The sequence below is a fragment of the Sorex araneus genome, chromosome 5 (genome assembly GCF_027595985.1).
Source record: "Sorex araneus isolate mSorAra2 chromosome 5, mSorAra2.pri, whole genome shotgun sequence".
Taxonomy (NCBI): Eukaryota; Metazoa; Chordata; class Mammalia; order Eulipotyphla; family Soricidae; genus Sorex; species Sorex araneus.
Genome location: NC_073306.1, coordinates 19,398,072 through 19,533,372, shown reverse-complemented (window position 1 = coordinate 19,533,372; position 135,301 = coordinate 19,398,072). Strand labels below are relative to the sequence as shown.

The 135,301-nt window shown below is 44.9% G+C and overlaps 1 protein-coding gene across 1 annotated transcript; it reads left to right on the top strand.

Moving 5' to 3' along the window:
• Positions 1–66,610: 66,610 nt before the first annotated feature.
• C8A (complement C8 alpha chain) lies at positions 66,611–124,450 on the top strand. The gene is made up of 11 exons (XM_055140143.1): positions 66,611–66,748; positions 77,442–77,544; positions 84,440–84,584; positions 85,530–85,677; positions 90,362–90,551; positions 92,882–93,082; positions 93,700–93,940; positions 112,184–112,315; positions 113,395–113,552; positions 119,783–120,005; positions 123,863–124,450. The coding sequence occupies exons 1-11, from the start codon at positions 66,672–66,674 to the stop codon at positions 124,012–124,014; spliced, it is 1,770 nt and encodes a 589-aa protein (XP_054996118.1). The 5' UTR covers positions 66,611–66,671; the 3' UTR covers positions 124,015–124,450.
• Positions 124,451–135,301: the final 10,851 nt, after the last annotated feature.

Below are 135,301 nucleotides of genomic sequence, written 5' to 3'. Positions count from 1 at the left end.
AATCAGGGTCAGCTGCATGCAAGGCAAGTGCCCTATAGGCTGTACGATATCGCTCTGGCCCAGAATATTAACTCTTTGAGGGTAGGCACCTTCTCCATTTCTGTTCACTACTGCAGCACCAGTAGCTCACCAATAGTGGACGTACAATAAAATAGGGTGAATGAAGGTATGTTTGATTTATTTGCTTTTAGCGGCTCTTCAAGACAGGGAAGTTGTTATTTATTTTGGTACACACAGTACCTACTTTGAGGATTTTAAAGCTTGGTGAATGAGTGAATATTAACATTTAATATAGTTAGGTTCACATCATTCATTACCTATAATTGTACACAATTTTTACATTGGGTGGAGGGAGGGGGAGTGTTTCTCAAGCATTTCTCAGAAAGTTCAGGGTTAGAAATACTCCACCAACTAGGTACACACTTCAATGCGAGGGCGTGGTGACACAGAACTGCAGACATGGAGGTGCTAGGGTTCACCAGGGTCAGGTCAGCTATCCTGGTACCCAGTACCAGGTGCTGCTCAGGGGTCCAAGCAATGCTAAAGCTCCAGTGTGGGTACTTCAGCCCCGTGAGATATCTCCTGGAACCCTGGACACAACTTTTCATTATTTCCTAAAGGCAGCTTTGAATATACACAGAAATAAATGATCTAATCGCCATTCTGTGAAAAGACAACCCTAAAAATAGCCGTCAGACAGACTGATGTGGACTAAAGATTTCTGATGTGGACTAAACAAGCTTCACAAAAGTCATTTGGAGACCAAAGACCCAAACAATCCTAGAGATATTGTGGAAACAACCTAAAATGGAAGCCTGGGGTGTCCTCTAAACAGGTCTTTGATATGCAGATTAATCAGAGAGATACCTAGTGAGTAGCACTGTAGCACTGTCTTTCTGTTGTTCATTGATTTGCTCGAGCAGGCTCCAGTAACGTCTCCATTGTGAGACTTGTAATCTGTTTTGTTTTTTTTAATTGTTTTATTAGTGAATCACCATGGTGTACAGTTACAGATTTACAAATTTTTGTGCTTGTGTTTCAGTCATACAATGATCAGAGTACCCATCCATCCACCAGTGCCCATTCTCCACCACCAATGATCCCAGTATCTCTCCCAGCACCTCCAGTCCTCCCTGCACCCCACTCTGCCTCTGAAATTTGCATATAAATGTAACCTGTTTTTGGCATATCAAATATGCCACAGGTAGCTTGCCAGGCTCTGCCATGTGGGCAGGATACTCTCCATAGCTTCGTGGGCTCTGAGAGGGGCGGAGGAATCGAACCCAGGTTGGCTGTGTGCAAGGCAAACGCCCTACCTGCTGTGCTATCGCTCCAGTCCACCTTGTCAGTAGGCAGAACAATACTTCAAAAGTGTATTACAAAAGGTCTCAAGAACCTGGCCAAGGAACTTGGTCAAGGGGACAGCAATGGAAGATCAACACTGGATTCAAATTGTTCGAGCTGGATTCAAGACTCCTTCAACTCGTAGACTCATTGATGAGTCTAGTATGGTTTTGGCTAATACAGTGTTATTTTTGTTTGGATTTGGGGGGAGCACACCTAGTTGTGCTCAGGGCTTACTTCTGGCAGGGCTCGCAGGACCATATGGGGTGCTGGATATCAAACTTGGGGTGGCCATGGCCAAAGTAAGCACCCTATTCACTGTACTATCTTTCTAGTCCCAAATTTTTTTTTTTCTAATGAGTAAGCTGATACATGACTAAATGAGCACAAAGATTACAATAGTAGATTCTGGGAAATTTTTTATTTTATTTTATTTATTTTTTTTTTCATTTTTTATTGAGTCACCATGTGGAAAGTTACAAAGTTTTCAGGTTTAAATCTCAGTTATACAATGCTCGAATACCCATCCCTTCACCAGTGCTCATATTCCACCACCAAGAATCCCAGTATAGCTCCACCCCGCCCCCTCACACCCCTAACCCCCCCACGCCCCTAGCTCCCTCACCCTAAGCCCCCCCCCCCCCGCCTGTGTAACTAATAAATTTCACTTTACTTTCACTTCGATTGCATACAATATTTCAACAAAACTCACTGTTATTGTTTGGAGAGTCTCTCCCCTAAAGTCAGACCTGCTGAAAAGGAAGCATTAGATAATTTGTTTTCCATTGCTGAGGATGAAGAGGTATGAGGTCGAGTGACCACACTTAGCGGCCTCTCAGTTTTGAGTTTCTGTATTTTAGTATTTTAGTAACTAAGTCCAGAGAGATATCTGCCAGAAGTTGCATCGTTGCCAACTTGTACTTCTCAGTTACATTATATTCCACATATGAGTGCAATCTTTCTATGTCTGTCTCTTTCTTTCTGACTCATTTCACTCAACATGATACTTTCCATGTTGATCCATTTATATGCAAATTTCATGACTTCATGTTTTCTGACAGCTACATAGTATTCCATTGTGTAGATGTACCAGAGTTTCTTTAACCAGTCATCTGTTTTGGGGCACTCTGGTTTTTTCCAGATTCTGGCTATTGTAAACACTGCAATGAACATAGAAATACATATGCCATTTCTAAACTTTTGACCCTAGCCACCAATATTTATGCATGTTGCCTTGATGAATCTTCTCAAAAACTCTAGAAAATAGGGCTGGAAAAATAGTTCAGTGGGTCAGGTGGTCAATCTTGACTCAATCTTCGGCACTGTATATGGTCCCTAGAATACAGCCAAAACTGATCCCTGACCACAGAACCAGGAGTAAGTCCTTGAGCACTGCTAGGTTTTGTCCAAGTACCCTCCATCCCCAACTCCCAACCCCTCAAACAAACTGTCACTGTCACTGTCATCCCGTTGCTCACCGATTTGCTCGAGTGGGTACCAGTAATGTCTCCATTTTACAAACAAAAACCTAAGAAGCAGAGGTTAGAGAGCACAGGTGGAAAGGAACTTGCCTTACATGTGGCTGCATAGCAGAACCCTGGTTCAGGGGCTGGAGAGACAGTACAGTGGTTAGGGAGCTACCCATGCACGGGACTGATGTGAGTTCAATCTCTGACACTCCCTATGGTCCCTTGAGCTGGCCAGGAGTGATCCCTAAGTACAGAGTAAGGAGGCCTGAGCTTCACTGGGTGTGGTGCATAAACAAAACAAAATACAAATCCAAAACTCTGGTTCAAATCCCCAGTACCGCATATGGTCTCCTCAGCACAGAGTTAGGAGCACCAATGGGTTTGGCCCATGTCCTCTCTCCGCCCCCGCATAAGAAACCCTAGAAAGCAGATTCTGTTAGTGTTCTATACTAAGTTTTTCTCTTGAGTCCGCAAATACCTACTCTCACTCCAAATCTGTTTGAGTTGCGGGTGGCTTTGGGTTGAGGATGGCTTTCGGTGTTCTTCCAGTATACTTGGAGTCATATATTTAGCTCCAATTTACATTTTTTTGTTCCCTCATAGACACTTCATAATCAATTTTGTAAATGTCACACTTAAAATTCATGCAAAAAATTTACATCATTTTAAACAACTCGAAACCCTAGGAAACCAAATTGAATCTGCTTTTAAACATGCCATCCCCAAATTTGTTCTTTATTCTGAAAAGGGCAAAATATTGAATCTCACTAGTGTAGTTGAGATAGTTTAAAATGTTGCTCCGCTTTGGTACTCCAGTGATCATGGTGGACAAAAACTGAATGCTGAAAGTAGGTTTATAAAGGGAGAAACATGATAACTTTTCAATACTTGTATTGCAAACCCTAATGCCTAAAGAAAGAAAGAGAGAGGGGGGAGAGAGAGAGAGAGTAGTAAGAAAAGTACCTGCTATAGAGTACTAGGCAGGCTGTGGGGACTGAGCAGGAGGTAAACTGAGGACATTGGTAGTGGGAAATGTACTGGAGGGACAGGTGTTGGAACACTGTATTACTGAAACCCAATCATGAACAACTTTGTAACAATGTATCTCATGATAATTCAATTAAAATATATATATATTATTGTGTGGGCCCTATGGCCATATATCTGGGCCTTTCATGATGGCTCTGACCTGGGGGTGGGGGAACTTCTAAACAGTGGTCAACGATCCAGAACCTACCTCTAGAGATGCTCAGGGGACCATATTATGTTGAGGATGGAATCAGGACTTTGACAAAGACTCTTTCAACCACTTTATCTAAATCAAGGCAGTTCTGACTTAATGTTTTTTTAAAAGGGACCAGGAGACAGTACAAACAGTTACACCACATGCCCAGTATGCATCTGACCCAGATTTGATATCTAGTACTACATGGTCCTCTGAGCATTACTGAGTGCAGCCCTGGGGAACCCACAATGGTGAGACTCTCCTGGGTATCTCATCACCACAGGGCCCGTGTAGCATCACATCTTCAGACCTTCACTTTGAATCTCTAGCATGGTTGGCTAAGCATTGCAGGTGGTAACCTCCGGATCTCCTGAGCATCATCTGAAAGCACCCTCCCCCCACAATAGAAGTAAGAGCCACCAAATCCTACCAAAGATGGAAGAAAGAACAATTGATTAAAAATGGCATCTGCACTTGAGCTGTCCTTCTTGGAACAGAGTGGTCCAATCTTCACTACAACCCAAGATAAAACAATGGCCACATGTTTCTGGGACAAACAATACATCTTAAAGCCTCTAAGGAAGGGGAAGGAGCACAGTCAGTGCTCTTTGAAATTCTGGATGCCCCCTCAACATACACTGGGTAGAAACTATTAAAGCTACCTTCATGGGGGCCAGAGAGATAGTGTAGTGGGCAGGGCATTTGCTTTCATGCTATCAACCTGGGCTCAATGCCTGGCACCACATATGGCTTTTCAAACTCTGCCAGGAGTAAGCCCTGAGCATCACAGGGTGTGGCCCAGAAGCTAATAAATAAACAGTTAAATAAAGCTCCCTTCATGAATATCTAAGAATCAAGCATTGTACCCCCATTCCCTGCCAGACAGATCAGCACTGTTTGTCCTCCCCCATCTGTCCCAGGTACTAATTGGGCCCAACAAAGCCTATGTCTGGCCCTGGTCAGTGGTCCTGATGAGACTGTTTCTCTGATATGCCATCCACTAAAAAGGAGGCTTCTTGCTTCTCCCTTGCCCCTTCCTCTTCCCCAAGTACTGACCTTGAGAGAACAGCTCAGAGTCTTGTAGAATCCAAGGATGACCTTGGCTTCCTCACCATGCCCCCACTTTCATATCAACCTTATAGCAGCCTGACTTACTTCTGACGACTCTGTCTTCTATTTCTATTCAATCCTAACAATGGCAAGTAGTTATCTCAGTTCCTTTCCTTCTACCCAATAGCAGGCTGTTATTTCTCATGCCTTGGTTTGCTTTGATCAACATCATAAAGTCAATGAGTCCATGACTATAGGGTTTGAACTTCCATTGTCCTCTAGAAACAGCCGCATTGAATCCTATTCCTCACCCTTCCCTCACTTCCTCTCTCCTGGCACTGAGCTACCCGGAACTCAGTCCATGGCAGGAAGACCCTCAGGACTTCAGTCTTCCAGATGTGCCTCCAATTTGCACTCTCAGACTGATTTCTTCCCTGCCACACAGCTCCTGCAGAGACTCTTCCTCTACCTCCACTTCCACCCAGCCCCTGGCATTTTCTTCCATACTCTACCCCTCTCGGGCCAGGAGGGAGAAATCATTTCTCTATGTTCCTCACTGCCACTATCAGGTCTTTCCTTCCTGCTTAGCCATACAATTCCTTCTCTCCCAAACTAAACCTGCTGTCCCCTGCCGGCGTCGGGGACCTTGAGCTATGGGCTGCTATGTTTCTGATCTGCCCTCTTCACAGGAGGCAGAGCTTCCCTACCTTGGCTTTCTCCACAGCCACTCCAGAGACAGGAGCAAATTCAGAATCACCTTGGCTCCACTTTCCAACGTTCCAGCCTTACTTCTGACGACTCTGTCTTCTACTTTTAGCCACTCACTTCCAGAAACACCCCTTGGACTGCCATAATCAATAACTGAACAGCCATCTCTGGACACAAATGTCAAGTGTGCTACATTTGGATCACCACCTCCTCACTCCGCACTCGCTTCCTCTATTACTTGAGGCTCCAGGAGTTCTAGGCTTTCTCCCTACAGGACACAGTCATCTTTCTACTCTCACTGCCCTGGTTCCCTAGGTTAGCTCTCATGGACGATCACTGGGTTTGCTCCCTGGAGTACACCTGCACAGAGACCTGCTGTTCTCACTCAGCTTCGCAGACCTCCTCATCTTCCTTTATACATGGTGGTTACCTGGGGTAGCTCCAATTTAAGGGGTGCAAGAGTTAGAATTTTCAATCTGAGAAAGAGCATGCATAAATTTGGAGTCCAAGTTAAGGACTGAGAGTTGGATCTAATTGGCACTGGCAACTAAAGCAGGAGAGAGACACTGCTTTTTTTAAAAATTATTTTTATTAGTGAATCACCGTGGGGGTACCATTACAGACTTACAAACTTCTGTGCTTGCGTTTCAGTTATACAATGATCAAGTACTCATACCTCCACCAGTGCCCATCTTCCACCACCAATGGTCCCCGCATCCCTCCCACCATCCCCACCCCACCCCGCCTCTGTGGCAGGGCATTCCCTTTTGCTCTCTCTCTCTCTCTCTCTCTCTCTCTCTCTCTCTCTCCTTTTGAGTGTTATAGTTTGCAGTAGAGGTATTAAGTGGCCATCATGTTCCGTCTCTAGTCTACGTTCAGCTGCCTCGCCCATCCCAAGCGGACCCTCCTAGCACCCTTTACTTGGTGGTCCCTTCTCTATCTGAGCTGCCTTTCCCTCCAGAATTCGAGGCTGGCTTCTAAGCTGTGGAGTAATCCTCCTGGTACTTACCTCTGCTGTTCTTGGGTATTAGAGAGAGACACTGCTTTAAAGAAACCTTTCTCCACACTCTCTGGCCTTCTTCCAGGTATGACTCACCAGGCTCCCAATTCCAGGCCAAGGTTGACCTCTAAGGCAGTGGTCATCACAGTCTCCCTTAGCTGTTTACAGTTTGGTGGACTGTCCGAGACAGTTACTTTCTCCAATGCAGAGGGTAAGTCTTTCCATTAGCCTATCTTCAACAACCAGGCCAGGGGGAAAGGCACAACAAAAGCTGCTGCTCCCTCTGCTTTGTGAAGGGCCTTCAGTGCACAATAACCTTACCCTGGTCTATAACTATCATCAGTGAAAAATAAGAGTCAAGGATTAGTTGGGCTGGGCCCACCCAGTGAATCCCAAAATGCTAAGATGGATAAGTAGGCTTTGTTTGTTTGTTTTGATTTAGTCACCACAAAATTATAAAGTTATTTGTGATTGGGTCTCAGGCACACATTGCTTCAACATTGATCCTTTACCGGTGTTCACTTCCTTCCATCTTTTTCAACACACTCCCCTGATTTCCCTCGTACCAACCAATTTGTCTTCAGGAGGGGAGCACTTTTAAAAAATATGATTTTGCTAAAAATTCTATGAAGTGAATTTCTTGAAAGCAATTCCACTTCTTGAAATATACTCCAAGGGCCCAAAAACAAAATGGAGAAAAGACATTCGCATCCCTGTGTTCCTTACAGCACTGTCTACAACAGCCAAAGTCTGGAAAGAAGCCAAATGATCAAGAATAGATGACTGGACAAAAAACTATGGTACATATACACAGCGGGATATTACTCAGCTGTAAGAAAATATTAAGTCATGCAAGTATTTGCACATGGAGGAAAGGATGCTAAGTGAAGTCAGAGGGAAAAAGACTAACATAAAATGATCTCTCTCATATGCATGTATGGGCTGGAGCGATAGCACAGCGGTTGGGTGTTTGCCTTTCATGCGGTTGACTGGAGTTCGATTCCTCTGTCCCTCTCGAAGAGCCCGGCAAGCTACCAAGAGTATCGCGCCCTCACGGCAGAGCCTGGCAAGCTACCCGTGACATATTGGACATGCCAAAAATAGTAACAATAAGTCTCACAATGAGAGACATTACTGGTGCCCGCTCGAACAAATCGATGAGCAATGGGATGACAGTGACAGTGATGCACGTATAAAGAAACACAATAGTGGGATAACATATGCCGAAAGACAGGGGAAATCAAGAGCATGACAACTGGTTTTTAATAGGAAAAAAGCCACCTGAGGGTGCTGGGGGATAGTACAGGCAGGGGGTAACAACTGTGGTGGAGGGAAGCTTTCAACCGGGAGGAGGAGGTGGTGCTGAAGGGTGATCGAGTGTTAGGTATGAACGCCTATCAGCAGCTTTGCTGTAAATATGAGTGCAAAAAGTGATATATTTTAAAAAGTGTCCTCACAGAGACAGATAAGTAGGTTTTGATAGAAGCTGCTCAAGAGCAGCAATGGCCCAGAAGCAAAAGGCCCTGGGAATTCCCAGGTGAACAGAACTGAGTGGAGAGCTGGGGAGCTGGAAAAAAGATGCCATTATTCTTCCCTGCTATGTTCGCTTTAGTGACTTTCATTCCACAACGTAATAAGGAATTCCCGGTGCCTCTGGGAAGGTTCCACATTGCTTTACAAAAGGACTGAACCAAAGAAGACAACTTGATGGCCAAAAGATAGATGGGAAAGTGCTCTGGTGCCTTTGAGAAGCAGATGTTTGGGTGCAATCTTTCTGGATTTCATATTACAGCATTTTTCCCTCTGAGAGTTCCTTTTCCACCATATTGCTGTCTGCTGCATTCCCTTTTTCTTGTCTACATCCTTCTTTTTCATCCATCACCAGTGTTAGAGGCTCTAGAACTTTTATCCAAAATTCTAACAATACTCTAACACCCACACACTCATCATCTTTCCAGCACCTGACATGAAAACATACTCTGTTAACCCTACCTCCATACACCCTTAACAGGAACTCAATCTCCAGTTTATTCTCTTTCTTTGAAAAATACTTGAATTCTTTCAGATTTAGTTTCAGCATTAAAAAAACAGTCACGTAAGTCTACAATCCCTGTACAAAACTCCTAGGTCAGATATACTTATGAATTCAGACATGTTCCCTTTTAGAAAGGTAATGTATTACCAGGTCTGAATTTGGTAGCCTGAAGTGTGGTGTGAGGCTGTGATCAGAGGTGTTACCATTTCTGCAGTGAAACATACTAGTATTCATCTAATGTAAGATCAACATAGACCATAACTACCTTATCTCATCTCAGGAAGACTGTGAATAGAACAGGAAGAATTTTGTTTCTCCCAGAGTTGATTACATTTTGGAAACGGGCATGCAGGCGCAGGAGTAATGGATTATGGATTTGCTTCTATCCGTTTCCAAAGGTTTTCTTTTGGTTTTGGACTTTGTCCCACAATAGATTGCATTCAGGGTTGATTTCCAGCTCTGCATTCAGGGATCACACCTGGAGGGCTTGGGGAGCCATATGGGGTGCCAGGGATCAAACCGGGTTGACCACATGCAAGGCAAATGCATTACCCACTGGAATATCTTTCCAGCCCCTAAATGGACTCCACTTTGGTGATTTAACTGATTTTTCAGTCCTCTCAAAGCCATTTCTGGCACTGGAGTTGATTGAAAAGCACCTGCTTCAAAGCTGTAGCGCAGAGTTTCTTAACCCATCACCCCGGCCCTGCTCCCCCAACCCCCACCCCAAGAAACGCAACTCAGTGAGCAGCACTGCCTAAAACACCTCAATTTACTGACATAGTTGAGCTTGAATTAAATTTTGGTTACTGTATATTCACAACCCTTTTACTGTTGCCAAATGTTTTGCGACCCCCACACTTAGTTATGGGACTCATGGCCACAAGCTAGGCTTCTAAGCACCTTTTTCTCACTTCTGTCGTCCCATTTATGTAATGTTTTCAAAATCTTCTACATGTGTCTACTGTCCCTATACCTACTCCCCACCATAAGGGCCTCTGTAGACATACTATCCTCAATTCTTTTTTTTAAAAATTGAATCAGAGTGAGATAGACAGTTACAAAGTTGCTCATAATTGGGTTTCATCATGCCTCAATACACAGCATGCTCATGAACAATCCATGATCTTTTGAGTTGACACATACTAATCAGAGAGCATGAGGAACTGGTGACAAACCAAGAATACATATAACTTGGGATAAAAGAATATGAAAGGATTGCCCCATAGCTGGAAGCCTGCTTCATGAGCGGAGGGGAGAAGGCAGATGGAATAGAGAAGGGATCACTAATAAAGTGATGGCTGGAGGAACCAGGTGAGATGGGAGATGCATGCAGAAAGTAGATAATGGACAAACATGATGACCTCTCAGTGTCTGTGTTGCAAGCCATAATGCCCAGAAGTAGAGAGAGAGTATGGGGAATTTTGTCTGCCATGGAGACAGGGAGGATGGGAAAGGAGGGGTATACCCGGGATATCAGTGGTGGGGAATGTGCACTGGTGGAGGGTGTTTGATCATTGTGAGACTGTAATGCAAACATGAAAGCTTGTAACTATCTCACAATGATTCAATAAAATTAAAAAATAAAATAATATGAAAGGAATCTGCATTAAATGACAATTATGTAATCATGCACCCGGCTATATGTACTTGATCTCAATGACTATAATTCTTACAAGGGACTTTGAGTTGAGCCCCTAAAGGTGGCCAAAACCAAGAATTTGAGCTTGCTGAAGCTTGTTCAGGCTACACAGCTACTGAGTGCCTTAAGTCAGATTGGAAGTCTACATTGAAGTGTGACATTTCTGAATACTGCTCATATATCATTTTTTTTTCTTTTTGGGTCACACCCAGAAGTACTCAGGAGTTATTCTTGGCTCTGCATTCAGGAATCATTCCTGATGGTGCCATATGGAATGCCGGGGATAGAACCCTGGTCAGCAGTGTGCAAGGCAAATGCCCTCCCACTATGCTCCAGACCCGCACATATCCCTTTTCTGATAGATGTCACTTTCTGGCCATAAATTCTTAAAGAAATTGTTGAAAGCTTCCAATGGGGAACAGGTAGATGTAAGGCAACCATGGATCATGCTATGTGAAACCCCCATTCTTAGGGTAAAGACGGGCCAGGACCCAGGAAAATCTAAGTTCACAGCTCTGCGGAGCAGCCCCAGGGCAGGCAGAGAGCTAAACTCATTAACTTGGGTAGCCAGAGACCCTTTGGAAGGAAGCCAGAGGCAGGGAGGAAACAGGAGCTTGGCTGTCAGAAGGGGGATTACAGGTAGAGCAGACATTTTCCTTTGTGTTAGATTTAGTTTGGGGCCACATCGTCCTTTATTCAGGGGTTACTGCTGATTCTCTGCTCAGTTGGGGATTATGTGATACCAGAGATCGAATCCTGGCTTGTTTCATGCAAAGGTCATTGAGATATCTCCCCACCCAGAGAACATATTGATCCATGTAACCTGATCCCTAGGAGCTCGGTGGAAGTAGGTTTTCTAATGCCAGGAGCCAGGCTGCAGTGTGAGCTGGAGAGGGGTGAGAAATGGGCTTCCCCCCCCAAAATTTCTGAGCTATTAAAAACAAACTGCAGGGTTGAAGAAATAACAGGTGGTAAGGCATTTGCCTTGCATGTGGCCATTCATGGTTCGATTCCCAGCATCCCATATGGTCCTCTGAGCACCACCAGGAATAATCTGTGAACACAGAGCCAGTAATAAGCTCAGAGCACCACTGGATGTGTTTTCCCCACACCCCTGCCTGACCTCCTTGCCCTCTAACTCCCCCCCCAAAGCCAAGATCACCAAATCAAACTGCATTTATATTTGCAATTCTCTCTCTTTCTCCTGCACAATGCCTTTACAAGTGATCCGGGGACGATGAATTAGACACAGAGAGCTTGCAACCTCCCAAAAGCCACTCAAGGTGCAGCTGGTTATCGAGACCCTGCAGCATAGAATTTACAAAGGGAGATTTGACTGTTTCTGTCAAACAAGTGAGGTGAAGAGGCCTTTTTAGAGAATCAGAAAAGCAAAAACAAAAACACTCCCCTGAGAATCCACAGTGGACCTGAGCTGGCTTCGAGATAGCCCCAAGTTGCTAATTAACTGCATTTTGTTTGGGGAGGGGGGAGGTGATGGGGCAGGGGTCTCTGAGGAGAAATTGGGCCATCCATCTTCAGATGCTCAGTTCAAAATGCAGCTCCCAGCAAAAGGGCTCAACTTGGGCTTGGCAGTCTGAGGACGAGGGCCCAAAGCCAGAATTTATGATCTCTGCAAAGAGGCCAATCCTCTAGCCACCCTATTAGTGACCTCTCGTTCCACTTTCTTTTGCTCTGTGATGACATGTGCCAGAGCAGGGAGGTTCACTGGAAACTGGCTGCCAGCAGCTTGGAAAAATCGACCACAGAGTATCCTTATTGGAAAACGCTCCCCACTCTCCCCACTGCCCTCTCCTGCCCCAGACAGAACACTCTCTCTGTGTCTTCTGGGTTTACAACCGTGTTATTTAAAGTGCAATTTACTGACCTCCAAGAAGAGACGGAGTGAATAACCTCTTTGAGCAACTTCACGGTTTTCCCCTGCAGCACATGATGTCAATTCCTGTAGCCAGAGGGACCCACTTCTTCGGTTTGTTTGTTTATGTGAAGTCTAAGCTGTACGAAGGACTCAAAGCCAGAGGAATCAATCATTTTTCAATTTCTAACTATCCTGGCATGGAGTGTACAGGTGTTTGATGTCTTTGTTTTGTCAAGAAGCAAAAGCAACCCCTGTTTGGTTTTCTGTCTGGTGGGGACTTATTTCTTCCACCCAGGTGATGGAAGGCATGTTTAATTGACACCCGAAGTGTCCATCATTGCCGATGTCCCTCCCACCCCACCCCACTGGCTGTGCTGGTCTTGCTGCAATGGGAATTCTATGAACCCTCCCAGCATGCTGGCATTATGCTGGCAGTTCAAGGGAACTGAGGTTTGCTGAGAGCAGGCTGATTATAGGCTGTGAATTTAGGAGCCAGAGCTTCTGAAAGCTGGATCCCAGCCCTTCCCCTTTCACAGTGAAGGGACCTTAACAGTAACTTTTCCTCAACCCATCTCACCAGTAAAACACAACTTCCACTTATTACTGCCTATTAACTTGGACCACATATTTAAATATTTAGCACCTTGCTAATAGCCTCTCTTCTGTCCACTCTTATTATTGCTGTTGGTTTGTTGCAAATTTGCCTAGCTATTAAAAGGCAGCTTTGGACTTGAAAATGAGGTCTGGGCAGGGGAGGAGACTCCATGATAGAAGTCATGCTTCTCATCTAGGAAGGCCTACACCAAAGGTGCATCAGCACCAAACATAACTTTTTAAAAGGCCTAGGGACCGGAGAGAAAGCACAGGAGGGTTAACGCACTTGCCTTGCATGTGTCGGACTTGGATTCAATCCCCAACACTAATACTTTGCACTGAGTACTGCCAGGAATGTTCCCTGAGCACAGAGAGAGGAGTAAACCCAGAGCACCTCAAGGGGGTGGCCTCCCATTTTAAAAAGAGAGAGAGAACAGCCAGAGAAAGAAAGGTCTGTTCAATAATGTACACTAATGTTTCAATGAGCATATGAGGTCTGATTCCCCACTCTCAAGCTCGGTCTACACTGCCTGTCCCCCAAGAATCTGGTTCCTCCTGCCCTGAGCTGCAGCAGCAACAGGATGAACTCTTCTCAGAGGAGCACTGGAGCCATGCAGGTGCTTCCTGGCAGATAAGAGCTAATCAATGCCTGATAGAGACCTTCTGCCCCCAGACACCTGCCCCCATCCTATGCTACTGCAGCCTCAATTCTTGCCTCTGCACAGCTGGGAAATACACTGCAGAATGCTGGGCCAGGTCCTTCTCCATCCAAAATGGATGTGAGGTGGTCTTCATGCTTCCTTCCTAAATACACCGTGTGCTAATCTGCTCCCGAGGCCTAGGATATGCCTGTCACTAGCGCTGGTGGAGCCAGACTCTAGGTTTACAGACCCACACCCTTTGACAAAGGCTGCTCCACCAGCTTCCTCGTCCCCTTCATCACACAACAAACGGAGACAGCGACGGGTAGCTACAGACACACCCAGCAGCTGTTCCAGCTGTTGGCTCCGAGAGCAAGCAATGAGCCCAGGGAGTTACCTGCTGCAGGAAGAGGCAGGCTGGAGAGGCCAGCTCCACTTCCACCCCTCCGCTCCCTGGGGGTGTGTCTCAGCCGGGACTTCCGGTCCCCTTTTCCCCACGAAACAGACATGCTAACTTACAGCTGTGCTAACACAGCTCCTGGCATGAAGCAATCTCTGTTAGAACAGAGATTATTACAGCCCTGGCCCTAGAACCTCTTCATTGATGAGTTTATTCAACCCACAAATGTCCAACCTCTGCATCATCAGATGGGAACTCAAGCGACCCAGGTGCAAGCAACTGCCACGTGAACAGTGGACACACTAGGGGAACGACGTGTTCTCTGACCTCTTTAAACCAAATAAAAATGGGTTGTTTTCAGGTCCAGTGAAGAACATTTGTCCATTTGTTCATTCATTCATTTATTCATCCAATAACTACTTGATTATGTACTAGGTATTGTCTACTCAGGTGACTTTTTTTTTGGTTGGGCTTTTTTTTTTTTTCCTTTTTGGGTCACACCCAGTGATTCTCAGGGGTTACTTATGGCTCTGTGCTCAGGAATTACTCCTGACAGTGTTCAGGGGGACCATGTGGGATGCTGGGGATCGACTGCATGCAAGGCAAACTCCCTACCCACTGTACTACTGCTCTGGCCCCTCAGATAATATTTTGTAAGCATATTATTCACAGCTTGCTCCCCTTCTTCTTTCCTGCATATTGTTCTAGAAGCTTCCAATCATACCTCCTCTAGTTCATCCACTGGACAGCATGAAAACACTCCTCCCTCTGTCACCACCCCACTGTCCTAACACGGTGCTGGAAATGGGGACTGTAGATCCTTCCAGAAGAACTGACCATCCCCAGTTGACAAACACTTCATCCTGGCCTGGAATGCGCTTCTCCCTTCCCAGGGGATCAAGAACATGTGTCTTGCCGAACTTGGTTCTGCTGCTTCTCCCAGAGGACACTTTTGCATTGAGATGTCTGCCATGTATAGCATATGGTAAGAAATCCCAGTTTTAATTACTTGCCCTTTTCTTCTCTCTCTCTCCCTTCCTCCCTCTCCCTCCATCTTTCTCTCTCTTTCTTTTATTATTGCAATTAGGTAAAATCTCACAATACTGTTTATGTTCTGAGGCACAGCTACTGTCCTTTACCACCTGAAAAATGTCCAAGACTCTCAATCAGTGTGTTTAGATCACTTCTAGTCCCTTTACACCCCCCTTCCTCTCCTCTGGTGGTAACCTCAGTTTTTCAGTCCAAGGTCAAAGAACTCCCCTTTTCTCTCCCCATGGCCTGCTGATCCTCTCTCCTCTGCTTTGGAACACCTCCCCATCCTCCCATGAGATGGGCACAATGTTACATGCACAATAGGGCAAGAAAGTGGACTCTGGGGTCAGAAAGTCTTTGATTAGAATCCTTTATGAATCCTGGCACTGTTTCCTGGACAGAACTATTTCAGTTCTCTGTGCCCTTTATCTTCCCATGAGTACAATGGAGAATGCCACTCTTCATCATCTCCAGGGGTGGCCATGAACCTCTGCCCTGGCAGAGAGGCGCGGGAATGACATGCTGATGAGGAGAGCTGTAATGTGGACAAGGAGAGCAACAATGCTCTGTAGGACAACAACGATTATCATGGCAATGGTGATAAATGATTACCAGCTTCAAGGGGTACATGCTCAGGAAATATGGACATAGTGTCTCATCGATAGATTCAGATGGGGACTCTGTTTTTATTCGGAGTGTTTTAGTCTCCAATCAGTGAAGCTCATCTGTATTGGTCTCCTTCTTCAACCATGATTTTCACGCAGAGTAAATATTACTCATAGTAAATATCCACGTGCTTTTGCCAAGCTCTCACTCTGGTCCACTCCTGGTTATACTCATTTTGGGAATCACTATGCATGCAACTGTCCATCCCAACACAGTGTCTACTCTGTATGGCTGCACCCCAGCCTCAACGATGATGCTCACTGGAATGAAGAGAACAGGGAACTTCCACCTCAAAAATCCAGTTCTTTTTCACTGAGCAGGTTCACTCCTTTCTATACTCCTTCAAGGACTTTCCTGATGTTCACTGTCAGGTGAATATGAAAATACCAGAGGGAATGACAACAAAGGGAAGAAATGAGAAAGGCAGCTTAATGAATATGGTCTCAACGAGTCTAATGTGGAACCTGCCTGCTGCTTAGCTCAGACCGTTAGCTGGAGGAACACAGTTAGAATAACTGGAAGGAGGGTGGGCAGCCTCTGGGATGGGTATGTAAGGCTTAATGGGAAATTAACTGAGATGATTCTTTGTGTTAGTCAGTAAGAGGAACTAATAAGACTTCAGTGCCAGATGATGTTGGCTAGAAGAAAAAGAATCATGAGCAATTGCTCAGCTTTGGATGGAAAAAAAGATGAGAACTAGGAGTGAGTTTATCTAGCAAGAATAAGAATTCTTGTGTAGGGGCTTCCCAGGGTACTTGACTTGACTTGACTGTGGCTCTTCTTAGCCCCAAGGATGCTAGGAAGATCTGGTAGGTCAGGAAACATACTGTACTGGAGGATAAATCCAGGCATGCATGCAAGCTTGTGTTCTATACCACCTGAGCTCTAGCCCTGGCACTAAACTTTCTGATTTAAGTTCTTGTTTCCTCAAGAAGAATGTGACCCCTTTTGACTCATAGAGACCAAATGAAAATGGAAGTTCTATTGGAATTGGCCCAATATGAGACTCTGCTATATCTCAGCAGAGTCACTTACTTTCTAGGAGCCTCAATTTGTTCATCTAAAGAATGGGATACCTTCTAAATTTGAACATTTCTGCTGAAGGGCAGAAATCCCTGAGTGTTGCTTGATTCTGGTTCCAGAGAGAGCAGTTAATGCTAACTCACATGAACATTCATACTTGCAACCCGGTAACCATACTCTTTTCTTTTTTTTTATGAAACAAGATTGTTTTTATTGAAACTCTTTAGAAAGATGTGAGGGGAGAGAAAGAGAGAAGTATGTGTTGGAGAGAGAACACAGGTTTCTCTAGAGTGAAGAAATAGGCAAGTGAAGAAACATAGAGACAAGCAAGCAAGATTGCTTGTTGTTCAAGGGACAACATGGGCTCGAAGAGCAAGGCAGGTAACCACAATCTTTTTTATTAGCGTCACAGAGATTATTGCTCACAGTTAATGTGGCCTGAGGAAGTTAATTAATGCTCCTATTGACCAACTGAAGCTATAGCATCCCTTTCTCTTTAAAATACTCAGAGTGAAAACAGTGTACCTTGTACTATCTACCTAGCAAGGTCTTATAGCAAATAAAATTAAACATGAAGATACTTTGAACATAACACAAGATCAAAATTTTCAACACTAATTAAAGGCACTATCCATACTACATGTAAATGATATGGATGAAAGAATGTTCCAGATGGAAAGGGCACCTGGTCCTCAGAACTGGCTGACCAGAAAGAAGAAGTAACGAGCTTGGGAATTCAGGGTCTCACCTACTTCATGATACTGATAAAATACACACCAGGTTAAGGAACTGATGAATAAGCAAGCTTCATGGGGGAGCTGAGGAAATACTAAGGGTGGGGTGGGATTGGGCTTTACCTGGCAGTGCTCAGCTGGCAGTGCTCAGCTAAGATACTCCTGGCTCTATGCTCAGGGCTTGCTTTTCAGGTGCTTAAAGAACCTTAAGTCTTTTTTTTTTTTTTTACTTTTTAACTGAATCACTGTGAGACACACAGTTACAAAGTTATTCATGATTAGATTTCAGTCATACAATCTTCTTTCACCGTCCCTTCACCAGTGTACATTTCCCACCATGAGTTTCCCTCCCACCCATCCCCCACCTACCTCTATGGCAGAAACTTCTCTCTCTCTCTCTTTCTCTCTCTCTCTCTCTCTCTCTCTCTCTCTCTCTCTCTCTCTCTCTCTCTCTCCTCCCTCTCTCTCTCTGTCCTTCCTTGGGCATGATGACTTATAATACAGGTGCTGACAGGCTATTATCCCTTTACCCTCTTTCAGGACTCAGTTCTTGTCCAGAGTGATCATTTCCAACTATTATTGTCATAGGGGTCCCTTCTCTATCCTACCTGCCCTCTGGCTCCCACAGACTTGTGACAAGCTTTCAACCATGGGCCAGTCCTCCCAGCCCCTGTCTTTTCTTAGATGGAAGAAACCTAAAGTCTTAACAGGAGTCAGTCATATGCAAGGCAAGTGACCTTAACATGCCTTTGGCCCTGGAACCAAGAGAATAAAGAGGGAGGTATTTGCTTCATTGAGGCTCTATCACACACTTGGTAATGAAGGAATTCCCTAACCAAACACCCTTGAGCATATGTTCTGAGTGGGGGCTGCAATACTAACAGGGTACCCCAGCTTCCACCTTTCTTGTTGGCTACTGTCCCTTGGTCGCCCCTCCCCCTCAACACACACATTGCACTCGTTCTTGCCTCTGTTCCTTTGGAAACATGGTCCCCTGTGCCCAGATGCTTTCCCTCTCCACTCCATTCGCCTGGCAAGCACCTCTCATCTTCTAAAGCCCAACTCTGAAAAGTTGCCTGTCCCGAAAGGCTGGCCTCTCACTCACCAAGGTCAAGTTAAATCATTCTTCCTCTCTGCCCCCTCCATTTACATGACTACCATTTCATTGCTTTCCGGTGATGTCATAATTAATGAACACATTGTTTTATGCTATTTTTGTACGTGTCCCTTAATAAACTCTGAGCCCTTCGGGAAGATCTAAACTATGTTCTATTTCATAAACAGTACCTTCTCTGTTAAAGAGGTCTGGGGTCAGAGAGCTTGGGTTTGATTTCTGGGTTCTTTATTGATCATCCTGGAGGCTACTTGCTCTCACTGTCTCTCCACCTGAATGGAGAAGTAGCACTGTGACCTGCCCTTGACCGCTGTGAGAGAGCAGTGAGTTAAATACTGGGTTTGCACACAGCCAATCTCAGTTCTATCTGGGGAGTTAGCAGAGCCAGAAGCAAGCTCTGAGCACTGCTGGTTGTGGCCCCCCCCAAAAAAATACCAAAACCAAAACAACTATGACATAGGCTCCGAACAAAAGCCATAAAGCCTTTGGGGTGAGTATCTCCTAAAGTTATCCATGCCCCAGTCTTCAGAATTCATAAGCCTGCTTCTTTGGGTGGGTGGGTTCAGGGGCCCTAGAGAAGTGATTGAGAGGTCTTCAGGTGGACAGTTCTCCTGGGCAATCCAGATAGTTACAACGTAAGGGTGAGAGGAGGTCAGACAGAGGGTGGAAGTGAGTTCAGGGGAGAAGAGTTGTTATATTTCTGGCTTTGGAACTGGAAGAAGCAGCTAGGGATAATGCAAGAAGGTAACAAGCTAGCAAGGACACCTTTTCTTTCCAAGAACCGGCTGCTGCAAGAACAGGCTGATGCCCTGCAGCCTTGTACAGGACTCCAGGTATCTAGAACTTGAAGAGGATGAATTTGCAATGCTCCAAAATACCCTTTGTGGCAGTATTGTTGCAGTTACAATAGGAAGTGCTCCATGAGCACTGTGTGAACATAACTGCAGGATATACATGTGTGTTAAAGCGTGCAAGATGGAAGCTCCCCTTGTGCCTCTGGCGGCTCTGATGGAAATACTGCCTTGTCACTGTGGATTTGCCTCTGCTGGTGGGACCATTCCCATGATCACCTTCAAGGGTTTTGGAGTCCGGTTTCATCTGCGGAAATGGTGACTCCTCAGGAATTTTTTTGGGGGGAGGGGCCTTCCCAGCAGTACCTGGGGTGGGGAGCAGTGGTCACTCCTAGAGATTTTTGGACTGGTTGTGTGGCCTGATGGTTAAGTGCTCAGGCCGCTGTGGCCACACCTGCAAAGCAGGGGATTAAACCTGCTCAATGCCTAGTGCTCTGAGTGATCTCCTTGGTAAATGATGGGTTTTGAAGTGCATTGTTTATCACTCCTCTGTATTTTTGTTTTTTTGAATCACCGTGAGATACAGTTACAAAGCTTTCATGTTTGAGTTTCAGTCATACAATGATCAAACACCCATCCCTCCACCAATGCATATCACCAATGAACTCAGTATCGCCCCCCCCCCCCCCACATCTCACCTCTCCCTCTGCCTCCATGGCAAACAATTTCTCCCCTACTCTCTTTCTACTTTTGCTCCTCTGTATTTAATGCAACAAAATATTAGATTCATTTGGAGAACCTTTTAAAATCCTGCAGGGTGTGTGCTGGTTAAGATTTTTACAGAGGAGTAAAACCAAAACGAAGAGGTATGTGAGGGGGGAAGGGCTGACTCTGGTCCCAGCTGGAGTTTCCAGCCCTTCCCAGACCCCGTAGACATTCTCACTCTTCTCTTTAGGAGAAGCTCAGCTGCACCTCCCCGGTGGGTAGGGAAAGGGCATCCCAGGAGGACCCAGATTCAATATCTTAGTTAATCAGCCTGTAAGTTCCATATGTGAGTTTGTCAGACTTGCCGGACAGATCCTGTGGGCTGAATAATAAAAACCAATCAGTTGCCTCCTGGTTCTGGAGGATGGAAACTGAGGTGAGCTGCCAGCTTAGCAGGCTTCTTTCGAGGGCTGTGAGGGAATGTTCCTGAACGTTCTCTCCAGTTTACCAGTAGCTCTCTCCTGATGCATTTTCCTCTGTGTATCTCTGCACGCATGACCTCTTTATTAGGATAAAGGCAGGTCACATCGGCCCCGCCTCCTGACCCCACCCTCTTGATTACTTCTGAAAAGATCCCATCACCAAATAAGGCCACCTGTCCAGGTCCCACAGTGTGGGGGCGGGGTTGGGGACAGGGGAGGAGACTGTCTAGGAGCTTCAGTGAAGGGACTTGGGGAACTACTAAACCCTTAACAGCGCACTTAACATCACTAGAATTTGTATTTTCAGCTTATTGTCTGACCTGTCTTTTGTGCTCAGGAGCTGTGTAAGCGCTTTATACATATTAATTTACTTAAATCTCAGATGAATGCAGATGCTATTATTTCCCCTACACATGTGGTAACTGGGGCCCAAAGAGATTAGGTCATTTGTTCAAAGTCCACCAGCAGTCAATGGTTGAGCCCCAAACAGAACCAGCCAGGCTGCCTGGGAGCCTGTCAGGCCTGAGCTGGCTGCTTGTTCTCTGGGGACCCCCATCTGGGCCCTCTTCAAAGGCTGGGGCCTGGCAAAAGGAAGAGAGGCCGATGGCGACTCTTGGTTCTCTGTTGTTCTCTCTACTAAATTTCTGCTCCATCACAACTAACTGTGGGAGTCCCGAGGCTCTCTCCCAACCATGCTCTTCCTCCCTGTTCTTCTGCCCATGCTGTCCCCGCTGTTCCTTCCCCTTCTCAGCTCCCTTGATGAAATGCCTCTTATTTCTGCTGACACTCAGCCCAGACACCTCAAGGGAGGACCTCTGAGCCTGGCAGGAGCCCCTAACAGCTCCCCCATAGCAACTCAGAGCATCTTCACTCTTGAGTCTAGACGCATCAACCAGATGACATCATCTCTTCTCAGGAATCCTGCGGCAGCGACTGACTCCCAGAAGGTGTCTGGTTAACCGGGCCTCGGAACCTACCATCTCAGAGCTGCTCTCAACATTCATGACATCTCTCTGGTGCGTTTATCACGTGTAAGTGAGACAGAGCGTAAGTGTTATGACTTTCCTTCTGCAGGCCTCAAGCGGGCCCATCTCTAGAAGGGGAATTGTTCACTGGTGGCCTTTGAGAATATCTCCAAAGCCCCATGACTTGCTTAAATCACTGGACTGATAAGAGGCTGGAAAAAATATAGAGGTAGGTCTTCTAGCTTATTCCTCAACCCATGTTCTCTCTTGAACAAATATTCACTTGCTTGTCTCTGTCTCTGCTAGCTTGCTTTTCCAAGCTAGTGTTCTCTCTGAAACATGTGTTCCTTTCCTTCTCTTGCCTCTTCTCATCTTTCTAAGTAAATTTTGTTCAATTAAAACCACCCTGCTTAAAAATAAAAGAAGAAGAAGAAAATTGGTCTTTCAACTATAACTCCCAGACTTGGTCATGGAGAACTCAGGTACTAGGCCAAAGTGTTAACACTGCAGGTAGGATATTTGTCACCTACAACCAGCCAAGGTTTGGTACTACATATAGTCCCCTAAGCCCCATTAGGAGTGATCCCTGCACACAGAGCCAGAAGTGAGCCCTGAGCACAAGGAAGGAAGAAAGAAAGAAAGAAAGAAAGAAAGAAAGAAAGAAAGAAAGAAAGAAAGAAAGAAAGAAAGAAAGAAAGAAAGAAAGAAAGAAAGAAAGAAAGAAAGAAAGAAAGAAAGAAAGAAAGAAAGGGAGGGAGGGAGGGAGGGAGAGAGAAAGGAAGGAAGAGAGGGAGGAAGGAAGGAAGGAAGGAAGGAAGGAAGGAAGGAAGGAAGGAAGGAAGGAAGGAAGGAAGGAAGGAAGGAAGGAAGGAAGGAAGGAAGGAAGGAAGGAAGGAAGAGGGACCTGGAGTACTATTAAGTACAGCAGAAAGGGCATTTGCCTTGCATGTTACCAACCCGGGTTCAATCTCTGGCATCCCATATGGTACCCTGAGCCCGCCAGGAGTAATTCCTGAGTGCATGGGCAAGAGTAACCCCCTGAGCATTGTCAAGTGTGACCCAAAAGCCTAAATATTTTTTAAAAAGAATGAAAGAATGAAAAGGAAAGAAAGGGAAGAAAGAAAGAGAGGAAGAACTCAGTAACATTTTGTAAGCTCTTTGACTGCCAGTAGCTCAAGAATGCTATCATGATTCACACACTAATGTCAAGTGTGAGTGAATATGTAGAAACTTAACTGGATAAAGGAGAGACACTCTTTTCTATTTGGGTATCTAAACTCTATAATAAAAATGTTTTTTTTTAAATTCTTTTATTAATTCACCATGTGGAAAGTTACAAAGCGTTCAGGTTAAAGTCTCAGTTATACAATGCTCAAACACCCAATAAAAATGTTTTAAAGGCATCTTAAATCCTATATACTATAAGGAGAATATTTTAATCAAATTAAAAACCTAAGAAGCATGATTCTTTTGGGATATAAAGTTGTTTGGATAGCCATTGATGTAAGCAAACCATTCCAAACCCACATAGTCTAAGGCAATACAATTTATTCTAAAGCCTCACAGTTTTGCACTATAAGAATTTGGGCAAGGCCAAGTAGGGTGATTCTTTTGTTGTACATGAAACCGATGAAATTTAATCTGCTCACTGGTGGCTGGTCTAGTCTAGAAGTTCCTACTTGGAGTTGTGCAAGGACACTAGGAGGCCAGGCTTACCTGGAGTGTCAACCAGAGTAGCTCGCTCAGACCCCTCCTGTACCAGAGCCTCAGGATAAATGATGCATGCAATTGTCTCAAGATGTCAGAGCCACAGGGCCTTTTATGACAGAGACTCTCAAGTCACAGAGTGCCACACGCTCAAAGCTGCGGTCAAAGCAGTCCTGGTTCTGCCATAGTCAGAGGACAGGGGACATTAAATTTACCTCTTGGTGGGAAGAAGGTCAGAGAATCTGTGCCCAAGTCATAAAGCCACTAAAATAGGCACGAAGTACTGCACTAGACAGCGGAGCTGTGATATCTTAATTATACCTCTTAACTTGGCCCCTCTGTGTTGATAACTGACTCCAGATCTTATAAACCTATGCCCATATCCTTAGTCACCTCATTCAATGCTGATCATTTTTTCAGGGATTTGGGCTTCATACTATAGAGTCCTCGCTAAGTTTGCCTTCTATTAAAACTTGTATTATTAAATGTTCATTTGCTATCACTTTAGAGTACTATCTACATTTCTATGTATGTGTATAAGCTTCATGGTATCTAGCAATGTTTAATGACATTCCCATGATCAAACTGACCCTCTCTCCCCTCTCTTCCCCCCTCTATTTCCTTTCTCCTTTGGAAATCATTTTCTTTTGTTTCACCTTTTTCCTTGTTCCTGATGGCTACAATTAGCCTCCTCGCTGGTTAACTTCAGCTGTTACTCCCCTAAAGGAACCTATTTTCAAAACAGTCATAAGATTTTGTTTTGTTTTGTTTTGAGGCCACACTTGGCAGTGCTCAGGGATTAGTCCTGGTGGGGTTTGGGATACCATATGGGGGTACCAGGGATTGAACTGAGTTTGCCATCTACAAAGCAAGGACCTTAACCCCTATATTATCTCTGAACTGCCCCCCATCCCCCAAGATGGCCTTTTAAAAATGTCAGGGGAACCATTCCATGAAATCTCACAAGATTTGGGGAACTCTCCATCTCTCTCAGAGGGATCTAAAATTCCTCTATGACCTCCTCTAGGTCTCAGAGAACTTACCACCACCTCTGACCCCACTCCTTTGCCTCCGCAGCCACTTTCACCCGAGTGGCTACTCCTTGAAGATCCTGATCTTCATCTTAGGGTCTTAGCCTTTATCCTTATCTCTTAGAATGTTCTTTCCTAAAATATTCACCAAGTCCACTCCCTTACTTACTTCACAATTCCTCCCCAAGGTCTCCTTCCTTCGAAACTCTCCTAGTGAAAGAGCAGCCCTTCTCTTTCACTCTGTTGTACTCACTGTATCTCTCTGTTGTACTCACTGCTGGCGGACTTGCTGTGTGATAGCTGAGACTGTCTTCTGCACCAGCACGATCATTTTACATAGACAGTCTTCCCCCCACTCTGGTAAGCAATTTAATACTTCGGAGTTTTGAACATACTTAAGTCAGCTCAAACTATTTAAGGTATAATTGGTTTATCTCTAACTTTTCTTGAGATAGAGATTAGAGGGACAAATGAGTAAACATGAAAGAGGATAACATTTAGGTGTCAGGTGCTTTTTATTTTAACATATTTTGTAAAACTTGTGTTTCCTTGGCATTATTTTGCATAAGGGAACAGACTACTGTTTTCATTTTTTAAAAATTTTCTTAATTAAAATTATTTAAAATAATACCTTCTACTGATGTTACTTCATAGCAGAACCTGGAAAGCTACCTGTGGCATATTCGATGTGCCAAAAACAGTAACAGCAAGTCTCAGAATAGAGACGTTACTGGTGCCTGCTTGAGCAAATTGATGAACAACGGGATAACAATGCTACTGATACTACTTATATCCCCATGAAACATTCTGGAGGAGCACTAACAAAAGATTGAAATGACTGTGCAAAATTTCTTCATGAAAACTACTGTTTTAACTTTAGGACAATCTTTCTTTCTTTCTTTCTTTCTTTCTTTCTTTCTTTCTTTCTTTCTTTCTTTCTTTCTTTCTTTCTCTTTCTTTTTTTTTCCTCTCTTTGGTTTTTCTTTAAAAATTTTTTTTGTTAAATCACTGTGAGATAGACCCTTACAAAGCTGTTCATAGAGACAAAGAGTTTCGACTGGCTTATCAATGCACCAGCAGCATCTGACAGCAGTGCAAGTGCTCAACTGATACCAAGTGAATGACTTTTTTACTGAGTATTGATTAATTATGTAGGTTTTAGGAATATAGCCTTATAAATCACCATCTGTGAGTGCATTATGTTCCTCACTGGAAATCATCCATCACCATACAACCGAACCCTTCTACTGCCCCTTTGACCTGCCTCGCCCTCTTCTTTTGGCAACCACTACTTGGTTCTTATAAGTTTGTAAACTTTTGGTTTGTCCATTTGCTTTGCTTCTTTATCCATCACATGAACAAAATACCAATGTCATCTTTGTCCTCTGATTGGATTCCTTTCATTAAGCATTGAATCCTCTGCATTCATACTGTTGCAAATGACGAGAGTTCGTCTTTTTCATGCTGGAGTCAATATTCCAATGTGTCTACATCCCCCTGCCTCATCTCTATTCTAAGGCGATTAATAACTAGCTGACTTTTCAAAGTGCTCTGTAATCTCAAAGATGATACATAACCCATGTTTCTTCTCTTTCCATTTCTACTCACAACAGAAAAGGCATATAATCTTATCCCATTTCAAATGTCATCAATTAAATTCTCTTGTACTCTTTTTGGGGTGTATTGTACCTGTTTTCCTGTTGTAGCTCTTGCTAGGAGCACTGGGCATGTTGTTGATAATTCTAAACTCCCTCTAGCCCTGTTCTGACCCTCTGTGGGAGCTTAAGCAAGTGGCAACATTCTAGCTTTAGTCAATTTTTCTCACCTATAAAACCGGGCAAAGGGCCCTGACCTCACTGTGTTCCCATGAAGATAAGCTGAAATGGTGATGTCAAGACCGGACCTGGCTCCCTGGGTGGAGTTAAAGAGGTCAGCTTCAACTTTGTGGTGGTGGGAAGTGGTAACTTTGTACACCAATACAGTAAACTTTATGGGTGTTTTTCTAATTTTTTTTTTTTTAGAGGCTAGCTGCTGCTTCTTCAATTTTTTTTTTTTTTCTGGTTTTGGAGCCATGCCTAGCTATGCTCAGGACTTACTCCTGGCCCTGTGCTCAGGGATCACTCCTGCCAAGATCCAGGGGACCACCTGTAGTGTCAAGTATTGAACGTGGATCAGCCACATGCCAAGGCAGGTGCCTTAACCACTATATTATCATCCGGGCCCAAGGAAGTTAACCTCTTATTCCTGCACAATTGATTACATCTAATCAGCATGACCTTTTTTCTTTTTTTTTTTTTCTTTTTCTCTCAAAGAGGGGATTCTCAAAGGCAGCTAAGTGCTAAGTAGGTGAACCGTTTCTGAGCAGAGCGGTGAGAGCCACATCTGAGTGACACGGTTCTCTTTTCCAAAACTCAGCCAAGTGAACCTGAGGGGTCTGCCAGGGGTGCCTGCCAGGGAGAGACAGGTGGACCTCACCAGGTGGCAGCCATGGCTTCTGGATCCTGGTTTCACACCGAAACAGTGGGAGGACTGCACAGACCCACAGGAGAAAACCCATCAGACTCTAAGGGTCTAGCAATGAGGGTCTGGGAAACGCACACGGGCGTTGGACTGAATTACATGACTGAGACGCAATCATGAACAACTTTGTAGCTGTGTATCTTACTGTGATTCAATTAAAAATTAATTAAAATCATCTTTCAACATTAAAAAAAAACCACACCCTAACACCCACTTCCCCCAATAATTAGGATCTGGAAACACAATGCACCTCCGCTCCTGGGAAGGAAAGAACTCGGGAACCAGGCAGAGTAGGATGGAGACTTGGAGAAAGCAAAAGGAAGGCGTGGTCGCTCATGGGGTGAATCCATCCAACTAAGTTCACAGCCTGCTGCACCTCGGGCAGGAAGGGTGGGGGGATTCCAGGGGGCGCAGCGCTGGATTCCCCTCATTTGTCCCCCCTCTCACTGTCCACGACCCTCTCATGGCCACAGAGGAATCCATGGTAGCGGTGAAGAGTTTCCGCAAGCTGCTGGCAGGGGACCGCACCCCCCAAGTCCCCAAGGGACGTTGCGCAGCGCCGCGCCTGGGCCAACGAAGCGCGGGAATCTCCGAGGACGCGCTGTGGCCCAGAGCCCCGGGGTCGGTGAGAAGCGGGCAGGGCCCCGCGGACGCTGGAAACACCGCTCCTGAGGGCTTAGATCCAGGGATTGTCCGAGCATGGGTCCGAGAGCCTCTGGTCCCCCACCCGTGCGCGCGCGCCCGTCCCGCCCGCCCCAGGCGGCCCGCGTTCCCCGCGCCTCCCCGACGGGTTCATCCCCGTCCCCCTGCCCCGCGCTGGGGGTCCCCCGGCCCGAAGGCGCCGTGCACGGAGCCCCGCGCCCCGCCGGCGCGCCTTACCCTCTGCATGGCTCTCCTCCGAGGCAGGGTGACGGAGGCGACGCAGCCAGATTCCCACAGCAGGATCCGGGGCCCGAGCTTCCGCTGCGCTCTGCCAGGGCGCGCCAGGGCTCTCTCCCTGCCCCGCGCCGCCGGCACACCTGGGCACAGGTCGTGCACCTGCTCCACCTGGGCGCCCGCGGCTCCTCCCTCCGCTCCCGGGGCCGGGATGCTCGCGGGGAACCTGTCGCCCTCCATCCCCCCCAGCTTCGCAGGAAGGCGAGAGAGACACTCGGTGCAAAAAGACCCCCAAAGCGGCTCAGCCCCCTGCGGTCCAGCTCCCGCCGGACCTCAGCGGCGGCGAAGTGGACTTATGCGCGCCCGAGGCACGGGGAAGTTCCTGGGGGCAGGGGGCGGTGGTTCCCAGTGGGTACGGAATGCTCCGGGCCGGGACAATGTAATCTGCCTTGTTACAACTTGGCCCCACCCCGCCCCTGGCGATGGCAACTTCACAAAAGGCTTTTCTGCCCTTCAAGACGGAAAACCGAAGCCCAGGGCAGGAGGTGAGCGAGCCTGCCCGCTGGAGAGAATCAAGGCGGCTGTGTTGGGCCCGGCACTATCAAAGCATTAGGATACATAATTACCCTGAAGTCCTGGGGAACACTACTAGGGTCATTTACAGGATGCACCGGGCTGGGATCCTATCACCTGCTCCAGGGCACCCGAGGCTGTGAGGAGAAGCCGCAGATCAGCTCTGCGGGACTCCAAAGGAATTTTGTGGGTCTCAGCCCTTGCTTTTGTTTCTGCATCGAAGTTGGTACCGACAGTCGATGCTCAGATGCTGGTTCCTCTCATATTCTAAAAATGCACTGAATGAGCTGGAGAGATGGTCCAGGGGGGTAGGGCAAGCTGCCGATGGCCCTGGTTGGTTTACCTGTACCGCCGCACTAGGTCCATCAAGCTCTGCCAGGAGTGACCCTAAGCACAGCTGTGGGTGCCCCCACCCCCACGCATTCTGAAAAAAAGTAATTAAAATTGCCCTTTCCCCTTTGTTGTTGTAATACCCAAGCCTCGCACCCTTCAATTGGGGTTTCCTCATTTCATTGCAGTGTGTTGCAGATCCCAGTGGGATCCAATTTCAGCCCTCAGCCCTCACGTGCTGTGCCAGGCTCCCTGTCCCCTCAGCTCGGGTTCCCAGGAACTCCCAGCTGTCCTGGAGGCAGGGCTGGGGCGGGAAGGGGCAAGAAGTTCAGTGCATGTTTCTTGCTTCGGGCCAAGCTGAAAGGGGCTGGGAGGGCAGGCGGGGAAGCCTACCTGTTGCACATTTTCTCTAACAGGTGGCTTCCCAATTTGGCTGATGATCCCTGCCCCCAAAGAATGTTCTAGAAATAGAGCTTCCAGGGCTCAAGGCAGACAGGAGGTAGTTCTTCTGTTGCATGGTTTGAAAAGTTGTAATTTATTTAGTCATATATATATATAATGAACATATATATGTATGCATAAATCTATGGTGGGAATTTGGATTTTAAATAAGCTTTTATTTATTTATTTATTTTTTGCTTTTTGAGTCTCACCCAGCAATGCACAGGGGTCACTCCTGGCTCATGCACTCAGGAATCACCCTTGGCGGTGCACAGGGGACCATATGGGATGCTGGGATTTGAACCCGGGTTGGCCGCGTGCAAGGCAAACGCCCTACCCGCTGTGCTATCACTCCAGCCCCTAAATAAGCTTTTAAAGTCAGCTTTTTTTAAAAAAATAATGCCTCACAGGAAGATACACACTTTTACATATGACTCAGTATGTGTGCTCATGTGCACACATACATTTTTCGTAATCAATCACTAATGTGTGCGCTCACACCAATGTCTTCTAATATTTTTTGTTGGTTTTTGTTTGGGGGCTACGTCCAGTGGTGCTCAGGGCTTACTCTTGGCTCTGTGCTCAGGAATTACTCCTGGAGGCACTTAGGGGACCATATGGGATGTCAGGGATTTAATCCTGGTTGGCTACATGCAAGGCGTGCATCTTACTCGCTGTACTATGTAGTTCCAACCCCAATGTTTTCTAATCTTGACTGAACCATGATGTGCCATTTAAAAAATAATAAAAAATCTGGATAGGGACCTGGGAGATAGCTCAAAGGGTCAGGAGTATGTGCTTTGCATGGAGGAGCCCTGGGTCCAATTCTTGATGCGGCAGACCACCCTGAACTGCTCTGAACACTACCAGCTGTGGCTCCCAAACTAACAACAACATCTACTAAATTTGGGACAAATGACTGCATGGTAAAGGGTAGAACTAGACTCAGTGGTGGATGCAACGTTGGTTTCCCATGAGGCCCACCTGAGGCCATATTGTATCGTTGTCATTTTGCGTTCAAAATGACCTCAGGGATGCTCTGAACTTGGCACCACGTTGATTTCATGACCCACAGCTTGATCCAGGCTGCCCTGGGGAGCTCTGCTCTCTGCCAGGGTGGAGCCCCTCACTCCTCCAAGCCAACAATAGGCCAAGCCTTCTCTGAAACCTTCATAAGACTCGGAGATTAAAGCAAAATCTTGAATACGTTTGTGAAAAATTTAAAAAATGGAGGACTCCTTGGCAAGAACCATCTCAAGGGCTTCCTTCATCCCCCAGCTGATGACGGGGCTGTCATATACCCTCCGCTCTAAGGCAAGGGCTCCCCCTGGTGGTTGCAGGCAGGTTCACAAACTGGGAAGGGGCTAGATAAGGTCAAAAGGTTCTCTCAGTAGGAACTTGGAAGTACTGGGAACCTTCAGCTCTTGGTTTGATTCAGGACGAGTCCTAATGGCAGGTGATGGGGCTCAGTGGCTTCTTATGATTTTCAGAAGTGCTTTACAGTGAGACTTAAGAAGTGTTATTCTTGGAACCTCGTGGGATTCCTTTCTTTTACCACCTGATGGTCTTCTGGATGCTAAAGTCTGTTTCCCCACTCTCTGCCGGTCTTGGGCATGTCAACCAAACCTGGGGTCATGTATGTTCCTAACCTTGGAAAGAGGATTGTAACGGTTGATTTCAACATGGGAGCTCCTGGTTATGCTTGGCGCTCACAAGGTAACACGGTGCCTGAATGTACCAGCTAAACGTAAACCAATAGGACAGGGGGGCTGGTTTTCCTCTTCTGATCCCATCTTGGTGGTGAGTCCCAGTTTTGGGGTGCAATGCCAGCTTGCCAGGCTCCCTGTTTGCATGAAGGGGCACTGATAGGTCGTTCCACGGATTGATGGTGTGAAGCAGACAGGGGGTCAGGCTGGCAGGCGAGGGTGTTGGAGATGTGAAATGTGAGATTCAACCTTCCTCTCCCCCAACATCATGGCGCTTTAAGCACTGTGAATTGACTAAAGACCACCCCCCTCCATGGCCACAGGAACTCATTCCCATCCCTGTCCCCCCCTCAGGCCTCTCCCTTTTCTGGCTTTTGCTACTAGGGTCTCTGTCTCTTGGATGACTTAACCGACAGCATGAAAATGAGCTGAAGGCCTCCTGCCCCCAGGACAGCATGCTGGACCTTACAAAGCCCTTCTGCCTCAGTCTTTCTCGTGACCCTGATTTCCCAGGTGAGGAAACTGAGGCACAGAGAATCAATGAAGTCACCAAATCAACGACATGCAGTTAACAACAAAGAAGCAGACTTTCTAGTCCAGGCGGGCTGGCTCCAGAGTCCTTGCTCCTCAGCCCCTGGTTGCTTCCACCCTAGATTTAGGGAATCACAGAATCATCATCACAGTGTCTGGGCCCTGGGAGTGTCCTTGGAACCCTGAATTTGGCAAGGAAAGTTTAGCAGATACTGGGGTTGAAGCGCTCTACCTTCTCGATATTTCTGTCTTCCACACTCTTCGTTGCAGTTGGCTTTCCCAGGTCACAGGGTGAGGCTCCATGCATGCTTTGGCACACAGCGCCACAAAAATCAGTATCGCCAGCATGTTCTGGATGCTTCCACATCTCACTTCCAGGCTCAGATCCTGCTGGTCACCTCACAGTGTCTCCATTCATGCTTCTGTCTTTTATTTTTCTTGGCAAACACGCCGCCGACACTTTTGCACCACGAGTAATGGTCTGCCATGGAACACTCTGATGTAAAAAAAGGGAGATTGAATAAATGTGTTTCCTCCAATTGGGAAACCATGTGCCTTCTCTTCTTTCCAGGGCAAACTTTCAGTTCTCCGCGGAATATACAATGACAAGGCCGGGGCACGGAGATGGATTGGCAGAATCAGGATGGCACTGCTCGAGTAACCTATTATTAATATTAAAATCATTATTGGTTACATTAATCATTTCTGAGAATTTTCTGGGTAGCTTGTCATTTAGTTATGTATAATTTATAGCCGGACTTCTTTCAAAGGGAAGAAACTTGAGCGTATCCAGTCTGTCGTGTAGCAAGCAACACCGTTTGCAGACATTGTTCTGTCTCCGCTCAGGACAGGGCTGTCGGTGAGTTGCAGTCAGCCCCAGTGGAGGAGGAGGAGGAGGAGGAGGAGGAAGAGGAGGGGAGGAGGAGGGGAGGAGGAGGGGAGAAGGAGGTGAAAGGAGGCCAGGTCAAGCAGAGAGCAAGGCTGGCTCCTGCCCTGCTGTGTGGCCTGGCCCTCCCTGCTGCTCCCCCACACGCTTGAGGCCATGAACAATGATAAACCCTAGAGAAAAAGGAATATTGAAAACAAGAGATTCGGATGTTTAGGACAGGGAGCTGGGGAGGAAAGGGCAGAAATGGTCAATGATTACTAAAAAGTACATAGTTAAGATAATTTGGGGGGGGCGCTGGAGTGATAGCACAGCGGGTAGGGCATTTGCCTTGCATGCGGCCAACCCGGGTTCGATTCCCAGCATCCCATATGGTCCCCTGAGCACTGACAGAGGTGAATCCTGAGTGCAGAGCCAGGAATAACCCTTGTGCATCGCCGGGTGTGACCCAAAAAGCAATAATAATAATAATAATAATAATTTTTGTGTGTATGTGGTGGTTAGTGCTCAGGATTTACTCATGGCTCTCAGGGGTCAGTCCTTGCAGTGCTGGGGGGTCAGCTGGACTGATAGAATTGAACTGGCATCAGCTGTGTGCAGGCCTTCTCCTCTTACTGTCTCTCAGGCCCCATGGCATGTTACAGAAGGATGACTGTTTAAAACTATTTTAGGAAGTCTATGTGGGCTCAATAAAGGATCTGCTTCTTTTTTGGGGTGTGAGGAGCGCACCTGGTGGTGTTCAGGGATTATTCCTGGCTCTGTGCTCAAGGATACTGTTGGCAGTGCCCAGGGAACCATATGTTGTACCATGGATTGGACTTGGGTAGGCTATGTACAAGGCAAATCCTTACTTGCTCTACATCACGCCTGCCTGGATATGCTTCTTTGATACCAATTGATGAAAATTACACAGACCCTCTGGCTTCTCATTTTGCAGTGAAAGAAGCTCACCATTCAGTGCGTGTGTATGGAATCATCTCAGTGCTTGATCAGGTTGATAATCATTTAGGAATGGGTTCTTTTTTTGCCTTCATTTAATTTTATGTTTATTTCCTGTTCTTTTTTTTTTTAATCTTTATTGAAACACCGTGAGAGCAGTTACAGAGTTTTTGGTTTAAGTCTCAGTCATACAATGATGAAACACTTGACCCTTCACCAGTGCACATTTTCCACCACCAGAACCCCCAGTATCCTGCCCATCTCCTTTTCTTTTTTTAAATTGTATCACTGATAGATACACAGTGACAAGGTTGTTCATGGTTCAGTTTCAGACATACAGTGTTCCAATACCCATTCCTTCACCAGTGTGTATTTCCCACCACCAACGTCCCCAGTTTCCCTCCCATCACCCCCATCTGCTCCCAGCCCCAGCCCCAGCCTGCCTCTATGGCAGACACTTCTCTTTTTCTCTTACACACACATATACACAAACACACACACACTCTTTCTCTTTCCTTCTAGACATTATGGTTTACAATATAGGTACTGAGAAGCTATCATGCATATCCCTTCACCAAGTTTTAGCACTCTGTTCTTGTCCAGAGTGACCATTTCCAACCAACATGGTCTTGCTGGTAGAAAGGGTTTTCTTTTTTTAAAAAAAAATTTTATTAGAGAATCACTGTGATGTACAGTTGCAAACTTATGGACTTTTGTGTTTGCATTTGATTCATACAGTGATCGTTTACCCATCCCTCCACCAGTGCCCATTCTCCTCCACCAATGATCCCAGTATCCCTCCCACCACCCCCACCCCATCCCCCTCTAAGAAAGGGTTTTCTTGAAGGATGCCAAGCAACTGATGTGAGCAAGGTGAATGGCTACTTTGGGAGAGTCTTCTCTCAAGCCTCTTGTGCCTGAATTGGGGAGGCAGCAGTCTGCTAGGATCCTGTCAGAAACTCCTACTTCCTTTTATACCTCCATTATGAATACATCACACTGATAAATTATTCAGATCCTTTCTGCTCGGCTGATCTTCTTGATATTAAAGGAATGCCACTCTGTTGTGGGTAGGAGATGGTGTTTGCCTGAAAGAAGACAATCATTTCTAATCCCTATTCCTAAGCCCCGCATGTTCCGTCATCCAGAAGACTAAGTTTTCACATGGATATTTCAACTTGGAAATTCATTCTCTTTTTTGGGGGGTGGGTGGGGGGGTGGATAGGGAGGTGAGTTTGTTTTCCTGGCTCTGGGTTAGCAGGCGCAGTGATGCCACATGACCACAATGTCTGGAGATTCAGTCACAGGCTGCAGGAAGGCAGGTCAGCTGGTATGGATCCAGGTGTAGGGTAGCTGATTTCAGATATATTCACAAGCTCTATCAGAGTACGGCTAATTTTAGTAAAATCTAGTGTAGCTCAGTATGGACTGGCTTAGAGAAAAAGCAGCAGCAGGGTCCTCCTTTGGGATGGGCTATTGGATGAAGACCACTAAGGTCAGTGGAGCCCAACCCGATTTCAAAGACTCTGCGACACAGATGAGGCTGGAGTAAAGGAAAGGGAATCCAAGACCCAGGTTTCTCAGACACAGATACCTCTCCTCCACCACGGAGGGCCATGGAGGGGAGTTTACTGGATGAGAAACTAGGACCGACAGAGAGAGCACACTGCATTTACCAACTCCCACCTCTTTTTCCTTTTATTGGGCATGGAACCCAAGAAAAATGGACATATTCTCATCTCCCAGCCTCTTTTGCAGTTAGATTTAGCTGAGTGTCTAGGTCTTGGCCAATGGGATGAGGCAAGAAGCAATGAAAGTTTTGAATCTATTTGTGTGTCCATGTCTTATCCTTTTGCAGCAATTTCAGAGGCCGGGCACTTAAGATGGCAGAATCACTCAGTGGGCAGAGATGGTCTTGGAATCCAACTTTACAAATCCATAAGGATTAGTAAAGAATTGTGAGGATGAGTCATGAGATGATGACAATGTTACATCTTTACTGGATAATACTATTAGGAATTATGAGGAAGTGGAGACAGAAGCAGTGAACAGACCACACTCATAGACTAAGGGCAGCGGACTGAATGCTGGCATGAGCCCATCCTACTCCCCAGCATGTGTCTCATTTGCTGTGGCCACATAAGGAGCATGTGGGCTCCATCTGAACTCACCAACCTACCTTTGTCCCTCTGTCCCACGTCTGTCTCTCCAGCAGGCCTGGGGCATCTGAGGGAAGGAACTGATTCTGATTATTTGTGTGTGGTTTGAGTGGAGGCCCTTCCGAGCCATGCTCAGTGGGCTGGGGGGCAGTCCCAGTGATACTCACCTTGGCAGAGTGACCTGCAGCAGACCTCATATATCCTGAGGAGTGGGGTACATCATGAGCTTTAGTAAAACTGGCAGTGTCTGATAGAAGAAGCAGAGGAAATAGGAAAGGGGTGGGCTAGGAGATAATAAAAGTAATCTCAATGTGGGTTTAGCCAACTTCTTGAGGATGGAATTGAAAACCAGACTGTTTTGCCAAACTAATATAATCTGGGCTGCTGGAACAACATCAGATATTCTATATCTCTTGGTTTCTCATGAACAATGGTAAAAAGTGCACTTGTATACATGCCCATATTAGTACCATTCAATCTTCTCGGTTATCTTAGGAGGCAAGTGCTATTACTCTCACTTTGTAGATGAATAAATAACGTGAGATACTAAGAAATTAAGATACTTTCCCCCTCGATCACATAGCTCAGAAATAGCTGAACTGGGTTCAAACTTAGAAGTGCCAAGTGTTTCTTGGCACTTGACCACACAGCTACAGATGGTGGCTGAGTGGACATTCACAGAGTTGATATTTTTGTGATTTGGGGAGAGGAACAGTGAGTGAGTTAGAGAAAGATTCTTGGCAGCTCCACAGGGATGGATTTCAATGCCCCACCAAGAACCAACAATGCCTAGATGGGGGGACCAGGGCATCAGAGAAGCAGACTAGGGGTCAAGGCTCCGAGGAAAGGAGAGAGATAATCAGGAGCAGAGCAAGATGTTCACTCAGTGGAACAAGGTCACCCACGAAGTGCTGTCCTAGAGGCACTGTGGTCTGCTAGTAACTGCACATTCATCCTGGGGAGCCAGAGACAGCACATTGGAAGAGAAAAAGATGGACATCTTCCCTATACTCCTTTCTACTTGGCTGGGAGGTGCTCAACGTCTGAGCAGGCCTAGCTCAAAGCCTCTTAACCAGCTCCATGCCTGGTGGGGACCAGCAGGAGACTCGTGCATTTGGAGAATTAGAGGAGATCCATGCATTGGAGAAACTCACTTGTGACTCACACAAGTGCCTGGCAAAAAATATGAAAGAAATGCCATGAAAATAGCATTTGAGGGCACAGAGAGCTAGTACATTGGGAAGACACTTGCCTTGCAAGCAGCCAACCTTGGTTAGATTCCCGACACGCCAGAGGGTCCCCCCAAATTGCCAGGAGTGATACCTGAGTAAAAAGCCAGGAGTAAGCCCCGAGCACAGCGGGGTGTACCCACCCCCAAAAAACAGCACAACAAAAACTAGTATTTGATTAAAAACCAATACTGGCTCACTAAATCCTTTCTTCACTTAATCCAGTGATTCATAGCTAGAATGAGACTTAATTCTTGATCCAGAGCACAAGACAATCCAGAGAGAGAACCCAGCGTGTGCCAAGACATGCCTTCTACAATTAAGTCCCTCAGTAGGCCATTTTGGGGGCAGAAAAGTTCCAGAAAGTTTGGTCTCTGCTGTTTCTGGCCCTTTGTAGTCCTAAACAATACCCTGTGCACAGCCCATTCTTTCCCTGCCTTAATGTCTGTTCTCCCTGGTCACTGGCTCTATCAGCAGAGTGGCCAGCAGCCCAACACTGCACTGCCAAGAGTTGGTGCAACAGCTTGCAGCGGGTGGGATGCAGCCAGCCGCCCACCACAGCCCCTGTTTGACAGATCTTACTTGGCTCTGATTGGGGGTTGGGAGGGGGTGGGGAAATGACAGGCCATTTGGACCTGGCTCAGTTGCAAGACTTGCTTATAGTGTCTCTTGCTATTATTACGAAGATTCCTGGGAAGAGAGTTGGGGTGAATTAAAGAGATCTCATATCTCTCCTCCTGCCCCATAGAACAGGAGGTGCTGCTTCAAGCCAGGGTGAAGGTCAGGGTATTTATTCAAAGGCACTGGTCACAGTGGCGTTTAATCACTTATTCAATGTGGTTGCATTGAATGTTGTGATGTTCACAGTCACTAAGTAAAGGGACCAGGGCACCCACTAAATCCCCGTTTTATGGATGAGGAAGCTATGGCTTAGAAATGAACTAAAAGGATTTGATCAGGGCTGGATGGGAGGAGGGGTGTTACATGTGGGGAAGAAGTGATGTAACTTCTTTGATTACAAGTAACTTTGATTCCAGGAGCTCTATGCTTGACTCAGCCACTCACCAGTGCTCATCCTTTCTCTTTGCTTCCTCTCACCTGCAAGTCCACACCCACACTCGTATCTCACACCCTTCATTCACCCCGCAGTCATTTACCTGGTCTCTACTCTGAGTGTGGTTAGGCCAAACTGGAGGTCCAAATGCACCATGTCTTCACTGCCATGGAACAGAAACCTGCAGTCTACTTAGAGCAACAGGCACTAAATAGGTGAATTGTGTTATGATGCTACAAAGGAAAACAACAGGGAATTTTTTTTTAAAAAGGGGGGTCCTTCTTTGTAGAAGGTACTCAAGCACTTCAGGTCATTCCTGAATTCCACTCCCATGCACTCATGCATGCACTCACACAATGAATAGTTACGGAGAACCTATTCAATGTGCTGTGTTGTTCTATGTGTTTAGTTCTCACAACAACCCAACTACCAACTACTTCCTGGATGGCTCACTGGGATAATCCATCTCATCTCAATAAAGCCATTCAGAGTCAATGACTGGATCCCCTCAACCTTCCCAAGTGGCATCAAACAGAAGGTCTGAATGTGACTATAGACTTCTCACTTTAAGTAAGGTAGACAAAAACAGTTCTTCATTCATCAACATGCAGAAAATATTTACTCTCTGCCATTCCTGTATTTGGTGGTGATGGTCTCTGGTACAAAAGTGGTGCCAGCCTTGCCCGCATGGATCTGACAGTTCAGCTTCCCCTGAGAAAATGTCTGAGCTTCTCAGAATTTGGGGTAGGGCTCTCTAGTGTGCCCTAGGGGAAGAGCAGGGAGCACTCACTGTGAAATAGACTGGATGGTTCATGTTCAGGGCTCCTGGCTGGCAATGCAGTGCTGCACCAATCCAGTGATTCTCAGAAACCAACCTGGTGGTGCTAGAGATTGAACTGGGGGCTATTTCCATTACCTAAAAGTGGGGAACTATCTATGGGATCTTTGCCTCCAGTCTCCAACCTTGGGTCAGACTCTATAAAATTGTATATACCACCAGTACAATGACCTCTATCAAAAAGACCAGAAACGATCAGTGTTGGTGGGAGGGAGAAGGGAAACAAGGAACTCTCATTCACTGTTGGTGGGACTGTTTCCTGGTTCATCATTTAAGGAAAGTATTATGCAGATCTCTCTCTCAAAAAAAAAAAATAACAAGTGAGGGAGCCTGAATGATAGTATAGCAGGTCGCCTTGCAGCAGACTGACCATGGTTCAATCCCCTTCCAGGAATGATCTCTGAGCGTAGAGCCAGGAGTAAGCCCTGAGCAGACTAAACCCAAACAAAACAAAATCCCAGTAAGAGTAGAGTTTACATATGAACCAGTGATTTCACTCCTGAGCACCTCCCACAAGACACAAAAACATTAATTTGAAAAGATATATGTATACCCACATTCATTATACTGCTAAATACAATAGGTAGGATATGGAAATAACCCAAATGTCCAATGATTGATGAATGGACAGAGAAATTGTGATCTACTAACACAGTGGAATACTATGCAGCTGTAAGAAAAGGTGAAATCAATCAGTTTGTTGCAACATGGATGGAACTGGAGGGCATTGTGCTAAGCAAAATAAGTCAGAGAAAGGACAAATGGGGGATGATCTTACTCATCTGTCATACAGAGGCAAAACAAGAAAACAAACAACACTGAATGATGATAAACTATTGACCTTTGGCTAAAGAACTGAGATTATAAAGCACTGGAGGGAGTTATGGGGAGGGGTGACTAGGGGTGGCCTGGGGCAATGCTAGAGGGGTTTGGGTGCTTTGGTGGTGGTGAAGGTGTACTAACTTTGGACATCAAAACCATAAAAGTCAGCACTATTATAACCATGTAACCGGAACGACAATCATTCTTTTTATGAGGCAAATAGTTTTTATTGAAAGAAATTTACTTAAAAAAATATGAGGGGGGAGAAATCACTGTCTGTAGCACGGTCATCCCACTGTTCATCGATTTGCTCAAGCAGGCACCAGTAACGTCTCCATTCATCCCTGCCTCTTGAACATTTATTGCTGTCTCTCTCCCCTCCCTGTCAGGTTACACTAGTACACGACAGAGAGGGGAGAGAAAGAGAGCAATTAACGTTCAAGAGAAGATAGGTTTCAACAGAGTGGAAAAGGAGAGAAGAGAAATACATATTTAAGAGAACTGGGCTTGAAAAGCAAGTAAACCTACAATGTAATTTTTTAGTTAAAAAAATAACCTCAATATTTAAAAACTATTTTTATGGATTGGAGCAATAGTAGCCCAGATAAGGCATTTTGCTCTGCATGTGGCCAACCTGGGTTCGATCCCTGGCATCCCAGATGGTTCCCTGAGCACTGCCAGATGTGGCCTAAAAATCAGAACAAAACAAAAACCCAAGTCATGTTATTCTCCCCACAACCATGAGATGGGCACTATCCACTGCCCCCTGACCCTCTGTTTCTGCTGAGGAAATGGAGCCAGAAGCAGTGAACAGACCTTGTTCATAGACCAAGGGCAGCGGGCAGGGAAGCATGAGAGCTGGCACAGGCCCATCCTGCTTCCCAGCATGCGTCTCACTTGCTGTGGACACACAAGGAACATGTGGGCTCCATCTGAGCACACCAACCCACCTTTATCCCTCTGTCCTCTGTCTGTCTCCCCAGCAGACCTGGGACATCCAAGGGCAGAAATTGGTTCTGATTCTTTGTGTGTGTGTTTGAGAGGAGGCCTTTCCAAGCCATGCTCAGTGGGCTGGGGGGGCAGTTCAAGTGATATTCAACTTGGCAGAGTGACCTGCTGGTTCAGTGCTGGTGACTTGGTGCTGCTGGGTCCAGTGGTGCAAGGGGTCACCAGGCCCACTCCCTATGGTGATCAAAGGCCACGCAGTGCAGAAATAGAACCAGGGCCTCCCTACGCAGAGCAAGTGCTCCAGCTCCTTGAGATGCCTCCCTGGCCCTATTACTATTATTCTTTTCAGGGAGGGGTTTGCTTTGGGGCCACACCCAGCTGTGCTCTGGACTTACTCGTGGTTGTGTGCTCAGGGATCAATCCTGGTGGCTTGGGGGACCATAAGCAGTGCCAGGTATTGAACTAGGGTCAGCCTTGTGCAGATAAAGTGCCTTAAACCTTGTGTTATCTCCTGGCCCTGGTACTCATTCTTATTCTCTGTACACAATACAGCCCCATGTCTAAATACATATGTTACCTTTTGGCAAGAGTTCATCATAAGGGTCCTAGCTAGCCTCACTAATAGCCAAGTGAGGGTTGAGGGTGACGTGAGGGACATGTGGGGTAAGAAGGGGAAGAAAGGCAAGCTGCACCATCTTCTCACTGTAGGAGAAGCCTTGACCTCGTCTTTGCTGGATCCAGCCCAACGTACTCACATGGCTTTCAGACTGAGGTCCCAGAAGCCGCTCTGCCCAGCAGGGAGGAGAAGGTTGGTGCTGTGCTGCCTCTGAATCAGGAAGCCTGTTAGGAGCCTGTGTTGTTCCCAAATATTCTACAGGATCCACCCATGCATCTCTCTCTCTCTCTGTGTCTCTCTGTGTCTCTCTGTGTCTCTCTCTGTGTCTCTGTCTCTGTCTATGTCTCTCTCTCTCTCCTTTTTTTTCAGCTGCAAGTGGCACCCGTTCTAGTAGCACTCTAAATTGACCTGGATCAGACTGAGGCCACATTGCAGAGCTGAGGAGCAGAAAGAGAATGAGTCTTTTGCCATATTTTCCTACAGGTGAGAAGAAGTTGGCCAGATGTGTCTTCTATTTTCTTTTGATGGATCCTACATCTGTTTTCACACTCTGCCCAGTTTTCTCACCATCTGTCAGAGACAGAGGTCCATGGAGGTAACCTGGACCCAGGGATTGGGGAACTGAGCACAGAAAAATGGAGACAGTGCCGATAGTATTTTTTTTTCTTTTTAAAGGCATTTCTGGCCACAGAAGCAAAAAGAGATGGATAGGAAGAGCCAGGAGCGTGTTTCAGAAATTAACAGAACCCTGAGGGCTGGAGCTGTGGGTATGGTGCTTGCTTTGCACTCAGTAGGCCTGGGTTCAATCCCAGAGTCCCTTATGGTCTGCCAAGCTTATTAGGAGTTATACATGAGCACAAAACTAGGAGTACAAAAACAAAAACAAAACCCAGAATACTGATTTCAATTTTATCTTAGACATCATGGCTTTTAGTACTGTTGATGACAAGGTTTCACGCACAAAACATTCCAGCACCACGCCCTCCACTAGAGGGTCTACTTCCTCTGGCATTGCTCCACTGTGCCCCCCAACCCCAGCCTACACCTGTACCACTCCCATATACACACATCCTCCCTGTAGTAAGATTTCCACTGAAGACTATTTCTAAGTTTCTGTTGCATGAAACACTTCCACTAACCACAGTGTCTACGATAAAATTGGAAGAAAAAAAAAAGAAATGAGAGCAGAGAGGAGTTCTGGGAGACCAATGAGCTGGAGAAGTTCGGCATGTAGGAGGTGTCAGACATTCAGTTCCAGGCCAGAGTGCAGCCCAGAGGGATAAATGCCAGGATAGAGGGTAGGGCAGGGCAGGGCCTGGAGTGGGCTTTCAGAATTATCCTGTGGCCTAGAGTTGTTGGAGATAAGTTGGGTGAAAGCTGGTGGAAATCAGCTTCTACTGGAATCTAGAGCAATTCTGCTGTCCTTGATATCCCCACTAAATAAGCCTCAGTCTCGTGTCCTCCCGAGCTTCTTACACTCTGTATAATTTGCTCAAAATCATCATCGTCGTCGTCATCATCATCATCATCATCATCATCATCATCATCATCCCATTTATCGTCGAATTTCTCGAGTGGTCTCAGTAATGTCTCCATTCGTCCTAGCTCTGAGATTTTAGAAGCCTCTCTTTACTTGTCCTTCCCAACGATGCCGCATTGGAGGCTCTTGCAGGGTAAGGGGAATGAGACCCAGCATTGTTACTGGTTTTGGCATATGAATACACCATGGGGAGTTTGCGAGGCTCTCTAATGTGGGCAGGAAACTCTCGGTAGCTTGCCAGGTTCTCCCAGAGGGAGAAGTAGGCTATAAGCTGTCACTTCCGGGTGCTTGGTTTTAAGTCTCCGGATGTTGGCAGTTGGTGGGATTACACGGCGCTGGGGGCAGTCCCTGGGTGTGACCACCTAGCTACTGGAAAATGGGAAATCTGGGCAGAAGAGGCCCAGCCCTGGTACAGCAGGCTTGGAGGTCTCAGCCCTGGGTCCCACAGACCTGGGTTCCTCTGCCGGTTCTGTTATGCCTGAGGCTCATCCAAACGTGTGGAGAGGGACCTTGAGCATGGCTGTGGCTAGGATCCAGAGGTCTTTGGCCACAAAAGCTCTGCTCGGGGCGGGGAGGGAAGCTGGAGCCCACCCACTCCGAGGGGCCCCAGGGAAGACAGCCAGGGGCATGGGCAAGAGACTCTCTGCGTTGCTCTCTTTTCAAATTTTCTATTAACAATGATCTACAGCCAATCTTCCCCAGACACCACCATGTTGACTCACCCACTGGCCCTGCCAGTAACTTGGATTTACGATCCAAGGAGACACAAGCCAAGCAGCCAAAATTCATGGACACACGGTCTCCTGGCTGAAAATTCTGGAGTGCCCTTCAGAGGGGGACAGGCTCAGTTCCTCTCCTGCTGAAGCTCTGGAGGCCCCACTCACATTCCATCGATAGAGCTGTCCTGCTCAATTCCACTGCTTTACGAATAATCTCTGCTGAGATACCAAACCGTGATAAATTTCAGGTAATCTGGGGGCCAGACTGAGAACTCTGGGGTCTTCTCAGAGTGGGGCGCTCCCTGCCCCTGTACTTCTGAAGGCCCTGGTAGCCACACTCACTTTTCACAGCCACCAGCACATCACTCATTGGCCCAGACTACAGACCCTGAAGTCTCTGGACCACAAGGTGCACACCAAATTAGATGGGAAAGTAACATAGAAGTCAATCAAACTCAACAGACAAAAACAGTGCAGAAGGCACAATAGCAAGGAATAGTTTTTTAAATCCTCAGAAGAACTTAACAAACCTTTAGTGAGATCCTGTTGTTCATTGATTTGCTCTAGCGGGCACCAGTAACATCTCCATTGTGAGACTTTTTACTGTTTTTGCACATTAAATATACACAGGTAGCTTGCCAGGCTCTGCCATGCGGGCAGGATACTCTTGGTAGCTTGTTGGGCTCTCCGAGAGGGACGAAGGAATTGAACCGGGTTGGCCACATGCAAGGCAAATGCCCTACCTGCTGTGTTATCACTCCAGTCCTTTAGTGAGATATAACAATTTTTTCTCAAAATTTTTTTACTGAAGTATTTTTGATAATTTCATTAGACACTTAGCTGTAACAAGTGATATAAAATAATTATTGTGTGCCTGCAAAGAAGATGGGCTTTGGGGGGGTTGGAAAAATGGGGACAATGGTGGAGGGAATGTCACTCTGGTGGTGGTTTTGCTATTGGAACATTGAAAGCCCACAACAACTAAATTATGAACAAGTAAACCAAGTACATAAAATAAAATAAAAAGTAAATAAAATATTTTACTAAAAAAAAAGATTAAAAAAAATAAGCCATTCTCTATCCCTGCTGCCTTTTCCCCCAGTTGGGATAGAGAAGGGCCCACTAAGTAAGTGATGCTTGGAGGGCTCACTTGGGATGGGAGACGCATGCTGAAAGTAGACTATGGACCAAACATGATGGCCACTTAGTACCTGCATTGCAAACCATAACACCTAAAAGGAGAGAGAGAGTAAAAGGGAATGTGCTACCACAGAGGCTGGGGGTGGAGGAATGGGATGGGGGTGGTAGGAGGGATACTCAGGACATTGGAAGTGGAGTATAGGCACTGGTGGAGGGAGGGGTACTCGGTCATTGTATGACTAAATGTAATCATGAAAGTTTGTAAGTCTGTAACTATCTCACGGTGATTCACTTTTTAAAAAATGAAAGAAAAAGTAAAGAACTTATATAGCTATAAAAATTTTAAAAATAAATGAATAAAAATTGCTTGGGTTAAAAAAAAAGCCATAGGAGAAAAAGAGAAATATTGGCTAATTTCACCCATGTGAAAGTTGAATGATACAAAGTTGAAAAAAAATTATATTCAACTCTTAAGATACCTTACTTGAAACGACTCTGGAAGATAAGATTTCTTAGGGGCGTGGGGATAAAATCTTACAGGGATTGGGAATCAAAATACATGCATACTGTGATTTTAATTTGTTGACCGAGGCACCAGTCATTTTCAAGTAGAACTGGAGAGAGGAGTTGAGGATATGGTTTAGCCGGAAGCAGTACCTGTCTGGCACGAGGAGACCCCAAGTTCAGTCTTTGGAACTACATGCCCATTCTTCCCTCCCAGCAGCAGTGGCCTCCACGGCAGCACCAGACTTAGCCTCAGACTGACGGGACCCACCTGGGGTTAAGAGTCATCAGGAGTGGCCTTGGGAGCCCTGGGACAAGACTGCGGTGGCCCCTGTAGAAAACGCAGAAGTAATTAATCGGATCTGAACCATGGCTGCAGCCTGGGAACATGAAAGTGCCTCTCCAGGGCGATGCGCTGAGCAGCACAGAGCTCATTCAGAAATCTTAGCAGCCTGTTTAAGGATCAGTCTCATTACTTTATGACTAAGCGTCATCTCACTTACTTTAGGCACGGAGGGTAGATGAAAAGGCAGTTCCTCCTATTTGCATAGTGTCTTTTGCTTCCTAAAACATGTGCACAGAATCAAAGGAAAGTACAGAGAAATTTTTAAAAAGGGGGAAAAGGGCAGAAGAGTAGAAAACTACGTTATTCTTAAGAGACATTTTTTTACCCTTCTGAACAGTGCACTGTGGAAAGAGACAGGAAGTCAATATGTGAGTAGACTCGCAGAAGTCAATATCTGAGGATATTTTAGGGCGCTCATTGTCAGAGGTTAGGAAGTTGAAAACCATAATGTCCGGTTAACATAAAGATTTCTGATAGGCCAGGTAATCAGTTTGAGTGGATTACAAAATAACATTCACTATCTACCTCTACAACTTGCTTGCACCACATACTTCTGACACCTTACCTGGTATCGTTTTTTCCTCCATACCTCCTTTCTCCAACTTAAGATACCCATTACAGAAATATAGTTTTTCATTTTCATTCATTTACTTTCATTCATTTTATTTTTTAATTCTCCATTCTGCCCCCGTCCTTAGGGAACGGTTTCTGATTGGCTAGCCATCGGCATGCTCTGCTCAGCAAAGTGATTGGTTCACAGTGATCACATGATCTAAACCTGTCCAATCAGAGGATTCTTTTCTTTCTTTCTTTATTTTTTTTATTTTTTTTATAATTTATTTATTTTTAATTAGAGAATCACCGTGAGGGTACAGTTACAGATTTATACACTTTTGTGCTTATACTTCCCTCATACAAAGTTCGGGAACCCATCCCTTCACCAGTGCCCATTCTCCACCACCCGTAAACCCAGCGTCCCTCCCACCCTCCCCAATCCCATCTCCCCCCCCCACCCCACCCTGCCACTGTGGCAGGGCATTCCCTTCTGTTCTCTCTCTCTAATTAGCTGTTGTGGTTTGCAATAAAGGTGTTGAGTGGCCGCTGTGCTCAGTCTCTAGCCCTCATTCAGCCCGCAACTCCCTTCCCCCACATGGCCTTCGACTACAATGTAGTTGGTGATCGCTTCTCTGAGTTGCCCTTTCCCCGGAACGTGAGGCCAGCCTCGAAGCCATGGGGTCAACCTCCTGGTACTTATTTCTACAGTTCTTGGGTATTAGTCTCCCACTCTGATATTCTATATACCATAGATGAGTGTAGTCTTTCTATGTCTGTCTCTCTCTTTCTGACTCATTTCACTCAGCATGAAACTTTTCATGCCCATCCACTTAACTACAAAATTCTTGACTTCCTTTTTTTTAACAGCTGCATAGTATTCCATTGTATAGATGTACCAAAGTTTCCTCAACCAGTCATCCATTTTGGGGCATTCGGTACATTAAACTAAAAAGCTTCTGCACCGCAAGAGATACAGTGACCAGAATACAAAGACTATCCACAGAATGGGAAAGGATATTTACACAATACCCATCAGATAAGGGGTTGATATCAATGGTATATAAAGCACTGGTTGAACTCTACAAGAAGAAAACATCCAACCCCATCAAAAAATGGGGCGAAGAAATGAACAGAAACTTTACCAAGGAAGAAATACGAATGGCCAAAAGGCACATGAAAAAGTGCTCTGCATCACTAATCATCAGAGAGATGCAGATCAAAACAACCATGAGATACCACCTCACACCACAGAGACTAGCACACATCCAAAAGAACAAAAGCAACCGCTGTTGGAGAGGATGTGGGGAGAAAGGGACCCTTCCTCACTGCTGGTGGGAATGCCGACTGGTTCAGCCCTTCTGGAAAACAATTTGGACGATTCTCAAAAAATTAGATATTGAATTCCCATTTGACCCAGCAATACCACTGCTGGGAATATATCCCAGAGAGGCAAAAAAGTACAATCGAAACAACATCTGCACATGTATGTCAATCAGAGGATTCTATCTAAGCATTCCGGGATGAGATTTTTCCCTTTGCTTTCTCTGCTCTCTAGAAACCTGTAGTAGCTGATGCTAGACACAATCATGTTTGACCCTTAGGGAGATATAATATGGAGCTTACCAGGCACAAGAAAGAGTCTCCACAGAAAAAAGTTGAGTCCTCCAGCTGCTGGGTGGATTAAATCAGTCCTAAGGCTTAATCAGTTCTTGGAGTTTCTAGCTCTGGAAGTCAATATATATCCTCACTGGACTTTCAGTTGGAATTAGGATTCTTCCTCCTTTTACTTCACATAAAACTGTGGAATAAGAACAAGAATGCTCTTTCAACACACACACAAAATACTACTCTGTGAGACACAGCTGAATTTTTGGTGCTTTTTCCTTTGTCCTTGGGTATCAAACTCCAAGGTACACACATGCAAAGGCTATGCTCTACCACTGAACTATGTCTCTGGCTGAGATGCAATTGCTTTTCCATCTGCACTTATTGAGTCCTGAATATGTGTCAATCCTTTTCGCATTGTCTCACTGAATTGTTTCATTCCTATATTTAGTGGAGCAAACTGGCTCGGAAAAGAGAACTGAGTAGCTTGAAGCGTCAGGGTGTAGCAGAATGTTGGCTGCTGTGACAAACAGCCTGCAGCTCTGTGGCTTGATACATAGAAAGCTTATTTCCTGCCCACAGCACAGTTTGATGAGCATCAGGTGCCATCTTCACAAGTGTTCTTTACACGAGAATTTGGATGAAACCCCTCATGTGACCCTGGCATCTTGAAGGGCTCCATTTTGTTCCAGTACAGAGAGACAGCTGTGAAAAGTCACCAAGGTAAGCGAATTTTCCCTCACGTCCCATTGGCTAGAACTTAGTCACGTGACACACAGTGCACAGGCAGGTGGGGATACAGAAGTGGTTCGGAAGAGAAGGAGGACATCCACTTATCACTTCCTGGAGAGTCATGTTAGGACATAGCCCAAGAACAAGGATGTGGGAGGGCAGAACTTTTAGCCAAGCCTGTATTTCTACAATCGTCTACTCTTAACAGCGCTTCCAGCCGCCTCTCCCTCCCCCATACACATTCATATTTCATTCATCCCCTCAGTCAGGCGTTACCCTGCTTATGTAAAGGTCAATCTGTATTTTTATTCAGTATCTACTTAAGGAAAGAAACTCCCAGCCTCCCTGACATTTGGTGGAACCGCAGAAGCTGTTACTATCTCAGAGAAGTATTTGCCACATGATGATGTAGATGAGGGATTGATCATTTACTTATCCCCAAAGCATATGGACTTTATCAGGAGAAGTACTGTAATGCAGACATGACGGTGAAGAATAAATCAAATTTCTCTGTGTACTTAGGGGAGAAAGAATTATTCAAATATCAAATACTGCAGACTGCGGCGTCAGGTCCGTGCACAGAGCCCGCCATTTTGCACAGTGGCCACCAGGGGGAGCGCTAGGCCCATCCCTGTGCACGCAGCTATTTTTAGAGGCTGCTGAGAGCCCCCAGGAAGCAGCCAAGGAAATAAAAGACTATGGGCTTTTTTTTTTTTTCTTTCCAAACCGGACCAACTTATAAATTATTTGTGAGTCCAATAAAAGGCAATTATCAACATTTCCTACTATTTCAAGAGTAATATATTCTATGTTAGAAAAAGATTCAATTTATTCCATGGCTATGATTCAAACAATGGAACTTGAAAGTACCCCCCCCAACCCCCGCCCCAGTCCGCCCCACCTCCCCAATTATAATCCTGGGTAAACCTCTGACTTTAAAACTCAAATCAGAGGATGTATATTCTGGCCCTGGTGGGCATGGGATATTTACGCCAAGGACAGTGAGATTGACAGGTTTGGAAGCAAGCAACGACTTGAGACAGTGCGTGCATCTGTGTGTGTGCCTGTGCACATAGGGGTGTGTGTGTGTGTGTCTGTGTGTGTGTGTACAAGTGAGCACGCACCAGTGTAAGCACAGTGTCTCTAACTCCTTGTTCTTTCCCCAGCACCAGGGAACAAGTGAGAATAGTATCCAAACAACTGAATGGTGAGCCTTGAATCATTATTTCGGTGATGAGTGTTTCATTGTTTCCAGCTCTGCAGACAGACTACAGTGTAGCTCTGAAATGCCTGCTCTCATAACCCAGTTCCAGCCCCAACCGCAGGAGTCGCCCTCTCTGCGAAAGAGCAGTATAGCCCAACTCTCGCGGGCTCCCTGGCTCAAGAGACACAGCCTGAATCTGGCTTGTGTGAGGCTAAGGGAGCCTGGGGGTCAATCGTGGAACACCAAGTATCTGTTTCCAGCAACACCCACTTCACAGAATGAACTCCAAGAGGAAATGAGACGATCCGCAAGGCTAGCTAGCACCTAGTCATGGTCAGGAAATTTTAGTTTTCATCATCTTTTTTTTAATGGTTTTGGGGGCCACATCTGGCAGTGCTCAAGATTTCCTCCTGACTCTGTGCTCAGAGATCACTCCTGGCAGGGCTCAGGAGGCCAGGAGTGGTGCTGAGATGGAACGGGGGTCAGGCACATTCAAGGCACTTGCCCTGCCCCTGTCTGATCATCTCCTCTCCTCCCTCCTGTCTCGCCTCCACTTTTTTACACAGCCCAGGGCTTCTGCTCCCCCACCACTGCTTCTTCTTCTTGTTTATTTTTGTATTTAGGCTTCAACCAGGCTTGCTTGGGGCTTACTCAGGGCTTACTCCTGCCTCTGTGCTCATGGATCACCCCTGACAGGATCAGGAGACCATATGGGGGTTCCAGGAATCAAACCTGGATTGGCCACATGCAAGGCAAGCACCCTACCTACTGTACTATCTCTTTAGCCCAATGCTGCTTATTCTTTTTCTTTTGGGGTCACACTCAGCAATGCTCAGGTTTTACTCCTGGCTTTGCACTCAGGAATCACTCCTGGCGGTGCTTGGGGGACCATATGGGATGCCGGGGATTGAACTTGGGTCGGCCACAGGCAGGGCAAATGTCTGACCCACTGTACTACCACTCTGGCCCCAGACTGCTTATTCTTACCCTTCTTCAATACCCTCCCCCTTTCTTTCTGTGTCTGTGTCCTGGAGAGTTGACTAGGCCCAGCGTGTTCTTGCAGTCTGGTTCAAGTTGCCAAGTGCCTAGAAGGAGGCCGAGGGGGAGAGGACAGGGGCAAGTCATCCCCATCTCATCCTTCCCTGCATGAGGTCTGGCTCCAGCATTATCTGTACTTTGGGGGGGACTCAGTTCCCCACCCCTCTCCTGGCCCCAGGCCCGCAGGCTCCAGCCATAATGTAGCTTCTGTGCTCACTCTCCTTTGTCCAGCTGACCAGGCATCCAACTGTTGCTCCCATCTGGGTGCCCCACCATTCCCCGTCACTCCCTCCACCTGCCCTCTCCTCTGTGAGGTACAGTTCTCCAAATCTCTGCTGCGATGAATTCCATCTTCTACCATGAGGTATATAGCTCCTCCCTTTGCACACAAGTGTTGGTAAAATTGTGACTTGTTTTAGGAAGAGTTAAGCGGGATGTAAGGAATGAGGGACGCACCCAGGTTGCAGGCAGACCCACGAAGACAAAGGAACAAAAGCATCTGTTGGAACCAAAGGGGAAACTGAGAGAGTGGCTTAGCTACACGAGCTCTTGGCTTGTTTATCGGCAGGCTGTGTGCACAGACCCTCTTCTCTGGCTGTCTGCAGATAAAGGCACTGCTATTGCGTTCGGTGACTCTGAAATACAGACCAGCAATGCATGGTTTTGCATAAGTCCAAGTGTGTGGATACACGGGTTCTGCGGTTTTCTCTGAGGTGCAGTGAAAAGAGACCTAAGCAGACAGCACCCGGTGGACTGTTTCCATAAAGATGCTGTGGATAACGGAAGAGAGCGGGACTCCGGGTATGCCAAGACCTCCCAAAGAGACATGCACACGGGCGCAGGGCACTTGCAGAAAGCTTGGTGGGAGCACTTGGCTGCTTCTCTGTTCTCATGCTTTGCCCTGGGTGTCTCTGAGCTCCAAGCACGTGCAGGTTTTTCCCACTACCTGAAAGTAGCGTTTCCATGTAACAAGATCCCCCCATTCCTTGCAGAGCCCCAGGCCCATAAAACAATGCAGCAAATAATTCCAAATTGCACACTCCCTACACGGGCGCCCCTAGAAAGGAAGACAGGAAGGCTGCGCTGAAACAGTCGGCCGGGGAAAGCAGTTCTGGGAAGGAGCCAGGTGTGGCTCCACTCCTGCCCCTCTGGGTGCGGCTTCCCCGGGAGCAGCTGCTGTGAGACCAACATGCTTACATGTTGTGCCTGTTAAGAGCTGAAACCCCTTGGGAGCCCTTGCAGTTACTGAAAGCAGGTACTGTGTCTTTTGCAGGGGGGTGTAGCGGGCGGTGTTGGGCCACGGGCAATTGTGCTCAGGGCTTAGTCCTGGTTCTACACTTAGGAACCATTATTGGCGGTGCTTGGGCGGCCATATGGGATGTCGGGGAATTAACTCGGCTCGGGCCATGTGCAAGGACTAGTGTCTTTCTAAAAAGCAAAGTGGGGTAAAGTGAACTTCCAAAAGGAGGGTGATTCCAGCCCGGGATTCACGCTGCTTCTCCTGCTCCTCTTGCTTCCAGTCACTGGCTTTCCCCATGCCTTTGTGTCCCTTTGAGTCAGGAGGTCCCTATTCCACACGCGTAGTGTTTATTCGCACATCACATCTATTTATGCAGGGCTGCTGTTTTGCTTCATAGCTGTTCTCCAGACATCCATCCCAGCCTAGGTTTCTATCATCCATAATTAATTCTACTTTCCATCTTTCAATTTAGGTTCCCCAGAGGGAGTCTCCGAGGGGCCCCTCTTCCTTCTTGGGTCAGAGTGCCCATATTTGACTACAGCACAGCTGGCTTTTGGGTAGATGCTCATGTCCAGTGCTCCCGGGAGGTGTCGGGGAGCTGCACATGCCAGCTAGGTAGCTGTGTTATGGGGCTGTGCAGGGTGGTTCCCTTACAAGAGGACGGGTTCTGCGGTTTACTCTGAGGTGCAGCGCTTGCACTTACAAGAGGACAGTTGTCAGCTGTGCTTGATTGCTTGAAGCCCGAAGGTTCAATCTTTGTCTAGCATTCGGATGGAGCTCCTGGCTCTGAGGATGGGATGCAGATAGTAGAAGGAGTATAGCCAGGGCACTCCCAGTGGGCACTGGAGCTTAGTGAGGTCACTGGGGTCCAAGGATACGGAAGCTATAGGGAATGTCCGGGACACTGTCTCCAGCCAAAACACAGCGGGACCTCAGTGTGTTCCAGACTCACTCAGGGATAAGGTGCTTGCCTTGTACGTGGCTGGCCCAGGTTCAGTCCTCCAGCACCCTCTATGGTACCCTAATCCGCCCCGAGCACCGCTGGGTGTGGCCCCCAAATGGAATAAAGCTGACCTAGGGCAGCTAGAAGGGGACTCGACCCAGCGGAGTGTGCAGGGAAAGATGAGCACAGTGCTTAGTTTCCCACGTGGCCTGCCCGTGGAGAACTTTCCCCCAGAGAGCTCAGCGACGGCCAGGGAAGGCTCACACAGATTCTCACTGCCGCCGCAAGTGAAGTGGCTCCTGCCCAAGTGACTCTGTTACCGAGGCTTCTTCTGCAAATAGGAAACATAGACACTCCCATCTACCTCTTGGAGCTTAAGCAAGCAAACCAGCAGGTGATACCTGGGAACTAAGCTTTCCAAGGCACACCACAACGCTTTCGGATTATTGGTGGAACTGCTGATCTCACCTCTTTTCTAAAATTTCCTTTGGAGCGTGGGCTCCTGGGCTCCAAGCAGCGGGCTTGGGAGCAAAGGAGTTTTCAAAGCAGCAGGAGGCCTCACAGCTAGGACCAGATGACCGCAGTAGTGTGGGGGGACAGGGCTAGCTGGGTGGAGACTTCATGCAGCGCCGTGGACAGTGGGTTGAATAACCTCTCGCCTAGCCCAGGTTTCAAAATCCAGCTTTGAAATAGGCAGCAGCAGTAGCAGAGGAGCTCAGAGTCCTCCCTAGGGGCCTGACAGGCTTGCAAGCATTTTCGCACATGGAGATTCACAGCAGCCCGGTCCCCTCCCAGCATTACCCTGATCTGAAATGCAGGCAGCTGTGAGGCAAAGTGCAGGCAACCTTGACCTCGGATTCCAGCCGCCTCCACTGCAGACAGCCCTCCCCTCCCCACCGAGGAGGATCTGAGATCCTTTGTTCGAGCTTGAACGTGAGGTATGAGTCACCTGCAAGGTGGAAGTTGGGAAGCAGGGGTGAAGAGTTCTCCCACTGTGCTTCCCTGCTGGACAAAGCGGCTCTCTCGCCCGGAAGGGAGGGAGTTAGCTGGGTTACAGCTGCCGAGCTGCCAGCCACAGGCCGAATTATCTTGCAAGAGCAATTGAAGTGTCCCTTGGCTGAAGTCTCCAGGTTGTCAAATCGCTTTCCCGAGCACTCCAGTACCCAATTTGGAGATGAGTGGGGATTTACATGATTCCACGGGAATGGTTCTTCCCAGTATCAGGGCTCAGTCAGTCGTGAAGAAGGAATTTGTGAGCAAAGCTTATGCACTGTGCCTGGGGCTTCATTCTTGGGGAGGGGTGCCGTGGGGGTGGGGTGAGAGCTGAGGCAGAAGCTCTCATGCTTGTCAAGGTTTTCGATAAATGATGCTTTGGGTGGGGTGCATCGGATTCATTTGTGACCCTACAGAACTCTTTGGGGGCAGGAGGCAGGCTCGGAGCCAACTCTAATCCCTCCCTGTCGGTGATGTTCCGTTTTGACACGGACCGAGCAGTCATTTACATCATATGCTCGCGTTAGCTTCTCACAGCATCCCGATGAGGTGGCTACTTCTTCCCCCACCTTGCAGACACAGACCCCAAGACTTGGGCAAGTTAAATATGAGTCTGAGTTTATAGCTAAGGTGACCCCAGGCAGGAGCTGGGGTGACTCCTGAGAGGCACATGGATTCAAACCCTCACACCCTCTCACACATCATCACGTATGGGGACCAGAGTTACACACCAGCCACCAGAGGACAGTGATATTAATAACTCTGCTCATGTGTTGTGGTCACCTATCTTCCGGTTATCTCTGACGGTTATGGACTGTGCACCCTGAGGCACAGCCATGTAACATGACAGAAATCACAGGTTTCGCTCCCACATCTGCAGCTGAGTCAGGGCTCCAAGGACACATCTTGTCTTGTTGCTTCACAAATTTGACTGGTGTATTATGTCTGGGGAGCCTCTTCCATGTCGACCTTTCATTGGCTCCTCTCCATGTCTTTGTCAGCCTCTCATTGGCTCCTCTGCATATCCATGTCGACCTCTCATTGGTTTCTCTCCATGACTTTGTCAGCCTCTCATTGGCTCCTCTGCATACCCATGTAGACCATACCCAACATTGGATTCTCTCCATGTTTCCTCTCCACTGTGTCCTGCAGCTTCCCTCATGAGGGGGATGCGGAGATCATAGAAGAGCAGATCTCCCAGAGACAGGAAGTGAGAACTGTCAGTGTATGCAAACTGGGCCTGGCACCCAGGACCTGGCCTCTTCCATATTACTATTATTATTTGATTTGGGGTCCACACTCAGCGGTGTTTAGGGCTTACTTACTTCTGGCTACTGTGCTCAGGAATCACTCTTGGCATTGCTCAGGAGACCATATTTAGGGCCAGCAGTGTGTAAGGCAAGTGCCTTAAACCCTGTACCCTCTCTCTCCAGTCCCTTTTCTGTGACATTCTAATTCTAGACTCTTCTGTCTCTGAATACAGAGGTCCCCAGTTCTTCTGTACTCAGGTGAAGGGATCACAAAGCTGATTCTTTTTTTTCCTCAAATTCTATTTTGATGAATCATCGTGAGATAAACTTACGGACTTTCATGATTGCATTTCAGTTAAATAATGTTCAAGTACCCACCCATCCACCAGTGCCCATTTCCCACCCCCAATGTTCCCAGTATCCCTTCCCCCAACCCCACCCCTTCTCACCTCCTGCCTTTGTGGCAGGCACAATCCCTCCTACTCTCACAGAGCCAATTCTTAACATAGAGTATCAACAAGATGGGGACTCATGTTTTAAACAGACACTCGGCCAAAAGTATGGTCAAGTGCTCCCCGGAGGGTCTGTTTCCCAGCACCACAGGGTCCTCGGAGCATCAACAGAGCGACCACTTAACATGGCACTGGGAGTCACATACAAACACCATGGGAAGGGTTTCTAAGCCAAAAAAATCCCCAGAGACAAAAAAGTGAAATAAAAATGGCAATGCCAGAGTCTACTTAAGGCTTTTCATGCCAGGTGCATCCAGCTCAAGTCTCGCTCTCAGTCCAGAGAAAAGTTCCCTAATATCCTTCACAAGTTCCTATGTGTTTGGAGACAAGGGTTAGAGGATGCCTTTACTCAAAAGCCATTTGGAAGGTTTCTCCTGCAAAAATCCAGGCCAGGAAGCACTAAGTTGTCATAGAGCAAGACAATAAAATGAAGTAGTGAACGGAAGGCGAACTCTCCGGGGACTCGAGCTCTAGGGCTTGTGGTTTCACTGTGGAGGTGGTGGTGGGGCAAGTGGGGAGGGGCAGCTCGGGGCGCACACAATGAAACTCCCTCTTTGAGTGTTTAGGCAGAGAAAAAAGGCGTACCAGGAGAACGTGGCGGGTGAGCCACAGCCAGGGTGTGTGAGCATCATCACTCACACCTGTGACCTTTGCGGCCAGCAGGACAACCCTCGGCAGCCACGTTCTCCTGGTACGCCCTTTTCTTTTATGAAGGGTGATAGTCCTTAGAATTCATCCAATAAATTATCTGACAACACTGGGGCCTACAACTGTGTTCAAATAAATGAGACTTGGAGAAAGGGGAGGCATGTCACAAGGGTCTTAGAAAAATGCTGTTGATGGAATGGGTTTTTGTTGTTGTTGTCATTGACTTTTTTGGTCAGACCAGTGATGCTCAGGGGTCAGTCCTGGCTCTGCACTCAGGAGTTACTCCTGGCAGTCCTTGGGGAACCATATGGGATACCAAGTATTGAACCCTGGTCGACTGCATGCAAGGCAAATGCCTTACCCACTGTAATATCGCTCCAACCACAGAGCGAATGCTTTTTTTTTTTTTTTTTAGAAATAAGAAATTCTCCTTCAGGTTTCAACATCACTTATGGGAACAACCAAAATAGGGCTGGAGAGATGATAACTCAGTGGGCTGAGTACATGCTCTGCATGCAGGAGGCCCTTGTTTGATTCCCTGTATCCCATGAGGTATTATTATACCCGAATAATGCTGGACATGATCCTTGAGCACAGAGCCAGGAGCAACCCCTTAGGCAGTATCCACATTTCTGCTTGTGGCCCAACAAGCAGAAACAAACAAGAAGCACATTTAAGCTTAGGGTAACTACATACAAGGCATTAAGTAGGTGACATGGTAAAAATATAAGGGATTCAACGTTATATTTTATTGCAAATTCAGCTATTTAAACTCAGTTGTATAATTCTGGCAATAGAGAAGGTTATTGTGCTCAAAGTTGGAAGGACCCACTATAGTATCCCTAGTGTAGAAGTTCTTGTTTTATAGTTAGTAAAATAAAGACAGTTGTAGGGAGGAACTTCATAATATTTAGAATGACACCCAATTCACTCACACAGCTCATAAGGATATCTATCGACAATAGCCACAGACCCCAACACCAGTGCTCCCTGGATTAGCCTGGCTGTGCAGTAGATCAGACCATCTAGATTTGTGCAAGGACCCTTTGGGACACATCCTTCTCAGTATCCACATCTCAGTGCGGTCATCTCTTGCTTCGCGCTGGGCTTACTCCATGCCTTGTGGGCTGCCTTTCCATCAGAACCAGCAACTGTCCTATCTGCAGGTACATTCTCTCTTGGCAGTCACTGGCTTTTCTGGAAAGCGGCTGAGGTCAGACCACTGCGGATGAGAGGTCGTGTGGAAAGAAGCCTGAGGAGGCAAGGCTCCCTGTCGCTCCCAGTCCCTGTTGAGCTGTTGGCTGTCTGCAGCCTATGCTTGGCTGCATGCAGCCCACGAGTGACCTTCCACAGAATCCCAAGGAATAACAAACCAATGTCATTCCAGCCACTGGGTTTGGGGGTAATTAGTTACACAGCCATAGAAGCAGAAACAATTGGGATAACAAATGCATATAAATTTCTTGGACAATTTACATGAAGGACTTGCTTTTATTTCCTTTGCAATTTGTGCTGCCAGAGAAGTTAAGGGAATGGCCTGAGCGGTACAGGGCTCATGCATCCAGTAAATAGACACGAAGAGAGTAGAAGCAGCAGTGTGAGTCTACCCAGCAGTGCTTTCCTCCCTGGGACATTGCAGTGAACCCCTGCCCTCCTCATGTTTGCAGTTTATCTTTTTACGACCCTCTGAAAAGATTCTTGGGGTTTCCCCCAAAATATCATTTGTTTGTTTCATTTTTTAAAATTTATTTTATTCTTTAATTAGTGAGTCACCATGAGGGTACAGATACAGATTCACACATATTCGAGCTTGTTTTTCCCTCATACAATGTTCGCAAAAACATCCTTCCACCAGTGCCCATTCTCCACCGCCAATAAACTCAGTTTCCCTCCCATCCCCAAATCCCATCTCCCCCCCCACCCCACCCCACCCTGCCTCTGTGGCAGGGCATTCCCTTTTGTTCTCTCTTTCTAATTGGGTGTTGTGGTTTGCAATAGGTGTATTGAGTGGCCATCATGTTCAGTCTCTAGACTACTTTCAGCACGCATCTCCCTTCCCCAGTGGGATCTCCAACCACATTTCACTTGGTGTTCCCTTCTCTATCTGAGCTGCCTTTTTCCCCAGCATGTGAGACCAGCTTCCAAGCCACGGAGCCAACCTCCTGGTACTTATTTCTACTATTCTTGGATGTTTCTTGACCTACTGCACATTCATTTCCCCCACCTTTGTCAACCCCGGTCTATATCTGACTTTAATTTGCTCACAGTTCAAAGACATGGCAGAGAAGACTACTTAGACGTCAGACGTGGGCAGAGTAGACTACTTAGATATCAGACAAACCAGGCCCCCATCTTCTCTCTCCTCCTCCTGATTAGTCTCCTCATTGTTGGGGCAGGTAGACCCTTCTTTTCTAAAGCTGCTGGAGAGACATCAAGCAGCTCAGATATGCTCTACTTTGGGGCTCTGGGGGAAGCACAGGGGCTAATAGCACTTGGTTTCCAAGTTCAAGGCCACATATTCAATCACTAGTGCCACCCACGTACGTGTGCCAAGCACAATCCCCTCCCCTGCTGTCTGGGGCTTCCTTCTCATGCACCCACGGCCAGGGGTGTGCGAGCATTACCACTTACCCGTGTGTCCAGCCAGCAGGACAATCCTCGATGAGCATAAGCATGTTCGTGGGCTCCAGAGTCAGGATGTGTGTGTGTGTGCGTGCATGCGTGCATGTGTGTGTGTGTGTGAGAGAGAGAGAGAGAGAGGGAGAGAGAGAAAGAGAGAGAAAGAGGGAGAAAGAGGGAGAGAGAGAGTTCCACAACCCCAGGAGGGTGCCCCACTCCAGTTTTGGCGACAATAGCCACCAAGACAAAAGAAAGGGAAGCCAACATGTACCTTCTCTGTTCTGCCACAGGGCAAGTTCAGCGGATAGCTGTCCATGAGCCATCCTGTCCATCCCCGTGGCTCTTTGCCAGACTCTGCTGCCCATGAAAATTTGGAACTTAGCTCTCCTGAGTGCCTTCTACTCTGATCCTTCCCACTGCAGAGCGGAGCCAGTGATCTGGACACTGTCCTTTGCCCACTGAGCTTTCCCAAAGGCTCCTGGACATCACCCTCTCAGATTCTCTTTCCAGAAGATCCGCCAGGCAGGTGATCTCAGTTAAGATACCGGAGGCCCAGAGAACGCTGAAGAGACGTTTGCAAGGTTAGCAAAGGAAACGAGCCTTACCACCTCACTGCCCCCATATGATGTTCCAGGCTCTTCCCAGCTACACCACCTGGCTGCTGCACCCCACCCCTGCCCCTGCCCCATGCCACCTCCTGGAGTACCATCTGAGAAAAGGAGGCTCATGCGGTAGGTTCCTTGCCTTGTGTTCAGAGAAAGCATAACATTCACCCAGGAGCTGCTGGACGCCACTGCACTGGAACGAACAGCGAGAAGGGGACTGACAACAATTTTTAGAGTGGGCTGATCTGCTCCAGTCCTTGCCTCATGCAGCCCGGCTTTATAATCAGGAGAAAGTCTAATTGCAGATCAATAGCCCCGAGCATCTTACAGGAAGACCTGAATAAATGTATTGAGAGAGACTTGACCAGATTGGGAAGAGAGCTATGAAGATGGGTCTCTGCTCCTCTGGGTTCCAAGGGGCCCTACCTTAGGTTGGTGTCAGAGAAGTGCCAGATTTCAGACTAGATGGAGCTGTGGAGTCAGGCCAGCCCTGAGACATGGATGCTGAGAGCAATGAGTGTTTCCAGTCACCAGTGTGTGGAGAGTGACAAGCTTTAGAGGGTTTCTCTTTGGTTTCAATGTCTGAACACACTCAGCGCTTGATTGCCTGTTCGCTGGGACACAGGAGGTTGGTCAGTGGGTAGAATACCAGTTCCACTCACCGGCTCTCACATCTGCCGCACGGAGACCCATGACCAGGCGAGATTCATTGCTGACACTGAGTAGGTCTTTCCCAGAGGAGCTGTGGCCAGGGCTCAGGGGACACAGGACAGGGCATCCTGCATGAAGCAGCGAGAGAAGGAAGCACTGAGAACACATGGGGTAGCTGAGAAACCCAACAACTGACACAGGTATAAAATGGGCTGGTTTTTAGTGCAGCCAAATTCCAAGAGGAAATTCCCAGAGGTCTACCCAGATTTGACCAGAGCTGTTTACAATGCTCACTGCTTTCTCTGAGGAAAGGTCTTTCATTTCTAGGCTAATGAGCCAGATACTCACTTCCCTTCACCCTACCCCTTACATGCAAATACGAAGTTTCCAAAGAAGTGCAGAACCTCTGATGAGACTGACTACTTAAACCAGTCCTACTTCATTCCCAGGGAAACTCATCGCTAATGCCTGCCTGTTGGTTATAGCTGGGGGTGAATGTAGCAATCAGGAAGAAAACCAGGTATCATTGACATGCAGGCTTATGAAGGGCTGGGGAGGATGGGGAAAGCAAGGCAGGGCTCAGTCATTGGCAGCAGTTATTTTGTGCTGGGTATTCAGCCCTAAGATATACAACCACACTCATACACACACACACACACTATTTTGTTTTGTTTTGTTTTGTTTTAGAGCACCTTGATAATGTTCAGGGGTTATCCCTGGCTCTGGACTCAGAAATCATTCCTGGCAGCACTTGTATGGGAGACCATTTGAGATGCTGGGAATTGAACCTGGGTTAGGCATGCGCAAGGCAAGAGTTTTACCCAATAATACTATCTCTCTAGTCTTCCTCACCCCCACTCTTACACTCACACAGTCACACACATACAGTATTGTTTGTTTGTTTGTTTGTTTGTTTTGGAGGCCACGCCTGGCAGTATCCAGGGATTACTCCTGGCTGTGAGCTCAGGAATCACTCCTGGTGCTCAAAGAACCATAGGTGGAACCTGATATTGAATCTAGGTTACCCTGGTGGGCAGGGTGCAAGTCAAGGGACCTACCCACTGTACTATTAGTCTGGCCCCACAAACACATACTCTCACACTCACATACATTAACTCACTCTCTTGTGCTCACACACATGCACACACACATTCACACAGTCGGACACAAAAGCTCACATTGGAGCAGCTTCATATTCACTCTGACCTCTCTGCTATATTTATTGCCCAGACCATACCAGAGCTGATATATGGAGCCAAGACCTTCGGGTGCAGGAACTGGGCAGAGAGGGGCTGTAGCCTTGCTCCCAGTGGTCCCCACACCCCTAGTCTTTTTTCTGTTCCCTTAGCTCTCTGCTCCAGCACTCCCTCCAGACTGGGAACCAGCCCCTTCCTGAACTACGTCACTCCCCATATCCCTGTAGAAATAGAGGAAAGAGGAGCGGGGAGGGGACCGACCATTGTTGGGTATCTGGGATTGTGCTGCCTCCGTGAGCTTACCTCTCATCTTCGGCCCTCACCCTGGCACGTTTCTTCATGTCAGCCCTGAACAAAGCTCCAGGTTTAGTAGGATAGAGAAAATCGTTCCATCTGCTCTCGCTGGTAGCTTCTCCTCTCGACAGCGCCTCAAAATCAGCCTCAGCATTTCCCCTAGGACTCTCACAGCCCATGTCCACTGCTACTTTCTTCACCTTTCCCTGTTACCCCACATACTGTTTTCTCTCTCTTCACGGTTGCTTAAGCCAAAGCTAAGACAGGAGATGGACTTGCCAGTATGGGCTGTGCGGAGGGCAAGTATTGTCTAACTACAAGTGCCTCTGGGATGGGAAAGACAGCACAGGGGTTAAGTAAGACTCTTGTCTTGCATAAGGTCCAGCTAGGTTGATCTCTGGAACCACAAACAGTCCCCCGAGCACTACCAGGAGTGATCATCCCTGAGAATAGCTGGGTATGTCCCCTGCCCTCAGCACTGTGAAAATTCACGTTGATTTTATTCCTTCATCTGATTTATCTATTTCAACCCAGGGGAGGAGATGTAACTAGTTATTGGCACTTAGTGCCCTAGAGGTGGGTCCTTCCCCGTCAAGCATCTTGCCTTTAGGGGCATTCTACTTGCAGGATTCTGGCCCACAAGCACCCAGCACACTGTAGGCTGGCACAGCACAGGTGGAGCCCAGCCCCTGAGTGTTCAGAAGCACGGGCTGGATGCTGCCATGTGCTGGCTGCCCATGCCAGTACGCAACACTGGACACTTTCCGCTCAGAGGCCATAACTCACAGGCTAATCTAGACATGCAAAGTGTTTCCCTGAGACAAGCAATGTGTTCTCAAAATGAATGACCATCTCACTTTCTACACTGCTGAGGCTTTTCTTAACTATGTATCTCTAAGAACAGAATGCTCTGATGAAGGTGAAATCCACACATGCAAAGCTAACCATGTTTTGGCATTTCCCATTCATCTCAGCACACTTTGGCTGAAAGCTGATGGGTGCCTCACCACCATCCCAACTCTCTCTCTATCTCTATTTCTCTCTCTCTCTCTCCTTCTCTCTCTCATCCAGGTTCTTAATTACAGAGATATGGAACGATCCCATTTGACCTCCCTCTTTTGACCCCATATGGACTCATCTCTTCCTTCACTTGACTGTATGCACTAGAGTTGACTTCCTTTGATCCTTGTAACAACATTCATTCTCTGGGCTGAGACATAAAGGGCAGAGGGCTAGACTTGGAGGTATTTGCACCAGCTGTGAGAACTGATCTATTACTTGGGAGCTGTGCAGACAAACCAAAGTAGTAAAGCAGTACTTCTACATCGAAGCAGGGCAGCTCATACACCCAAGATCTAAGACTCTGCAGCCGTGTAACTCCAGGTAGATCATGGCACCACTCTGAAAGCCAGGATCTTCACTGCCGCTGGGACTGCTGGCCTTATGAGCTCACTGGGAAGATAAGCCAGATGGCCTGGAGCACAGTGGGCCCAGGACCTGATACTCCACACGCCTCACATCCTCTTTCTTTTATTTTTTTTGCTTTTTGGGTCACACCCAGCGATGCACAGGGGTCACTCCTGGCTCTGCAATCAGGAATTACCCCTGGTGGTACTCAGGGGACCATATGGGATGCTGGGAATAGAACCCGGGTTGGCCGCGTGCAAGGGAAGTGCCCTACCCGCTGTGCTATCACTCCAGCCCCCTCGCATCCTCTTTCTTTTTCTTAGTTTGTTTTTATTAATTTACTGTGGACTGGAGCCATAGCACAGTGGGTAGGGCATTCACCTTGCATGCGGCCAACCTGGGTTCGATTCCTCTGTCCCTCTCGGAGAGCCCAGCAAGCTACTGAGAGTATCCTGCCTGCACAGCAGAGCCTGGCAAGCTACCCATGGTGTATTTGATATGCCAAAAACAGTAACAAGTCTCACATTGGAGATGTTACTGGTGCCTACTCGAGCAAATTGATGAACAACAGGACAACAGTGCTAACGATGATTTACAAAGTTGTTCATAATAGAGTTGTTTCAGACACACAATGTTCCAGCATGAATCTCACCATCAGTGTGTCCTTCCTCCCACCAATGTCTCCAGGTTCCCTCGCACTCTCAAGCCTGCCCCCTTGTCATGCACAGAACAAATTTATTTCACATTGTTTGTTGTAACAAAACTCAAAGGAATGACGTCCCCTTTCTACCTTTATCACAGTTCCCCAAATTCCCAGGCTTCTTCTTAGGATAATGATATTTATCTCACAGGGTGATGTGGAGGATCACCGGAGAAAATATATCTAAAACTATTATGAAATCATGAACTCCTTTTAAGAGGCTAATTTGCAATTTCCATCAAGAAACACTTCTCATTAAAAATACAGTGCAGACTGAGCGTGGTGATTAGAAGAGCCAGACACAGAATCCAGCCTCAAGGAATGCTGAGTTTCTCAGGGCATGGGGTCTCCCAAACGGTGCTCAGGAAATATGTGAAGCCAACAGGTCATTCTCAGACAATCAGCCCAGCCATTCAGTGTGACAGCCTAGGGGTGTGGTAGTGCAAGGGCCCTGAGGTATTAGGGATATGCTGATGAGGTTCAGGGGCTTCCAGAGATTCACCCTCAGATGCTGGGGTGGGGTGCAGATACAGAGTGGTGGTGGGAACAGAACCTGGGCCTGGTGCATTGTAGGAGTATGCCCACATCAGTGTACTATGTCCTGGCTCTCGTGTGCTACTCATGTGACAATCAGGGAACACTCCGGGGGCTGCTGGGGCATTTGGTCTAGGATTTATGGAGGAGCAGATATTTCAGGAGAATCCAGAGATGATGCAGAAAGGTGGTGGGGATTAGAGGATGGAGGAGCACTTGAGAGGGGAGAAAGGGGAGATAAAGGGATCCTAGAGGGCCAGAGAGAGAGTAATGCAGGAAAAGCGCTTGTCTTGCGCACAGCCAACTTGAGTTTGATCCCCGGCACCCCATATGACTCCCAATCCCTGCCATGAATGATCCCTGGGTTCAGAGCCAGGGTAAGCCCTAAGCATCATCAGGTGTAGACCCAAACCAAAAAAGAAAAAAAAAATGGCAGGCAGTCTAGATCACGGCTTCTGAGTGTTTTCCACTTATGTCTCTTTTTGCCTGAAAAACATTTCTGCAACCCTGGGTCCCTAGGCACATAAAAGAGGTACAGCAATCAGACACTGACTGATAAGAAAGCCTCAAGAAACTTATTTTAAAGCACATGGGGCTGCGACCCACAGTTTATGAAGTGAGGATCTAGCCTTGGATGTGGATGATTTTTCAAAGGTGTGGGCTACTAAGGCAGCAAAGAAAGGCTGGAATTCATTTGTGGAGGAGTAGGAACTTCTGGTATTGTAGAAGGGGGGATACTGAAGCAAAATGCAGCCTTAAGTGAGACTTGGAGGAAGGAAGTCCCCGGAATGGGCACAGATGCAGAGAACAGGGGAAAGGCACTTGGAGGGAAAACAGATCAATAGGTTTGAGCAAATGTGCCAAGTTTAACCAACTGCATTGCACAAGCTTCCAAGTTGTGATGACTTATAAATGTCCCTGGATCTTGCCCACTGTCCCCTGAGGCTGCAACCACCAACCCCAATTCAATTGAAGCCAGAGTGGAAGGAGAAGGTCTGTTACCCCTGAGGAAAAAAGAGAAGTGCTGGGGAAATGGGTGCGATACGGGGTGCGGACTGCAAGTGGGACAAGGCAGGAAGGAGATGACAGAAGAGTCCATGTGGAGAAAGGTGTTTGCAATGGGCCACTTTGAGCTGCCAAGGCCATCCACAAAGACCAGCCCCCTTTTTCTCCATTTCAGTATCCATATCTTTAGAAAACCATTATGCATTTCCAGTCCTGAATTGTGGATAAAGGTGAAGAGCCTCATTTTCTAAGTGTGTCAAAAATTAAGGCAGAACTGGGGCTGGAGCAATAGCACAGTGGGGAGGGCGTTTGCCTTGCACGCAGCCAACCCGGGTTCTATTCCCAGCATCCCATATGGTCCCCTGAGCACTACCAGGGGTAATTCCTGAGTGCAGAGCCAGGAGTAACCCCTGTGCATCGCTGGGTGTGACCCAAAAAGCCAAAAAAAAAATTTAAGGCAAACTGGAGTCAGGATGACTAAGGAGCGAGGGAGACAGAAGGAAAACAAAAAATCAGGGATGTAAGCGGCTTCCTTCAGCCCATGGTTAGTGTTCGCGTTGAATAAACTTTACCTAATTTGGGTCAGGGGCTAATTTGAGCCACACCCAGCAGTGCTCAGAGGCTACTCCTGGTTTTGTGCTCAGGATTGGTCTTTTGTGGTGTTTGGGACTGGGGACCAAACTGGGATTGACCACATATAAAGCAAGTGCCTTAATACCTGTATTATCTCTCTGGCTCAAATTTTGATAAATTACTCTAAATCTTGAAAGAACCAGAGAAATAACAATCATATGAGATTCTACCATTGATATTAGATAAATATTTCTTTCTTTTTTTTTTGTTTTTGGGCTATGCTCAGGGGTTACTCCTGGCTCTACACTCAGGAATTACTCCTGGCAGTGCTCAGGGGATATATGGGGATTGAACTCAGGTTAGCCGCATGCAAGGCAGGCACCCTTCTTGCTATACTATCGCTCAAGTCCCAGATACATATTTTTTAAACCTATAAGTTCTTTGTTCACTGTTTCCCATAAGGCTTTAGATTTATAATGAAACCACAGACCTGTCTTGCTAATGGAAAAATAAAAATTTACCCACAGTGTTAAGATTGCGTATATCCTTGGTAAAGTTAGTTAATTCCTATGGATCTCCATTTCTTCCACTATAAAATAGGAGCCATTTCTATATCATAGACTTTTGACAATTACGTAAAACCAAGGCTGTGAAATGCCTGCCAATAATGGAGTTTTCAATTATTGCCCGTCTCTCTCTCTCTCTCTCTCTGTTTATCTATCTCTATATTTGTCTCTTTTACTTAATTTATGGCTATGTCTGGAAGAGTGAGCACTTGTATGTAGGTAGAGCACTATCAGTTTAGGTGCGCATTTAAAAAATCATTTTATTAATGCTTTCGGGGTTGTCCATTTAAACATCTGGTCCTTTATCCACACATATATGCTAGGTCCCAATGACATACAATGTCTGGGTGAAAAGTGGAAAGTACATTTAATTGCCCACAGCTCAGATTCCAGATGTTTGGTGACCCATTGCAAACCCTCCCTATAAAGGTTAGCATTTCCCATATCTTTTTCAAGTGGACACATGAGTATTTGTTTTATTCTTGTGAAACAGAAGTTCCAAGCAGTGCTCAGAATGCTCTGGAACTTCCCCTCTGCATGAATATTGACTCCCTCTGAAAATAAAATCCTGTAGCAATGGTGCTATTGATGAAGCATCCTTTTTTCCTCAATCATATAGATACTGTTTTGCAGGAGGTTTGAAGGACAGTGGCCTTTGGTGCCTGGCAATGTACAGTGTTTGACTAATCAATGCTTAGTAGCTCATTAACCGCATTTGATTGAGAATTGAGTGAGTTCTGTTAATTTCAAATAGTAGGTAGATCTTACAGGTCGTGGCCTGTGGACATCTTTGACTCCAAGCCTCTGTATGGTTTTATTCCTCCTAAGATATACAGGGTGACTTCTGGAGATGTTTGCTGTTATTTCCTTCATCTTTATTCTAATGATCTGTCAGCCTGGGGTGAGCCTACAGGAAAAGGAAAACCGGTGAGTCAACCCTACGTCTGCAATATTTGCAGTGTTCACCAGGTGGGCAACCATGGTCCTATAATCATTGATTTCTGGAATGAATGTTGTTATTACAGTCGTGGAGTCCAAGTCAGTGAAAATTCAACCTCGCATTCAGTTGGGACTCCTGTACAAATTCCAGTGCTGGTTCTTCGAACTGGGCACTCTGCATGATTGCTTTCAGTTCATTTCCCTATCTGTTCAGTGAGAGTAACAATTCGGCCTGTTTTTATGAGTTACTAAACACGAAATAAGATCTTAGATATAAAATAGAGCTAAAGAAATGATACCATCTTGAATATTTCACCTCTGTTTATATGCTTGTGAATCAGAATAGCCATAAGCCATCTCACAGTTTTTGGGGAGTATTAAAATTAGATCATGTGTATAAGATCACCTGGGGAGAGACTATAGAGGCTCATTTAATTTCAGAAAGGTTTGCCTTCTGCAGACCTGTGGCATTTTTACATGGACATTGCTATTTTATTTATTATCTTTCCTTGACTTATCCAAACAGTCTTCATTTTATTTATATTGTAACATTAAGTATTTTGTGGTGCTTAGCCCTTTATTTTGTCTTTGGGGTAGTTTTGAAGCAGTAACTATTGGGGGCTGGAGGATAGCACAGCAGGTAAGCTGTTTGCCTTGCATGCGACTGACCCAGGTTCAACCCCTGAGCATCACAGGGTGTGACCCAAAAAGAAAAAAAAAGAAAGAAAAGAAACAGTAACTTTCCACACCAACTGATACCCCTCACCCCCAGTTAAAGTTTCAAGTAGAGTTATTTAATTCAAATTCTTGTTGGATAATTCAATTTTGAATCATTATTGCCTTTAAATACTAGAGTACAAGAGATTTCTTTTTGGTAACAGTTCAGAAGGGGACAGGCATTTTTATAAGCAATTAATTCATAACTTGTATTTAAAGCAAATACAATTTTGAAAAATCAGAAAATTCATCTCTAATAATTAGAAGATAAAGGCAAGAGAACTATGCTAAAAGAAATCTCTGCAGAGATGCTCTTAATTATAAAAGCTTATCATTGTAATCCTTTTTGAAAATGAACAAAGAGTCTTGATGTTTGATGAACTTATCAAATAAGACAGACCAGCGAAGAGGCAAATTTGAAGTCAAGGCAAAGAGAACCAATTAAAGACTTTACAAAGTGCTGAAGTAGGAAATCACGAGGTCTTTGTGTTTAAAGCCGGTGTATTTGACCCTGGCTTTGAAAACGGCAATTGACATGGTGAAATCACTTTACTGGGTTCAGATTCTGGCACTGGCATTTAATATGTATGTGTATGAACCAAGGCAAGTTGTTTGACCTATAAAAAGGGAGGGAAGTAAAAAGAATGAAATGCAAGTAAAGTAACCAAAACAATGCCTGAACTTAGAATCCAGTGTTGTAAGTGCAATAGCTGATTATTATTGTCATTAGAGGTATTACCTATGCTGAGTGTTGACAAAAATTAGAACAAATTAACATGGACCCTCTAGATCAGTGAGTAATTTTAAACTAAAAAAAATGTGAGATAAAATTAACTTAAAATTATTTGTATTTATTTTATGAGTCCATGTTTATCCTTCTGTTTATAAAAAAGCTTTTTGAGAAATGAAGTTATATAATAATACAAATTATACAAATAATACTTAAGCAGATTTCATTTTAAAACTGAAAAGAAAATGTAGATTGTTTTAATTTCTTGAGATTTTTCTGATGTCACAGCACATGATTTAACTTGGTGAATATTCCATGTGCATTCAAAATTCTACCATTTTGGGGGAAGTACTAAGTCATTCAGTCAAATTGATTGTTCATGTTGCTCAAGTTTTCTCATCTCCATTCTATAATGGAGGCTGGGATGTTACAATCTTCAACTGTATTTGGATTTGTCAATTTTTATTCTTTCAGTTTTATTATCAGCTTGAAATCTGTTATTAAATATCTATCTATCAATCACCAACAACTAGGAATGTTACGTCTTCTTGATGATTTTACCCTTTATCACTATGAAAGCCTCTCATTATCCTTGGCAATCACCCGATTCTGCAGTCTAGTGTGAATAAAACTAGACATTCTCTCTTATGATTAGTGCTTGCATGGCAAATTTTTCAAATATTTTATTTTGCCTAATCTGACTCTTCATTTTTAAAAAGTATGCTTCACGTAGAAGAGTAGAAAGATGAATCTTGCTGTATTATCTGGTCTAATAATAATTTATTTAATCATAGTATTTATAACTACATAAAATTTAATGATTGATATGCTTGGATCTGAGCCTACCATTTTGATATTTGCTTTCCACTATTTCCATCTGTTCTTTGTTTTTCTATTTTTTGTCATCTTTTAGATCAAATATAGTTTCTAATTCCAAGTTTATTTCTTAGCTATTCTGTTTATGTTTATTTTGGTTATTATTACAAAATTGATAACATATGTTATGAACTTATTAAAGCCTAGTTTCAAATAATTTCATATCACTTTAGATAAATTTTTTATTCTGTCTGAATAAATCCCTTGGACATTTCCTGTAGTTCAAAATAAATTTTGGTTATAAAGCCTCTATTTTTTGTTGGCCTGAGGAAAGCTTTCATTTCCTCTTGATTTTGTAGCTAATTTTGTTGAGCATAAAGTTTCTCTGGAACTGCATATGGTTTCCTGAGCAATGCCAAGAGTGAGCCCTGAGCACAGAACCAGGAGTTGCCCTTGACCATGGTCAGTGTGGTAAACAAACAAAATAACAATAAACACCATTTTGATAAAAAGGATTAATATATTTTTGGAGTTAACATGCCCAAAAGATTAGATAATATTTTCACGTACCATTTCCACTGGTGAAGAGTAAACAAAATTCCATAGGGAATTCCACATGAGTTAGGACCTCAAATAGAGAATAATCACAATAATGCATCAGACACACAGTCCATACTTTTCCTCCATGTCCTTGTTCACTCCTCTTTGTGCTCATTCAAACATGGTCTGGGTATGCTAGTGTTCAGTGGCTGAACAAACTGGTCATATGCTTACCCTCATTACAGTGAAATGACACAATCAGTTAGTGCTTCAGTAGCCATTAAGCGGAATTGGATTTTGGTCTGTGTGGTAACAAAGAAAACACAGAGGGAGGGATCTTGCAAAGGGGTGAGGGGAGATTATCTGTTTTCTAGTGATAAAACATATCCTGGTAGATGAATGCTCCAATTCAGAGGAGGTATTGGAAGAAAGTAGAGTGGACTGTGCTGGTCCTATGTCACAACATTAATGTGGGTGAGAGATTGTGGTGCCATATAGGAGAATGGGGACAATGAGGATGTGTAGAAGGGAAGTTATTTGAGATTTGTTTTAAAGAATAGTGACAGAAATTTCCAAAGAACTGGAGATGGTGGTAAGTCATACCTACTGCTCAATGTTCTTGAGTGTATGGGTGTCATGATATTTTCACTAAAATCAAGTGAGGGGCTGGCAAAAAGGAGAAAATTAAAGGTGTATATTCGAAGCCATTCATGTTGCTATACCTTAGAGGTATCTAACAAAGACATTAAATAGGACAGTTGGAGAAACAAAACAGGATTTCATAGGCATAGTCTAGGCAGATCTGAGTTTAGGAGGCATTGACAAAGATGTATGGGATTGAAGAAACAGAAATCAAAACTCCTTAATGGTAATAAAAACAGAGCAAAGCAGAAAGGTGAGACTGCACCCTGAGAAATACCAGTTATTAGTGGAGTCAAAGAGATCCAGCTACAGAGGTGGGAATGAGAAATTCAAGAAAAGAAAGATTTCAAGAAGGAAATGGTAGTTAGTCAGGAGAAGACCAAACCTTAACATGGTCCACTAGATTTAGCAACATGGCAGCCACTGGAGATTTAGCACTTGCAAAAAGAAATTTAAAATACCTCAGTATCTTGATCTAATTTTCATGTCATTTAATGGAACTGGTTCAAGAAAAGATAATTAGTGGCAATCAGCCTTGAATATATGCAGAGCCAATTTATTAGACTTGTCCCCCTGGCAATAAAGAGAGTTAGGCCTTTTGACCTCTAGCCTAGGATTGGAAGCTAATTAATTATTTTGTGCTATAAACTGCTGAGGTGCCCACATTCAGGGATCAAGTCTCTGACCTGCAGGTTACATGCTCAACTCCAGGTTTTTGAGCCTTTCCCCAATATGCCACTCTATTTAGAAAGGCGTATGGGAAATAAATAGCTCACAGATCCAAAATTCTGTACAGAATAAATATTCAATACATTATTATTATTTTCTCTTTTTGTGCAGGAGATGCAGGTTTGATGACATGTCTGAGGTTACGAAGTTTTAGGAGAAGAAACCAATGTGTATGATAGGTTAGTGCTCAGGTCTTAACATATATGATCTCATTCTATATTTCAAACAGTGTCACAAATTATTGTTATTATTATTATTATACAGGATTTTTGCTTTCAATTCAGTCAACAGCACATACTGCATCCAAATGCACATTCAGTGGGCCCTGAGCACATAGTGAGTCAAGAACTATAAAAACTATACATAAAAACATATAATTTTCAGCTACCTGAAAAAATAAAAGCCTAAATGATCCTCGGTCAAAAATACTGGGGAACTACTGGGTGACCTAAAATGTAGAATTTGTCTGAGCTTGGTGGAGATTATTGGGTATGTTCATCTTCAAGATTAGAAAGCTGTGTGCCATTTAAATGAACTTTACCATATAGCTTCGAGGCTCTTATTTCTCTATCTCTGTGCATAACTGAGATACTGTTACTCTCCAAAGTATACCTAAAAATACTGCATAATATCCTTGTGGTGATTCTCCAAACTAAAAATCAGATCATTTAAGAAATAGCTCAGAATTGCAAGCAAGTATCTTTAGATGCAAACTAAAGATTAGAATAAATGGTTCCTAATCTCTTAAATATCTTGTGTTTGAGTAGATTTTTTTTCATAGCTGGGAGACACTTTAAAATTATTTGCTTTGATTTACTAATGGTTTCTAGGCCACACATTTAGAAATGGTTTCTTTTTTTTTTACCCTTTTAAAAAAATTTTAATTAGTGAGTCACAGTGAGGGTACAATTACAGATTCAAACATTTCGTGTTTGATTTTTCCTCATGCAGTGTTCGGGAGCCCATCCCTCCACCAGTATTCTCCACCACCAATGAACCCAGTAACCCTCCCACTCCCCAACCCCATCCCCCCACCCTGCCTCTGTGGCAGGGCATTCCAATTTGTTCTCTCTCTCTTCTTTTGGGTATTGTTGTCTGCAATAGGGGTATTGAGTGGCCATCATGTTCGGACACTAGTCCACTTTCAGTGCGCATTTCCCTTACCACTTGGGATCTCCACTCACAATTTACTTGGTGGGTGTTCCCTTCTTCGTTTGGTATGACTTTCCCCCAGCGTGTGAGGCAAAGTTCCAAGCTATGGAGTCAACCTCCTGGCATTGTATACTACTATAGAAATGGTTTCTTAAGTAATTGAAATACTGATAGTTTGTTTAGAAACTCAATTGGCTGTATGTTGTCAAAAGCTTTAGGGTCACTTGTATCCTTTAACTAAGTTAACTCCACTCTATAGGATAGATCTTGAGTAAATAGCTATAATATGAAAAAACTGAGCATTAAATAATTTAATGGACTTATATAAGTACATAAGAAGGTTAACGGAAATAGTTTACCATTCTTCTGTATTAAGTAGAAAAAACTATAGAAAATAACATTCAGTCTACCTTGATCTATGCTATGAAAATACAAAGAAACTATAACAAGCTATTAATAATAGTAAGATATAGGGTAATGTTTTATGTTCTTTAAAATGATAATTCTTGCTTTTTAAATAAAAGTAAACTATACTGTTCATTAGATTGATAGGAGAAAATTCTGATCCTATTGATATTGGCTAAAAGGTTGGAGCCTTATAATGCCTTAATAAATGGTCCTGGTAAGACTGCTGTACTCTTGCTTCAGTGATAGCATTACTGTGTGTGCTTCTGTCTAGACATCATGTCACAAAGCTTTTAAAACTATAGTCACACAACACTGTTCTGTCTAAGCCTTTGCTTCCAACCATTAATAGTGTTTTCTTCCATTTGACATCCTAATGTAGCCTCCCTGAGCTTACAATGACATTATCTTGACAATTCTCTAGCGAAATGTAGAACTAATGCTGCACTTTCTGTTCTCAAACCTTCACCCTTTATCTGCCCTCCTACTGTTTGATCATTAGAACTCATATTATTATCCATGTTCCCATAATTCAAGCATTGATTATTAGGAAAATATATAAAATAATACACATGGACCAAACATTGATCATTTGTATGTAAATTTGGTTCAAGTAAATCTCTAAATAATGTTACTCTAGTTCCCATAAACTGTTTTCATTCTTCCATTTACTTCTTGCTTCCTACTTTCCTCTTTCTATCCCTTTGCCACCTTCTTTTTCCCCCTTCCTTTTTTCTTTCACTTTCTAAATATTTACTGAGCAGTTTCCTTGAGTCTGACACCATGATAGGTGCTGAGAATTTAGTAGCAAGCATAAAAACACATATTGCCTGTTTTCAAAGAGCTCATAACCTGAAAATATAATTATACAGATCATACAAGTGTCATAATTGTTGAGAAAAATGTAGAGAAGTTGACCAAACCACATGAAGGAAGTATCTAACCAGTTTGGGGATCAGAAAATGTTTTCCTAAGACACTGATATTTATGATGAGAAAAAAAGAAACCAAGTAGTTAACCAAGTGAAGAGGTCAGTAGTTGGATTCATTCCAGATTTAGGTTTTACAGAAAGGTATGATTAAGAAAACAGTACGGTTGAGAAATGCTGGATACAGTTAAAATGTTGGGTCATGAAACCCAAACTGGTTATCAAGAATAACTAAGCGAGAAGGGAGGGGGTCTTACTATTAGAGAAAAAGCTTCGGTGTCAAAGGAGGCCCAGTGAGGTCTAATAAAAGTGCAGTAGGAATCTGCACTTCCAGATTCAAGTAAAATTCACAAAATAGAAGAGGCTATAGAGTCTCTGCAAATACTACTCACCAGTGGCTCAGGCTTTAGCAATTTGGAGGAGGAGCTGGTTCAGAGAATTAGGAGGTCCAGCACGTGACATGGAAAATAGGATGAATTAAAGGTCATCTGAGATGAAGAAAAGGTGAAATTGAGAAAGCAGAGTGTTGGACGACTCTGAGTCTTCCCTGAAAATGAAAGGGACTGAGTAGAGAAAAACTGTGAGCTGAGCACTGGCGTTTCCCTTCTCTGAAGGGAAAGATGAGCGTGTGTTATCTGCTAGCTTAAGTTTATAGATTAGAGTTTGCAGGACCTCAGGGAATCCCCAAGATCTTTGCAGGCAGAAAGATCCATTGATCCAAAAACTAATTTCACAATAATACTATACATATTATTTGCCCTTCCTACTGGGTTTATAGTTGCACTGGTGGTGCAAAAGGAATGGTGGATGAAGCGATGGCTGTGGCCTTGGTACAAACCAAGCAAGTGGCACCAAATGCAGAGGAAGGAAATAAAATTATACCGAAGGTAGTCCTTCTTGATATAGTAAATATAGCTAATTCTATTAAAACTCAACCATGTAATACCTGTTATTTAAATAGTCTCTCTGACAAAATGAGGAGGGTGTGTGAAGAGTTGCTGTCACACTGAAGAATGGTGACTGCCTTGAGAAAAAGCAATCACTCTGATTTTAAGTCAAGAAGTCACATTTTACTCAACAGGATGACTGCCAGATAAACTACTATTATTCAGGCTACGATATATGGCAGATATTGCCTCAAAAATGAACAGAGCATGTCTCACTTTAAGGAAAATTAATAGTATTACTTGTTACCAAGGGTATTACTTGTTACCAATGACCAAAAAAAGTAAAATAAAAAAGGAGCGAGAAAAAGAGACATTTCAAGTGAAAAAAATCAAGATTTTGGAAAACATACTCATCAGCAGGAGCACAATTAGAGTATGGGTGACATTAATGCACTGTAGCACTCTCATCCCATTGTTCATTGATTTGCTGGAGTGGGCACCAGCAACTTCTCCATTGTGAGACTTGTTGTTACTGTTTTGGCACATCAAATACGCCGTGGGTAGCTTGCCAGGCTCTGTTGTGTGGGTAGGATACTCTCGGTAGCTTGCCGGGCTCTCCGAGAGGGATGGAGGAATCAAACCCGGGTCTGCCGAGTGCAAGGCCGACACCCTACCCGCTGCACTATTGCTCCAGTCCAATAAGTCTGATTTTTAAAAAATTTATAGTAGGGTAGGATGTACTGACATTTTTAAGGTTGTCATATTCAATTTATCACTTTCCCAATAGGGCTGGAGCGATAGCACAGAGGTTGGGCGTTCGCCTTTCACGCGGCCGACCCGAATTCGATTCCTCCGCCCCTCTCAGAGAGCCCGGCTAGCTACTAAGAGTATCGAACCCGTGCGGCAGAGCCTGGCAAGCTACCTGTGCATGTTGGATATGCCAAAAAACAGTAACAATAAGTCTCTAAATGAGAGACGTTACTGGTGCCTGCTCAAACAAATCGATGAGCAACGGGATGACAGTGACTTTCCCAATACCTGATGTTACAAAAGGGCTTATGTATAGATAGCAGAGCCCTTCAAAATATGCACTCATCTATGACATATAGAATAACAGAGTGGGAGACTAACACCCAAGAATTGTAGAAACAACTACCAGGAGGTTGACTCCATGGCTAGGAGGCTGGCCTCACATTCTGGGGAAAGGGCAACTCAGAGAAGGGATCACCAACTATAATGTAGTCAAAGGCCATGTGGGAGAAGGGAGTTGCGGGCTGAATGAGGGCTAGAGACTGAGCACAGTGGCCACTCAACACCTTTATTGCAAACCACAATAGCTAATTAGAGGGATAGAACAGAAGGGAATGCCCTGCCACAGTGACAGGGTGGGGTGGGGGGGAGATGGGATTGGGGAGGATGGGAGGGATGCTGAGTTTACTGGTGGTGGAATATGGGCACTGGTGAAGGGATGGGTTCCCGAACTTAGTATGGGGGAAGCATAAGCACAGATGTGTATAAATCCGTAACTGTACCCTCATGGTGATTCATTAATTAAAAATAAATAAATTTATTAAAAAAATATACATAGATCAAGGGTTAAATTTTCTTCTTGATCTTGAATAAAGAGGCAGAAATGAGAATCTAGCCATCTTCTACAAAAGCAAATGTGATAGAGTTTTGCAAAAAAATAATATTCTTCCACTCATTTACTTTCTTGGAAGTGTGTTTTCTAATAAAATTAAGTCATGGGTGGTAATGTAATTGTTTTGTTGACATAATTTAAACAAATGCTCGTCTAAAATTTTCTGTTTTATTTTGAAGTTCAAGAATATGGATAGAGTTAGCCCATTTATTCAAAGATGCATGGAAGCTTCAATAACACATTCACATCTAGAAGGATGCTGGAGCAAATGGCTGGGGGCCATATCAAAGATAACTACCCCTTTCTTCACTATTCTTCAGTTCCTGAGTTTCTGTCTGAAAGTCATCATCCATCACAAGGAATTCCACTCATTGCAGAATTAGCATGAGATTGGGCGCTCCTTTTTAGGAAGATAATTGTTGCCATTCATCACAGCAGGGGTTGCCTGGCTTTCAGTGGTTTTAGCAATTGTGTGGCAATAGCCCTACCTATTTGCCCAAGGATGCCCAGGCATTGTTAAGGCAGCACAGTGCCTGTGGTATGGGAGGAGGTTCAGTCTCTGCATCAGGCAAGTGAGTAGTTGTCCACCTGACCCCGAGACCCCTGGTCATGCTCTTGAATCGCTGAGGAGGCTGCATGAAGACTCACTAGTCACTACTTTTCACTTAGGTCACCCCCCATCCCTGTCCAGGTTATAACCCTTGGTCTGTGGGCTGATCTATAGAATGAGAAAGCAGCCAATGATGAAGAACCGACATGGGCTTTGCATCAATCTGATGAGTTCAAATTCTGCCTGTCACCTCTGGAGTAGATGACTTTAGTTAAGGACATTGCATAGTATACTTAAAATTCGTTTACAGACTGGATACTCATTGTTCTCACCACCAGAGAAAAGACCAAGTTTACTTTGTGAGGTGACAGATATGTTAATTAACTTAATACTATTAAGTTAATAGTTAATTAACACAATATATACATGTACAACAAACCATTGTGTTCTATCTAAAATGGATCTCTGTAGCATTTGTAGCACTGTCCTTCCGTTGTTCACTGATTTGCTTGAGCGGGCACCAGTAATGTCTCCATTGTGAGATTTGTTGTTACTGCTTTTGGCATATTGAATATGCCACGGGTAGCTTGCCAGGCTCTGCTGTGCAGGTGGGATACTCTCGGTAGCTTGCGGGGCTCTTTGAGAGGGCCAGAGGAATTGAACCCGAGTCGTTTGCATGCAAGGCAAACGCCCTCCTCGCTGTGCTATCAATCCAGTCCACAGTGAATAAAGAGATAAATAATTATTTCACTTTGGGTGGTAACCAATTTGGATCTCATTTTTGTCAATTATGTGTAAATAAAATATGGGAAAATTTAAGCTTCTGTTCTCCTACTATTAAGACACCTTCATGTTGAAAGATCATTTTGAACTTATCATCAAGAATATGAAAAATGAGAATCATAAAATGGTTCACCATAGTGACTGGGGTTCTTCCTTTTAGGAGAGTAAGTCGAAGTGCTCAGAGCTTCACCCCCAGACCAGTCACCTGTCAACTGGGCAGCTGGGCAGAGTGGACAGATTGTTTTCCATGCCAGGACCTAAAGGTGAGCCATCTGCAGTGGGGATCATTTCCTATTTGAAGCATGTGCAAGGCATTCATACAGACACAAATAGGCAGGTGGGTGTGTTTTTATACTGCGGTGGGGAGGATGAAGCATTTGGAATCCATGGCCCCCGGGTTGAGGGAACTGTTTCTGTCTCTTCTGATTTTGTTTGTGAGGCATCACTGGGCAAGGCTGTATGTTACAGCTCATCTGCAGACCAGAAACCATCTGGACATGGGCCACAAAGCCCCATTGGGCTCTCTGGGTCCTAGCCAATCGACTCTTCCCTAATGAGGACCATCTGGAGGGACTAATGGCTTAGGAACCAAATGCCAGGCTGCCTGTGACCTCCGGGTAACTGAGACGACCCAGAACATGTCACAGAGGCAAACCCATAGAGACTTGTCTGCACAGGCTGACTCACTCAGGAATAGATGGGGGTCTGTCTTGCCACACAAACGGCTTTGTGTGGCAAAATGGTCACCAAACTCAGCGGCTTACCAGCAGAAGGGTTGCCAGGAGCATGTCTCATCTCTCTCTCACTGGGAAGAACTTTACAATTTCTGCTGGTCAGAATCACCAACTCTGGGGCTAACTACAAGCAGACTGATCTCTATTCTGTTGAATCATTGTTTTAGAATCTCTACAGTGAACATACACATTTGATGGAAGCACCCAGTAGTGGGATGCAGCCACACTCCAACTCCCTCATTTGGTATGCCCTGCCCAAGTCTTATCTACTCACATTGCTGTTGAGTTTAAGCTCTGATTTTGCAGTTCAGATTCTGGCATTACATCTTGTGTCATTTTGGATGCTTTTTAGTTTAGTTTTGTTTTGTTTGGGGGCCATTCCCAGCAATGCTCAGGGATTACTCCTGGTTCTGAGCTCAGGGTTCACTCCTGGTGTGCTCTGGGGATCATTTGGGGTGTTGGGGATTGAACTTGGGTCAGCTGCTGGCAAGGCAAGCACCCTACCCACTGTATTATTGCTCTGGCCCTACATCTCTGTAACTCTGACTCCTTATATACAAGTGGGAGGAGTAACTGCACTTACATCTTCATCTTCATCATCAGCCATGGTTTTTTTTTTAATTTTATTGGATCACTGTTGAGATAGTTACAAGCTTTCATGTTTGGGTTTCAATCACACAATGATCAAACACCCAAATAAAGAAGGCATCAGCCATGTTTAGGGTTTACTTCTGGCTTTGTGATTAGGAATCACTATTGGTGATGCTCAAGGGACCTTAGGTAGTACCAGGAAATCTAACCTAGGCTGGCTACATGCAAGGTTAGTGCCTTAGCTGCTATACTCTTTCTATCCCTATTATAATTTTTTATTATAAAGACATTGATTTCTCTCTTCTCATTTTTATTAATGCTCTCTGATGTATAATAATGTCACTAACAGTTTCATGCAACACTCACCACCAGAATGCCTTCTTCCTTTAACCAATATTGTGGGGATATCAGCACTGTTATAAGCATTACATGGGTAAGGCATATGAAGTACTCTTTTGGCATATGGCACATAGTAAGTGATCAATAAACATGAGTATGCCACTTCCCTTCCTCTTCAGCCCTAGGACCTAGCATCATACCTTCTCTTCTCTCCCTGGATTCTTCATATGGCAGTTTCATAGCCATATCTCCTTCTTCCAGAATTCTCCTGAGTTAGACTAGCTACTCAGTGGAGGTTAATGACTCATTTAAAGCCACCAGAGGAAGATGTGCCATTGAGAACAAGAGTAAAATGTTACTCAACATCAAAGCACAACATGGCTTGTTCTGCCTTTTATGTCTCTGCGAAATGCCCAAGTCAGCTAGGCTTACTCCTATTTAAAAGGATCTGGCCCTCAAGTTCTCATTTTTCTGTGCTTTTCTGTATTAGTTCTCTGAGACTGCTATAAGTAAATGGCATGAACTAGGTGCTTCTCAGACAATAGAAATGCTTTCTTGCAAAGTTCCGGAGCTCAGCTGTCTGAAATGAAACGGCCAGCAGGGCCATTCTCCTCTGCGTGTCTCTGTGTGACTGTCTGTGCTTCGTCTCTTCCAGACCCGCTGTCAGCTTGCAATTCTTTTATCTATTTTCCTTATTGAATTTAACTATGATTTAATTACACCTGACTGTGTTCAGGGGGCCTTGCGGTGTTCAGGGAGCAGGTGCGGTACCCCTTGAGCCACATCCCTGGCCCTGACAATTTTTGTCTTGGTGCTTCATTGCTCAGTGTCTGTGGTCACACTTCCCTCTTCTTCCTGCATGTCTCTCCTTTGTGTATCTGTGTAACAAATTCTTCCTTCCTTCTATGGATCCTAAAATGGTACCAAGGACCCATGGGGATCATTCAGAACAATTTCCTGATCTCAAAAACCTTATTAATATCTGTTAAAAAATCCTTTCCCCCAAAGGAGATCACATTTGCACCATTTAAGGATTAGTACTTGACTTCTTTGCCTGGCTGTTATTCAATCTACTAGTCATCTGAATCTACAACTTTTCTCCTGGGGTACAGTTGAAATAGCAGACTGCACAAGTGAATGATTTACTGTGGAAACCAACAGTTGAAATACTTCCTTAGCTACTCAGAAAGATGTATGTGTCTTTAGCACAATCCTTTAAATAATTAAATCTTGTTAATTATGTGAAAGACACCCCCTTCCTGCTCACCTCATTTCTTACTATTGATATGTTTCATCCTTTCAAAATCACCCAAATAAAGATGTGAGTTTCTAGATAGAAACATTATCTGCTAGCTAGAAAAGAAAATTATGTCTTGATGATTCCAAGCACAGGCAACAGCACGGAGAAGTCCCTAAGGGAGAGACTGAACCAACCTTTCTGCAGTGCAATGTCTTCATTATTTGATAACAACTGAGAAAATAGAGAGCCAGTGGGAATGGACCACATGTCTGTGGCATCAGGCCAGGTATGGGCACCGCAGGAAGGATGATAATAGCATTAATAGTTACTGTTCATAAACTACTCTTTATATACCAGGCGCTGTGCAATGCTATAAGTAAATCATCACAGTTGACTTTCACAGCCAGCTTCAGGAGAGATATTGCCATCCTTTTAGCTGGGAGTGCCCATTAAGAAAGTGGTAGTGCCACACTGGAACCTTAGTCTGACTCCAAAATGCCCTTGTATCCAGTTACTTTACTCAGCCTCCTCCCCTTGAACTCTATGAAAAATATGAAGTGCCATTATTGGTCACCTAATCCAGTTCCCTCTGAAGTTGTACCCCTGGCTGGAGAAGCCCAACAGCTGGCTACAGGATGTGAAGGAAGCTGAGAACTATCATGATGGACAGCATGCCAGGCACCAGGCGAAATTCCCGATTCCTTAGTATCTGCTCACTCATCTTTACAACTTTCAGAGAACTTTTATTTTATAGGTGAGGAAAATCACGGACCAGAAACAGTGAGTAATTCACCCAGTGACACAGAGAGAGGAAGTAGCAGAACAGGAATTCCAGTCCAGCTTGAAAATGAGCTCCACAGAGTAGATAACCTCTGAAACTTGTGAGGGTTACTTGAACTGAAAGAGGCAAATGAATCTGGACAAGAGCGGAATCGGACTTTTCAGTGAAATGAAGGCAGCATATATACAAACTCATTTTCAATGACTGACACCTGAAATACATATATAATACTATAATTTTTCTTCAATTAAAAAAAAAGTAAAGTGAACAATGGTAACTGTTCAACAAGTGGTAGCTACTATCATAATTATCTTCATGTTGGCAACTGAATCTTTTAAGGTTCTGCTGAAATTCACTTTATCATTTATTTGATCCTTGAACTGAAGAGATAGTATAATGGGCAAGGTTGTACTATAATCCCCAGCACCCCATATGGTTCCCCAATCCCTACTAGGAGTGATTCCTGTACTCACACAGGTGGGTGTGGCCCAACCCCTTCCCGCAATTTTTAATTTCTCCTCTCTAGCAAGCTCAGGGGTCCCTGGGACTACTCTCAGTGATACTGAGCCAACCAGAATTGACAGGTCAATGTTTGAGACAAGGGACATGGAGCTGCTAGAACCTAGTGGTACTTGGAATGATTAAACTTGGAATCTCATGCATGCAAGACATACATGCCAACCCTTTGAACTATCTCCCAAGCCCCCATATAATATTAGTTTACCAGAGAGTAAATGTTTATATGTGCCAGAAGTAAAATGTCACCACACCAGATCCATCACCAAAATGACCACATAAACTTTTAGAGAGTGAGAAAAAGAAGTGCTTCCTAATTGCTACATTGAGAACTCCCTTATTTATTATACCGTGGAGCAGGAGATGAGTAGAAAATGAAAATATGCTGATATTTATATTTATTCATCACAATTCTAATATCTTGGAAGTCACAGGGTTTGCAAATCTTTTGCTGCTATTCCTCATGGAAAGTCAAGGAGAGGGAAGGAAGAGGTTGAGTCTACATTTTTGGCTGCTATGTATTATTGGTCAACGAGCAGTCATATAGGCAGAAGTGGGCAAGAGGAGAGAGAGGACAGCTGCCTTCTCCACTGCTTACCTGTGGAATCATGTGGAAGAGACACTGATGATAGGAGTCAAGGAGTGATGGGTGGGTACAGAGCACCAGTGACAGGCGCAGAGACCAGGCACGGGGTCAAAAGCATCCTCATGTTCTCTCCCTAAATTCTCACAAACCCTGTTTAGGGCAGGTGGTCTCCACGACCATTTTACATATCATAAAACAGAGACTTGCTCGTGGTGAATTGGTGTCAGAACCCAGATTGGTATCTCATGCTACTCCAGCTGCAGAGCCATCATTGAGTGCTTTGAGGGAGGCTACAGGTCACCCACATCATTGCACAGAGCTGGAAGTGAGGCACCAAATAATAGCACTGACACTTTTTACAGCAAGTAAGAGAGAGGTTCAGGCAAGAAATTCATTTCTTTGGCTGCTTGATTGTTTTTTTCTTGCCTTCAAGTATACAGATATGCCTCTTTGTCATCTATCGACTTACACATATTTAAAAAATTTCTCTAATTTATAATTTATTACTCATTAAGTAACGAGGGACCATTATAAATATAGTTTTTGGGCCCAGAGATGTTGTTCACTGGTAGAACACTTGCTTTACATGCATGAAGTCCTGGGTTGCATTCATTTTACAAAAAATAATACTACACAGTAAAGTTAGGAAAAAGAACTCCCACTCATAACAGACTATATTGGAAGACTTCTAAGATTTCAATTTAACATGTAGTTGAAATCCCAGTTTCAAGACCCCTAGCCACTTGATTTTTGTTGTTGTTGTTGTTGCTATTGTTGTTGTTTGTGGGTTATTCCCAGTGCTGTTCAGAATTTACTCCTGGCTCTATGCTCAGGAATCACTCCTGGCGGGGCTGAGGGGCCATGTGGAGTGCACGGGATCAAACCTGGGTCAACTGTGTGCAAGGCAAGTCCCTTGCCTGCTGTATAATATCTCACCTACCCTTCTAAAACTCTTGAACGATGGATATGAAGGGCAGATCCAGGGAAATAGGCAGCAGAAATAGGGTACTTCCCACTTTCGTACTGGGCATTCTGCGTGTTTTGCATTTTATATTATATTTGTATATATGACATCCCTAGAAGTGCTCACAGCACCTGAGTTCCACACCTCACACAGCGAGACAACTCTCGTTCAGGTCCACGGTTCGTATGAAGGCTTCAGGATGTGGTACTACTGAAGCTCTGTAGTGCCGGGGACCACCAGAGCTGCATACTGATGCTCAGAAGCTTTCTGGGCTGACACCCGATAGGCTAGGTAGAGCTGGGAACTGACCCCAGGTCAGAAGAAGCATGCACTCCAACCACTGCACTAGCTCCTTAGCCCTGTTAAATAAGTTTTAGACTCTAGTTTTTTTTTTTAAGGGCAAAGTGAAATCTCATATTGCTCTGACTACCCTGGTGTTCTGCTTTCTCCTTCCCATCTGTCTCCTGGCACTACACTCCCTGCAGAAAGCAAACACTGGGGTGCTTTGTCATCCTTTCTCTCTGACCATTTGTCTGCCAAAACGGCACTCAGGGACTCAGACAGTTTGCAGAGCATGTCCTGTCTACCTTTCGGATGGGCTCCCTCTTTAGAGCAGGCCAGCGGGTCTCAGGAACCTCATCTAGAGAACAGGTCCTTTATAATAGGTCTGAAGGCAACTCTGAAGAGAGGCCTGACAGCTTAGGGAGAGACAGGAACCAATAATTCTGAACTAGTAATTCCATCCAATGTAGCAGGTAGCGGGCTAGCGTTGAGCTCACCTGGTATATCTATCACCGCCCTATAAGGAATTTGGTGAGGTTCATCCTAACTGAACCTCAGGTGAAACAGGAAGAATACCATCACCACAAGGAATGCTAGGAAGAAAAAAAATCTCAGGCCTGAAAATGCTACTTATATACTTGACCACAGATCAGTGCCATGTGTATGAAAACAAATCATACAGGTTCATCCTCTGCCACTCCACCCCTTTGAAAATATTTTCTACAGTGAAGAGAAAGGTAGACAAATAAACAGAGTGGACCATCATCTAACTGAGAAGTGCAGCATCCATAGCTAGAAACAGCTTCCAAGTGTACTAAGCCCTGAGTATTGAAAGATGACTAGGCAGGAAGTGGTTGAAGGAGGTGGAATGATAACCCCGCCCGGCAAGCAGAGAGACTCTATATGTATCTTATCTAAATACTTCCTTTGCTGTTGGGAGGTACTACTTAATGTTGCAGCTGGTGACAGTGCCACCTCTCACTGTGGCACTCACACCCTTAAGAGACAGCTTCTTAGGCAGCTCTCAATCACAGACTTCTCTCCTTATGTTGAGCTGAGATCTCCTGTTCAAATCTTGGCTGATTGATAGACAATGAACATATCTGGCTCAAAACCCCAATGTAGTACCGATACCGAAGCCTCCTGCAGCCAAACAAGTTTGGGGGCACCATCTGCAGCGGCAGTGTCTGGGATCAAGCCAGCTGTCACAGTTCCACGTCGTGTCTGAAACCAGCCCAATGTGGCCAGGATTTCCAGTGCAAGGAAACAGGTGAGTGGCTTTCCGGGAAAGAACAGCTGGGCTGATGCATTAAGATGTACAACACTCCTCAGAGAACTTGTTAAAATACAACCCTATGAGCCCAACTCCTGTCGCTTCAGGTGGGGCCCAGAAATATAAATTTTTGAGCCAAGCCAGAAGCTCAAGTGATTTTGATGCAAGTTTGCAGGAACATCTGTTGATTCATTTAGAGAAGCTGCAATTCATTCATTCATCCTTATATTAAATAACTAGTGTCTGGGCACTGATTCTACGCAGGGAGCATGCTCACTTCTGGTAACCTGGAGAAGCAAACACAATGACCCTCACCTCAAGACTCTCATAGTCTTCTTGAGAGCAAGACCTGCAATGAATCAATGATAGTCTCCTGAAATTAGCTGGTGTACCCTTGATCACCATATATCTACCTTCCAAGAGACCTTCTGTCAAGGGTTACCATATCTGCCCTAGGGAATATGAGTAACCTTCAAATAGTACTAGGGTGGAGACTAAGAAAATACAAGTTAGCTTAGGAGAGGTTATGCAAAGACACAGGGCCAAGGGAGTTGCAGTCAGTGAGGGAGATGGAGGTGGCAGACATAGAAAGTGGGGCAGGGACGATGGCAGTGTTTATAGGAGACAAGGGCTAGTCTCTGGGAAATCAGAGTAGGGGGATGGCATGACCAGACAGTCATTCCAGAAAGGTGTGATGTGAATGTGGATTAGTGAGGGTAACTGGGGACATAGTGGAGGAGGGGGGGTGCGGACAGCCAGCAGGGAGCTCAAGGGGAGGAGACACTGGAATGAAACAAACAGTGAGGACAGAGAAAGGGTAGAGCAGGAAGGAGAGTCTGAAGGTCATTCCAGATGCTGAACGGCCCTGGGTACGATGGAGGGGGAAAGGAAGGAGAAGAGTCCAGAAAGTTCTAGAAGCATCTACCGCCTCTCATCTTGCAGGTCGATGCCTGAAAAAACATCTGGTATGTAATGGGGACATGGATTGCCTTGACGGCTCGGATGAGAGTGACTGTGAAGATGTCAGGATCCCAGAGGATGACTGCACCCTGTATGAGCCCATTCCAGGGTCAGAGAAAGCAGCCTGGGGGTGAGTCCTGTTTGTGTCAGCCCGGAGCCTGGGAGTAAGTCCTCTTCTATAGGAACATCAAGTCAGAGCACAGCCGGGGGTGTCTTTCGAGGAGTTCTCTGCCTCTGTGAGCATCTGTGGAAGAGACAGCACTCCCTGACCCCCAGGTGGTGTTCTCAACCTCTCCAGCCTTTCTAGTGAAACGCCCCACCCTGGGAGCTTGGAAATGACAGGGATTTCTCTCTAGTAGCTCTGGGTGACATCTGCGTCAGGGTACAGACCTTTTTTTTTAATAATCAAAAGGGGGAAAAGAACTTGGGATGTTCATTTATGAGTGCTAATTCACTCCTGAAAACTGCCCTCATGACCTATTTTAAGATAATCATTCTGGGCACTGGGCCTCAACATATGAGTTTGGAGAGGGATACAAACATTCAGTCTGCTGGTGGGTTGCTTACGCCCAGATGATGTGGCTCATCTGGGAGCTGACTGGGTGACCCCTTCCCTCTTAGCCCTACTATAGCAATACCATTTCCAGAGGATTCTCCAGAGACCACTTCTTCTGTGTAGCCTCCCTCAAAGTCCCCAGAAAAGAACTTTCCCTGAACCCACACACATTCCAGTAGTTCCATTTACTTTCTGCTTTGCACCCCAGTTGCTGGAATTGCCAAAGTTAACAGTATGAGACAATGAAAAGAAAACACGCCTCATGGTGAGGAGGCAGAGAGGGGCTGGAGTAGCCACTTGACCATCTTTTACGCTCCATCACCCATTGTTTTGCTGAGGTTCCATCAGCTGTAATCCTCACTTACTCTCACTGTGAATGTTCACAGTTGCTACAAGACATCACACTCCTTTCTTTTTAGGAGAGGAAGGGGTTCCTCTAAATGCTTCTTTCTAAACGGTCTTCCTCGTATTCCTAACCCAAATCACTCCTTCCTCGGTAGTATGAACTAAATTACTGTAGCACTGTCATCCTGTTGTTCATCGATTTGCTCAAGCAACACCAGTAACGTCTTCATTGTGAGACTTGTTACTGCTTTTGGCATATCAAATACAACACAGGTAGCTTGCCAGGCTCTTCCATGCGGTCAGGATACTCTTAGAAGCTTGCCAGGCTCTTTGAGAAGGACAGAGGGATTGAACCAGGGTTTGCCACATGCAAGGCAAACACCTACCCGCTGTGCGGGCTCCAGTCCTATGAACTAAATTATACCTCACTAAAATTCCCAAGTAGAGACTCTAACTGCTTCCATTATCACATGTGGAGTTGGGATCTTTCAAAAACAGTTAGGTGCATATGGTCATGAGCATAGGACCCTAATCTGAGAGGACTAGTGTCCCTCTATGAAGAGGAAGGATACTAGAGAGTACAGGCTCACCACGTGCACAGAGAAGAGACCGGCGCTCTGGCTAAGAGGGCATTGTCTGCAACCCAGGACAAGATGTATCCAGTAACCAGATGGTGGCACTTTGATCTTGAACTCACCAGAGGTGAGAGAAGTACATGTCTGCTCTTGGAATCGTCCAGAGTGTTGCATTCCCATAGAACAGCCCATGCTCTGAGGCTGTTCCTGATGATATTTTTCCTGTTGCTTTTTAATTTAACCATTTCCCAGTTTAACATCTTTACTTATTGATACAGAAGTAATACATGCTTGAGGTAAAGATGGAAATCCTTTCTCCTCTCCTCTCCTCCCCATGGATCAGACTTGTTCATATTCTGCCCTAGAGCTGATTCTTGTTAAAGGTGTGCTATAGGTTCTTTCAGATTGTATAAATATATACCAAAGATGTACATTTTTTAGTAAAATATGCCTATATGTATTATATACTATAGACATGAATATATTTCAGATCTCTGTAATCATACTATTGTGTGTATATATATACATATCTATTTCACTAAAAGTATATTGTAAAGATTTCATATCACATTTTCTACTGCCTTTTTTCCAGAAACACAGTACATTCAGAGGCCAACAAACGATGGCCTAATTGCTGAATTCAGTCTGCTGTAAATAAAGCTTTGTTGAAATCAGCTTTCACCCTACAATGGTAGACTTGAGTAGTTTCAACAGAGACCTATGACCTGACAAACTTAAACTATTTACTCTTGGGGTTACTCCTGGCTCTGTGCTCAGGAATCACTCTTGGCATTTCTTCAGGGACTGTATTAGATGCTGGGGATCAAACCAGGATCAGTTGTGAGAAAGGCAAGCAGCCCTTCCCTCTGACCTATATCTCCAGCCCCTTAATTATTTATGAAATATGGTTAGGGTGTTTCCCAATGCTTCCCACTTAAAAATAATACTATAATGAACATCATTGGATACCTATTTTTGAGCACATCATCTGAATATTTCCACAAATATTTCTAGAAAGAGGACTTTTTTCGGGTCTTTCCACATTCACTAAGGTGCTATTATCATTTATTCCAAGTATCTGTAAGTTTAGTAGGCTTTTATGCTTAAAGGTTATCATGCAAGCTGAGGGCTTATTATTATCTTTGAATGTTTGACCCATCAAAGAGCCTTATTAAAAAAGCAACAGGCAGAAGCATGTTCAATAGGAAGGAAGACAGAAACTACAGGCTAAAGGAAAGAAATCTTGATTTTATTGTCAAAAAAATCTAGGAAATAAATCCAGCTGTGACTATAAGCAAGCTACTTAATTTTTCTGAGCTTCAATTTCTGCATTTGCAGAATTGTCATGAGGTTGAAAGCTAATGTATGCTAAATGTCTTGTAGAGTGTGTGTTCAATTCATCAAAGCTATTATTACATCACTTCCACTAATGAGAAGAAAGAGATGGAGAAAGGAAGAGAAGAAGGAAGTTAACTCATACTGAATTTCTGCTATTTGCCAGGTGCTCTGTAATTACGCATTTATCCCTCTGAAGTAGGTTGGATTCAGGTTTTCCCCTGCTCATCGTCTGCTTTTTGTGCCTTTTTGCAGAGGGCATAAATAAACATGACCAACACTATGCAATTGACAAAATTCAAATGTCTAAAGGGATACAGAAGGAGGAAGGATTGTCCAGATATCACCAGTTGTATGGAGAAGGCAATGTTTGATTTGGATCTCAAGGACCAAATTGGAATTTGAGAGGCATATAAGCATATTTTATTGCCTGTACCATATGACTCTCTGATGGCCAGGTCCTTGGACTCTTGACTATTCTAAAGGTTTTTGTTCAGCTTTCTGCTTTTAGGAAATAAAACTGCATGTTATCCACTTAACTATTTTTTCTTTACCTAAATATGGCAAAAAGCATCTGTGGCCTAAAACATGGCATGTGGGCAGAAAGTTAGAAAATTTGAGAAAAGTTTGGGAAAATATTTCTCTCTCTCTTTCTCTCTCTCTCTCTCTTTCTCTCTTACACACACATACACATAAAAAATCAACTTCTCTACCATTGAGTTACATCTCTAGCTATATAGGAAAAGATTTCTAGAAGGATCTAGGTTAGGGGACAGGAAGAGTCAATCATGTATTCAATATCTAGTAAGTATGATCAACTTTACTTCTGTTTTGCTATAATTCCAACATTTGGACTTCACAAAACCATGCAGTCTATTCATCAAATGAGGAAAATGAATTTCTGAATACATCTAGAATGATTCAAAATCAACCTGTTGGTAACTACCTGAGGTGGAAACTGAACAGCAATCTCCCTGATCTGAGGAGTTTGCTGTCTCTGATATTCTGTTGCTGTATGAGAGACTTTCTGAGGAACAAACTCTCAACACAACGCCACAGGTTACTCTATTTCAAAGCTTTTGGTTTCTATTTTAGCAGCAGTATTCTTTTCTGAAGCAATGCAAATGAAAATAATGGCAGCATTTATTCAGCACTTAGTATGTAGGATTCCTCCCCAAGTTTCAGATTCATATTTAGCTTGGTTAGGATCAGGGGGGATCAGAGAGGTTACATGGTTTACCACAGGTCATACATCTTGATGAAACAGGGCTGGAAAATGGAATCAGGACTCTAGACAAGGTTATGTATTTTTCTATGACTTATTCCACACATTTAGAGGCACCTCTTTTTGTGTGTGTGAAGCAAAAAAGTTTCTATTGAATATTATTTAGAAAGATGTGAGGACAGAGAGAGAGAGACAGAGAGAGAGAAGTACATGTTTGAGAGAGAGCAGAGGCTTCTCCAGAATGGAAATAGGCAATAAAATCATATTGAGACAAGCAAGCAAGATACATGTACGTTGGAGAACACGGACTTAAAGAGCAGATTAGAGGTACCTCTTAAATGGCAACTCTGATTTAGATGTTGAAAGAAACTATCTGGCTACTCTGATTAAAGGTAGCCCTGGGCATCAGGGTTCAACCACTTTGCCTCGACTGTTCCACAAAGTGAGGTCCTTTGTGAGGTACTTCAAATCACCCTAGAGTTCCACAAAATGCAGCTTGAGAAACCATGGCTTTTTATTTTTTATTAAATTCTTTTATTGATTCACCATGTGGAAAGTTACAAAGCTTTCAGGTTAAAGTCTCAGTTATTCAATGCTCAAACACCCATCCCTTCACCAGTGCACATATTCCACCACCAAGAATCACGATATACCTCCCCCCTTCCCCCCACCTCCCCAGCCCCCCACCCCGCACGTGTAACTAGAAACCATGGCTTTTTAAATATCATTTTTCTAGTCCAGTGCTCACTCCCAGAAGCTGCCTGCCTTTTCCATTTAGGTACAATATCCTGACCCAGGAAGCAGTACAGAGCGTGTACGATGCCAAGTACTATGGGGGGCAGTGTGAGACGGTGTACAACGGCGAGTGGAGGATGCTGCGCTACGACCCTATCTGTGAGCGCCTCTACTATGGAGAGGACGAAAAGTACTACCGGAAACCCTACAACTTTCTGAAGTACCACTTTGAGGTAGGCCTGAGGGAGGATGCTCCCAGTGACTCAGGGAGAGATGCCTGACTGAGGTTGGGAATGATTCCCACTTAATAAACATCGGCTCCACAGCAAACATAACAGGACATATGTGGGCTTGAATCTCTGGGTCGGGAGTCAGAGGACCTGTTTCCAGGCCGGGCTCTGGGACAATATAAGTAGACAGGGTCTTCCAAAGTGCACTGACTCCTGCCCTCCACAAGTGGCTGACTGGAAAATTTGAGACACTGTTTCACTAGCTCCGCACTCTTCACCTGTGTCTCTTTGTTTCCAGCGTGGAACTGTTAAAAAAAAAATGTATTGGAGATTGAAAATGCTTGTGAATTGCTGATCATCCCAAAGAGTCTCTCATTTCTCAAATTCCGTAGTTTTCTGGCTACTTAAGCACCACATAATTCATGATCAGCTTTAAGCCATTGATTTCTTCAGCCTTTACCCTCAGGGTGAAATGTCTATACTGACAGCTTTAGTGAATGTTCCTTGTGTCCAGTATTTTTACTTCCACACAACCCCCTCCCCCATTTAGTCCTCACAACATAAAAAACACAGAGATATTATTATTATTATTAAATTAGCATTTTGGGGACTACATCCAATAGTGCTCAGGGCTTACTCCTGCCTTTGTGCTCAGGGGCCTCTTCTAATGGTGTTCAGAAAACCACGTGTGGTACCTAGGATCAAATTGGGGTTGGCTGCGTGTAAGATAAGTAACGACCTCAGAAATATCTCTTTCGTGCCGAAATTGGTATTTTAAACATTGCATGATAGATAAATGAAAATATTAATATAAAATATATTTAAATATAGAAAATGAGATCAAGTTTCAGGCTCAAATCTGCACTGCAGGTGTACATAGAGACAAGTTTCTTGCTCAAGTCTCTCTGTAGCAAGCCCGGAAACACACCATTTAGAAGGTGCAGGAGCATTCATACATATCACACCTAGGTACTCAAGCACATCACAACAGTACAAATTCCGTAGCAAGAGATAGTATAGGATCCCAGGATTCTGAACAATGATCCTGTCCCTATGTGCCTCAAGAGAAAAATATGGACAGAGGATAAGGTCAGGGGCATGAGGCCTGCATTCAAGAAGCTGGCATTCCTAACCACCTTGACATCCACTACTACCAGGCCCGTAGCAAAATAATCTAGAATACATACACAATACCGTTTCCCAAACTCAAGGATGTGTTTTCCAAATGGAGGTATTACTTTTGGTTGGGGGTGGGTATTGGTATGATCTAGAAGGGCAATACCTCAGATACAGTTGAGGAGTACTGCTTGTTCACTTGAAGAAGGTACTTTTCCATGAGGATATTGAGGAATTTTTTTGTCTTGTTTTGTTTTATTTTTCCTGTGGAAACTTATTTATTTATTTTTCAGTAAGTCTGGGAATCTTTGGTCTAGGACTAATGTGTTAGTCAAGGTAGACCAGGCCATGCTGCAGCAACAGAGGATTCAGCAATCTTGGTGTTTTTATTTTTTTATTTTATTATTTTTTTTATTCTTTTATTGATTCACCATGTGGGAAGTTACAAAGCTTTCAGGTTAAAGTCTCAGTTATACAATGCTCGAACACCCATCCCTTCACCAGCGCACATATTCCAAATCTTGGTGTTTTTAAAGCCAAAATTCCCCACATATGTGATTTGTCCATTCCAAGGTGGAAAGGATCATATCAGATGCCCCAGATCCCCAGCAAATGGAGGTATCATATACACAACATGTTCTCTGGACAGCAGAGCAAATCCCTCATGTGCTCTGAACCTTCCTCCTTGGCTTAAGCAAAGCCAAGACCATGCTTGTTTCCAGGCAAAGGAATATATCATCACTGTGTGCTTGGAATAAAAAGAACCAGACATTTGAGGGCAACATGAAAGATCTCCGCTGAGAATATTTGCAGTTTCCTTAACTCCTTTCCTTCAAAAAGTCCATGTCCATGGAAGCAGATGACATGGCTTTCTGGATCTTTCCATTGCAGAGCCAAACAACTTTTTCTTGATGACGGAGCAGCCAGTTGGAAAGAAAGGCAGATTCAGACCAATATAGCACTTTACCTGAATCATCGGCATGTCTGTGTCTCTTCTGCATATTGACTAAAATAAATATTTTAGTAGTAACATTACTGAGTAAATAAACACTCTGTCTCTCCTGTATTTTACTAAATATCAAGCTGATGACTGGGTTCTCCTTTGCAAAGAATTACATGTAATAACCCAAACTAGATGTTATAAACCAAAGATACTGAAAATGAAATGGAAAAAAATGCTATGTGCACAGAGCTCATACCAATTTGTTTTTTTACAGGCAAAGGCAGATACTACTATATCCTCAGAGGAGTATTATAATGCCAATGACCTTCTTTCAACCATGAGAGATTCCGAATCTGTGTCAGGTGGAGTGACTGTTGGTGTTGGCCTTGCAAAAGTCCCCTTGACAGTAGAAGTGGGTTTATCCGGGTCACGAGCTTCCTCACTCTTGAATAAGTTAAGCAAGTACCAAAATAAGGTATTAAAACATAATGCCTGTGTCACACAGTATTTCATAATCTACTCTGAACACGTATTTCCTTAATTGCATTAAAAAGTACAGTAGTAATTGAACCTTAATTTGCTTGTGTAATTGGAAATGTCTGATCAGTGGTAATCATGTTTGTTTTTCTTATTACACTTTGGCACACAGAATCATCACAAAGGGAATAAATTGAAAGACAAGACTAGAACTCTTATCACTTTACCCCATCCGTTCTTGTGGTTACCTGGAGCCTACAGGGAAATATTTAGAATGGTAATCTTACAGAGAAACAGTCAGATCCTTTTACACTAGCCTAGAGGAATCCTAAAGTGAGGCTTGCTTTTCCACACTGATCAGATGACACCATGTACAATATTTCATTGTTCATTAGACATTGCCACTAACTTCCTATCCACTGACACATATATACAAATACAGAAATATAAATATATTTTCAGAATCTAATAATATATCTTGTCTGAATATTTATACAGAAATAATTATACACTTCCCCAACTACCAGTGTTGACACTTGTACAGTCTTATCTGATAAAATGTGAGCCTTTTTCCCCTTACTCAATGGCAGTTGTTGTTGTTGCTGTTGTTGACAGAAATATATCTTTGAGAGAATTTTTACCAAGGTGCAGACCGCTAGTTTTAAGATGAGAAGAAACAATATTGTGCTGGATGAAGGAATGCTGCAGTCATTAATGGAACTTCCAGACCATTATAATTATGGCATGTACGCCAAGTTCATCAATGACTATGGCACCCATTATATGACATCTGGATCCATGGGTGGCATTTATGAATATATCCTGGTAATTGACCAAGAGAAAATGGAATCGCTTGGTAAGTACAACTGAAGTTTTCTACACGGTGGTCACTTCATTCAGCAGGACATGGCCTGGTGACCTGAGTATTAGGAGCAATGCATGATCCCATTGTCACTTAATTCCAGCTGCCATACACACTAACTTTAGAAGTATATTTCCAGAGAATGAAAGTTCCAAGGGTGAAATAACTTGTTAATAAGCACAACAAACAGAATTTGAACTCAGGTCTGTCTTCTATCCCCCTTCCTCATCCTCAAATACTCTAAACTACAGTATCAAAGGTGCCTCTTAAACACTAAATATTTGGGAGTGCTTTTATGATGTGAAATGTGAAAACATGCTTTAAATGTAGATCCCTATGAAAAGAAATGTCATGAAGTCAGTCTCAAGCTTGGACTCATCTCAGATTATCCCTCTCTTTTACCTCTGTAGAATGCCAATGTCCTTCACTTGTCTCCTGAACAGTTCTCAGCCGTCCCCTCTCCTGTAGCGCCACCCTGACAGGGCTAGGTAGGCTGTCATCTTTCACTTACTGCATCAGCACCTATGTGGTCTCTAGAGAAAGGCTCACAATTGCCATCAGAAGGATCTGCCTGTAATATATGTGACAATAGTGTGCCCTTGTCTAGTATTCCAAAGAACTAAGAATAAAGACTAAAGTGCTGAGCATGACATCACTAACCTTTGTGGTCTTGCTGTAAACTACAGAAAGCAACATTTCTCAAGGTGGAATGCCAATGGACAGCATTACTTTATCTGGAAATCTGTCATCAATGCAAGTTCTCAGGTGCCATTCCAAACTCACTCAACCAGAAACTCTGGGATAGGGTGGGGTGGGAAAGAGTTTAGTGCTGTTCGAAACCACTGACCTAGTTCATGAAATGAGCAAAAGCATGAGAGATGTAGTCCCGTTGTAAAACTTAAGTTCAAATAAAATCCAAAGAAGTTTCCCTGACTACCAGCCAAGGTGGTTAATTTCTTTATATCAACTTGTTCATAAAAAATTCTCTACATTTTAGTCATTAAAAATAATTTTCTAGATACTGAGGAGAAGAGTCAAAGTGCTGAAGTGTATGATTTGCATGTAGGAGCCCAAGTTTCAATCCCAGGCACCAAGTGTTGCCTCAAGCCCCACCAGGAGTGACCCCTGAGCATCAACTATGAGTCATACTTAGCATCCTCGAGTATAAGCCCCAAACAAAAATTTCTACATCTCCACGATTTTTTCCTGATCTATGTAGTAATATATTTGACAGAAACTACCAAATATCAGGTCCATTTAGTGCTGTTCTCTTGGTTACAACACAGAACGTAGTATACAGTGAATATACAGAGAAAGATCAGTCATTTGAAAAGGGGCATTAGTTTAAATTCCAGGATTCTAGCCTTGTATATACTTTTTAATGTATAGATACGCTGAGTGCTTGTACACAGTGGGCAGCAGATCTAAATATAGATCCCAGCTTCTTGCAGCCAATTCTTACCAAACTGCAGATTAAAACCCAAGAGTAAGCCTGCAAATCAGTGTATGGATCACAATTTATAAAAACATACAATCGAAAATAGAGTGCATTGTAAGCTCCAAGGTATTATAGACATTGAAGTTAAGTTATTGCTTTCACAAACATTTTCCAATGAAAGACGTACAAATGTATGGAGTCATGGTATAAAGGAACAGTATGGAGTAACATAAAGAGATTTGGGAAATTTTATTCCAGGGGGTCATTTGTGAATGATCTAAACATATCAGGAAGGAAAAGAAGCTAACATTTATTGAAGACCAATTATGTTCTAGATGCTATTGCTTATATCTTAACATTGTCGGGAGCACCCGGAGCTTGGTGTGATCTTAGGTCTTGCTCCAGAAACACAGACGCTAGCTTCTCAGGGAGGTGAATTACTTTGTCCAGGCTGCAGGGAGCTGGCATCAGAATGCTGGACTATGGTTGTTCCACCATGTGGTCCTGTAAAGTCTTTCATTTGGACTCCCCTCTTCGGTGTTGGATTACTAATTAATTGCCTGGGGTGTCTCATGGCCCCCTCCTCTTTAAAATCTGTGAGGCAGAAACGGGCTTCCAATGTGGTTAATATTCAAAAGGAGCCCACCAACAAATTGTCCCAGGGATAATTACCTCAGCTCTGTTTATAGAAAACCATATGTCGATAATAGCACAATTTGCTATTTGTGAAGAGCTGATTTTCTATAAATCTGGAAAGTTAGTGTTGCTTTTCTATAAATATGGAAATGTGCTAATCATCACCTCATCTGCTGGAGACCGCTAATAAATCAGAAAGTCATTTACATATTAACCTACAAAGAACAAAAACATCTACCTTATTTCCCTTCGACAAACAGAATCACGAACATCCTCTCTCCATATTTGATGTTTGCTCTTTGTCTCTTTGATCCCTCCTCTTTCTAGGTCAGTCTTTCCCTTTCTCTCTCCACTCTCTTTCCCCTCGGTCTTGTAACTCCTTTGTCCCTCTCCACCACTCTTATTTTCTCTTTGTGTGTTTGATCAGTAGTATGACTTTAATAATATTTATATTCTATTAAGTACTTTTTTTTCTAACAAATACCCCATGTGGTGCACATTCATGATCTCAAAGAGTGGAGAGTGGTGTAGAATGATTTAAGTGAATCCACACTAGCTGGCTTGCTCTGGGGGGATCTTTTGTCCTTGGATTTGCTTCAGATCCTCTCTGGGTTTATCCCAAAGGATGCACAAGCCCACTTTCATCTAAAGTGCCTTTTAGATGAAATGTTTCTCTCCCAAATAAAGCATGAAGCCATGCAGCAGAACTCAAGGGAAGTCTTGAATATTGGGAGGGTGATATTAGACTTCAGTAGGAAACTAGAATTTTCTCAAAGGTCATGCCTAACAGTTATCTACCTTCTACAGGAATCAGGATGCATCTGGGATTTGAGGTATATATTCTTTCCTCCTTCACCCCTTCTTTGGATATTTGTCTTTGTATCAACATGTGACAGAGTCTATTCACTTCTTATTCTCTATAATCTGACTCTTTTACAGGGCTGACAATTTACCCTGAGCTGGTCAAGTTCTTCAGTGACATGGTTCGGTCATGGGTATTTCCTGCTACCTTTGACACACTGAGCTCTCTCATATGTTTCCTTGTACTGCCAACCAGACCAACTTTAACTTATTCTTGTGAACCCAGTACTGATTTTTAACCTCTGTAAGGGTGGTCTGCCTGACCTCTCTCTGTTACTTATCCCATCATTTTGTTTGTTCATATGTTTATTTATGAAACCAAGTTGAGTGAGTTTGCATGCAGTGCCAGATTTACAACATCAACAAGGCATCCATTCTTGTGACACTTATGATCTAGTAGAGGAAACTGAGTATATAGACAAGATTTCCAATGACATCCCTCGTTCCTCACTTACTTCCTGGTCTTCATCAGTGAGATTTGCCCATTCACACTACTTTTAAAGCCTTTGTAGCCTTCTTATCTAACCAGTTTCTCATCTCTTACTTGACAGTAGAGAATGGCGAATCATCCCTTCCTTTTTCACCCTCTCCCTTCATCCACTCTTCTTCCCTCCCTCCTTTCCTTCTCTCCCTCACAGCACTTGTTCTCTCTCTCTCTCTTTCTCTCTCTTTCCTCTCTCTGTATCTCTCTCTGGTTTTGAACAACAACTGGTTATGCTCAGGGATTACTCATGGCTCTTTAGTTAGGGATCACTCCTAGCAGGGTTCAGGGGATCATATGGGATCCTGGGGGTTGAACCCAGCTCAGTCAACATGCAAAGAACTATACTAGTTACTGTAACTAGTCTGTAACTATTATCTCTTTTTAATTTTCATTTTTAAATTAATTTTCATAAAGTTGTCCACAATAATGAATTACATTCAATATTTCAACACCAGTCCCACCACCATTACACCTTTCCACCACCATTATTTTGAATTTGTCCACCACTCAAACCTGCCAAAAAGGCAGATGCTAGATAATTTATTTTGTATTGCTTGTTATGAATGGCATAAGATGTCACGTGGATGTGTGCTCCTGGGATTCTAAAATTTTTTATAATCAGTGTCTAGAGAAATCTCTGCAGCGAGCTGCTCAGTTCCAGGATTCTTTTGTGTGTCTCTGGATCATGGCCCTTAAGGAGCTTAAATAGCAGCCTGAGGCAGTTCATGTTTGTGACCTCCAAGGTCCCATAGGGACGCGGAGATTAGAAGGACCGACCAATCCCCTGCCCATTGAGGCCTGGAATTTGCCATCACTGATCCTATGTACTTGGGCTTGTCATTGGGTTCTGGAAGTTGATGGCTGCTGGGATTCTCAGGGGGCAGGTGGAGGGACGACATCTGCTCCCGTCTGAGGCACCCTGGTGAAATTGGCTTGGCACAAAGTCCAGAGGCATCTCTGCAGCGAACTGCTCAGTTCCAAGATTCTTTTGTGTCTCTGGATCATGGCCATTCTATTTTTTTTTAATAGTAGCTATTTTCACAGGGGTCAGGCGAAAGCTCAATGTAGGTTTGATAGCATTTTCTTAATCACTAGTGATGTTAAGAATTTTTTCATGTACCTGTTGGCCCTTTGTATAACTTTTCATTGAATGAAATTCTGTAGGAGAGGATAGGTTTGAAATCACTTTTACCAGAGATGGAATTGATATTGCAAAGTTTTAACTTTATAAACTGAAAAATACATAAGATAATCTTAGCTAAAATCCAGGCTTTTGTTTTGCGGTTTTGAGCACAACGCACAGCAGTGCTCAGGACTGTCTCTGGCTCTGTTCTCAAGGATGACTTTTGGGGGTGCTTATGGGATTACACATAGTCCCAAGGATCAAATCTGTGTCAGCTGCATCCAAAGCAAGTGATTTATCCTATTTGACTATATCCCCAATCTCTAATATCCAGGGATTTTTTTTTGCCTTTTCATCCCAGCTGCTTTGCTATAGCCGGCAAAGAATTTTTACTTTCCCCACTCCTCTCCACACTTTCTTACTCATTTCCTTACCACCCCCAATCTGTCCCTTCCTCTCCATTGCTATAACCACTGCTCAGTACCCTGAGCCACATAGAATGAGAAATGCATCTGAGATTGCGTGAATGGCCTGTCCATGCTTTGGGACAATGATGGCATCTTTCTTTCCAGTGGCTGACATGAATTTTGCCATACTTACAGCTTCTGTGCTTTTGGTCTCTCAAAATGCTAAATGCAATAGTTTCCTACCAGTTAAATAATTTAAGTTAGTTGATTGGATACCTGTTTCAGGGATGCTATGAAGGAAATCATGCAGAGAAAATAAAGTTACATGAATAGTCTTTAGGACCCCACATGTTCATGATTCTTCTTTTTTTTGTCATAGCAAGAGAGCTCTGAAAAGACTATAGAAAATCACTTCTATTGATGTTTGACTTGTGAAGAAAATAAGCGGAATCCTGTGACTTCCTAAAAGCCAGCAGGGAGTGGTAGTAGAAGCAATAACTCTACTGAGATATCTTTGCTTTTCTTGAATTTGCCATTTATTTATTTATTTATTTATTTATTTATTTATTTATTTATTTATTTATTTATTATTGATCTTTTGGCCACATCCAGTAGTGCCCAGGGCTTACTTCTGGCTCTGTGTTAACTGGTCACTTTTGGAGGTGCTCAAGGGCTTATATGTGGTTCTGAGGCTCAAACTCAGGTCCGCTACATGTGAGACAAGCACCAATACTTTTCCTCCGAACCCTACTTTGTCATTTAAAAATCAAACACTGAACATCTCTGAGCCTCAGTTAATAATCAACTGCTTCAAAGCTATTGTGAAATTTAACTGAGATAATACATTTGAAGGAGCAGTGTGACAAAGTAAACAGTGGTTAGACAGTAGTTAGTTGCTAACATGAATTACAGATCTAGGTGGGGTTGAGTCAGTTGATCAATGGGGAAGGAGGAGATATGCTAGTAATGTGGTTTCAAGGTATTCAGACTTTGGAGTCAAACAGCTGGAAGCCAGAGGTATGGGGCTCTTGGCTTAACCATTGAGTAGCTGCATCCCTGGAGCAAGGCTCCCAGTCTTCTAAGTCTTAGCTTCTTCAAGGTTCAAAGAGGGATAATAATAAGGCTTGTTGATTGAAGAATATGTTCAAGGACAGGTTGGTTTTTCCCTTTCTTATGCTGACTGCGGCTCAGAACAATATGTTACTGTCATTTATTAGCTCTGTGATCATGGACAGACTAGTCCACCATTTTAAGTGTCAACGTTCTCATCTGTTCCGCTAGATGCATTCATAGTATTGACCTCATAGAGTGTTTGTGAGGAACAACTAAACTTATCACAAAATCATTTAGTACATTTCTTAGACTTTAACAAACACTTTACCAACTACTGAAAAAGATTTTGAATCAGATTGCCTGAATTCAAACTCATCTCCATCACTTCTGATTCTCAAATTATTTAATCTCCCCATGACTCAGTTTCCCTTCCTTCTAAATATGACAGTGACAGCACATATTTCCTAGAATTGTTGTGAGACTAAATGAAATCACCTATACGTGCACTTATTCCTATGCCTGACATACAGTATCACTGTTATCCCATTGCTCATCAATTTGCTCGAGCAGGCACCAGTAACATCTTCGTTGTGATATTTGTTGTTACTGTTTTGACATATCAAATATGCCACGGGTAGCTTTCCAGGCTCTGCTGTGCAGGCAAGATACTTTCGGGAGCTTGCCAGCCTCTCCGAGAGGGGCAGAAGAATCAAATCCAGGTCAACCGTGTACAAGGCCCTACCCGCTGTGCTATAGCTCCAGCCTGACATATAGTAATAGTTTAAAAAGTTATCTATTCTTGTACTGTGTTGGCATCATGTTTATCAAATGTTTATTATTCCCAGAGCTCTAGTTATTAACAAGCTCTAGTTATTAATGCTGTAATTTGAACTATTGTCGACAAGAAAGCAGGGAGAACAAGAAGACCTGACTGCCACTGGTCAGCTCTGAAACAGTGTTGCAGTGAAGGGAAATCATTTTCATGATGTCCAGCTGCATAGGCCAATGCTTTTGCTGCGGACTTGGAACCTCAGCAATCATGCCTCCTCCCCCACCTGCCTATGTTTGTGATCAAGGTCATTCATTTCTGTTTTCCGAGCTTCATCCCGTCTTGGAGGGACAGCTCCTCCTATTTATCAAGGTCACTTTAAATTCTCATCACTATCTTTCAAAGTGTTAACCACTCTGCCTAAATCAGTGCCTATATCCCATCATTCCTGCCCTTGATGGATACCAGATTACAGTGACCCTGGGAATGACCCTTCTAGTGGGAATGCAGTACATCAAGCCCATCATTGATCAGCACTGTCCAGCTACGGCCTGAGACCAACTGGGCTACTACTTCATACACTGGCTGTTGTAAGTCATAGAGACTCAATTCTTCACTGCAGTTGATGAGATTCTAGTTATACCCCTCTTTTTCTTCTTCTTTCTTTAGTCATTCATTCCTTATCTTTTCATTGTTCAAATGCTGGAAAATCACATATAATGGGAACATTATTGTCTAGATATCAATATGATTTCTCCCATCGAGGAATCATAGAAAGTAATAAGTACTTTCATAGAAAGTAATAAGGTTTTCCCTCATAATAATAATCTTATGATCAGGAATTATTTACTCTGTGGTCAGTCAAATTGGTTACCACCCAAAATGAAATAATTATTTATCTCTTTATTCACTGTACTTAAAGTCAGCTGATGTATTTGGTTTTAATAAAATATACCTACAAAAAATAACTGAATATTTGTAAACCACAACACAGTGATATCTAGTATTCAAGTTAATCTTAATTATAGACTTATGAGATGTTGTACTATCATTGCAATTTTATTCAAAGAAATCTGGTCCATAAAGCATAAGTAAATTGCTTGATATGATTCAGTGTACTACTGAATCAGAACTCCTATTTTAGAGTTTGTGTATCATTCAATTTTTTTATCCCTTTCCTTACACGTTCTGTCACTTACTCTAACAAGATATACCAGAGGCTTAAGTTCTAGCAACAGTGGTAGAACAGCTAATGTCTATGGAACATTTTCCTAGGTAGACCACACTGGGTTAAGCACTTTAGATGTTTTATCTCATTTAATCATCAGGAAATACCTGAGAGGAAAATCCTAAAAGCCCCAATTTACAAAAGAAGAGCTGAAGTCTAGCAATGTCGAGTAATATGTGAAGATAATATTGTTACTAACTGGTTGAACCAGGGCTCAAATTTGGGAGCCTGTAATCTTTACCAGCATGTTCTAATGACCCAGAAATATTTTATCTAGATTTTTTGAACTGTCCATTGTTGATTGCAAAAGAAATCTAGTGGATCATAGACAGCATTCAACAAAATAAACAGAACACAACTGGGTTTAAAGTAACAGAGTTGGGGGCTGGAGCAATAGCACAACAGGTAGGACACTTGCCTTGCATGCAACCGACCTGGGTTCTATTCCCAGCATCCCATATCATTCCTCCCCTGAGCACCACCAGGAGTAATTCCTGAGTGCATGAGCCAGGAGTAACCCCTGTACAATGCCGGGTGTGACGCAAAAAGAAAAAAAAAGTAACAGACTTGAACACACAAAGCATAATTAAGATTTAAATATTATTTTAGCTGAATTTATATAGGCTGGACCATCATGTGTCTGTTACTTTTTGGAGGTAATCCAAAAAAATATGAAGACTGCTGTTTTTACTAATATGTTATACTGACTACAGATATATGTATTTAATCATTGTAAGGAAATTACCAATAGCTATAGTGAGAAATAAGAAAGTATATTAATTTGGGTTTCCAGAGAAGCAATATATGTGTATGTTTGTAAAGAGATTACTTACAAAGAATTAACTCATGATTGTGAAGGCTAACAAGTCTCAAGAATAGTAATCAGTAAACTGGAGACGCAGAAACACTGAAGGTTAGGATAGTTTGAATTCAAAGACTTGAGAATGATAAGAGTTGATAGCGTAAGTTCTAGTGTATAATCTGGAAGATGTGAAACCTAGGAAGAACTGAAATTTCAGGAGAAAAATCTGATTTTCTTGGGTTGAGAGACAGTATAGTGGGCAAGGCACTTGCCTTACACATGGTCGACCCAGGTTAAATCCCCAGCACCTCATATGGTTCCCTGAGTCCCATCAGGAGTGATCTCTGAGTAATGCTGGGTGTGGGTCTAAAACAACAACAACAAACCACCAAAAACTGATGTTCCACTCTGAAAGCAGCCAAATAGGAAAAATTCTATCTTACTCAAGGGATGACCAACAGTTTTCAGGACTTCTACTGATTGGATAAGGTTCACCCACATCAGGAAGGATAGTCTGATTTACTCAGATTACCAATTTACATATTTCTCTCATCCCCAACCCCCAAACACCCTCACTGAATCCCCCAGAATAATATTCTATTGAACTAAACACCCTGTGGCTCACTCAAATTGATACAACACAGTGGCAGGAAGGTAGTCATGCAGGAAAGCTAGAGATGGGTGAGAATACAGCCATGTCTCAAGGATATTTCTGTCAGCAGTGCACCATTCACATGGTGGTGGTCAAAACTGGTTGCACCGTACATGTAGCCTATGTGGGTTTAGACTACACCAATTCGTTTCTGCAATCACACACTTTTACATTTGCACAAGGGAAAAAAAGATACGTCTCCTCAGAATATATCTGCATTGTTAAGCAACACATGACTGTAATAACTGCCCAGACTAATGCAAGTAGTACCACCCACTGAAGCACTTTTTCCAAATGGCAATGGAAGAATATGCATTCACTTGGTTCAACTCTGCAGTGGGCAGAATGCTGAGTCCTTACATGCATTGCAGACCATTTGAGCCTTTGCCAATGTTTTTAGCATTTTATGTTTTTACCCCTGTTACAAAGAGGAGAACCGGGCTAAAAAGTAAAAATAACATATCAAAAGTGACGCTGAAAGAAACAGAGCAAGACTTAAAACAAGAAGCTCTTTCAGTGAAACATTCCTTGTGGAAAAACTAGACATTTTATTTCCCTTATATCCTTATATTCTTTTAAATAATTAAGCAATGTGAGACAGCTTTTAAAGAGCTGAGTTTTAAAAATGATTTAAAAAGGATTCAACTCAATTATCATCTCTCAATACAGAAATAAGTCAGTTGGACCCTTTGGCTGGGAATCATAATTGGAAGAGTTATTAAAGTTTTAACTGACCAGTTCACAACTGTCTGTCCTAAAGCATAAGTGTATCAGATCTCAGAGCAAGTGTGGCATTTTGGTTCCCAAAGAACTTAAAGAGGTGGATCTATGATACTTGTAGACTATAAAAAGTGTTTAAGTAAGTGATGGCAGGTAATTCAGTGGCAAACACAATCAGACTGCTGAGTTGAGGACTGTAATACCAGTATAGATTTGGCCAAAAAGTGCCACAATCAATTAGCAATGTCTGTTACAGGTAGGGCTGGGGGGCAAGGGATCATGGGTTGTGTATTACCTATTTATTAGAATGAGACAAAGATAGATGAATAGGATCAATGCATAATAATTTAAATTCCTCAAATTTCTTGGCCCTTTAATCATATTTATAAGTTTTGTTTAAAAATTGCCTTCCAGGAAGGTCCTTAGTGGAACAGTTCGCTTGCTTTCCAGGAAATCTCTAGGGAAACCAAAGACTTGGTTTTCTCTAATCTATCTCCATCTATCTGCTCATTCACAAATGATGAGAACCCGCCATTCTGTGTGAAAAGGGGATGAAACTCACATAGATACAATTAATACATGCTTGACTAGAAATAAATACAGTAGAAGCACAAATGAGGAGCTTCTCTTCCTGTCCATCACTCCCATTTTCTAGACTCCAGTGACATGTAAACTTCATGGTTCAAAATTAGCAAGGTGGGGCTTGCTTTGTGAAGGGGACTGGGATATTTAAGAGGTGTTTTCCTGGGAATCTCTGTGGTGGCCAGTGGGTGAGTGTGAGTCCTGGAAGCTGAGCATCCTGGTTCACCCCAAAGCCAGCTCTGGTGTGGAGCACCTGCTCCATCCAGAGCCAGTGTTCAAACGAGAGAAATCCATGGCAGAACCTGATGACACCGGTGGCCTGGCAGGGGAGTCAGCACTGACCGCCAGGGAGCCCCCGAGAAGAAGCCAAACTGCAGAATGGCAAGTTGCTGGATCCAGGTCAGAGTGAACATGGCAAACAAGAGAGTGACTGCTTCTGGACAGGGTGGCCAGCATTCACGTGAGCGTGCCCTGTTCTTCCTCGATCCTCTCACCCCATGAGTCACTATTAGCAGGGCCTGTATCAGCTTTATTGCTGGTCCCTGATTTAAGCCTACCCACTTTACCCACTTTCTCCTTAGGCTTTCCCAGAAGACAAAGGGCTGTTTCTTTCATCTGGGGTGTGATTCTTTGCCCTCTCTGTCTCCTGGCTGTGCTCCCCCCATCCTTGGTTTCTGCTTAGATTGGACTCTTTCGTGCAGTCTCTCCACATTCCTGTTCTGGACCTGGAGTCTGTCTCAAGGGCTTATGTGCAGTCAGGCTCTGAGCACACCACTAGGGGGGAATGGCCTGTTTGCAGCACACATCTTGTTCATAACCTATCCCCAGAGCCTGCCCATAGGCTGATTGTCTTTCTAAGGAGTAAAGGGGAGGTGCTTAGAATCCATGTCCATACAGGCTGGTCATCCCTTGGAACTTTTCTGCCACTCTGCAGGGCCTGAGGTTGATTTTGCAAGGGTCCGGGCTGGCTTGGACAGTGGGAAGGGTGAAGTGGACAGGAACCTCTAATCGTAGCTAAGCAGTCTGAGCTAAGCAGTCTGAGCCCAGAAGGTCTTTTGCCCTGCCTGCTAGCCAACCAGTCACCCCGAACAGACAGGCACTGATTCTAACAAGCTCCAGGCTTTATCCCCAGTTACCATGACAACCAGGCTACACAGTGATGGATGGTATTGATTGACTGACAGACTCCTGGTGTCTCAGCACTATCCCCACCCCCTCAAGTCATTTGCATCACATGAAACGGAGAGACTCTCAGCACCTTTCTGATGGTAAATTTTCTCCTCTCATTGAAAATGGCCTCAGTGTTAAAGTGATGCTGCGGGACACGAACTAAGGGAAATATTAATGACTCCATGGCATCTTTAGCTGTCTCCTACAGGTGACAGGCTGTGAGGAGGGGTAAAGGGGGCACTGGACACACCTTGAACACATATACAGAGCCCAGACATATCTCCTAAGGGCTCTACTATTTATTTACTGTCTAATTCTGGGCCCGGGAGGTGAGCTACCCAAGATTGAGTATCTCTAAAGTCATCACTAAAATGGGAAGAAATGGGCTTATTGAGGAGTATTGTAGGAATACTAACAGATATTAATAGCAATAACAGATGGAAAATCTTAACCCGAAACCTAATCAAGATGTGTTATGGGTAGGGGTATGTGTGTGTGTGTGTGTGTGTGTGTGTGTGTGTGTGTCGGGGTGGGGGTGGAGGTAGGGGTGACAGTCCCTCACTTTCATCCATATAAGCCTAAACAGTTTACACTGCAGGGACATGAACTAAGGAAATTCATTTTCCAGTTCTCATCTGCCTCCTTATTTCCCTGACTTTCTAATTTGGAACCAGGGACCAAGAGGTGAGTGGACATCTGCTGCAGCATTTCTGATACTACAACTTGACCACAGTTGCTAGCGCTGAGCCAGACGTGGGACCAAGTACTATATGAGGCACAGATCAACTCCCTCAGCCCTTACAACAATCCTATGAGGTAGAGATCATGAAAATCCCTTCTCTCAGAGGAGTAAACTGTGCCCGACTGAGGCTAATTTTGCTCAGACATGAAGCAGTAGGGAGAGAGTTTCAACTTAGACAGTCCAGACATTACAATTTAGAGTCTGGCCCAGAGCTTTAAGCATAGCCAACAGCATCTAGAACAGCTTTCACTAAAAGAGAGTCCCTTATCAGGGAGACAAGAGACTTGAGACAAGAGACAGTCGTCCTCCTGACACAGCCACTGGTGACATAGCTTCAACTCTCTGAACTAAGCTGCAGAATGGGGTGTTCCTGAAATAAGGGACTTGATCAGTCCAAGTGTAACATTCATCAGTGGGAGGACATGGGGTAGGTAGAGTCTACATTGCTTCAAATCCTGGGTTTGAGGCTTGTTAATTCGTGGAACTCTGTGCGTTCCCTAGCATAAATAGGTAAAATGAGCTGAACACTTATGCCCACACTGCCTTTAAGGACACATCTAAGAATGCTGATCATTCCCCCTTTACAAGCGGGGAAAAGACAGCACCTACAGGTTTACTCACCTACCCAAAGTCTCACTGCAAGTAAGGGATAAAATTCTGACTCCAGATTTGACTCAGTGCCATAGAGTTGCAGCCTTCCCCCATACCAATGGGTCTGTGAATTTGGGAAGTTCTTTTGGCCCCATCAGATAGCTGGGAGCTGTCAATAAGATCAGAGATGGCAATGCTTTATAAAATATTAACTCTTAATCAAGAGGGAGCTGTTATAAAGTAGACAAGTTGTATCATCCACCAAGATGACACGAGACTCCTGACACATCTAGAAATAGAATGAAATCAGCTTATCCTTGGGCCCTCCCGGAGCTTGTCATATGCCAGACTCTGTGCTGAGCCTTGTAAACCCAAGTGATGTCTTTCTAAATGTGTAGCATAATTGGAAAAGGGGGCCAAGAAATTGACAATTACTAAGGCATGTTAAATACCATGATGGAGGGACACAGAGGGCTACCATTGGGACGCTCAGGGATATAAGGGGATACAAAGAAAGGTGCCCTGGGAGTGAAAGAAGGCTTTCCAGAGCTATGTGGGGAAAATCAATGAAAGGTGTGCAGGAGCACCTGTGGAGATAGTAATAGATAACACAATCACAGATGGGGCAGGTGAGTAGTCCAGCTGCTTCCCGTAAACCCAGTCAGAACCTCTGTTAACCAATCATTTTTTTCCACTATGACACAATACAGACACCACGATTCATTCATTATTTTGTTCAGTTCTTTGGGGCAACCAACATAGCAAAGCAACACAGCAGATAGATCACGGCATCCTGAGTGGCATTCCTTTGTTACAAAGAGATAAATAATGCATGCCACTGGCTGTTTTCCACCTGATGCTTTTAATCAGAGGAACGTCAGTGCTTTGCAGCATTCATGCCCCTGGAAGTCGGGCTACGAGGTTCTACCTTGAGCCACACAGAGGCAGTGTCCCAGAGGAGGTAACTCACAGCTCCCCCACAGCCAACACCTGCAGGTTACTGCACAATAGACACGAGGGCCAGAGTCATTGCCCCAGCCAGGTGAACATAAGAGCAGCTTCTTTGGGGACCAGGCTAAAGTGGGAAGAAACCCAGGCTCTCCTAGGACTTCCTGGACACAATGGCACCTCTTTTACTCTCTTGAGTCTGGGTCATGGTGACCCTTCTGTGTGGTTTGCTGTGGGAGACATAAGGTTTCTGGACTCTCTCTGGTCCTAGGGTGCACTGCACACTGAACCATCACCATCACCAATGCTCCACCTCTGTCCTATGTCACTTCTAGTTTGCTTATTTTCTCTCCCCCTCCCTGTTCCCTTCCACTGCTTGGTCATGTCAACTTTGTATTCCAAGGTCAAGATTTTATCATCATTTGATACTGTCTATTCACTTGTCCTGTTTCTCTCCATACCTCAGGTGAGTAAGATCATCTGGTATTTGCCCTTATCCTCTCACTTATTTTGCTTAACAGGATACCCTAGAGTTTCATCCAAGTTGCAGCAAACTCCATGATTTCACCTTTTCTTACAGTTGCATAGTATTCCATTGTGTGTATATACCACAACTTCTTTATTTATCTGTCATTGGACAATATGGTTGTTTTTATACCATAGATATATTACTTACTGGTGTAATGAACATAGGAATGCATATAATTTTTTTAAGTTAACGTGTCTGTGGGGTAGATAGATGCTCAGAAGCAGAATCTTTATCAAGTCATATTATTTAATACGTCAAGCTGGTGACCTTACCTGGGATTCCTAAAAAATCAATTCTTTACAGTCAAGTCATGCTGCTGAAATAAGGCTGGACATTTTTACTTTTAGCAGCACATGGTAGCTGTCTCCAGATCGTTCATGAGCATAATCATTCCCAGGCACCCTCAAGTCCCACTAATCAGCCAGTTGTGTTTCTTCTGCAGCACTCCACCACTTGCCTAAGTAATCATTCTGCGCTCTGCCCATGAGTTTCCTTCATCCACTGTTGTTTATCACTGTTGGAGCATTTCTAAATCAAAACAATTAAATATGCGAAGTCTTCCACAATTAGAAGTGCATTACAAATTAAAAGTGCTTGAACACAAATGGCAGAAGCGCTTGGCCTGGTGTTGAGTGTAGTGCTGAGAAAGTCACTCTTGCCGTTATTTCCAGCTCAGAAGATAACAAGAACCGAGAGGCACAGTGATGGGGTGAAGGTAGAATGAGGTGGGGTGGGTGGAGAGTGACCACAAGGAACCTAGGAGATGTGCTAACCTAACTGCTTCTCTCCAGAAATGGGAAACTGAGACCCAGCAGTGGTCTCATAGTTCCTTTCTAGGCTTAGTATTTGTTTGGCTTTTATATTTTTTTGCCACACCCAAAGATGCTCAGGGCTTACTCTTGGCTCTGGGCACGGGGATCACTCCTGCTGGGCACAGGGGATAATATGTAGTACTAGGGGTTGAATTCAGGGTGGCCACATGCAAGACAAGCATCCTGCCATACAGCTGTACAATTATTTGGGACCTATTTTATTTCTAAATAAGAGCTGTATATAATTAAGAAGATTTAAATGATTACTAAAATCAGGAAGTACACATATCTTCTCTTCACATGGCTACATTTTATTTAGGGGGACATAAAAGGTATTTTGGGGAAAAGTACCCAAATCTACATCCTTTTCGGGCAAAAATTTCCAGTATTTCATACTACCCTAACAATGTCCATAGGCTGATTGTTAGATATCTGGACTTATTAATCATACAGAATGTCGACTCTGTCCTCTTTTGCCATCTTCTCTACAGTTACCCTACCTCTCCACTCCTGGAAACCAATGTTCTCTTCAATGCTCCATAGAGTTGGCATTTTTAGTTTGCATGTATAAATGATAGGACATTTGCCTTGCATGCAGCCAACCCAGGTTGGATTCCTCCATCCCTCTCAGAGAGCCGGCAAAGTACCAAGAGTATCAATGATTTATAATAAATTATTTTAGTAAAGTAAATAACTTTATTCAGGGAATAAGAGGGAGACAGAGGGAAAAGGGGAAAGGGAGAGATAGTGAGGGGGAGAGAGAGAAAAGAAAGAGATCAACAATGTAAATGAAGAGAAATGAAGCACCCTGAGTTAGAATGTAGTGACTCCAAAATGGTAATATTTATTGCACAACTGCAATTAAAGTTTATGATATTTCAAACATGAAAATTCCAGTCCACAACCTCCAGAAGACTTTGCTATGGATGGGATTAAATTCTCAAGCCTGATCAATATCTTGCTCTGGTCTAGTTTTCTAGCCTTACATTGCTAGGTAGGCCAGGAGTTGGAAACACCTTTCTGTTAGCCTTGTTCATTAACAGGCTGAGGGATCAGGAAAAAATGACTTTAATGCTTTGGGAATTATGTTCCTCATCTGAAAAATGCTTGTTCCTCAGCAGGTCATCAGATGTAAATAGATACAGACACTGAGTATGGACCTTCTGTCTCTTCCTTGTTCTCATCCTTATCCTTATCCTTGTGATATTACAAATCAGGAAATACCCCTGGCAGAGCTATCCAGCCTTTAACAGGACTCTTTGGGGGATGAGGCAAAGAAGATCCGTGAAAGAATGATAGTGGCAAATAAGATCAGCAGGTACCAGCAAAATAAAATTTGCTTCTTTAAAGAAAGAACCAACAACAAAAAAATTGCTTCTTTAAAGAAAGAAGCAAGTGTTTCAATTCAAAAATGGTTCATTGAGAAAATGTTTTAATTAGAGCTCTGGAATGATAGGGGAAAGGGAGAGAGGAAGAACATTTACAGGGAGTGCCACATATTCACATGGATTGCAGATTGACAGAGAAACCAGTATATGTGCTAGGTACTAGGTATGTAGAAATAGATTAGGGCCCAAGCTAGACACAGGGCATACGGAAATGAATGAGGCAAATGCAATACTTAGTGAGGTTCAGTACTGAATGTTTAGAGGAAGTGAAGAGCATTTTTGAGCAAGTATTTGTATTATGCATTCTTTCTCATTCCAATAATTATTTTTTTATAATTTTTATTATATCACCATGTGGAAAGTTACAAAGTTTTCAGGTTTATGTCTCAGTTATACAATATTCAAACACCATCCCTTCACCAGTGCCCATATTCCACCACCAAAATCCCCAGTATACCCCCCGCCACAGCCCCCCCAACTGTATAACTGATGAATTTCACTTCATTTTCTCTCTACCTTGATTACATTCCATATTGCAAAACAAAACTCACTATTGTTGTTGGAGTTTCCCCCCAAGGAAGACAGCCCTACTAAGGAAGCATTTGATAATTGGTTTGTCATTAAAAGATTGTATGTTTTCAGTTTTTAGAAAAGGTCGGATGTGTTCCAGTCCCGCAACCCGGAGCCGTGTTAGTTGCTGTTCAGTGTCACCAGGGTTCCATCCGGAGAAGGGGTGCCAGCTGTACCTCCTCCGTCTGGATCCCTGGTGTTGTTGGCCCGGATTCGGGTCCGGAGCATTTCTCCGGCCGCGTTGCTCACCAGACTGCCTGGCCTCTTTTCTGTTGAAGGTGGGAAGATGGCGCCGAGGGTGGGTCGAGGGCGGGACTTCCGGCGGCTGGGACCATTTGGAGTTTGGGCAGGCGCTGCCCCACTCCAGTGCCCCCCCGAGGCTCGGATGTGTTCCAGTCCCGCAACCCGGAGCCGTGTTAGTTGCTGTTCAGTGTCGCCAGGGTTCCATCCGGAGAAGGGGTGCCAGCTGTACCTCCTCTGTCTGGATCCCTGGTGTTGTTGGCCCGGATTCAGGTCCGGAGCATTTCTCCGGCCGCGTTGCTCACCAGACTCTCCAATAATTATTTTGATTGGAACCTTCCAGAAGAGGTCACTAAAGTGGGATTAGAAAACTAGCACTTCCAGATCTACTTGAGTTCAAAATGGAACCCTGTTCTGCTGATGTGATTTGGTTGTAACATATGATTGTATTTCAGCATCTCAGAACTTTGCTTTCTTCTCTCATTGCTGCAGGTGTTACCAGCGAAGATGTCAAGAACTGCTTTGGAGGCTCTGTGGGCATCAATTACGATATAGGTTATGGCATAGATGTTGGGGGAAAATTATCAGGAGAACTTTGTGGACATACTGGAGAGGGCAAGAATGGCAAGTATTAAGAAGTAATTTCCTCCCCCAAATAAACCAGACTTCCTTTGGACATAATCCCTTAGATAACGACACTTTTCCCTACATATTACTACCTTTAAGTCAATGTACACATGATACAGTTGTTACTTACACAAACAAGCCATGCAGTGGCTCTACTTCGAATCTACTGAAGGCTGAGATCCCCTTAAGAATGAATTCTTGGCTCTGCCACACCGTCCTAGGTTACAAGCATAAGAAAATGGAGCTTGGTACTAAGTGGAATGAAAAGACTGTGTAGAAAGAACCTGCAATATCAGCTATTCAGATGAATGAAGTTCTCTTAGGTTACACACAGATCAGAGGTGGCAAACTGTGTGCTGGGAGAGGGGACTATGTATTTCAATCCCAGATCAAAGAATGATTATCAGCGAATGAGTTTACAAGAGAACTTTTCAGCATGATCTAAGTAATTTACTATGAGTAGTCATGCAGTTATTTATTCTTCCAGTCAATAGGTTTTGAGTATTTGCTCTTCAGAGTGGAGTCACAGAGGATGCGGGGGTGGGGAAAGCTTACAGTGAAGAGGGTGAGGTCAATATGAAACATGTTCAAGTCACTCTCATTGTACTAGGCTCTTGCTCTTCTTGTGGATACTCTTCTCACACCATTCACCACTTCCTGAAAACAAGCATCCCCTTGTCTAGTTCTCTCCCCTTCCTTAGGGGCCCCAACCCCTACACCCTACCATAAGTTGGGTCACATCTTTCTTCATGCTCCACTGAGCCCCTGAGAAATAAGTGTCAGAGTACCCATTTCATAGACTAGAAAAGGTCTTGAGTAAAAATTTGGTACATGAGAGAATAAATTCATGACTGAATTGCCCCTTTGACCATCCTGTCCATCCTCCATGTTAGTCTGGGCTGTCCTCCTGACCTCTGGGCCATGTCTCCGAGCTGGTCCTTCTCTGCTGTCCAGGTCTATAGTGAGCCAAGGAGACAACCTTAAGAGGGACCCCTTGAGTTGGGGATGGGAGCTTGCCCACCTGTCTTCTGGCTGTTGTTGAAATGGGCTGACGCCGAGCTGTTCTCTGTTCACAGACACCAAAGGGAGCGATCTGGTGATACAGGACGTCATTTCCCTCGTGCGTGGTGGCAGCACTGGCTGGGGTGGTGGCTTGTCACAGAACAGCAGCATCATTACATACCGATTCTGGGGGAGGTCATTAAAATATAATCCTATTGTTATTGATTTTGAGGTAAGTCTTTTTGCAGTTGAAGAAACTCTGCGTCCACAAGGAATGAAAGTGAAGCAGAGCAGATCATTTCATATTTCTTCTTCTGAACCCATCAAAGAACAAGATTAAATGTAACAGCAGGCTGACCTGGCGGCTCTCCCCAGGCCTGGCCCTGAAAGTGCTTCGTGCAGGGAGCAGAAAGCTCCTCTCTGCTCAGTGCCTGTGCTAGGAATCCCAGACCTTATTTAGGGTTAGATCGCATCCAAATAAGAGTAATTTATATTATAAGTAAGCACTGTTGTCCCGTTGTTCATCTATTTGCTCGAGCGGGCACCAGTAACTTCTCAATTGTGAGACTTGTTACTGTTTTTGGCATATTGAATACCCCACGGGGAGCTTGCCAGGCTCTGCCATGTGGGTGGGATACTCTCGGTAGCTTGCCGGGCTCTCCAAGAGGGACAGAGGAATCGAACCTGGGTCAGCTGCATGCAAGGCAAACACCCTACCTGCTGTGCTATCGCTCCAGTCCATTACATTATACATAAAGGGGCTTAAAAATCACCTATGTCCAACTGGAGGGTGGCAAACTTATGTTTAAAATTTATTTAATATTTTTAATGACTTTTAAAAAATTGAAAAAAAATTGAATCACAGTGAGATATACAAAGTTGTTCATGATTGGGTTTCAGTTATATGATATTCCAACACCTGTCCCTTTACCAGTGTACATTTCCCACTACCAATGTCCCCAGTTTCCTTCCCATCCCTACCCCCACCACCTGCCTCTATGGCAGGTACTTTTGTTTTCTCTCTCTCTCTCTCTCTCTCTCTCTCTCTCTCTCTCTCTCTCTCTCTCCTTTTGGGCCTTATGGTTTGCAATACAGATACTGAAAGCTAATGAGGTATATCCTTTACCTTCTTTCTTGGACAGGAACTGAGTTAGGGTGACAAACTCTTGATAAGGAGGGTGACAAACTCTTTTGATATGCAACCAGGTAGGAAATACTTTAGAGTTTGTAGATTCAGTCAGATTACATTCTTCTCTCCTCTCTCTATCCTCATCTCCATTGTCATCTTTTCCCTCTCTATCTCCTTGTCTTCTTTTCCTTTTCTTTCTCCACTTCAGCTCCTCTACCTTCCTTTCCCTGAGCTCCTGCTCCTTCTCTTTTATTCATCCTCTTTTATCTTTATAACCTTTCAAATATGTAGAAAACTATTCTTAGCTCCAAGAACATAGGAAAACAAACTGTGAGCTGAGTATGGCGCATACTGTAGTTGGTGGCTCCTGCTCTAACTGTCTCATTTCCATCTCACAATGGGGTTCTGGCTCAGACAATTCTTCCCATTAGACAGATTAAGGAATTAAAGCTCTGAACAGCCAAGTGAGTGTTTAAGGTTCCAGAGCTCCTTGTGTGGCAGTGCCAGGACCTCAGGCCTTAGGTTTTCTTCTGGTTCTTATTTCCCTCTCTTCTGCCCCCTTCCTGAAAGCCATGGCTGGGGACCGTGGGCAACCAGCAGGCTGTGTTGCCACATAGATTTGGCCAAGTCTGGAGACATTTTTCATTGTTATGTCTAGGACAGCATTATTGGAATTTAGAAAGTAAGAGATCAGGATGTTGCTAGTCATACTATATGTACAGAATAACAGCGTGACAAAGGACTATCACTGTCATCTCATTGCTCATCCATTTGCTTGAGTGGGCACCAGTAACATCTCCATTGTGAGACTTTTTACTGTTTTAGGCATGTTGAATATGCTACAGGTAGCGTGCCAGGCTCTGCTATGCGGGCAAGATACTCTCAGTAGCTTGCTAGGCTCTCCAAGAGGGGACAAAGAACTATATGGGTCAATAGATCTTATGTTGATAAGCTCTGCCTTAAGCCTCTATTCTCACAAGGAGAAAATACTGTATTCAAGCTGCAATGGAAGTGGATTGTTTTATCAGTTGTCTAACCACTTCTCTTAATACATGGGTGGTCCATGAGAGCAAGCTGTAGCAGGGCCAGTAAAGCAAACAGTGTGTGTTCTTGTCCATTGTCTCTGAACTCGGGTTCATGTTTCTACTCAGATTAAAAATTTATTTGAAATTGGTGGTGGATCAAATATGAAAACTTTGTAACTATATTTCACAGTGATTCAATAAAAAATAATTTAAAAAATTTTATCTGAAATTTAACATGGAGGCATTTCTCCTCTTAATATATATTTATCAGCAGCTAAATGAAAAATTCATTGTAACACCCTGTTCTCTCTGAAGTAAGAGATCAGCTGGATTATCCCTGATTTCATTTTTTTCCCCAATAAGTAAGAGACCATTTTCATGCATCTGTAATTCACACAGTGTCTGAAAACTAATGTCATCAAGCTACTAGTGATTTGGGCAAAAACTGTAAAATTGCCATCAGGAATAATATGAGAACTTTTCATGGGCAAGAAGTGAAACTTTGTGTTTGCCTTCCCAGGGAAAGAAAAAGGGAAGTTTAGTCATGATTTGAAAAAAAGCCTAAATATGGTCCTTTGGAGAGGTGGGGGAAGCCTTGCTGTGGGGTGAGAAAGGCAGAGTATTACTGATGGCTCAGACATGATTTCAGTATGTAATCTGGAACCAGTGATTTTGTTTTCTGTACCCCTATTTCTGGGTCTATAAGATGGGGACAACAAAATGATCTATCCCAGGGCTGAGGGAAAAAAGGAGGTAGACAGTCAATGTCAGTTGAGGGAATTCATTCCTGGACGTGAGACACCTGTTTGACTCTCATTGGCAGTACAGGGCAGGGCCACCTCCCTTTCAGAGGGTCAGTACTCAGCACTCCATCCCTGTCTGACTGTCAAACCCAGGATGGCTTCCCAGCCTGCATTACCTTTGAGACATCTGGGTTCTGAGCTTGAGACCACAAGAGCAAGAAGTGAGATGAGAAGCTCATGAAGGATGAAGTGGGAATCAACGGAGATAGACTGAGGACAAGGAGACCAATGAGGGGGTTATTGAGCACCTGCCACTTGGAGCAGAAACAGCGTCTCATTTCCTTGTGTATCTCGAGCAGTTAATTATTCTATTTGGTGGCCAACGCTTAGATGAATGGACAGAGAAATCATCAGATCTGCTCAATGTGATGTGCCAATGCTACGATCTGTTCCACCTTCTCTGTTACACAGTGTGGCCGGACCCCACTGCCTGCTTCTCTAAAACTGCTTTCTCACCTATCGTGTGAGAGCAAGAACTGTGGCCAAAAGCTTTGCAAATTCTCACCATTTTGATTCTTTTTCTCCACCCGCTCCTTCCCTTCCTCAGTTCCTTTCACCTTAGTCCTTCCAGAGGGGCCTCCCCTCCCTCTTCCTGAGGGTTCCAAGATGGAGGTGGGAGGTGGGGGGGGCTGAGTGCTGACCCCCTGAAAGGAAGGTGGCTCCAAGATCCTGGATTTTGCTGGAAGGGAATCAGCTTCAAACCAGTCAAGGAACGGTCCCTTCCACACCGGCTTCTGGCAATGGGGCCAAGTTCTTTAGAGTTCCAGGAAGGGGCCTGCTCCTGACAGGACCAGTCTGGTTAGCTAAGACACAGCTCCTGGCCAGCAGCCAAGGCCAGTTTATATCGTCACTCTGTACGAATTTCCAGGAACCTGTCCAAAGAGATGGCCAGGGCTCTCCGCTGACTTTTGATCGGCCCAAGCTCTGAATCACTGTGTCTGTGACCATCACTCTTCTCTGGGGCCTCCCTTTACTGTCCTGTGAAATGAGAGCCCCGGGACGGAGCTTTATGGCCGTACATTAAAGTAGATTGCGTGATAGATGTGCAGAGGCGAGCCATATGGACACGCAATTTGAAAAATACAGACTTTTTTACTGTCACCACATCTCACTGATAAAATGGTGCTTGATTTTACATTGTTCTTCCCTTCTGTGATGCTATTTCACAGACTCTGTTTCTTTAGACCTGCCAAAGAATCCTAGGAGGCAGGTTACTCTCCCCAGTTTCCAGATAAGGAGACCCAGGTACGGGGGAAAGATCAAGGCCACAGAGCCAGGCAGCGTGCAGCCTTGATTTACTACTGATCAGGCATCAGGCCTTTCCTGCCTATCATCTTGGATCCCCCCCCCCAATACGACAAAGTGCCCTCCCTCCACAGGGCGGAGCCTCCCCTGCCCCCACACCCACCGAGGCATCAGCGACTACACAGCTGCAGGTGGTGAGCTGTGATTTGGAGCCAGACTTTCTAACTCCAGCTCCAGTGCTAAGGCATCGGCCACTTCCTCAGAGGTGGTGTCAGTGTCAGGAGAGAGTTTAGGATGTGACAGTGGCCAGTGTCACAGGCATCTAGATCAGCGTTCTTCACGTGCCGATCCACACACCACTGCCTGTCACAGGTGTACAACGGTTGAAACCCCCGCTCTACTGCCTTGGTTCTAACTGCTGGGCTGACGTGCAGGACAGGGGCTGGTCCACAGAGATATGAAGGTTGAAGGCTGCTGATTTAGCATGCAGATAAGGGGCTGATATCAAGGATATACAAGGCACTGGTTGGAATCGACAAGAAGAAAACTTCCAACCCCATAAAAAAATGGGGGATGGAAATGAACAGAAATGTCCTCAAGGAAGAAATACGAATGGCAAAAAGGCACATGAAAAAATGCTCTTCGTCACTAATCATCAGAGAGATGCAGATCAAAACAACCATGAGATACCACCTCACACCACAGAGACTGGCACACATCAAGAGAACAAAAGCAACTGCTGTTGGCGTGGATGTGGGGAGAAAGGGACCCTCCCACACTGCTGGTGGGAATGCCGACTTGTTCAGCCATTTTGGAAAACAGTATGGTCGCTTCTTAAAAAATTAGAAATTGAGCTCCTGTTTGACCCAGCAATACCACTTTTGGGAATATATCCCGGAGAGGTAAAAAGTTACAATCGAAATGACATCTGCACTCAAATGTTCATTGCAGCACTGTTTACAGTAGCCAGAATCTGGAAAAAACCTGAGTACTTGAGAACAGATGACTGGTTAAAGAAACTTTGGTACATCTACACAATGGAATACTATGCTGCTGTTAGAAAAGATGAAGTCATGACCTTTGCATATAAGTGGATCAACATGGAAAGTATCGTGCTAAGTGAAATGAGTCAGAAAGAGAGAGACAGATATAGAAAGATTGCACTCATCTGTGGAATATAAAATAACAGAATAGGAGACTAACACCCAAGAATAGTGGAGATAAGTACCAGGAGGTTGGCTCCAAGTCTTGGATGCTGGCCCCACATGCTGAAGGAAGGGGCAGCTCGCATAGAGAAGGGAAAACCAGGTAAAGTGTGGTTTGAGGACATGCACGGGTGGGAGATGTGCACTGAAAATAGAATATAGACCAAACACGATGGCTATGCAGTACCTCTGTTGCAAACCACAACACCCTAAAGGAGAGAGAGAAGAAAAGGGAATGTCCTGCCACAGAGGTGGGGTGGGGTGAGGGAGTGGGGATGGGGGGGATGGGGTGCAAGCATGGGAGGGATACTGGGAACATAGGGGGACTGGGCACTGGTGGAGGGATATAAACAAGATGCAAACATGAAAGTTCTTAAGTTTGTAACTAATTCATAGTGATTCACTAATAAAAATCAATCAATCAATAAAATCTCCACAGTGGTAGCCAAGAAAAAAAAAGCATGCAGAAACTAGAGACACGGATACACATTCTGTGATGTACAGCACACACCCTGCCCCCCCCCCCGCCCCTCTCCCACACTTCTCTGCCCACAACGAGCTAGCCAACTAGACAAGCCAGCATGCCAAGGTGGAGAAGTCTGGACAATAGGCATGGCCACAATGAGCTACCTTAATGTCGCCCCAATACACACACAAACACACACACATACACACACTAATTAGGGGAGTCAGCCAGCAACAACAACACCCCCCCCCATCTACCATCTAGGACTTCATATATTCCTGCATTGAATACAGATTGAATACAGACAATCAACACAATCAGAACACTTACCCCTTCACACACACATACACACACACACACACACATACACATGCATGCATGCATGCATGCAAGCAGTTGCCGCCCCCCCGCCCCCCACAGCTCCCTCCACATGGCAGAGGTGGCAGAGGGCCTGGCTCAGATGACTCCCCTCAGAATCGGGGAGCAGTGGTCTTCAAAGCAGAGAGACTCATGTTCAGAGGGGCGGCACTGGGTCTCTGGGAAGCTGGATATAACCCTGGGAGCGGGGCTCTTTCTTCTGTGCCCACAGTTGCAGCCCATTCATGAACTGCTGCGCCACACGACCCTGGGACCACTAGAAACCAAACGGCAGAACCTGCGCCGGGCCTGGGACCAGTACCTGATGGAGTTCAACGCCTGCCGCTGTGGGCCCTGCCTCAACAATGGGAAGGCCATCCTTGAGGGCACCAGCTGCAGATGCCAGTGTACCCCAGGCCACAAGGGCCTGGCCTGTGAACAGAGCCTGCGGAGAGGTAAGAAAGGGATGCACAGGTTTGCAGGCTCATTCTTGGCCTGGCTCAGGGGGCAGTACGGCCAAGACTTGCCTCTCGCCTCTTGCCTGTTCTAGAAGGCCATAGTCAGAGCTTTATGGCGGACCTCCCTCACATTTAATGGTCTTTCTCTGCTTTCTCACCATTTCTTAAAACTCATTCTTAGGGACTGGAGCGATAGCACAGCGGGTAGGGTATTTGCCTTGCACGTAGCCGACCCAGGTTCAATTCCCAGCATCCCATATGGTTCCCTGAGCACCACCAGGGGTGGTTCCTGAGTGCAGAGCCAGGAGTAACCCCTGAGCATCGCCGGGTGTGACCCAAAAAGCAAAACAAACAAAAAAACTCATTCTTAGATGAGAACTAAATTTACCAAGGTGTGGAATGGACAACAGGATTCATTCCTGGAGAATATTTTGGACTTTGGGGGTGGGGGTGGGGTAGGGCACCAAAAATGATATGCTGAGAGGCTCCAAGCAGCAAGGGTATCCTGTGTGCCCATCTGGAAGTTATAAATGCAAACTTCGGAGGCCTAGAAGGCTGATTTCTACTGGAGGGTCTCAGGAGAAGCTCTTCAGACCCTTTTCACCCTCTGTTGGGTGTGGAGAGTTCCTGTAGCTTCTTGGTGCAGTGATGCATCGTTCCCATCTCTGCCTTTATCTGGGAGGGCACTTACCACTGTTTCCGCTTCTAAAATCATAGTCACTGGGTTAGAGTCTAGCCTAGTCCAACTGGATCTCATCTCAACTTGACTGAATTCACAAAGTCCTTACTTCCAAATAAGGCCACAGCCACAGGTAATGGTGGGTGTCACTCTGTACATCTAATGTGTGTGTGGGGGGAGGGAGGGGGACAGGGAGGGAATGGCACAATTGAACCCACTACAACAGTTGTCATTATAGTGAAAAAAGTTATGGCTACAAGTCATAAGGTTTAGTTTTCAGCAAATAAGGTTTAAACTTTTATAGCTACAGCACGAACCACCCTAGTCTCAGATAAAGATTTTAAACAAGGGAAAGACATCAGACCCCTTTAAAAATGAATAACATAGAGACCTGGATGTGAATTTCAGCTACTTCTCTAATTTTCAGTGAGACACTGCATGAATTGCTTTGTGTGTGTGTGGGGGGGGGGGGTGTGGTGTGATATGGTGTGTGAGAAAAAGAGAGAGAGAAAAAGAGAGAGAGAGAGAGAGGATGTGTTGGTGGTACACATCTTTTTCATCAAAATTCCCTTGAAACTCCAGAAATCTCTTTATATGTTACAATCCTTAAACTTCCCATTTTCCATGCATATAAAATGGCTTACGTGGTGGAATAATGGAATGATGACCAAAAAACATGAGTGGGCAAATCTATATAGGAAATTTTTTCAACTAGCAATTAAAGGGGGAAAAGAGCAAAGGAAAATTTTTAAAGTTTTATTGTATTGAATCACCATGAGATATAGTTATAAGCTTTCATGTTTGAGTTACAATCACACAACGATCCATTGTGGTGGACCCATCCCTCCACCAATGCACATTCCCCACCACTAATATCCCCAATATATGCCCTCGCTATAGAAAAAATTCATAATCTGATGGATAGTGGGGTAAGATGGCTCTAGGACTATTGTCTTCTTGAAGACTGAGTCTATGAGTTAAACAAGAGGGAACAACTTGATGAACTGGTAAATTCACTTTGGTTTGGGAAAAAACACAGTACTCATTTCTACAGAATTGCAGGGAGATCTCCAGCTAGCAGGCTTGGTATGTAAATGATAGATGGTAGGGTATCATTTCATCACTGGAAAGCAGCTTTAAACAGGAGGCTCTGGTCTGGATAGGTGATTGTATGACAGGATTGCCCAGTTCCATGTGGGCATCTCCAGTTGACACCTAGGCTAAGTCCCTCATGTGCTGATCAAAAGGAATGCAATTTGGGTGGGCCCCCACAAGCTGCCTGCTTTGTTACTTGGGGCTGAGATTACCCAGAGATTTTTTAATTTCCCAAGTAGAATGTGACCTGGGTTCCAGCCTTGTTTTCCCCACTTGCTAAACAACTGACCCAAAGGGACCAAAGTTCAAGGCATGGAAAGGGTAACAAATCTCCAGTGTGGCCAGGCGTGATCTCATCTCTCACTTGCTTTCCCGTGAACCTGAAGAGATAAACATTATCAGCTCTACTTTTCAGATGATGAAACTGGGAGAGAGTAGATGGTGCTCAAAGTCCCTGGCTTGAGAGTGTCAATGCCAGGATTTGGATGCGGGTGCCCTGCTGATAGGTTCAAACGCTGAACTGTTGTATTCCTTGATTTATTTTCCCCCAAGAATCAGGGAACTGTAAGAACGAGAACATGCAGTCTGAAATGATGGCAGACAGTCATTTTTGAGAATAGAAAGGTACAGAATGTTTCTATTCATCCCAACCCAACTCAAAGGGACAGATGTGAGTCCTGTTTGGGCAATTGTAACTCTCCCAGAGTCCTCAGAGAATGGCTTAGATTCCTGACTACACAGCAAAGAGACAGAACAAACAGGAATGCAGATAACCTAGACATGCCAGGTCTGGTGCTGGTCTGTGCAGCAGCCATGGTAAGCGTAATGCATAAGACGGACATGGGGAAAGGAGCATGATGTCCGCGGTTTAGGGATGGTGACAGGGAACAGAGAGCAGGGTCCTCCATGCAAGGCTCCATTTTTTCCCCACAAGATTATATCCAACTGGTTGTGAGTGCTCCATGAACCTTGTTCTAAGTGGAGTGTGGACATCAGGTGGCCCTGGAGCTTTCAGAGTGAACTTTTAGGTTGACGGATCAATCTGGCAAGGACATCTAAAGCTGGGGAGTCGGTCACTTCACAGGAACTCAGATGTAGGTCTGGAGAGATTTTCCCCAGCAGCCCTTTGTCTGTGGGAGACCCAGTCATAGAGGAGAGGTATAGGGACAGAGAGCTAGAGAGCTCTGCTGTGGCTCCCCACTAGGGAGTATAATTACAGAACTGGAAGGGTCCTAGGGATCATCTAATCCAATGACACACATACAGGGATCTTGGGGTCTTCAAGGATGGCTGAAGGGGAGGAGGCCTAATAAAACACCCCATCTTCAAAAAGATAATGGCTCCAGTGTCATCAGACTTCTCTGGTGGTGTCCACATAAGATTTAATTTAGAAATAAAAATATTTATGGAAAAATGATAGTGGAGTGGCACCTGGCACTGCCTAGAACAGCACATCTTACTTGTTGTATAGAGTGGTCAGCTCAGGCAGAGAGACCAGCTTGTCTAGAGGCATAGAGGCAGTGGGAGGCTGCAGACTCATAGTGGAGGAATGGAGAGGACCAGGCTGGGGTGGATGCTCTGTTATATGTGTGTGCAGAGTATCTGCTCTGACCATGGTCCTGAATATGGTGAGTTTGAGTGTGTTTGGACCCATGGAGTCCAAACCCTGGCAGTAATACCCTCGAGTCTGTGGGTCATAGTAATGTTGGGCATGCCCAGCTGGGCTGAGCTGCCTGCTCATCACACCCTCCAGTGGCTCCGTGTCATTCTTGCAGAGCTGGGAGTCGGCCTGCCTTCCTCCACTATCCATCTTCCATGGAACCGCGGATTCCAATTTCATCAGATGGGCTCCCAGTGGCCTCATCCCACTCCATCCAGAGTTTCAAATTAAGTGTGAGGCGGCAAGCAGAGAGGTCTTGGTTGGCTACACCAAGGCATTTCTCCAAGGAGGGGGCTGTAGACCACGCGAGGGCAGTGGCAGGGGTGGGGGGGTGGGAAGTGGGGGGATCTCTCCCGACTGCCCAAGTGAGCTGCTGCTTAGATGCTAATGTCTTCCTCCCCGGGGGTGTTGTCTGTGCAGGAGATAAGGCGGATGGTCACTGGAGCTGCTGGAGCTCCTGGTCAGCTTGCACAGCAGGCACCCAGGAAAGGAGGAGAGAGTGCAACAACCCAGCGCCCAAGAATGGAGGAGCCTCTTGTCCAGGGCGGGGAAGTCAGACTCAAGCCTGCTGAGGGCCTCTGCAGAGGCCGGGGCAGATTCAGCAGTGCTCGCCAACCACAATAACCACTGGATCGAAGACTTCTGCCATGGAGAGAAATGCTGAATCATCAAGGACTTCATCCTGCCACCCTCAGTTCTGACTCAGGCTGTTTCAACCTATACCCATTGGTTCTCTTACCCACAAAGTTCAGTTATTCAAAACCTGCGTGTTGAGCACTCTCTGAGTCCATCCTGCTCACAGCACTTAACGTCGTTCATAAAAGAGAGAAAGAGAAAGAGAGAAAGGGAGAGGGGGAGAGAGAGGATGAAAACTTGTCTTAGATGAACTTCTAAGATGTTCAAAGGATAAGGCAGGCAGTTGCTCTTCAAACGAAGTAGGATGAGAATGATCTCAGTTCTTTGATAACAGGATCTGTTCGCTCATAGAGCTATTGCTGATTGGGAGGATAAGCAGATACACAAGAATAATGAGAAAAATAAATGAAAGATTGACTTGACTTCCTTCCAGATACCTCATTTGAAGCCAGAATTCTTATATTCAATCAATCAGCCTTGTTTGCATGAATTCTTACCACAAATACCATGAACCTCACTGTTCAGGATGCTTTTCCTTCACATTTAGTAATGACTGGACCACCTGCTGTGACTAGGATCTGTGTCCTGTCTCCCCAGAGATGGTCATTCTGAGATCAGGAATCAGCTTTTCTGGGAATGAGCACAGCATCACCAGAACACAGAGGAGCCTTTAACGGGGAGCGAGCAACCAAATACCATCTGTGGATGCAGTAAGGGACTGAATTCTAGAGTCAGTTCAAAGAGATCCAGATGGGTCCACTTCCCAGAGTGGAGCCGGCCTATAGAAGGGACATTCATTTCATGATGATAAGGTCTCTGAATCTAGCATGGGGCAGTTGCTCCTCTATCCCCACAGCAGTGACTCTTATTCCTATATTCCCTCCTGTCTCACACAGACAATATATTATGCTGAGTGGAATGTTCTGTTTACCTAGAAACCTAGTACCTCTTCCCTAGATTGTGAGTTCAGGGATTGAATCCGAATTTTCAGTGTATAGTTGCTTGAAGCAATATCTGATTATATGTGAATCCATCCATGCAGGTGTTTCTATCCTTCCTGAATCCTCCAGCTTCTTAGATAAACAATAAGACTTATTCTTATTCATGCGATACAATCTACATGAAACAATTAGGAGGGGAATTTAGGACCACAGAAAGTTAATTGCTAAGTTAATGCCAAAATGTATTACACAAAGAACTGTCGGTGGAAGCCAGGAAAGGTTTTCCATGCCACATCTGTGTATATTGTCTAGGCAGTGGGCCCTGACCAAATCTGGAAGGATTTTTGAACTAGCCAAAGGCCAGCGGGAATGAGGGAGGGGGTACGGGGAGAGAGAAGGGGAATTTAGTTAGCTTTAAGACAGAACAGAACGGGGGCGGGGATGGGAAGACAGAACAGAACAGAAATTCATCATAAAACAAAGTTTGAAGGTGAGAAAAAAATTAGGAGTGTGTGTGTGTGTGTGTGTGTGTGTGTTGGGAGTACAAAAATGGTGAACGGAAACAAAATATTATATAATAACCCAGCACTCTGGACATCATGTGCTAAATGATGTGTATCATAATTATTATTTTTGCTAATCATAAAGCTTATAGTTTAGAAGTTTATTTCCAAACCCTCTAGTTTTTCTATCTAAAAGAAGAAACTCCCTTAATGCTTCTTACTCCATCTTTAAATTACTTGACTGTTAAGCTAATTTATATTAGTAATTAATCTCGTTCCTTAGTGATATGTTAGAGAAGCAAGGGTAGATCGGCTGAACCAAATAGGCAATTTACAGAGGATGCTGAAGCTTGATTTAAAAACAGCAGTTTCGACCCTGGCTGCCCATTACAGTTACCTGGGGAGTTTTAAAAACCCTGGTGTGTGGAGACTGCGCCTCATACCAATTATATCTGAATCTCTGGAGGATGAGAGTCAGATATCAGGAGTTTTAAAAGTTCCACTGGTCCATGAAGCCCCAAGCTCAAGCCCTGGACCACATGGGCCCCTGAGCATCACCTAGTGAGTCCCTGGTGGCCCACAGTACCACCGGGCCTGAACAACAGAGCATCATGGGGCATAAGACACAGACTGGGGGCTGAAGCAATAGTACGGTGGGTAGGGCGTTTGTCTTGCATGTGGCTGACCCAGGTTCGATTCCCAGCATCCCATATGGTCCCCCGAGCACCACAAGAAGAAATTCCTGAGTTCAGAGCCAGGAATAACCCCTTTGCATCACTGGGTGTGATTCCCCCCCGCCACACACACACACACACACAAATATTGACACAGACTGTCAGGCCCAAATATTGGGCTAAGCATTGCTGGGAGTGCTTAGACTCTGCCTAGGAGCCTCCATCCCCACCCCCATGAAATAAAATGATATGGTAATTAGCTCCGCAACTCTCCTGCAGTGGAGGTGAGAAAGCTGCAAGGTCATGTTCATGGGCCCAGTGGAAGCATAAGCCACAGGGACGCTTTTCCGTGTGCTTGTACCTAGTCCATCAACAACCCTGAGGATCTGTTTTTGAGGGCCCCATTTCCCAGCTAGAGAAACTGAGTCTCAGCAAGCCTATTGGGTCACAAGGCTGGGGGAACAGGTCAGGATTCGAATGCTGCTGTTCATCCAGCTCCCCCACCTGGACAGAACAGAGACTTGGTGGGGCGGGGGGGAGAGGGGAGGGGAGCGCAGGAGAGAGGGATGAAAACCCAAGAGCCAAGGGATTCCTTGGGAGGTAACACGGGGATTCAGCAATTGCCTGATCCCCGGAGAGCTGAGGGCACCGCCCCCAATGCTGGATCCTGTGGTTTGCCAAACAGCCGCGCTCCTGCTCAGTTTCAGAAATGCACACACAGCAACAGCGGCCAGCACCACAAGCCCTGCAAGACCAGGCCCCTCCCCACCCCACCCCACCCCCCGGCCCAGTGCTCACAGAGCCGAGGCGGACGCCTCTCCGGAGGTGCCTGCCGAGGCAGATTCATCATCGCAGGTTTTATAGGGAGTGGGTGTAAAAACACGCTTTACAGATACCATCTCCAGCTCGACAAGGTGTCTTTTGAAAAGTAAATTAATGGCAGCACGGAAAGCATTAAGGAGAGGCTGGCTTTTATGCTTCTTTGAGATAGGGGAAGATCTACGGAGGTCAGCGCACCATGAATCTCCACGGAACTACATGCCTTTGGGCAGAGCAAATGGACAGAGAGAAAGGGATGGCTTCCCAGATCCCACAGCACACAGGACAGATGGTGTGGGGCAGCAGGGGGTGGCCCTTCTTCTGTGGACACCATCCGGGATGCTATCCTTCCTCTTGGGAAATGGGGCACACACACACACAGGAAGGCTTGTAACACACACACACACACACACTGGGGAAGGCTTGTGACACACACACATACACACGCACACACACACGTGCACACACACGCACACACTGGGGAAGGCTTGTGACACACACATACACACACACGTGCACACAAACACACGCGCACACACACACGCACACGCACACACTGGGGAAGGCTTGTGACACACACACATACACACGCACACACACGTGCACACACACGTGCACACACACACACTGGGGAAGGCTTGTGACACACACATACACATGCACACACACTCACACACACACTGGGGAAGGCTTGTGACACACACATACACATGCACACACACACTCACACACACACTGGGGAAGGCTTGTGACACACACATACACACGCACACACACATGCACACACACATGCACACACACACACACACACACACACACACACACTGGGGAAGGCTTGTGCCAAGCTCTGTGTTAGGGCCACAAAAAGGAATCAGACGTGTTCCAGCCTTGGAGGAAAGCCAGATCTGAGGGATGCAGAGATAGAATAGCAGTTAAGGCATTTGCCTTGCATGTGGCCAATCCTGGGCAAATCTCCAGCCTTGAATAACCCCTGTCTGCATGCCTAAGTGTGGCCCACATCACCCCCACACCCTGAAAAAGAGAGAAAAGAAGGTAAGGTCTGGTGGAGGCTGGTAGTATAGGTTCCAAACTGGCAGAAACCCCCTGGAGCTTGGTGGCAAACCTAGCAAGTGGGGGCAGGGAAGACAGCCGGGTGGAGGAGAGCAAGAAAAGGTAACACAGGGACAGGATGGTTCAGGGATGAACAGGCAAGTTCAAAGTCACTGAGATATGGGGCTGGAAGATGCTGGGCAGTTACTGCTCAGCAGCCTGGGGTGGGAGCTACTAGCCCTCCTCCAGCTGAGATTGATGGTTGTGTGTGTGTGTGTGTGATGTTGGCAGGGCAGGGTGGGGGGGTTAGATCTTCCGTTTTGGTCCCCGGGGCTCTCGAGGGAGTAGTTGTCAACATTCCTGTTCAGCACAGGCACTCCTGGGGGTTCCAAGCACCTTGTGACAAAGGGCAATTATTTTGTTTGGTTTTGAGTTACACCAAAAGGTGCTCAGGGTTCACTCCCAGAAGGGATCAGGGGACCATGTGGTGCTGGGGATTGAACCTGCATGCAAAGCATGCAATCAGCCCTCTGAGTTGGATTCACAACTTCCCTCTGACTGTACACATTGTCTCACTCCATCGTCACCTTTCTTTTTATACTCTATGAACCAGCTAGGCTAAAAATCTACAGTCCCTAGCATGACGTACAAAGCCCTGTACCCTGGCACCATTTCATTAGTTGGGCTAAAAATCTACAGTCCATAACTGATGTACAAAGCCCTGTATCCTGGCATCATTTCATTCCACTCAGTCATACTGCTCCGATCATCCAGGCCTTTTTTGATGTTCCTTTACTACCAAGCTTTCTGTTGTCTCAGGACCTTTGCACAAGTTGTCAGTTCTGCCTGAGATGCTCCTCATCCAAGTGAGCACATTCAAGACTCATTTCCTTGCAAAAACATTATCCCTTGAGTTATCTCTCTGGTCTGATGTGTATCACTATGAAAGAGTTTGTTCCTTATTGGCTTTGGTATGCCCATTTCCCATTAAAATGCAATTATTTTCATGGCTAGATCTCAGTACCTGGGCTCTGGGGATGCTATTTCTATTCAATAACACGGAGGAAATGTGATCTCTCTTAGATCTCCCCCAAAATTGCCTTTCCCCAAAGGGAAGGCTCTGCTTCCCCAAAGCAAGGGGCACCTGTCCAGGTTCATCAGAGACTGCTCTCGTGTTCCTTTGGGCGACAGAAAGGGCTATGAATTGGTGAGAGGGCAGTCCAGGACAGCCATCTTTGCAGGTCTTGGGTCCTCAACCTTTGGGTTACTAGGGAGAGCCACCCTCATACTGAAGGCCATGCACATTCCAGAGAGAACCTACATTTCCCACCTTCATGAAGGATGGTCCATCAAGTCAGGTAAAAATACTACATCATGAGGCCAAACAGATAGTACAGCAGATGAGGCACATGCTTGCAGGCAGCTAACACAAGTTTTATCCCCATAACCCCGTATGATCCCCTGAGCCCTGCCAGAAGTCCTGACTATTACCAGGTATGCACTCCTTCCCCCCAAAAAAAAATCCTGTATTATGGTCTTGGGGCTCTCCCCTGAGCTGCTGAGAGATAAAGGAAAATATGTTTCCCTTCTATACTGGCAGCTTAAAATGTGAGATAAATTCTCTTCTACAAACCTGTATTTTTTTAAAAATGGACTTTGCTTTCCGGTGGCATGATACATGTGTGACGGATCTATTTATCCATTCTATTTCTTTAGAGATAGCCATGAAGAAGTTTTATCTATTATTTGTCTCCCTCCCCACCCCATTCCCATTTTCCTAAGCAAGCATGTGGAGCAAGCCACTGATGGATGGAGGATGGCTGGGATAAAAGGGGCCAGAATCAGATAGTTTTCAGGATAGGGAGGAACTGGCTTATTAACAAGGAGGCCCGCCTCGGAGGAGGCAGCAGGGAAAGGCGGATGGAGCTGCAGACAATGGCCAGTGATGGATGACGGAACACCTGGGGTTGCCAGGTGGAAAGGCAAGATAACTAGTGGGCTGCGGCCAGTGATAATGGGAGTGCCCAGCTCTGAAAGGCCTCCTGCTCAGAGGTGAAAGTCAGAGCAGCCCTCAACTCCCTCTGATGATCTTCTAAGAGTCCCTCTTGCACTCACGATCCCCAGTCCTTTTCTTTGCTGGGAAATGCAATTTACCTGATCACTGGGTGGCAGAAGCTAGGCATGGTTTTGCAAAGGGCCGGAAGGCCGGTTGACGTGTTCAGCCTCTGAGACAGGGAAGGCAGTTGGGTCCTCCCCGTGTGCCAGGAACGTTGGGGTGATGGCGACATCTTTGTATGTTCCAGAACTTAGCCCTCCCACTTGCCCAGATGTTCTGCAGAGAAGCTACGGAGCTGAAAAGGGAGTTGACTCATTTCACACAGCTAGGAAGCGGTGGCCTTGGGTCTTAATCCTCTGCTGACTCCCAAGACCCCCTGTAATGGCTCTTCGCAGCAGGCAAGCTAGATTGGGGGCCCCTCTGTGCCTCTTGTATGCATGTGGGCAGGTAGCAGGCACCCACAGCTCAGTGAAACGGGGACTGATTCTGCTGCAGCAGGAAGTTGGGGAGCACAGAGGTGACAGCCCTCAGACTAGGGTGATTTTGCCACTGCCGAGCTGTGTGGTCTTGGGCAAATGGCTTAGTCTCTCCGAGGCTCTGTCTTGTCCTCTGTCAAAGGCAGATAATAAACCCTTCCTCGTGCAGGCATTGAAAGGATTAAGCTGGATTAAATGTGTGAAAGTTCTTTGTAACCGGTAATGCCCTCTGCAAATATTAGTTATTATGCTGTTACATTTTCCTTAATAACCCAGAGCAGGGGAGAGGAAAGCCCTCCACGTCCCTTATTAAGACGTCTCCTAGGGGCTAAGCCATGTGGTGTCTTTCTTGTTCTCATGGGCTGTGGTGGGTTTTACCCTGAAATGTCTTGAAAGCATTTGCAATGATTACAAAACAATACAAACAAGCAGTGGTTCCCCTAAGGTGTCTTGAGTGCTTCCAGATATGGCAGCTAACAGCAGATTGCGAACCTGTCCCTGGGGCCTCCTGAGTACAATCGCTGGAGCAAGGCCCAGGCATCCCAGGACACGTCCACTGCTGCCCACCTGCCAATCAAGCAGGTGAGGGAGCAGATGTAGATGGGTGCGTCGCATGCATCAGGCCACCACAGCCACGTTCCAGAGCTGGGCACTGTCCCCAGTGCTGGCAGGTAACACCAGAGGATGTGCGCCCGGCCTCGCTTCCTCTGTACCCTGCTCTGCCTGAGAGGTGGGATGTGTCTTCCAGCGCTCCTGACCTGAAATCTTCCGCGGTGGGCTCAGGTAGAATATGCAAGAAGGATGATGCAAAGGGGAGCCCAGCATAGAGAGAAATCGGATTTTATAGAAATATTCAAGAAACCCTAAAGCTTAAAGTAGACTGAGCCAGGCTGTTGCATTTAGGCTTGAGGTGCGCATCAGAGATTTGTAACCGACCCACAGGGGTCAGAAGAGGGCTCACGGGGCTGGAGCAAGCACCTTGTGTGTCAAGGGAGGGTGCAGCCCCGAGGTCAGGAGTGGGTTTCAGGCTCTGAGCACAGCTGGGCAGCTCCCCCGTCTAGAGCAAACAATCCCCAGATAAAGATCAGGTGGGCCATATACTGGAAGGTCTTTTGTTTTGTTCATTTAAATGACTTCGTGATGGAGATGGCTAAGGCCTTGCACGTGGCTGACCTAAATTTGCTTCCCAAGAGTCCTAAGTAGTCCCTGAGCCCAGTCAGGAATAAGCTCTGTGCACTGCTGGGTGTGGTCCCCAAACAAAAACAACAACAACTAAAAAACAAAAACAAAACAAAAAAACTCTAAATAAATAAGTTACTCAATAACATGTCCCATCTTTGCAACTGAGTAGGACTGAGCTTTGGTTTCCTCACAAGTCCACATGCTTCTCCAGCTGGCCCCGTCCATGATCTTAAGGTTTTCCGCTGCCTTCCTCTGTTCAAGTTTCCCTGCTGACTTCTGGAAGTTCCCAGATATCATAAAGACCCCTAAAAAAGTGCTCTCAGTCCTAATCCTACATGAGCCTTTTTTTTTTTTTTTTTGCCTCTTTCATTCTACCTTTCTTAGGCAATCACCCCGTACACAGTCTACTCAAACCATCTCCCTGGACATTGCTTCTATGGGGTGCCCCCATTTGGGGGGGGTTGCTGTGCCTCAAATCTCACGAGACCATCCATCTCTGAAAGTTTCCTACTGATCAGAGACGTTTCTGCCCCCAGCCCTCACACACCTCTCTTTTGTGAGTTCACAACTCAAATAATGACTGCCTGCTCCAAGCCCCAACCAGGGGACCCAGGCTACACACGTGCCGCCCACAGACCCCTCCCCCCCACCCCTGCCTTTGCAGAATCATCTTTGGGAAGAATTAGGGGATGATAAATGAGTCCATTATCGTACAATGTCTGCAAAGCCTGGAAACATTGGCAAGTACACAGAATGTCATTAAGGACCTCTTCAATCTGTAAAAATATTTCTCCATCAAGATGCTACTCACAAATGTCCCCAGGGAGACCTGGCCTGGATCCCAAGGACTTCCTGGGCCAGGTCCACCTCCTCGCCCCCTTGGGCTAATTTTTGAAGTGGTGGGGAATAGGCCACTATAGTGTGTTCATCTGTAAAGCAAAGATGACATCCCCGCCCCGCCCCAGCCCGTTCAGCTAGGCATGCTCCCTGGGTCTCAGAATCCCAGTTTTTCTCTCAAGATACATCCCAGCCATGGTGCACACCGCTTCCCACACATATGCTGATGATTGTATTGATATCCCCCGCCTTCACATGCAGAGCAAGATTAAATGAGATAATGCCGGTTAAGAGACTTCATAAACTGAGCTGCAGTCTATAATTGGCAGCTATTATTATTATTACTATTGTTAAAATAATGATGCTAATTAGTATTCCCACCGAAGCTAGGTTATTACCCAAGGTCACGCAGGGAGAAAGCGCAGGTGGGGAGTACATGGCACTTCAGACATTCCTTTTTTGGAGGCTAGATACTCTGCCAGCCCCAGGATCCTGAGCTGTGCATGAACAGCCACAACCACTGCCAAACAATACTTACCTTGCTGGACAGACTTGCCCGCTCCCAGCCTGGTGCCATGCTCCTTCCAGGGGACTACAATGCACTTCAAGTTGCCAAGGCTTTCAAACGCCACGCTTTGCATTTATTTTTGTTTAATTCTTCCATTAAGTTCCAGTCTCTTCTAAAATGCATTTGTTTGCAAAAAGAGCCACGAGGGGAAGTTCAGCCCACAAATAAGAATATAATTATTGCACAGTTTAGCAGCGCCTGGGCGTCACCCGGGTATTCACCGGCGTGCTGCAATTCAATTGTCTCTCCTTCCAGACCGTATTTAATAGGATAAACAATTTCTGCTAAATGCAATAAACGTGAACCTGGGCTGTCATCTCCATAATCAACTCAAATTCCCCATTAGAAGTGGTGGCTGTGATTGAGATTCAGAATTTAATTTGGCGGTGCTGCTTCCACGTACTCCTGTCGGCTTCCTGGATTTCCCCATCAACCAAAGACAGAACCACTCTGTCCCGTCTCTGGGGAATCTTCAAAGAGGATAGATTATAACTCAAGAAAATTATACAGCCCCAGTATAATGAAAGAGATAAAACATTATTGGATTAGCCTGTTGGAATAACAGTGGACAGCAAAGCAATAATAACCCAGCCCAACCAGGACCCAGAGCCGTAGGCTCACTTGCAGGGATGCAGGAAAGCAGACAGAAGGGCCAGGTGTGCTGCACCGTGCCCAGAGGAGGGAAGCTCAGCTCTTTCAGTGATGGCTCTAGCCACTTAGCTCCAGAGTGCTGGCTCAGCCCGATCAGTAGTGGGAAGTAACTGTGACTTTGGTGTGGCACATGGGTTCAGGTCTCTGGTCCCCCAGGGAGCCCAGTGGCAAACTCAAAGCAGAGGAGTTGGAAAACAAATTGGCTCTAAATGAAGAGGATGAACCAATTCACTTTCAGACCACTATTGTTTCTCTCATCAAGTTGATTTCAACAAATTCCCCTGAAGTCTCAGCATCAGAAAGTGCCCAAGAGCAAAGGAAATATTAAGGGCTGTTCTCACACCACGGAATGTATTAGAGCAATAACATGTAAGTGATCAACTGGCTCCAGCTGAAAAAGAAAAACAGTTTGGAGGTCTAGAAATATAATGATCAACAGTCCTCTTATTCTCTTCTTTATACACCTCCCTCCTGAATGGGGGGGCTGCGGGGGTGGGGGGATTGCATGCAAGCCAGAGTGAACAGACAGGGCACACAGCCACACAACCATCAACTTAAACTTCTTGACACATTTTCCCTTCCAGCCAACACCGACTCTTGTTCTTCTAACATCTCATCCAGAGATCAGTTTCTCTGGCTCTTGTCTTTTGCTCAGGATCATCTCTGAGCCCCCACTGATGTCTCTCCATCATTACTGCAGTTCAGTTATGCTCCCCCAAATTCCTGCAGGCTATGGGGTGGCAAGGAATCTGGGGAACACTGGTGCAGGGAAGTTGACACCGGTGGTGGAATTCATTGGTGATGAAATACTGAATGCCTAAAGCTCAACTATGAATAACTTTGTAAATCACAGTGCCTGAATAAAAAGACTGAAAAATAAAAAAATCCAAAAGACAAAAGTCCTGCTTCCCAAATACATAATGACACATGTGCTCAGGATCAGAGTGAGCTGAGGATCCAGGAGCCTCCTCTGGATGCAGGAGATGTTTGTCAATAACTCTCTCTCTCCACCGCCCACCACAGACACAGCACTGTCTTCTCTGCTTTATTTTGTACCTCCAGGAGTGGTTCCCAGGCTCCCTGAACACTGCTTTGGAGACCCTCTCACACCCCAATATTTTTATTGTCATTAGGTTTTCCTTAATTGAGGAAAAAAACATCAGATGAGTTTAAAATTTGATAGACCAAATGTCTTAGGTCGGCAGCTTAGATTTGTCACTTCCTAACCATGTAAGCTTGGATGACTATTATGCACTTTAAGCCTCAGTTCCCCCAGCTGTTCAGGAGGGGTCAACCAGCATCCACTTGAGTCTGACTTGAGGATGTGATCCCTGGTTAGAATGAGCACCATGACTGGTTCATAGTAATTGTTCAATAAATGCCAAGTATTGGCATTGACCAAGGCAGTGTACTCAGGAGAGGAACAACTTACTGTTGATTTATTATTGGGTACTTATTAGGTGCAG

Coding starts and splice junctions, on each gene's coding strand:
- C8A (XM_055140143.1), top strand. CDS start 66,672: ATGTTTGCTGTTATTTCCTTCATCTTTATTCTAATGATCTGTCAGCCT. Junction 90,552..92,881: donor TTCTGAAGTACCACTTTGAG/GTAGGCCTGAGG, acceptor GTTTTTTTACAG/GCAAAGGCAGATACTACTAT. Junction 93,941..112,183: donor AGAGAAAATGGAATCGCTTG/GTAAGTACAACT, acceptor TCATTGCTGCAG/GTGTTACCAGCGAAGATGTC.